This window comes from Myotis myotis, unplaced genomic scaffold (assembly GCF_014108235.1).
Source record: "Myotis myotis isolate mMyoMyo1 unplaced genomic scaffold, mMyoMyo1.p scaffold_m19_p_6, whole genome shotgun sequence".
Classification (NCBI taxonomy): Eukaryota; Metazoa; Chordata; class Mammalia; order Chiroptera; family Vespertilionidae; genus Myotis; species Myotis myotis.
This window is the reverse complement of record NW_023416368.1, coordinates 66,626,780-66,770,958: the sequence shown is the minus strand read 5'-3', so window position 1 is coordinate 66,770,958 and position 144,179 is coordinate 66,626,780. Positions and strand designations below refer to the sequence as shown.

The 144,179-nt window shown below is 39.1% G+C and overlaps 2 protein-coding genes, 1 non-coding gene and 1 pseudogene across 6 annotated transcripts; 3 read left to right on the top strand and 1 right to left on the bottom strand.

Moving 5' to 3' along the window:
* The first annotated feature begins 26,018 nt into the window (after positions 1–26,018).
* Positions 26,019–27,033, top strand: LOC118659291 (zinc finger protein 82-like). Its single transcript, XM_036315568.1, has one exon. It carries the CDS (start codon positions 26,166–26,168, stop codon positions 26,946–26,948), a length of 783 nt encoding a protein of 260 aa, XP_036171461.1. The 5' UTR covers positions 26,019–26,165; the 3' UTR covers positions 26,949–27,033.
* Positions 27,034–79,319: 52,286 nt separating this feature from the next.
* LOC118659531 lies at positions 79,320–79,508 on the top strand. Its single transcript, XR_004968630.1, has one exon. It is a non-coding gene; the product is annotated as a U2 spliceosomal RNA (small nuclear RNA).
* Positions 79,509–84,164: 4,656 nt separating this feature from the next.
* On the top strand, positions 84,165–133,595 carry GUCY1A1 (guanylate cyclase 1 soluble subunit alpha 1). Of its 4 annotated transcripts, none has more exons than XM_036314548.1 (9): positions 84,165–84,660; positions 110,161–110,527; positions 113,697–113,758; positions 117,021–117,079; positions 118,771–119,480; positions 120,942–121,427; positions 124,315–124,458; positions 128,054–128,208; positions 130,867–133,595. In XM_036314548.1, exons 2-9 carry the CDS (start codon positions 110,273–110,275, stop codon positions 131,066–131,068), a joined length of 2,073 nt encoding a protein of 690 aa, XP_036170441.1. In that variant the 5' UTR covers positions 84,165–84,660; positions 110,161–110,272; the 3' UTR covers positions 131,069–133,595. The 4 variants fall into 4 exon arrangements, with proteins under 4 accessions (XP_036170441.1, XP_036170440.1, XP_036170442.1 ...); XM_036314547.1 differs by lacking the exon at positions 84,165–84,660 and adding an exon at positions 84,735–85,095; XM_036314549.1 differs by lacking the exon at positions 84,165–84,660 and adding an exon at positions 85,389–85,695.
* On the bottom strand, positions 97,586–97,704 carry LOC118659472 (annotated as a pseudogene).
* Positions 133,596–144,179: the final 10,584 nt, after the last annotated feature.

Below are 144,179 nucleotides of genomic sequence, written 5' to 3'. Positions count from 1 at the left end.
TGAAACCCAGGGCAGCCCCTTGACTTCAAAGTGAAACTGCTTTCTACAGTCACCTAAATAGTCTTGAGGAATAGAGTCCCTGTGATCTTTCCATTGGCAATTTACTAAAGTCTTCTCTCTATTTAAGAATATAACACACTCATCAGACTTCTTTTGTAAGCTACGCTTCTATTCTCAGTCATCACATTCTGAATATCTTCCGTCTCGTATTTTATATCCATTCTTTTTTTCACTTTTCCTAATCACAAAGCTAGTTAGCTCCTTGGGGCAGTGATTTCGCTCTATCTTTGAATTTCCAATACTCGGCACAGGGAGAAAGCAAATGAATACAAGTCTGAAAGCTCTCAATCGCTTTAAGCATCTGTACTTTCCAGCATTAGCATATTCTTCCCACATCACCTTAGAGAACTTTTCAGCCTCCCTTTTCTGGAAAGCACCTACATCTATATCAAGCTATATGCATGCATATCAATAGTCAATAGACTATGTTCCTTGTGGTCTGACATGATCCACATACACCAACACACTTTTCCTTCACTCATAATTCAAATAATTTGGATCCAGCCAGAAGGAATAGCCTCCCTTTCCTTCTTTTTCTCCTACAGAACCTCCACTTTAACGTGCACACAGTTCCAAAGTCCAGTCCAAAGTCACAGACGAGGGAAAAAACAAAAACAGCCCAAGTAATGAATCTGTTCAAGAGTGTAAGGGACTGGAGCAATTTCCTAGGAAACTCCCAATAGATTAGCCCCAGGATGTTCAAACTAAAATCCTTGTACTCTGGAAATTAAAAATCAGTGGTTGAATTTATTATATGCCTGAGGCCTGCATCTTGTCACATGAGACAATTCACAAGAAGAGGAATTTAAAAGAATAAAATTGGCTAAGCCAGAAGCCTGTTTCACCAGATGTCAGCATTCTGTCAATACCCTGCTTAGGTGCTCCTTTATTTTGTATCTGCTTTATCTCTGCACTCTTCCCTTCTTCAGACACCAAGACAAAACTCAGCAGGGTTGTTGAAGCAACTTTTATCTTGACAGCTTTAGCATTTCATCATTATGCCTTTGTTTCCATGGAAAATGTCTTCCCACGCTCTTAACTGAAAATGACTTTCTCATTAAGCCAGAGCTTTTGCCTCTTTTTACATAACAAATGTATACACAACCCACCTGCTTCTGGGTTACTTTCCATCTGTTCTTCAAAACAAATCCTATTGCATATAAAAACAGCATTTTTCTTTTTATGGACATTATGTCTTCATGTAAATGGAATTTGTAATCAACTTGGGTTGTCTTTTTAGACAACAGACATGTTTCAGGAACTTCACGACAATTGATTTACAGAATATCCTGGTGATGAAAGGCTCATTATTCTATTTGTTTTCTATGGAAACATTTCTGATGGACAAAGGGCAATTTAGATTTTATAATATGTAATCACTTGGATTGTAAGTTCAACAAAAAAGAAGTCTCCTTTTTAAAAATATTTTCATTGTTGGGAATACTACAGATGTTCATGCTATGTTTTCTCCCTCATGCTCCCCACTATCTGGTTCCCTTCCTGCCCCAGGCCTTCACTATGTGTTCTTGGGCAATACATATATGCATATAAGTGATTTAGTTAATCTCTTCCTGCCCCCCCACCCCCTGCCCTGTGAGGTTCCTCAGTCTGTTTCATGCTTCTATGTATCTGGATCTATTTTTCATCAGTTTATTGTGTTAAGTGTATTCTCATTATAAGTGAGATCAAGTGACACTTGTCTTTCTCTGACTGGCTTATTTTGCTAAGCATAATACTCTCCAGGTCCCTTCTTGCTGTATCAAAAGGTAAGATATCCTTCTTTTTTATAGTTGCATAGTATTCCATTGTGTAACTGTACCTCAGTTTTGTTTTTATTTATCCATTCATCTACTGATGGGCACTTGGGCTGTTTCCAGAGCTTAGCTATTGTAAATAATGCTGCTGTGAACACAGGGGTGCATATTTCCTTTGAGGAAACTCCACGCTGTTTTCCATAGTGGCTGCATTAGTTTGCATTCCCTCTAGCAGTGTACTATGGTTCCTTTTTCTCCACATCCTTGCCAGTACTTGTTGTTTGTTATGTTATTGATGTTAGTCATTCTGGCAGGTATAAGGTGGTACCTCATTGTTTTAATTTGCATCTTTCTGATGATCAGTGATGTTGAGCATTTGTTCATGCTTCTCTTGGCCATTTGTATGTCCTCTTTAGAGAAATGTCTCTTTAGGTCCTCTGCCCATTTTTTAATTAGATTGTTTGTCTTCCTTTTGTGGAGTTGTTGTAATACTTTATATATTTTGAAAATTAACCCCTTATCAGATGTATCATTTATTGACAAATATGTTCTCTCATACAAGGGATTCCCTTTTCATTTTGATACTGGTTTCTTTTGCAGTGCAAAAGCTTTTTAGTTTGTGTTGTCCCATTTGTTTATTTTTTCCTTTGTTTCTCTTGCCCTCAGCGAGTATCAGTGAAAATTCTGCTGCATGAGATGCTTGATATTTTGCTGCCTATATTTTCTTCTAGAATTTTTATGGTTTCATGACATATTTAAGTCTTTTATCCACTTAGAGTTCATTCGTATGTATGATATAAGTTGGTGGTCTAGTTTCATTTTTTGCATGTAACTGTCCAATTTTCCCAACACCATTTATTGAAGAGACCAGACTGTCTTTACTCCATTGTATGCTCTTGCTTCCTTTGTCAAGTGTTAATTTAGCATAATGGCTTGAGTCAATTTCTAGTTTTCTGTTCTGTTCCAGTAATCTATATGCCTGTTCTTGTGCCAGTATCAGGCTATTTTGATTATAATGGCTTTGTAGTATAACTTAATATCTGGTACTATGATCACTCCTACGTTGTTCTTCTTTCTCAAGACTGTTGTGGCTATTCAGGGTCTTAGAAGTCTCCTTCTTAAATCAGAACTCAAGTGGAATTGCAAGTCATACAATCCTTGGGGTGTCAGAGCAATCAGGACACTGGGATCTTAGCCTTGGATCCGTAGGAAAATTTAAAAAGAAAGCTATTCATACTCTTCCCAACAAATGTACATGCATTGGAAAGCTTTCATACTTGTCAGGATCGCTTTGTTCTGCAGGGGTCACAAATCATAACCCTGGTAAAGAACATTTGATTTAATCCAACTCTTCATTTTTGATGACAAAAAACCTGAAGCTCACAGAAGCTAACAGATTTATTTAAGGTTCTAATTACTTATGTCTTATAAACCATATTATTTATCTATTAATGAAACAATTATTTCCATAATAGATTGTGTTTTATTATTTTTAAATGTTTGGATGTTATATCTTCTTTAATCACTGAATACATTTATAATTACATTAAATTCAGTCACTTTTTTAAAATATATTTTTATTGATTTTAGAGAGGAAGGGAGAGGAATAGAGAGATAGAACATCAACGATGAGAGAGAATCACTGATCGGCTGCCTCCTGCACGCCCCCTACTGGGGATGGAGCCCGCAACCCAGGCATGTACCGTTGGCCGGAATCAAACCTGGGACCCTTCAGTCTGCAGGCTGATGCTCTATCCACTGAGCCAAACTGGCTAGGGCAAATTTAGTCACTTTTATAAAGAAACCAAATCCCCGAGATTAACTCATCTTCCAAAATTTACATAGGGAGAAATATTCAGAATATTTTGAAGTGAAGCCTCTTGTATTATCTTGCCCTTTATGTTTCAATGATCTTAGAACTGCAGCAGGTGTTTCATTATTATTGCTACATTTACAATTATTTTACAAAAAAGAATTTAAAGAGATAACAAAGCTTTTAAGGATAAATATCCTTTCTCCTTAGGCAGCATTTCTCCAAAGGCAGCATTGATTTTACTTTTCTTTGATATTATCTATCTTACTTTTTACTACTGGGTCACATAAAATATTAAAGAAAGAAAAGTATTTGAAAAAATACTCCAAGAAAAATGAGCTGAAAATTAGAATTTCACAGCTTTTTTCTATTCCCTTATGTACAGAGTCTAATAATTCTTGTCTTTCTAACATGAGGTTGTGCAGTGATTTAGGACAGCATTAATCATTTTAATGTTCTCACTCAGTTGTAGGGGAAAAGAAAATAGCTGAATTTATGCTAAAAATAAACCTCACAGATTTGCTGGATTGCTCGACATTCTAGTTTAAACAACTGTCCTCGCTCTCGGAAAGCTAATCCTGCCTGGCTTTTCACTTTCCCAGGAGATTGTTCTAATAGATTTTTTAAGCTGCATGTTGGATAATTGTTTCCACAACTAGCACAGATTGGTTTTCTCAAAATAAAAAGATGAAAATAAAACTTCTATCCAATTAAAATAGAGCTATTAATACTCTGCTGTGCTGGAAAGGAAAAGTCTGCTCTTCAAAAGCCTGTGCCATTTATCACAGAAACGTAAATTTTCACAGCAACTAAAAGAGTTGGGTAAAAAATTAAAAGTTTATGAAGAATGAGAAAAGCAGACAATGTAGCTTTTGTAAATAGGCACATGTGTAAATATTAATATCCCTGAAGGAAGGATGCCTTCACACTGACTCTACCCACTTTCCACCTCATGGAAGAAGCTTCAACAGGGAAAAGCCCGAGTTCACTCCTGTCTTCTGGTTATTTGTACCATACAGTCAGCGATGGGAAAGATTGCCCCATATGATGGAGGAATTAGATTTAGAATACTGTTTGTTTCCTGATCTGGTAGGTCTTCCTGACATTTAAATAATTTATTGCTTTGTGAACAATGTGCTTTGAAATGTATAGGTAATCTAGCTATTTTTTATATTTAAACTCAAATCAAGAAAAATGCCTTTGTAAATTGGATATTCAAACTTTAGGATTTGAATTGCAGTAAAATAGCTGTTGATGTTATTATGAGTCAATGCTATCTTATTTCAACAGCCCACTACTTAAACACTTTGGTGCAAGAAGATCAAGGGTTTAAGAAAGACAAGCACATCAACATCAGTTCAAACATCAGAATGAGTGGAGACATTATGTAGACAGTGTTTTTCAAAGACCTGCATTAAAATTTTCTCAGTTTTTAAATTGTTTTTAACATTAATTCTTGGATTCTATTCAAAATCCAAAGGATCAGAATATATGAAAACAGCTGCTAAGAACATGTAATTTTAACAAACACACCATGGGAATCTTATAAACAAAAAAGTGATGAATGCCATGTGAGAACAAAAAGGCAGAGGGGCAAATACGGGAGAGTCCATCAATGTGGACCCCTTTTGTGACCTGCACTGAGATGGAAGGTGTTTCCGGTTAATGAAGGACCAAAAAATGGGGTCAGCAGTCCCAGAGTAGTGATTCTGTCTGTCGTCAGTATGGATTATGAATATGCTAAAAAACAAAAGAAAAATATTTTATCCACTTAGACCTTCAGGAGTATCTCATTTTGAATTCACTAAAAATAACAAAGAACATTTCTGATAACTATATCATTCAAGGAGTGTAAATTACTTTTCAAATTTTAATTGAGGCCTTTTTATTCAAATTTAAAAATTATAAATGTAATCTTTAAAATCACTACTCTATTGAAACATAGTAAATTTTTATTGTATAAAGTTCAAGTCCACACAGAATGTTCACATGATCGCTCGTATGCTGGGCCATAAACCAAGTCATAGTACATGTCTGATAAGTGAAGTCAAGAGTATGTTCTAAAAGGACATATGCCTACTTTACAACACAAAGCCTGCTGTATGTTTATATTAATAAATATATAAGAAAAATGTAGTGAGAAAATTATCAGTGGCTGTGAAAACTAGTGAGTGAAAGGTGGATAAAGAATAGGATATTTACACAGCTTCAAATTATCTGCCCCCAATTACTTACTTTGCAAAGGGAAACTATTAAATTTAAAGTGGATCTTGGCAAATCCCACATTAACCAAGTCACCCAAATTAACATGTTCAATTAAATGGGCAAAACAACACCATGTTCCTCTTGTGATGCACTAAGAAGGACAGCGAAAAGCAAGACTAGCCATACCATGAGTTGGTGAGAGTATGGAGCAAACTGTTCGTATGAAAGTAAATTGTTATAATTACTTTGGAAAATTGCATGGCACTCTTGGCTAAAGCTGAACATGTGAATGCTTACATTACAGCAATTTCACTCCTCAGTACCTACCCACCAAAAGATACTAAATACAAAGTAGATTTTTTTTTTCATAATGGCCTTAAATTGGAAATAACCCAAATGTCCAAATGGATAAATAAATTTAGAAGAAATTAAACTGTTATACCATGAAGTAGTTAACCACTGTTACATAATAAAAACAGATGCGCCAACATAATGGTAAATGATAGACTCAAACCTGCATTCTACATGATTTCATTTATATAAAAATATAAAACTCAGCAAAATTAAGCTAGAATATTAGAAAGCAAAATAGCATCCAATTTGGCGAGAAGAAACTTTTCTTGGAGGGGCGTCATGATGGAAGCTTCTAGGTGCTGGTAATATTCCTGTGTTGTATCTAGTGATTCCATGGATGTGATCTCTTTGTGATAATTCATTGAGCTATTCACATAAGAGGTGTACACTTCTCTATTGTATGTCACAACATATGATAAGCAAACATGTAAAATTCGTGTTAAAAATCCTACCAAGAGACAAAAAAATTCTAAATAACATGGAGATAAACGCTCTTCATGATTGGCATAATCTAACATTGTAAAGATGCCATTTTTTCTCAAATCAGTTATAAATTCAATGCCCTCCTAAGAATATTCTCACAGAAATTTATAAAAGACTAGAAGGAAAAGACTAATACTATAAAGGATACTAGAAGAAAATAATAGAGAATAGATTTTTGATGTTAGAGTTGGGAAGTAGCTCATTGAGAACAAGAGAACACCCAGTAGAAAAATGAGGAAATCTACTACCTAGATATTTACGCAGGAGAAGTTGAATGGCTAGAAAGTGTATGAGATGATGAGTGCTGGCAGTAGTAATCAAAACAGTGAAATAATTCTGTTTGACTCATCAAATGAGACAAAGGTGGAAAGTAAAATTTGGCAAGGACAGAAGAGAACTGGAACCCTCCTGCATGTCTCATGAGGATGCAAACTGGGTTCAGTCTGGAGCTCAATCCAGCCTTTTGAAGTAAAAATAATAAAGTCTATCCAGTGACAGATTCATTCAGAAAACCATTCCACACACGTCCTCAGGACTTGGTCTGGACAATCATTAAACACATTTGCAATAGAATGGGAGTGATAATGATGGATAAAAAGCAAAATAAAAGAAAGAGGCCTTACAAAAAAGACCAATGACACCACAGCACCATGTACAGAGCAGTGCAATTAACTCCACTTTCTGCACCTCAGGTGCAGGTGAGAATGGGAAAAAACATGAAAGATAAATCATATTTACAAGTTTTATTATTCGACACTTATCTTCTTATAGGGACAGTTTTAAGTTTAAAGGTAAATCAAAGTAATGACCATTTTATTAATTATACTATATTTGTGTGTCTTCAAGGGGAACAAATAGCTATTGCTATCTTTGTGAACTGGTAATTTTCCCTAGACACTTAAAGCTGAAAAATTTTGAACAGTGTTATAGTTCTTCAGATCTGGCCCTGAACTTCCTTGTGCCAGCTGGCATTGTGGCACTCTGGCCATGTGGGCGGGCAGTAGAGTTTTGATTTCTTGAGCTGTGGTTAAATTAGGCAAATTGCTCTCTTCCTCAATTTAACAGCTATGAAATAAGCACAATGATAGTACCCACTTAATAAAATTGAAGGGAAATTAAGTCAAATTCATTCACAGGACTTGGCACATAGTAACCTCACAATAAATATTAGTTACAAATTTTTGATTATGTCAAGAATGTCTTTATTTCTTGGATTCTTCTTAGTATTCTACCTGTATCTTAGATTTATTTATTTATTGGTGCTTTTGTGAATTATGCAGACCCCTAAGCTTTCCCTCATTTCTGCACTAGTCTTTCCTTTTGTGTGTGTGTGTGGGGGGGGGGGGGGGGTTCATTCTCTTCCTCATAGTTCTTGAAATTTATTTTTTTAAGGCATACTTTTTGAAAACCAAGTAAAATAAAACTTTGTAATATTTGGTCAATTTAAAAAAAAATCATTTTCCGATCACAGTACTTTTTAAAATATATATATATATATATATATATATTATTGTTGTGTTTTTTTTTTTTACAGAGACGTAGGGAGAGGGATAGAGAGTTAGAAACATTGATGAGAGAGAAACATCGATCAGCTGCCTCCTGCACATCCCCTACTGGGGATGTGCCCTCAACCAAGGTACATGCTATTGACCGGAATCGAACCTGGGACCCTTCAGTCTGCAGGCCAATGCTCTTTCCACTGAGCCAAACTGGTTAGGGCATTAAAATATATTTTTATTTATTTGAGAGAAAGAGAGAAGGAGAGAGAGATAGAAACATCAATGAAGAGAGAATTTATTGATCGGCTGCCTCCTGCACACCCCACACTGGGGATTGAGACCGCAACCCAGGCACATGCCCCAACCAGGAATCTAACTGATACCTCCGTGTTCATAGATTGATGCTCAACCACTGAGTCATGCCGGCTGGGCTACAGTACATTTTTATTGGTAGTAAAAGAATATGGAAGTGGTTAGGTAAGTGCAGCTTTTACTAGAAAATGCAATAATTCCAGGAGATATGCTTTATTACAAAAATTTCAATCAATATTAATCTGGAAAGTATCCACATAAAACTACAAACCAGGTTCCACCATTTTGACAAGGCACTTAACATTTCAAAATGAAAGTAGAAAAAGTAAAGTTTATATATGCAAGCGGAATCAAAGAAAACTAATTCTATTAAGTACTGTCCTTTATTTAAAGAAATAAAATTGATAGATGTTCAGGGGTGGGGATTTCACTATCTATCTAATAATTGGGTAATATGCAAATTGGTCAGGACACTGTCACAGTAACGACTGATCAGCAGGCTGCACACGCAGCAGGCGCGGGTGAGTGGGGACTTGCAGCGTCAGTGATGGGGGCAGGGACTTGTAGTGTTAGGGACTCGATGGCAGATGCCACTTCCCGAGGGCCGGCCCGGGGCTCAGGCAAGCCGCCGATGGTCACTGCCACTTGCCCAGGGCCGGCCCGGGGCTCAGGCAAGCCACCGATGGCTGCTGCCACTGTGAGGGCCTGAGGCTCAGGCAGCCTCGTGGCTGGCAGTGGTAGCAGCAGAGGCGTGATGGGGGCGTCGCCTTCCCCTGATCGCTGGGTTGCCTCCTGCAGAGGGAGGCCAGAGGCAGCAGCAGCAGCAAGGAGATGAGGGGGAAGTGCCTTTCCCTGATCAGTCAGTCGCCTCCATCAGAGGGAGGCCAGACTGCAGCAGGGAAGGGACTGTTTTTCAGTGTGGCCTGGTTTAGAGTGTTTTCTTTTGGAGATGGGTGTTTGTTGATCAAAGGGATGAACAACAAATGTTGTTTTAATTTATGCTTCCTTGAGTTCTGCAAATTTAAGGGGAAGGCTTTTTTATTGGAGGCAACGAGGCAGAATCCTCTTAATGGCAAGGATATTTTCTCACCAAATTAAAGCCCATGTGTGCTTAAAAAAATAATGAAATAAAAGCAGCTTTTCTTTGGAGAGTAAATAAATTTTAAAGTAGGAAACTCCCCCCCCCCCAAAAAAAATGGGAAAGATAAAACTGCAGTTATATACTCTGCAGACAGTTTCCTTTCGTAGTGTTGATTACGTGCTTGTTTCCTATTTCGTAGAAACTATAACATCCTAACTAACCCCAACTTTTGGATGGATTCATTTTGATAATATGAATCTCTTGCAAGATATACAGCCCCAAATTATTCTCTATTCAACAGACTCCTTCCAGTCCAGTCTGTGCTCAGTATATTATTATTCCATGTGTATTTGAGACTGCCCATTGTTCTCCACATAACAGTAGCATGTGTCCCCCTACTTCTGCCCAATCTGCTTGCTTCCACTCATCCATCCACTCATATTCTGTAACTGAGGCTCCATGGTAGAAGGCAGGGCCATGCATTGGCTGACCCACACAGATGGGGAGGCTAAGGAAGGAACCTGGGGTGCTGTCAGAGGAGGGTTTTCAAAAGACTTTCACAAAGGAACATAGGGCCAAGAAACAAATGTGGGACTAATATCATTTCAGTACTTTCAGCTGAGAGCTGAGCAGAATTATGACTTGGACTTGAGTCCTGTTCTTATTGAAGTAGCCAAGAAGGAAATCCTTGTGGCAGAGGCTTGCCAGGGTTTCAAGCAAGTAACTCTGATTTGGGAGGTCTGATATTTTGTCTCAGGGCCCAGGCCCTGTTGCAGTGGATTCAAAGGTGAGACATTGACGTCACTGTGTTTGGTTGATAGAAGTGTTTGGTGAGGGAGGTGGGAGCAGCATTTTCAATTCAGAATAAGACTGGTTTGAAAACCAGTGATGAACCTCAGAACTAGGATTATAAATTTCTTTATCATCTGTGTCCACCTCAAGCTCAAATAGCTCAACAATTCATTAGCAATGCTTCCTTTGTCTTTACATCTCATTATTTTCTACAAATATGTGATTGTTCTATTTTTATAAATAACATTTCCCTGAGTGCCCCATGTTATGGGTTGAATTGTGTTTCCCCAAAAGAAATATTGAAGTCTTAACCCCTGGTACTTCAGAACATGACCTGATTTGGAAATAGCATCATTGCTGATGTAATTGATTAAGATGAGGTCATATTGGAGTAGGGTCAGCTCCTAATCCCACACGACTGGTGTCTTTATAAAGTGATGAGGTGAGAACCCAGACACAGAGGGAAGAGGGTCATTGAAGAGGGAGGTGGAGACTGGAGTTATACCACCACAAGTCAAGGAATGCCTGGGGCCACCAGAATCCAGTTAGACAAGGAAGGATCCTCTACTTGATGCCCGGGAGGTGGTATAGTCTTGGCAACATGTTGATTTCCAGCTTCTAGCCTCCAGAGTGAGAGAGAATCAACACCTGTTGCTATAAGTCATGCAGTTTGTGGTCGTTTGTTACAACAGCCATAGGAAACAAATACAGTCCCTAAGAGCAGGGAATATAAGTCATTAGATTTGCTATTGTACCCTACTACCTGGCTTGGTGATTCCCACAGAGATTGAAGCTCTCTGAGGCCAGAAACTATGCTTGATTCATCTTTGTCTCCACTAGAGGAAGTGTCCTTCACACAATGGGACCTAAAGTATTTGTTGAATAGACATGAAGTTTTATGTTTTTAAAATAGTCCATTATTTTCCAAATAAATTTATGAGTAAGATAAGGAAGACAGTCCTACCCAGGAAATACTGTTTAAGTCTATTTTACAGACCCTCCACAGTTCTATCCCCAGATAGTGGACAACTTCTTATTTATTACTATTCTTAGAAAATTGAAAAATAATTTAAACAATTCACACTCTGGCTGCTCAGATCTGTGAGAATATACAATGTTCTCACAGTTCTCAGCTGGCTCATCGCTGGTTAGTGTCTAAACTCGGGAAAGAAACATCCACAGTTAGTTTATGTTAGCGAACTGAGTTGCTTCCTGAGTGCTTCCCTTGCCTCATCAACGTCTTTCAACAGGAAAGACGACAATCAGCTCTTTTATTGCCATAGCTGCTAGCAATCTCAGTGGCACAAGAAGTTCACTTTAAAGGGTTTATTATTTAGTAAGGATAATAAAAAGAATGAACGAAAACCCTCAAGGACACAGCCATCCAGCCATTGTTACTATGATTCAGAGAACAGAAGCCATGGTGTTGCCATTACCATAAACACGTCTCCTTTTTATTGGCAGATGTTTCCCTTAAATAAACGTAATCAGGATTTGGGAAGATTCGCCTTGGCAGCAGCGAAAATGGATGAGTAGTCACTAATCCACTTGCGTCCTAGTTGTTTCTCCAACTGCTCTGAAAAATGCACTTATGAGAGTGCGGGAGATAGGCAGCTGAGAACATGATGAGCCACATGTTGCTTTCCATTCATTCACAGCCCCATCCATCGGAGAACATTTGTGTTTTTCTAGTTCCCATATCTACTATAAACATGTGTAAGGACCTCGTCATTCCATATTACTCTATAATCCCTCCCCAAAATGCTGGTACTAAGAGAAAGCCAATAGCAATTTTATATTTCAGTCACCTATAACTTTGAGTTTCTTGTGCTTGCATGATGAGTTTGAGGTGATATTATTGGTTTAGTTATCAAAAACTAACATAGGCAAATTTGCAAGAAAGAGAAACTCACTCATCTTCCTATATAAAGGAAGATTTACATAAGGAGTCAATGGGTTATGGGGTAAGGCTGGTTGAATCTTCCAGGGCTCAAGGGCAGGGTATGGAGATAATCCACAAAGAGCCAAAGCACCTCTCCTCTCTCCTTTCATCCTTGCTCATCCTGCTTTTTTCTCAGCAGGCCGTCCCTCTGCGTTCTTTCACCAGGATGGCCCCAAATGACCTCCCTAATTCCCAGCTCTTTATACTTTTCTATTTCCAAGGATGCCACCAACTAATGCTGAGCTTCTGTGCATCTTAGTTCAATTTGTGAGCAAGCCAATCTGACTAGCTTAGTTCTTGGGCCAGATGTCCATGGTGTCCACATAGGCAAACAACGCAGCCAAGGCTCAATGCTTTCATTGGCTGGTGGAGAAGAGGCAGACTGAGAGCAGAGTGGACATCTAAAATGGATTTCAGAAAGCACTCAAAGATGCATAGCAAGAATAACCTTTCTGGTTGCAAATATAAGTTGAACAATAACCTGGTCATACCATTTGGTTTATTTAGTAATTGTTTTACATGGTATAAACTTTCCAGTATTTGGGGGGAAAATTTACATTATATATATATGAGTAGATTTATATTATATCACTTGATAATTATCAGTGATATGCTAGTGGGTGATATTACCTCTGTAAAAATAGATTAAGAAATTCCCATGATGCTTGACCAGTAGGATTCTTCTGGTATAGACTTTTCCTAGTCTTGCTTCTCTAAAAGTCAAACGTTCACAGGTTACTTTATAGTTCCTGAGAGAATTCAAGTCAGTTCACTTAGGTAACTGGTATCTGTTATAAACTAGTCTTCCCCTATTCATTTTTGCTGTCTTAGCAAACTCAATCTTATAACTATAAACTAAGGATTTTAACTACTCCTCTGGAAAAATGAACTTGATTAAACTCTGTTCTCTCCTTGATATCATCTAAAGTAATCAACTTAGGCTCTGCAACAATGATTTATATGCTTCCCACAGAGACAAGAACAGAGGTACAATACATTTTTTATTATTTCACAGAGATCCAGAGTATTTGAGTATGAAGGTCTAAATGAAAAAGGTCATCTGTCTGCCCTATATCAATAGAACATAAAGGGAACCCAAATATATAATGTTTATAGAGTTGGAGGTACAAACATATTATGCTTCCTCAAGTATTTATTAGCTCATAGTTCATACTGAGAGTTGACAAATAGGAAGAAAGCCTGGACGTTAATCTTGTATGCAATGCACATTTTGCATGTCATTGTTTCTAATACAGCGCCTAACATCTAAGAGGCAATTGCTATTTGTTGAATAAATATAGGTGGGTAGTTTAGGAGTGTAACAGGAATAATACAAACAGAATAAGAACACCACAAACTCCCTATTGAAATCCACCAACATTATCAAATAAGTTAACTAGACAAACTGTGATATCAATGTGGGACTGGAGTTCAAAGTAGGATCCAAGAGTTAGCAGAGCCTGTTTCAGGGAAGGAAGTGCTGGGATATAGACAGTCATTCCTGGAACCCTGAATAGTGGATTAATAAAAAGGAAACAGCTCTACTCACGTCCACCGTAGTCACTGCCAAGAAATCTGTAGTTACCTATTAATATTCAAAGGCACAAAATATTTCCAAACAAGATACTTGAAGCCAATTCTTTCATTCTGAGACAATGAGTGTGAGGAACTAGTCCAGACGTCAGCATTTGGGAGCCAAATGAGAAATGACATCAGCAAATAACTTTATTATAGTGAATGGAAGGCAGATGTGAAGAATGATGAGGCACAGATCTTCCGGAACCAAGTCTTAAGTAAAACCACTTTGCTTGAAGAGCTTTGAAAATGAATCCAGATTATTAATCCTGAAGATGGGACTCAGTGGTGTCAGGCTAACCAAAAATCAAACAGCAACAGAGAGATAATATGATAATCGCAGAAAGCTGGGTCAGGCTCTCCAGGGAGAGACACATGACGGTGATATTAGTCAGATCTTCTGGTTGATACTTTTATAGAAAAGAGTATGCAATGAGCCCAAATATTCTCATATTCATAGGAATTAGGAGGAACATCTTCGTACTGGATACTTTACAAAGATGTATCCAGTATTATTTAGATTGCAAGTGACTAACAAATATTCAGTTGTGTTGCCAGCTTACTGACTTATGATCATTTATCATCCATGTTTGTTGTCCTGCTCTGCTGGACTATAATGTTGAGGAGGAAGAAAGTGCAAAATCGTTTTATGTGTTCCTATCCCCTCAATAGAGATCTTGGTATTCCTCAGAAAATATTGCTAAATTAATCCAAATCAGTTCTGATTTGAAGAGGCAGTGGGCAGTGGACTGCATTAGAAAGACCATCAGACAAGAGGGCTGGCTTGGCAGCCTTAGTAATTCCCTAAATTTCTGAGCTTTAGTTTAGTCTAGATGATCCCTATATTTCTTCTTCTTCTCCTTCTTCTTTTTTTAATCTAGAATTCCAGAATTAATAGACATGGAACTTCATTGACTGCCATTTTAAAATACAAATCTACTCATTCAAGATCTGTATATTGTTGAATCACAAGAGGGATTTCTAGTATAGATAAGGAAGATTAAGCTTCATGGCTCCTTTCTTACATGGGCCCCTTGAGATCTGGGAGTTGATGGGAGGTGTAGCATATTCTAGGTGGGAGGGGAAGCCAGAGAGCAGAACTAAGACAATAGATTTGGTAAATGGACTAAAAACACTTCAGAAAAAAAATAAATCTTTAAGACTCCAAAAATTGGTTTTCTTTTCCATTGACATTCTAAATTAATATTTGCATTCAAATCTAATTTTGTATTAGTAATTTTTAAAAAAAGAGAACCAGCTCTCCCAATTGCATAAATTTCAGGCCCCGCAAAACCTGAATGCAGTCCTAGGAACAAGCTTTTGTAAATCCTTGGCCTTGACTTGCTCCTTATGTCATTGGTGGTTTTCCTATCTCCTACTCCTGTAAATGTTTCCTAAGCCGTTTCCAGTTTCTATTTTACCTGAGATCTGGGAGGCCAGGACTGTCTAATATTATATGGCCGTGAGTCATCTGGAAGACCCAAGGCCTTGACTCATATCTGCCAGTTCCCAAAACCTGAAGATCTGGACTCTATTCTCAGTGTTCCCTACACTCTCTCAAGGAAGGTTCCCTAAGTTTGAGAACTGGTCTTCATATAAAATGGAGAACATATTGTGTGTTCTGAACCTCCCAGAATGATTAGTTGAATGTTAACAGCTTTCCAGAGAGTACCTGTGTTTGCCTGACCACACACAGATTGATAATTAGTTTGACAAGTCTTTCCTTAGCATGAGGCCCACACCCACTTCTATAGCATTTTCCAGTCATTGTCTCACACCTGTCCTGCCTTGTCATTCTTGGCATATAACTGCCAAATTCTGACAGTACATCAATCTCTTGCTTCTTCCAGCCGCTCTTCCCACATATTTCAGTAATTGACCCCATCAATCTTACTTTTCAAAAGTGAATATGGAACTGAAGAAATCTAGTTGACAGTCATTTTAGGAATAAGGTGAACAGAAATTGATTGGAACATGATACTTGGTGACATTCTTACTTATGAAATACAATCCTCCCAATACTTAAAAATCTAACAATTGCAATATATTCTTTACTTTTCCTCTTTATACCTCTTTTTTCTATGTCTGTTATTAAAGCATTTTGTTCTTTGTTCCATTTTTAAGAGGCTATTTAACCTTAAGAGCAAACTTTTTCCATTTCATTTTGCCAAATGATTTCTTTTAGTTCAAAGTTCCAAAAGGTCAATTTTCAGTTTGATTTTCAGATTATAAAAGAACTCATATTGGGAAAATATTTATTTTACATTTAGTTTACTAGTATACAGTATTGTAGAACAGTATTATGCATAGACATTTTTATTTTATGTAAATTAAAAGATAAAGTCCATAAAATCTTGTTAGAGCAATTAGGAGGATACTTTTGACTCCACTTCTAATTGAGTGGTTCTATTTTTATAATTATAGATATAAAATTTGTAAATTCAAAGCATTGTATTCCTTGGGTGTTTAGGCTGAGATCTTTACAATAGTCAGAAAAAGAGAAACAAATATTGTTTGGGGGAATCAGTGCCCCTTGAAATGGCCCAGAAAGTGCACTGCCAATTATTTCTGGCCATCATTGCTACTCTGTTAGGGGCAGCAGTTTGGTGTTTCCTAGGTTTATGGAACAAAGGACTCTAATGTCCCCTGAGGAATGTTTAAGCTTGATTCCTAACCTATTCCAGAAAAACCGACTAAATGGTATCTGAGACCACAGGTACCATATTTGAATGATTTATCTTCTGGAGCAGTTAGATAAAAATCAAGATTCCTTAATTAATTTTATAGTTTTCTTTTGTGTTTAAATTACATTTTAAAAAAATTATGTATTCAATCTGTATCCCACACACATCTTTAGGACAATCTTGGGTCTTGTTCAAGTAGTACTACCAAATATCAATGTAGTTGTCATATGTAGTCAATGTTTTTATTTATCATAAAATAATTGCAAAAAATGGCAATAATTATTCATTTCTTCTTCCTGCTCCATAAATCAGGACTTGATATATATATATATCAAGATGTGTGTGGGATATATATATATATATATATATATATATATATATATATATATTAGAGGCCCGATTCACAAAAATTTGTGCACTGGCAGGGGGGAGTGTCCCTTAGCTGGACCTGTGCCCTCTCACAGTCTGGGACCCCTCGGGAGATAACCACCTGCTGACTTATAATGGCTCCCTGGGTGGCAGATGGCAGGCCCTGATCCCCTGCTGGGTCGCACATGGCAGGTCCGGAGGGCTGTGGGGCAGGGCGGGCGGATCATGGTCCACCACGCCCCGCCCCACTGGTCCCGGGCCGCACACATGGATGGCAGGCCCTGCGGGTGGCGGGGCAGGGCGTGGCGTGGGGCAGGCGGATCATGATCCACCGCACCCCGCCCCACCGGCCGCCGGGCTGCGCACACAGATCGAAGGCCTGGCGGGTGGTGGGGCGGGGCGGGATGTGGAGCAGGCAGATCACGATCTGCCATGCCCCACCCCGCCCAGCCGCCCGCCAGGCTGCACACACGGACTGCAGGCCCTGCCAGCCACCAGGCCACGCAGACGTACTGCAGGTCTGGCGGGCGGCAGGGCGGGCGGTTTGCACTGTGCTGCCCTGCCTGCAGTATGCAAATTTAACAGCCATCTTTGTTGGGTTAATTTGCATACTCTTCTGATTGGCTGATGGGTGTAGCGAAGGTATGGTCAATTAACATCTTTGTCTTTTATATATATATATATATACACACACATATATATATATGAATGGCAGAATGGCAGAGCTGGCATTGTGCTGAGCCTAGAGCTCCAGAGGCCTCCTGTGTGTCTGTCTATGTTGAGTCTCTCAGAAGACTGCTGCTGCTTTCTAACATGCTCCAGCTATTCCACTGTCAAAGGAGAGCCCACATCCATAATAGAGATGAGTCATTTTAGTTCAGGCCATCTTGGACCAGCCAGCTGACCACAGATAACCATGAGAAAGTCCTCTGAGATCAGCCAGATCCAGCCCAGATGAGCAGAACTGCCCAATCAATTTACACAATTATGGGATAAATACATGGTTTTTGTTTTGAGATAGTATATTTTGGGGTACTTAATTATAAAGCAATCACTAATTGATACTTTCCCATCTGACCTATTATAACTATATGTCAACAACTGTGTGCTAGTCAAAAGAATGTAAAGACAATAATAATCCCAAATTGGTTACCTGATTTTAATTAGTTCTCAATTTAACTGGTTTGTAGACATCTGCACATAGAAGCATCTATGCTACACATAGAAGCATCTATGCCCTTTAGTCTAATACAAGATTGTCAGGCAGCTTCCCCAAATAAGTCAATGTTTGTCTAGTAGATAAAAGGAGATCATTGTTTAGAAGAGAGAGACAGAGACAATAGAGAAACAGAGACACAAAGAATGAAGTGTACTGTGGGACCTGGAGATAGTTCTGCATGGTTGGACATAGGCACAAAGAAAACATGGGAATTCAAATGAGAAGGACTGGAGAGTGCAGCACCAAGTCACTGAAAACCTTCTATGTGCCTTACTAAGGAATGATTCCTTAGGACAGTTATTTTTAATCATCATCTGTGGCACCCTTGGGATCTGTAGTGATGCTTCAGTGGAATGTAGATGTTAAAGGAGGCTGAGCTGGTAGAAATTGGGTACCCCAATTATAACCCTTCCATATTTTGCCTATCACCCCAAGCAACAAATACTTCCCACTCAAAGTCACTTTTCTTTATTTCATATATGGTGGTGAAATAATTTGGGGGGATTGGTGAAGGGAGAAGGATGTTTTACCCTCTCCCCTGAGTTATCTACTTGCCATTTCTCTGATCTTTCAAACTTATCTATAAACTGCTCACAGTTTTGCTTGTTGTTACCACTGAAACTCCTGGGTGACCATTCTTTAACTGGGTACTGATCCCTTGGTAGGGCATCGGTGGATTGGTGAATGTCTGTTGGGCCTCACTTCCTTTTTTGCCATCTCCCTTCCTACTTTGTAACACAATAAGAAAAGACTTTATGAGAATCTACTTTTGCTAAAATGGTGGGTTAAAGGGAATATCAAGGGGGGGCTCTTACATTTTGCCTGGAGTACTGGAGTCCAGTCTGATCTATCTTGTACTCCGTTTAGCCAGAATGGAAATGTCTCCTAACATAGAGGGCATCAAGTAGAGCCTCACAAGGATATTTTCTCAGAAGTCAGTGCAATTAGCCTTAGATAAGTAATTGTTTAAAGCAAAAATAATAGCAATATATTGTGGGGTTAAAGTATAGCATATGTAGAAGTAAAACACATGACAATAGAGGCCAAAGGTTTGGAGGAGATAAATGAAAGCATGCTGACACAAGTTCCCTTTACTATTAATGAAATGGAATAATATTACATGAATTAAGGAGGAAGACATGCCCTATCAGAAATTAAAATGCATGATCAAGTTAAAAAATTTTTAATTAGTATGGCAATGATAAAATACTGTTACGTAAATGGAATAAGAGTATAAAACATAAATAGATCTAAGCACCTATAAGAATTTAGAATTAGATAAAAAGGCCAGTCCAAATCAGAGGAAGAGAATTCACTATCCAGCAAATGTGTTTAAAACTGATAATAATTTTGAAAAAAAATTCTGGTGCTTATTTTAATTTTTATTCTGATAATAATTTTGAAATAAAGTTCTGCTTTTCTAAAGTTATTTTATTCCACACAAGGATTAAAGACTAAATGAAAATAAATTTTAATCATATATGGATTAAAGGGAAATATGAGTGAAGATTTATATAATTGTATTTGGGGCATTTTCTTACTGAAATATCACATTAGAAAAAGAATCTGTGAAGAAAATAAATTTCTAAATGTAAGCTTAAAAATAAATGAACTTGAAAGACAAATTTTAAACAATGTATTTTGAGTCATGAATATATGACAATGAAATCCTTACTAAGTTGATTCCATAGAAAATAATATTAAAGAGAAAGATACCAATGGAAAAATAGGCAAATAATACAAATAACTAGCATGCACACATGCACACATATATACACTGAGTGGCCAGATTATTATGACCGGCCAGATCATTATGACCATCCCATCAGTATTTCGTTGGACCACCCTTTGCCTTCAATACTGTGGCGATTCTTCTTGGCTTTGACTCCATGAGATGTTGAAAGGTGATGTGAGGAATCTGACACCATGCCTGATGAATAGCACTGTCTAGTTCTGTGAGATTTGATGGTTGTGGAACCAGCTGCCTGATGGCTCTCTTAACTTCGTCCCACAAATGCTCAATTGGATTGAGATCTGGTGATTGTGGGGGCCACCTAAGCAAGGTAAAGTCTCCCTCATATCCTCGAAACCACTCCTGAACAATATGAGCACCGTGGCATGGTGCATTGTCTTGTTGGAAGAAGCCATCTCCATTGGGATATGCCATCAACATGATAGGATGAACTTGATCAGCAATGGTACTTAGGTATGTTGTGCTATTCAGATGTTTATAATGGTCTGGCCCTCTAGCAACTTCAGCGCAAAATTATAGCTAATTTGCCTACAAACGTCGGGTGGTCATAATAATCGGGCCACTCAGTGTATGTATATTCATATGCACTCATGTATAAAACAGATAAAGTAACTAACAAAAATCTCAACAGTGTGTTTATTGAAATACATCTTGAACATAAAATGTATTTATAAATCAACTAGAGGCCTAGGGCATGAATTCATGCACGGGTGGGGTCCGGCCAGCCCACCCCAATGGGGACCCATCGGGGCTGTGGGTGGTTGGCTGGCTGGCCCTGCGCCTGATCGGGGTGTTGGAGGCCAATTAGGGGTGGAGCCAGCCAGGGTGAGGGGCCACAGATGTTTGGCCGGCCGGCCCCACTCCCAATTGGGGTGTTGGGAGCCGATCAGGGCCTGGATCAAGCTGGTTGGCTGCTGCAGTGCTTGTCATAGCCACCAGTCATTCTGGTCATTCTGGTTGTTCCGCCATTCTGGTAGCTGGGCTTTTATATATATAGATAATGAATGATGTGACAATATGTTTAAAATGCATTAAAAAACCACAAAAACCACATTACAAAACAATATATACAGTATTATTCTATCTCATTAACGAATACGTGTGATATATGTGTGAGAAAAAGGGCAAAACATAGAGTAGCATTTAAGAGTTATTTGTGAATAGTGTAATTGTGGATGATTACCTTTTTCTTTTTCTGTTTATCTACTTTGTAATTTAATTTAATATTATTTTATATTTCCAAAAATAAAATCATACAAAATAAGTGTACTTTTTTTCTGATTAGACTAGGACAGAGCAACTGAGGTTTTGGTAGCAAACAGAATTTGCTATAATTTACATGGTTGGAGTGTTTGCATTTCCAACGTGATAGGTCAAACAGATGTCACTACTTAGAAATTCCTCTTCATGACACTAAGCAGATTGGTTTCAACGTAACTACTTTCCCAGAGCAATTTTCCCTTAAGAAAACTCTAACCACAGCCATCTACACAACTATGTACCGCCTTGAACAAAATGTTAACCTCATTTGGACATTTTAAAAGTTACTCAACACTAATATTAGCAAAGAATTGCATAAAAGGTCAGTTCATTAAATATGAAGATACAATGACCACATTGTTGATAAGGCATTTAATGTAAAAAGGGAGCTCACTGAATATTTAGTATAAATACTTTTCTGACTTAAGATCTCTTCTAAAGTTTTCTTTAAATTAACACCATAATTCTTTTTTGGTTATTTATTAGACTTTAAAGGAAGAGTTCTTTATGTTCTCTCTCCTCTCTTATTAAATTACTTAGACACTCCAGAAAATTCAAATGAACATGAAGACATAAACTATAGTTCTACTTGTTAGAATGAGAAAACAATGGAGAAAAAAGTATATCTTTGTACTGCTCTCAAGACAACTCATGATATACCAGCTCAACAACTTTTTCCTGTCCACTTGTAGACTGACAATTTTCATAGCTGCTCCAAGATGGATTTCATCTCCAAATGTTTAGAAACACCATAAAGAAATGAAGAAGCCATATGCAACAACATAAATGAAACTGGAGGCCGTTATGTGATGTGAGATAAACCAGACACAGAAAGACAAATACTTCATGATCTCACTTACATGTGGAATTTAAAAAGTTAAACTTGCAGGATGTTGATTGCCAGAGGCTGGAATTGAGGAAATGGGAAACTGTTGGTCATAGGGTACAAAATTATTATTCATTTATGAGTAAGTTCTGGGCAATGTACAGCATGGTGACTATAGTAAACAATACTATTTTGTATACTTGATATTTGCTAAGTGAATAGATTGTGAGTGTTCACACACACACACACACACACACACACACACACACACAGGTAACTCTGGGATGTGTTAATTAACTTATTATGGTAATCATTTCACAATGTATATGTATATAAAATTATTTGATATACAGTCCCCCCAAAATCACATTGTCCATCCTAAATGAGTGATTTTCAACCAGTGTGCAGCAAATATTTTTAAAACATACAATACATGACTCTTTAGTCAGAGACACTGACCTCTTTTCCCTTAGATTGTCAAATAAAAAAAAAAAAATGACAACAGCCAACACAGCAGCCATCCAGTGCAAATGGATCAAAACATTACCTTTCTTTTTGTCAGATTGGCAAAAAAAATGTATTTCTATGTGTACTGCAGAGTTTTAGTAAGCTATATATATAAAAGGCTAAGTGACTATCCAACCATCTGACCAGTAGCTATGATGTGCACTGACCACCAGCAGGCAGATGCTCAACACAGGAGCTGCCAAGCTGCGGTGACTTGGCAGCGGTGGTTCTCGGGTGACGCACCCCAGAACTAGAGAGGAGGGAGCCCAGTTCTGGGGTGCATCACCCAAGAACTGCCCTCTTGCAATCCGGGACCACTCGGGGGATGTTGGAGAGCCAGTTTTGGCCCAATCCCCACAGGCCAGGCCGAGAGACCCCACCTGCTAGAGGGACCCCACTCACTCCACAGATGCCCTTTGAGCTGTGGCGCCACTGCAGGAGGTTGGCTCCAGGGCATGTCCGGCCTATCTCGCCCAGCCCCGCCCCACTGGCCACCTTCTAATTAATTTCCTTTCAATGTGCACGAATCCATGCACTGGGGCACTAGTTAGTTTATGTGTGCCATGAGTTGAAAAAGGTTTAAATACACTGACCTAAATATATGCAATTTTTTAGTCACTCATACCTCAATAAAGCTGGGAAAAAATCATAATGAAAAATAAATGAAGAAACAAGGATTTCTCCAAGCATCATGATGACCCTTATGGGGAGGGGTGGTGCTGTGGTGATGAGAGGGCGAGGAGTGCGAGGGCAGCTTCTGGAATTCCATTAGTTCTGTTTCTTTACCTGAATATCAGTTACACTGGTGTGTTCACTTTTTAAAAATGCATACACTAGGGTATGTTCCACAGTTTTATGCAATAATAGACACATTAATATTGCTCAGTTTCTATGAAAATTAACTATTTGTTTTGTTTGCAAAGAATAACTTCGAAGAAAAACATGAAGTGAATGCCTATGCCTAGATCATGTTGGCAACTAATTAGAATAGATTTCAACAAATCATATTTAAATGCCTCTGAAGTTGGCATGGTTCATCTAACTAGTTTTGCCATAATCTTGGGACCCAATTTTTCCTTTTTAGTGTGAAATTACTAAATTTAAATAAAATAATTATATCATGAAACTTCAAAATCACAAAAGCTATTAGCAAAATGTCTGCTAAATGGTTTTGGATGTGTTAAATAAGTATGCCCAAAATGCTTTAGACAAGGCTGAAACAAGTCAAAATCAAAGACAACTTTTCTAGGAATAGGAAAGGCAAACATAAAGAAAGTCACAGAGACATTAAGGCAATTGTTGATCCAGTATGTTAAGATTCCTAATTTTCCCCGAGCCTCAGTTTTCTTATCTGTTAAATGGGCATCCTTATACTTACCTCTTGGTTGGTTTGGGATGAGAGAAAGCCTATATAATGAGCTTGGCAATACCAAGAACAAGAACACCATGGAATTCATAGAATAGTTCTTTGAAAAGATAACTGTTCTTCAAATATTATTTCATATCCTCAATGTATTTAAATGGGTGAGAAACCATTTTAAGCAGCTTGATAATTTTAACTCTTATTTATAAATTATTTCTTATTTCCTAATATGAAATTTTAAAATCACATCCTAATTTATGTGATCAACTCAAAATGTTGTTGCTATTGTTTATAATCACCAGTTTAAATGTGCAAATTATTTATTCAATATGTCATTATGAGTTAGTCCTATTGTCTCAAGTCTTCCAAGAAAGCATAGCTTTTTTAAAAAAATTTTATCTCAGTCCTGCAAGTGATTTGAGCTTTTATGCCACTGTCTATAAATCATTCATTCAACCAATATTTCTTATTAATAACTTGCGTGCCTTAAACTGCTGTTCTAGGTCCTGGAATGTAATAAGCATCAACTCAAAGACTCATTCCTCCTGGAGTTTACATCATAATAGGGAGAGAATTAACAACAACTTTAATAAACAAATAAATAATATAGTACAGTACTGGGTGATTCATGCTATGAGAAAAAATAAATGAAGCAGGGTAAGGAAGACTGGAAAGGGAAGGGTAGTTCTCATTAAGAAAGTGACAGTGACACTTGAAGCAAATTAAGAGTTAGCCCTGCCATTATCTGGGGGAAGAGCATTCCATGCAGAAGGAACAGACAGTGCAAAGGCCAAAGGCTGGAGGTGGCTGGGGTGTGGCTGAAGCAGAGTGAGCAAGAGAAGGCAGTGGTGCAGAGGAGCCAGAGGTGGGTCCCTGGGAGCACTGCCGCTTTCTCTCGCTGTGAAGTGCAGTGGTTAGTGCAGGAGGCACAGGATGCAATTTGCTGCTTTTAAAAAAATGTGTCACACTTTAAAAGGATCAGAGGATATGCTTGTCTGCTGTGTTGAGAAGGAACTTTAGGAAGACTAAGGATAATAGCAGGAAGACCAGTTAGGAGGGGCTTGTCCAGATGAGAGATGTGGGTGACTCCAACAAGCACTGTAACGGTGGTGGAGTGGTCAGAAGTGGTTGGATTTGTGATGTATTTCGGAGGAAGAATCAGGAGGAACTTCTGACAAATGTGTATGGGGTGTGAAAGGAGATAAGCAAATGATTCCACTTCATGGAAAATTATTACGAAGGAAAATATTGTATGTTTTCATTTAAAATCTTACATATTTTACTTTCCTCAAAGTGTATTCTTTCTATTGAATTGTATGGACTGAAACTACAGGTGAAATATCTAATAGCTTTGTTAACATATTTTTCAAAATGCTAGCACTGTGAGCACGCGCGTCAGCCTGGAGCAGAGGTCTCTACAAGGAGGCTTGTGTAACTGGCCCGCCTGCCACGCCCCTCTGCTCCGGCCTTTGGGAGGACAGCTGTGCGATGGATGCTGTCAATTTATTCCATGTCCATCAACCAGAGTTGAAGTGGCATTTGATGATTTCATTCATTGGGATTCTGCTGGCTTTTGACCTTGAACTTTCCCAGTTTGTGACTTCTTGTTTTTCTTTGGCAATCTTTGCCAGGTTGTCTTAAAGAAGACTTTCATTTTACTGTCAAAAGAAAATTACTTCCAGTTCTTTCATATGTCAAAATCCTGTCATTTCTGCAAGGTGTGGCCCATTGTGACTCAGGCTCTGAGGTTAGGCTTGATTTTACTGTCACTTTCTTCTCTTCCAGCTACTAAGAGCACACCTCCTCTGACTTCTTTCTGTGTGTCACAGTGGGTATTGTTACATAATTGCTTTAATGAAGAATGGGAGCTGTTCTATCTTCTTAGTTTCTACTTGTCAGAGGTAATTCTGCCACAAAACTTCTCCAATCCCTAAAGGTTTTATTTGACATTCTGATAAATGGTGGGCTATTTGAAATACTTATTTAAAATAAGTAAATGTATGTTGATTGATTGATTAGTGAGAATCTGGGTCTCTTTTTCTTAGAGAGTCTGTGGACTCTAAAAAAATGGTGAAGAGGGAATATATGAATATTGCATATATCTCATCGATTTCAGTGAATATAAGATTATCTCATTCTTTTGCAGTGTCTCTATATTTAAAACTTTTCGGAGAGGACCGAGCTGCTGAGGTCCTCGGAGAACATTGTCTTGTGGACAAGAACGTGCTTCCCCGGCTCGGCTCGGGGTGCGGGGTGCGTGGCTGAGCGCACGTGGCCATGGGCAACCACAGGACGACGCTGCCCAGAGCAGCCCATGCCACCTGAGCAGCGCAGGGCGCACCGGGCCATGGACTCACCTGCCCCACCTGCCCTGCGCGCTGCCCCTCCCCAGACGAGGACTATGGGTGAGGAGGAAAGGATGCCAGCCACACGGGTGAAGCCCAAGTCCAGGGCGGCAGTGACGTTCGGGGACCTGGCCATCTACTTCTCCCAGGAGGAGTGGGAGAGGCTGAGCCCCGCGCAGAGAGGTCTGTACAAGGACGTCATGTTGGAGAACTACCAGACCCTGGTCTCGCTCGGACTGTCCCGTCAGAAGCCAAATATGATCGCCTTGTTGGAGAAAGGGAAAGCACCCTGGATGGAGAGATTCGTGAGAAGACCCCGGGGCCTGGGAGGCTGGAGGGACCACAGGCGCGTTCAGGTGGGTGGGGCTGCCTGCCCCCCGTGGAGGCAGGTCCCGCAGCAGAAAATGCCTGAAGAGCGATGTACCGCTGAAGCTGAAAGAAGGCGACACCGGCCACAGAATTTATCTGAAGAGCAGCTATTGGCAAAACGCAGATCTGCAGCTGAAAGGAGCCGGCGTTATCGACAGAAAATGTCTGCAGAGCAACGTGCCTCTGACACTGAAAGAAGGCGGCGTTGGCGACAGAACTTATCTGAAGAGCAACTATTGGCACAATGTAGATCTGAAGCCGAAAGAAGCCAGCGTTATCGACAGAAAATGTCTGAACAGCAACGTGCCTCTGAAGTTGAAAGAAGGCGGCGTTGCGACAGAATGTATCTAAAGGGGAACTACTGGCACAATGTACCTCATTAAATTTGAGGCTACACGTGTGATCATTGCTCAAAAAAATGAGCAGGTTCAAAAATTAAATGAAGAAATTTTGGATGTACTTGGAGATTTTCACACATATTTGAGTGACGATTCCATTGATTCAACAGATGATGCTGAAAAGGAAAATTTTCCCATTGAATTTCTTAGTAGTATTACTCCTTCAGGAACGCTGTGTCATAAATTAAAATTGAAAGTGGGTACAATCATCATGCTACTGAGAAATCGTAATAGTAAATAGGTCTTTGTAATGGTCCTCGATTTATTATCAAAAGATTGTGACCTAACATAATCGAAGCAATAAGCATTTAGGTTTCTCAATGTCTTTTCATAGCTTGAGAACTCATTTCTTTTTAATGTTGAATAATATTCCATTGCCTGGACATACCAGTTTATTTAGTCATTCCAAGTTGTGGTGATTATAAATAAATGTTTATTCCACAAATATTTTTAAATATTTACACTATAAACATATATGGTCAGGATTTTGTGTGGATATCAGTTTTCGGTTCCTTTGGGTAAATACCAAGAAGTGCAATTGCTGGCTAACATGTTAAGAATATGTTTAGTTTAGTAAGAAACCACCAAACTATCTTCCAAAGTGGCTGTGCTGTTTTGCTTTCCCACCAGCGATTGTGAGAGTTCCCATTACTCCACATCCTCTCCAGCATTTAGTGTTGGCAGTGTTCTGGATGATGGCCATTCAAATGGGTCTGTAGTGGCATCTCATTGTTGTTTTGATATGTATTCTCGGGTGACATACTACGTGGCACATCTTTTTTTTTTTTAAAGATATTTTATTGAGTTTTTACAGAGAGGAAGGGAGAGGAATAGAGAGTTAGAAACATCGATGAGAGAGAATCATCCATCAGCTGCTTCCTGCACAACCCCTACTGGGGATGTGCCCGCAACCAAGGTACATGCCCTTGACCAGAATTGAACCTGGGACCCTTCAGTCCACAGGCCGACACTCTATCCACTTAGCCAAACCAGTCAGGGCTATGTGGCACATCTTCATGTGCTTTTCCGCTCTCCATACATCTTTGGTGAGGGGTCAAAATCTTCGGCCCATTTTTAAATTGGGTTGTTTTCTTATTGTTGACTTTTAAGTGTTCTTTGTATATTTTAGATAACAGTCAGTCTTTTTGTCAGTTGTGTCTTTTGCAAATATTTTCTCCCAGTCTGAGACTTGCTTTTTAACTCTCTTTCTATTGTCTTTCACAGAGCAGACGTTTTTAATTTTAATGATCTAGCTTATCATGTTTTCCTTTCATGGATCATGTCTTTGGGTTGTGTGGTGTTAACCTTACAATCTTTCCTCCTAGATGGGAATGACTGTTGGGAGATTTGCATCTCACAGGCATGGCCAGGATGTCCTATGAACCTGTGTATCACAGTGTCACAGTGGCTAAGTTCATTGGGTGTGCAAGAAACATACTATACAAGAATAATAATCTTATATTTAGGAAAAATAACTTCAGCCAGAGCCTTAAGTTTCTTAACTCTCCTCATAGTAAAAAATCCAAGAAACATGGTGTTATATCCAGCAAAATAATTACATTCATCCAGAAAAAGAAGAAAATGTAGAAATGTAGTAACAATTGCATCCTTGTTAAAAAAAAAAAAAAAAAAAAAAAAAAACCCAAAAAACAAAAAAACATAGAAAAGGAATTACTGATTTTAAAAGAGATAATAAAAACAAAGTTTAGCCCTGGTCAGTGTGGCTCAGTTGGTTGGAGCATGTCCCAAACACCAAAAATTGCCAGTTCAATTCCTAGTAAGGGAACATACCCAGGTTGCAGAGGTTGTGGGTTTGATCCCCAGTCATGGTGTATATGGGAAGCAACTAATCAATGTTTCCTCCTCCCTCCCTCTCTCTCTCTCTGTCTCTCTCCAATTAAAAAAAAAGTTCATTATTGCCAGAATATCAAGGAAGACACTCCCCAGAGAAGGGAAGGGAGAACTACAATTTTCCCAAGAGAATGAAATTACGAAGGGATAAAGCTTCAAATTATTGTTTTCAGAAGTTCTTTAGTTTTGGTGTGGAAAGATAAGTGTGGTTTTGGTTCTTATCATTTCTTTCTAAAACACAAATCTGGCTAGTGGTTCCTTTTGAGGCAGGACAAGGCAGTCATTTTTCCTTCTAAGTGTCCTGACTCTGATCCAGTGTTGCAGTGGAGCTGGACTGCACTGATTCGAGAGTCATTTCTGCTCTTACACTCCCTACTCCCTGTTCAATTACATCACATCGGTAGCCTGAGATCAGCCAAGATCAGGGAGCATTTACACAATAGAAACTGGCAGACACAGGAGAGATGTTGTCAGGGCTCCAAGAGAGAAAATGCCGGTTTCAGGCTGAGCCAAGAGAGACGACAGTCATAACCCTTTTCCACTGCCAGAGCTGCACCCTCCACATGGGCTCACCCTTCTCCTTCTCCCTTCTGAGAGTCCTTTTTACATAAATTCATTTAAACGCATTCTAATTTGTGACCAGATATCCTTAACACAATTCATGTGGCATTGCTCTTAACTTTAATAATTTTCCTATCTTCGTGGCTTTTGTCATTGACATATTAATTCAATATGTAGCCATTTTTTTTTAAAAAGGTAATGTCCAGTCATTGTTAAGTGCACTGGCCCTGAATTCAGATGAGCTGAGCCTGAATCCTGACTCTGCTTACTGGCTGTGATGTTATATGAGTTACTTATGCTTCCCTTGTATCAGTATTTCCTAATGTTTTTTGTCTGGTACCAGTACCTGGTACTGAGAACAGTGCCTCACGTACAGTGCTAATTCTTATTTATGTTTTGTATTTGCACCACCTGTATACAAAGAGATAATGTTAAATTGCTTAGAAAATCTATTTGAGGAGTTATACAGTGCTCTTGAAATTTTATTTTCAAATTCACACTTTAGTCACAGCCTCCTAATTTGCTGTTGATTTGGAAGAAAATGTCTAGCAGAGAGTATAACTTAGATAAATATTAGTTCTTCACTGCAAATTTAATTAGCATCTCTATGAGCTCCTATTTCCTCCATTATACAATGGGGCTATTAATATCCAGCTCACAGCATCGCCTAGAGGGCTCCTTCTGCATCTTTTTAATTCAGGACAAGCATAGAAAACAATCACATCTGAGCAGCTCACTGGGGTGAAAAGGCCCGGCTGCCTCCGCCTCAGGGCTCCGGTATCTTGACCCACCTGCACTCCACCCCCAGGACCCCGTGGAGAAGCTCTGGCCTAGGAAATCACATGCCATGTCCACGAATGCCAGAGAGCCTGGCACACAGATGACACCGCATTAGTCCCACTTGGTTAGCTCAAATTAATGAGACTACACCATATTGGATGGAAACTCACAAATAGCGCGGAGCCTGGGTGGTGTCTGCCATGGATAATTTTTGTCACTGGGTTTTATTCTAATATGACTCTCCCCCACCCCCCGCCCCCACCACCATTCACCTGTTACTGTCTATGAGTTAGGAAATTCAGTTATCAAGTGCTTGAAATTATGTCAAGAATGCTAGCAAAGCCAAGTGTGGAGCTATTTCCTGGGGAAGGTCTAGAGAGCCAGCGTTGTTAAGGAGCAGAAATCACAAGAAACAAAGGAAACCGGTGTGTTCTTTCCCCTCGTCACTGAGGAATGCCACTCCGGGGCTAGTTTCACGCACTCTAAGACAGGCTCCGTACCTTTTCTGGACACTCTTTGTGAAACAGGCCACTTGGTTCTCTAAAACAGACTCTGTTCAGTCTGTAAAACGCCTCGCCCAGTGCAAAGGATCACCTTGAGTTATAATCTCACGTTGAGTTACCAACTACAGTCTCCTCTCCCGTGGCTCCAACAGGAAGCCTGCCGTGGAACCGGGCCGCCGTTGCCTTCTCTCTTAACTCAGCCTGACAGACATCTCCTTTGCCTCCCATGACTGAGAACTGCAATTTCAAGTTAGCCATTTACGATTTCTTTCTCAGTCCCCAGCCTTCAATTTTGAACTCTCCTGGCATCCTTCTCAGGAGATTTTTCTGCCTCGACAAGTGACCTTTATCACAAGGTGTCAGGCAACCCATTTCATCTTCTCAAGTATGGCCCACAGGCCCACAGGACACACATACCTTAGAGCTCTAATCAGCACCAGAGTAGTTTCTTTCCTAGTTATAAGCCTGAACTCTGCTGCAGCAGGTCCCTGCAGACAGCTTTTGACAATTGAGATTTGCCAGGTATAAGCCATTAGTTCACTTTGCCCTTCCAGGGCAGGGGCCCAGAGCAAGTTCTGTGGTCGGTGGAAGCCCCCTCACTAGTCTTGAGGGGAACAAAGCTCTTATTTCTTCTCCATGCTGTGGGCTGTGATGGGGAGTGGACACCGACCTTCCACTTTCCTAGCCACTTCAATTTCAAATGTCTTATGTTTTCAGCGCATGCCTAAGGATTACACAGAAGGTTCTGCAAGCCTCTTTGCATGCCCTGCATGGCTGCCTAGTACCTTGCTTGGGAATGTGAGACTGGTTGTGGCTATAATCTTAAATCTACTAATAACATCAGCATTACTGGTTACATTTAGTAACGTAATGGTCTAGACATGTGACTTATGCATGTGAAATGAAAGTGCCTTAAAATTAGAAAACCTCACTTTTTTAAAAATCATGGTTCATGTGGAAACTCCTCCAAGGCTAATATTATAATGTTGGGTAAATTCATCAATAGATAAATCATTAGCCAATAGAGTTTTAAATTATCCTAAAAAACACAATTTCATTTTTAGAGCATGTGCTGTTGGGAATAATGTTTGCAATCTTAGTATGCAAGTTTGGAATTCAAGGCAACCTTGATAGGATAGTAAGGGCCAGATAAATAATTGTTCCTGTTACTCTAATCCTGGGAACTTCGCCAGATTCCAGCTGATTATGCTGCAACCAGGACATCCTGGTGCCTTGGTTGCCCGGCAACCATTCCCCTCCCATTTTTTTTCTCTTCCAGAGGTGCGGAATACAATGTCATTTAGGATAGAAGTCAGCAGATAAGAAATTCAATCTCATTTCATCAGCCAGGACTGGTTTGGCGTGACATGGCCTGGGTTTTCATGTCACACAAGTCTGAATTCAAATATTGACCTTGGAAAATATAATTAACCTCTTTGGGTTTGCTTTAAAATTGAATATTACATTTCTGTCACATGCTCAAGTCTTTTAAATGAATCTGTGCCACTCGCAGTCCACTTTCAGACAGTCTTTGCATGGAGACAATCACTCATCCAACAGAGGTCAGTTGGCATGGGCTCCGGGGGAGACCAAATAAAGTATTTCCAACAACCCAGTGAAGTGTTCTTGGAAGTCCTCTCTCAAAGGAAGGTGATGATAGCTAGCAATTCACTGATTTATTTGAAAAATAATTACAGAGTGCCTTTCCTATGTTGTATAAACTATGCCAGGCAATAGGAATTCAGCAGTGAAGGTAAACATGATCACTGCCCTCATGCAGGTTCGAGCCTAATGGATGTGATGGCAGTACACGAGTAAATAGGAAGTAACATGTTTGCGGGCTTGTGATTATTGCTAGGAAAGCAAAACACAAACAAACAAAAAATCCGAGAGGGAGGGAGCTGGTTAGATAGAAAATAACCAGAGGAGACCTACCTCAGTGAGATTCGCGAAGTTCTCTTCAAGTGACATTTAAGATAAGACCCAAGATCCTGCTAAGAAGGGGCCCTGAGTTGGGGGGGGGGGGGAAGTAGAATGGGCCACAGATGTTAAAGCAAGAGGCAGGGTTGGGATATGACTTAAGGGATTTGTATATTGGTGGGAGTGTGGCAAGAAACACTAAGAAATGGTGGAATTACCTGGCTGAGGAGCTCCCAGGACAGAGCCCCAAGAGTTCCCTGTGTGGGTGGTGCTCACACATCTCAGCTTTATAACGGCCCGGTCTAGAGACCTTCCTGTGGCAGCGTAGTGCAAACCAGAGGTAAGTAATCTTGGATTATTCCGTTTCTTTCCAAAGCAACCCATGTAAAACACCATAGGAGTGTGCTAAGCACCAAGGGCATTAGGCCACAGTGAAAAACATGTGACTGCAAATTGGAATACTAATTTCCTAACATGACTATTCACTGCTAAATCTCAGCACTGTGTTGGGAACACACAGCAGGTGCTCAATAAATACCTGAAAAATCTGAGGGTATGAACAACTGAATGGCCCAGGCACTGAAGAACTACATAACAGTGAGCTATTCATTAAATCCACACGCAGTTCCTAATTAATTATTGTTTGAAATATCCTCATGAAGCCAGGACAGAAGGTACTATGAAAATAATAACTATTGCTGTTACAAAGTCTGCTGTCCAGACTTCTTCCATAAACACAGGTCCAGTCTCTTTACCTTAATGCCCTTCTTCTCTTTGTGAAAATATTTATTTTTTTCAATGTTATTTTCAAACTTATTTATAATAAGCACATATGGCAGTTTATTACTGTTTGTTAGAAGGAAGAAGAACTGCCTGTAAACGATGCCTCTCTCATTAACTCCATGACCTCTGAGGCACAGAAGGGAAGTCTTATGATAAATTAGTATGCGTATCATTTGGAGGAGGGAAATAAAACCATTCGGGCTGCTGTAGCAGAGGACTGTGCACAGGTGCATCAGCTTCTAGAACAGCGGTTCTCAACCTGTGGGTCATGACCCCTTTGGGGGTCGAACGACCCTTTCACAGGGGTCACCTAAGACCATCGGAAAACACATATATAATTACATAATGTTTTTGTGATTAATCACTATGCTTTAATTATGTTCAATTTGTAACAATGAAATTGGGGGTCACCACAACATGAGGAACTGTATTAAAGGGTCGCGGCACTAGGAAGGTTGAGAACCACTGTTCTGGAAGGACGTGGACTTTCCCCAGTGAATGCAGACAGAGAATATTTTTCAAACCTTCTCCTTTCTTAGGATCTAGCGCCCATTTATCAGGAAACAATGTCAGCCCCATCTCATAACCCTACCACCAGTTAATTGAGCATTCACAGTCATAATTCAATCTATTGAATATGTAGATCTTTTTCTAATTCTCTTGATAATAACATACTTATGGTTCAAATTTGAAACTATTTCCAAAGCTACCCAAGCTAACCCAAATAAATATAGGATAATAGTAATTGAATAAAAGAAAAGAAAAACATATACCACCTCACTTACCAAATGATAAACATATCACCTTTGTGTAAATATTTTAGACCTTCCTCCACTTGTTTATTAGTATGTTAACACATTTCATATATTTTTAAAATAGATTCCAGAGAAGGAGGAAGGGAGAGAAAAAAACAACAAAACAAAACACAAGCCACCAACTTGAGAGAGATACATCCATCTATTGCCTCCCAAATGCATCCCGATCAGGGATTTAACCAACCAAAATCCAGGCATGTATCCTGACTGGGAATTGAAGTGACCTTCCCGTGTACAGTGGGGTCTTGACTTATGAGTGTCCCGACTAACGAGTTTTTTAAGATATGAGCTGTCTCTCAGCCGATTTTTTGCTTTGAGTTGCGAGCTAAAATTCGGGTTACGAGCCAGCTTCAGATACCCAACCGCTAGTTGGTGCAGCGAACGTCATAGTGAACGCCACAACATCAGCCCAGCATTCAATTCATTGTAATGGTGAAAATTGATTTGACATACGAGTAATTTGAGTTACGTGCTCCCTCTAGCATTCTGGGACCCCTCAGGGGATGTTGGAGAGCCGGTTTAGGCCTGATCCTGCAGGCCAGGCTGAGGGACCCCACTGGTGCACAAATTCATGCACCAGGCCTCTAGTATTTTATATTTTTAAATGTGATTTGTCATTCATGGAGTTCATCAACCACTTTACCACAATGTATCACCATGTAGACAATCGTTTTTTGTTGTTGTTAACCCTCAGTTGAGGATATTTTTTCTATTGATTTTTAGAGAAAGTGGAAGGGAAGAAGAGAGGGAGAGAGAGAGGGAGAGAGAAAAAAAAATAAAAACATTGATGTGAAAGAGATGCTTCAATTGGTTGCCTCCCCCATGCACCTCAAGTGGCCCAGGGATGAACCTGCAATCCAGGTACTGTGCCTTTGACCAGGAATCCAATCTATCAACCTTTGGTGCTTGGGCTGACACTCTGACTACTAAGCAACACAGGCCAGGGATACAGACAATTATCTTACTTTAGTAACTACATACATCCTATCTAATAAAGAGGGAATATGCCAATTGACCGTCATGCCCTAACAAGATGGCTGTGCCCACAATGGAGGCAGGGATTCCATAACACAAGATGGCTGCGCCCACAGTGTGCCAAGTTCCCGTAATGAGCCTTAATGAGCAATCAGCAGGGACCTGAGATTGTGTGGCACTGGGCTGGGGCAGGGGACCTGAGGCTGAGCTCCCCTGCCTGGTGGGGCTTGATGGGTACCTCAGGCCACGCCCCCTACCCGTGGGGTTTGACAGGGACCTCAAGGCGTGCCCCCTGGCCTGGCCCAGGCTGGCGGACCTCAGACCGCACACCCCGCCTGGCGGGGCTTGACAGGGGTGGGGTCGGCCGGGTCTGAATCTTGAGCGATTTCGAGGCACACGTGGGTGGGCAGGGGCTTGACCCTGTTTCCCATGGCGTGCCCCAGACTCTGACAGGAGGAAGATTTTCATATACATTTTACTAATTTTCTTTCATCTCTGACACTTCTGTTATAGAGAAAGGGCAAATAGCAATATTAAAATATTTCCTTTAATTAATTCCCTTTTAATGTGCACAAATTTCATGCACCGGGTCACTAGTTTAGATATGGACAGTTATCTTACGTTAGTAACTACATACATTTATACATAACACATATACACACACAATATTTATACCAGAATTCAATTTTATCAATTCCTATTTCTTGACAAAGAATGAGTTTTCAACTTTTAATCCTTATAAATAATGCCATGATAAATAACACCCTTAACTAAATTTTGAGCATATTTCTGACCATTTCCTTAAGATATGGGGAAAAACTTATTAATCAAGATTTTGAACTTTTATAAATATCTGACATTATTGTTAAGGTGAATTCCAAGCATGCAAAACATTATGCTCCCGCCTACACTGTATGACATAACCATATTCTGAAGCTAAACCTAGGAGAAAGCATCCTGTGATGTTCAAAAGCAAACTGAGAAATCATGTATAATTTTAATTGATGTGCTAATAGTAATAATTTAATTATGTGCTGATTTTGATGAAAGATAACGTCTCAGAATGCCTTAGAAAAATAGCCTTTCCGTTTGGAAAAGGGGAGCACAGTGACAAATTCTGACTTTGGAGGATGCTTGATTACAATGTTACTTGACTCAGAAACACAAATTGCTGTGAAGGATGTTCAGCTGACCACTAAACGGCCCAGTAGAGGCAGGAAATGACACATCGGGCTTTTGTTTACTTATCCCACAGTCAGTGAGATGAGCTGAGTGGCTCTGGTCTGCTCAGTCCTCTTCTAGGCACAAGAGCAAGTAGAAAAAGTATAGGAACATTTCTTATCCTCCAGAATAGTATTCATTTAAGAGAAAAGACGTACACACAGAAATCAACAGCTATATAAGAAAATATTTGAAAAATAACGATTGAGTCGTACAAGTCAGTATACATATAACTAGTCTCGGGGCGGGGGAGGAAATCTTGGGTAGGTTAGGAAAATTAATTATGAGGAAAAGGGAAATTTGAATTGGATATTAAAGGATGGGTAGGGTTGGCTAGAAGGAGAAGCAACAGGATCTAAACAATCAGAAAATGAGCATGTCATCACTAATTTTCACTCGACCCCCTTTGATCAGAATGGGAAAATTCTGTTGGGCAGGCCTAGAACATAACGTGGAAAGATTTGTGAGCAGCAGACATGAAAGCCTTGGATGCTTGGATAAGAAAATTCCACTTTCACTTATAAATTAAAGTGAGTCAGCCCTAGTCGGTTTGGGTCAGGCAATAGAACATCAACAGGGGGACTGAAGGGTCCCAGGTTCGAGTTTGGTCAAGGACATATACTGGGGCTGTGGGCTAGATCTCCAATAGGGGGCATGCAGGAGGCAGCGGGTCAATGATTCTCTCTCATCATGATGTTTCTATCTCTCCCTCTCCCTTCCTCTCTCTGAAATCAATAAAAATATTTTTTAATTAATTAACTATTAATTAATTAAAGTGAGTCATTTGAAGGTTTGTGTTTAAGGAAATAAAATGAAAATCACAATCCCTCTGCTCACACAGGTGCACATAATAAGTAGTTATTGAAGACTTGCCATGAAGTACGTATCCAGAAAGAGAATTCGATTCTGTTGTAAAGTCCCTGTACTCGTAAAGCCTACATACAGTTTGGCAGGATTATTCACTGAGATGTTAACTTCACTTTTGTTTTGCTGCTGTAGACATATCAGGGAGGAGGGTTCCTATGGGGAAGCTCCTTTTCTCTTGCCATGTGTTTCCGTCATCAGGGACTGGAGCTAGTGGTTCTCAACCTTCCTAATGCCGTGACCCTTTAATACAGTTCCTCATGTTGTGGTGACCCCCAGCCATAAAATGATTTTCGTTGCTACTTCACAACTGTAACGTTGCTACTGTTATGAATCGTCATGTAAATGTCTGATATGCAGGATGTATTTTCCCTTCCTGCTAGGAATTTAGAGCTCCGGAGGAGAGAGGTCATTTACCTGCAGTGTGGAGCCCCTTCTAGGCTCTGTCTTTCTGTCTCCAAGCAAACCTCAAGTAAATGGAAGTACCTCACGTGCAACCTCAGCATGGCCCTTCTCAGGGGGTGGAGTTGGAGCAAATCTTCTTCCTTTTCTGGCTTCTAAATCTTCACCTCCCCAGCCTGTAATGTAGGTCATGCTGGAAATTCTTTCAAGATATGGACAGGAATCTAATGAACAGAACTAACTGATAAATAACATAGATCCAGAGACATAGAAGCATGTCTCTGAACATGCTGCTTAACCTCAGAGGGAAGGTGAGGTGGGTGGGTGAGAAGACTTCAACCAAAGAAATTGTATGCATATATGCATAAACCATGAACACAGACAATAGGGTGGTGAAGGCCTGGGGTGGAGGACTGGGAGCAGGTTAGAAGAGGTCAATGGTGGAAAAAAGAGGACATAGATAATACTTTCAACAATAAAGATTTTATATATATGACAGACTTTTTACCGGGGCTCACCCTGTACATGCTTACTAAAAGAAAAGAAAAAATGACTAATAGACTGAGGGCTTCTCCACCTCCCCCTGCTCCTGAGGGGTGATTGGGGCGGCAGCCACTGCTCGCACCCACTGCTGGCTCTGGCCCCAATGGCTTCGTGCTGTCAGCGGGTGCAAGTGGGGCCAGCACCGCCAATAGCACATGGGGCTGTGGCAGTGGGAGTGCGGCTGCCAGTAGAGAGAGGATTGGGCCACAGTGGGAGGGGCTGGATGGGGTATGGAGGAAGGACCGAGACCTGCCCCTGTGCTGACTGCAGCCTCGCAGCCCACAGTTCATTTCAAGGTGCACAAATTCACGCACTGGCCCCTAGTCATTCATAAAAACATAGTTTGTACCTTTCTTGTTTATACCTCCACCTTTTGAATTTGTAATAACTTGAAAATAGTTTTAGTAGTGTGGAAATAATGTTTTTATTTACCTTATCCTAGCAAATTTTATTCACATATCATCCATATTCGTAAATGTCATCTTTCTAAAGGAAGAAAAAAATCAAATATTCAAAGTTAATGCTTTTACCTGGTTTCATTGACACCAGCCATTTTAATCATGATTTTGCCAGATTTTTAACACTAGGCTACCTTAACGGCCCTTCTAAAGGAAATTGATCTCTTTAGTGAGTATATAAAAGCCAGTTCTCCAAGTATAACATAAAAAGGTATTCTTGGTAATTTTATCTCCTCTCAGAGTGAGTGAGGCATCTTCACTGAACCCAGACTTCGAGGTTTAGCCTGAGTCTGCAGAGACCTAAGAGTTAGATCTAACTGACACACTCGGGACAAGATCGTTTCCTAAAGCCCACTCCCAACAGCCAGGATTTAAGACTTTCACATGAAGCTTAGCAAAGATCTTGACACACAGCATTGTCAGCCCATAGCCCACAGGACTTTGCACTATCTTAAAGACAGTGCATTTCTGTGTTTTTGCTCTTGGTTCTTCACCTGCTTGCTAAACAAATCTAGTAGCACAGGCAATACATCTTCCTGTTTTAAATGGCCCAGTTGTTGAAACGAAACTGGTAACGGAGCTCGGGGATTAAAGGGCATCCTAGATGCCAGGGGCACACTGCCTGCTGCTCACGGAACGTTAAAGGCATCAGGCAGGATTTTCTGCCCTGGCTGATCTTTCACGGGAGGCTGTCAACTGTACCTCAAGAGATGATTAATGACAAAACAAAATGCCTGCTCCACCAATGTAGCATCAGTAATTAGCCCATGCAGTCCAGTTCAGGAAAAGCTGCCATTTATAAACACTATATTAACCTTTATTTTCTTTTACATTTTCTTACAAAGGTTTAATATTTCATTTTGATTTTGGAAAATTAAGCACAAGAAGCATAACTTTATTGTAACTAGATCAAAATGCCTGTGCCAAATAAGATGTAATGAACAATATTTACCTAGAATTGCAAATTATTCTTTACCTCTACTATGCTCACATATACTTTTAGAGGTTTTATGTAAATGAGCATCACAAAAGCCATTTAGTAGGGACTCTCCTTTAGTGTGATCTTGTGTGGCAACCATCAAAATACTCTCTGATCTCCTCCTACAAGGAGCAACATTGGTTGATTACCCCAGCCATTGTCTCTCTGGATGGTGGTTGATCCTAGGTGATGACTGAGCCTGGTGGGAATACCTAGACAGACCCATCCTGGTAAGACCTGAGACTTCCAATGGATACCTTTCCTTCCAGAACTCCCCATTGGCCAGGTCAAAGATCCTTTAGAACTGCATGTTGTCCAGCATTCTTTCTACACCATACTCCTCCAGCCCCTCTCTCCTTCCACAGAAGTCACAATCTGAAGGCTTTCCCACTTTCTCTTGCTCCCCTCGTAACAAATATTTTGCATAACTAATCCCATCTTGGTGTCTGCTTCTCTGAAAATGCACACATATTTGAAACTTACAGAGCCCTCTCACCGGAAGTCTCTTTTATCCATTCAAAAAGTATTTATTAAGCATCTAGTTGTGCCGGACGATGTCCTTGTCACTGGAGATACAGATGTTACACAAACAGTGAATACATACATTAGATACAGATGTTATGCTATTGAATATAATATACATTAAACAAATAATTATAAGTGTAATGAAAAGAAAACAGTTTAACGGGAGCACAATTGGAGGGATCAAATAAATTCTAAGAGTTGAGGATGGTCACTCTGAAGAAGAGAGTTTTAAGCTGAAGCCTAATTAGCTAGACAAGCAGGGAAAAAAGGAAGAGCTTGCTATGCAAACTCAGAAAACACATGGTTTGTTCAGGCAACTAACTGGAGTCAGGAATGAATTTAAAAAACATACAAGATGCATATAAGTTCCATATTATGAAGAATTCCTGAAGGATGTATATGAAAAGTACTTCCTGGATCCTCTCTTTTTTCCAGGTGAAATAATTGGATTAAATGTCTCATTGGAGAGTCTTCTTTTCTACTTCTATTTTCTTCTACACATGCAATGACCATACAATATTAGACCCCTGTGACTTATAGCATGATTATGTCTTCCTATTTACACAACTTTGTAATATCCAGCAATATGACTGATGGTGATACAGCAAATAAGTCAGACACTCTCATATTTTTCAGTAAGGACTTTCTTATATTGGTAGTTGCTGAACAAATATTTATTATGAAGCCAATGTGCATGCATACCCTTTAATATTTTAATGACACGAAGAATGTTATTAATGGTGGTAAGACAAAAATCCTTTATAATTGCCACCAAATGTGTTTTTCCTTAAGTCTATATTTACAAAGTTCCAAATGAAGCAGTCAATTGTCTGGTAATTTAGGTCTAACATGAAATCTATCATCTATCTACCTATCTATCTATCTAAGCAAATGCATTCACCCAGGACACATGTAAAACATACCTACAGAATTAAGAAAAGATACTTTTTCACTAGAATTATCCAGGGACTTGACTTAAAAAGACTCTAATTTTTGATGAGAGAAGAGCTTTGACTATATCCAATTAAGTGTCATTTAAAATAGCACCTAAATGCATTACCTTAAAGTACTATGTATCATATATTTTGCTAAACATAATGATAAACCTGTCACCTTAATCTGTTTTTTTCTATCATTAATTTTAATGCCGCTCTTAGGTTAACAATGATGTTGCTAAGTAGGGTACACTAATTTTAACATTAAGACTAAATGTTAAGGAAAATTATATCTTCCTTCAAGAAAATTATTGAAGAATAAATATAGTATAAGAGTGCCTGGCAATACCATTTAAAGAATGTCAAGGGAACTGCTTTTTAAATAGAAAAAGGGCATGGAAGACATATATACCAATTAAATCAGCATAGTATAGTATGTAAATAAAACGTAAAGTAGCATTAAGGTATATAAAGAATTCTGAGTAATAAAATAAGTTAAGAAGGGACTTCAAGAGGCCATTGTGTGTATAATCTTGGCATATTTCAATTTTTGGTCCATAAATTACTGGAAAATTCAAACACTTAAGATATGTTAGAGAAAGAGAGAAGCAGCTATAGTGTAGAAGCAATGACATGAGCAGTTTCTCTTGTTCATATCCATTCCACTCTCTTAACATATAAGTGAAAATGTTTATTTGGACAACTACTGGAAACTACTAGAATTCAGAAACAAATTTATTTGCAAAATATCAGTAACTTTGATTTAAATCAGGGCTCAGCAAACTACCTAAAGAGCCACATAATAATTTAAGCCTTTCTTGCCAGGTTTCTATCATACTACTCAACTTTGCTGTTGTAGAGAAAAAGCAGCCTTAGACAATATGTAATTGCATAGATGTTGCTGTGTTCCAATCAATCTTTGATTTTAAAAAAAGATGACCATATTTGGCCCTGACCATGGTTTGCTGACAACTACTCTACATAGCAAATAGCATATTTTAAAGACTTTTGGCTGATTCTTTAAGCACTATTTTTTCTTTCTCAGTATGATTCATATGTTTGAGATATTTTTAAGTTTTCGATTTTTTAAAATACACTTCAAATACATAGATCAAGGTGATCTCTGCCTTAACTTGGGTGCTCTTGTTTTCAGATGCAGTCCCCAAAATTAGACACATATTTATTTGCCACTTACTACAGGCCAGCCACTGCTCTGGGTGCCAATGAGAGCCCAGTGAATTAAAGAACCAAGGCTTCCTCCTGATGCTACTTATATCCCAGAGGAGGGAGATGGATAATAAAAATAAACATGACATACAAATAAGTGATATAGTATTTTAGAAGGTCATACATACTTTGGAAATAGAATTAAAGTGGGCCAGGAAGGAGGACAAAGCTGGTGGAGCGGAGAATGGATGGCTGTTTACTTTATCAAGTAGAGGGTCAAGGTTGAAGTCGGTGCCAAGGTGAATGTCACAGCCTGAGTGAAGCAGGAGTTAGCCATCAGATATCTGGGAAGAGCATCCAGTGCAGGAAAGGCTGGAGAAAAGGCCTATGCTTCTGTGTTCTGTGAACAGACAGGTAGTCAGTGTGGCTAGAGCAAAGTGAACAGACGGTGAGCAAGCAAGGAGAGGAGAGGAGGAGCAGAACAGGAATAAGGAATATGGAGGAAAACAGGGGCTCTCTGGAAAGTAACTTCACAGGGTGATCTGATCATAAATTTCCTTTTATAAAAAATATATATTTTTTTATTCATTTCAGAGAGGAAGAGAGATAGACACATCAATGATGAGAGAGAATCATTGATTGGCTGCCTTCTGCACGCCCTACACTAGGGAATCAAACTGTGACCTCCTGGTTCATAGGTCCATGCTCAACCACTGAGCCAAGCCAGCCAGGCTGATGATAAATTTCTAACTGGAAAGGTCATGCTGAGTAGACATGCCCTTTTTAGTAAAAGGCTTATCATTGCCTTAAGAGAGCCCTGCCCACTGTTTCTGTGCATCCAGGCTAATGCCTCTTGGAAATGCTTCTTCTCAGACCACTCCTTCTACTAGTAAATAAAGCAGGGGTCCTCAAACTTTTTAAACAGGGGGCCAGTTCACTGTCCCTCAGACCGTTGGAGGGCCAGACTATAGTTTAAAAAAAAAACTATGAACAAATTCCTATGCACACTGCACATATCTTATTTTGAAGTAAAAAAACAAAACTTCAAAAAAAAAGGCTCTCCTAACTTGAAAAAAAGGCCCTACTAACTGCAAAATAATAATAATAAAAAAATAGACCTCCTAACTTCAAAAAAAAAATCCTAACTTGTTCATACCTCAGTCCTCAGGCAACAGCAGGCTCTGCACAGGCAAGCTCGTGACTCATCCGATCACACCGGAGACAGAGAGAAGGAGGGGAGTCAGAGAGTGCAGCGCACATTCCACACATGCGCACTGCAGGCCTGGGACGAGTCTGCTGCTAAGCAACAGGCAGCGGAGGCAAAAACACCCCCGGGCCAGATAAATGTTTTCAGCAGGCTGCATGTGGCCCGTGGGCGTAGTTTGAGGACCCCTGAAATAAAGAATGCTCACTCTCCATAGAACTCAGAATCTTGTGAACTATCCTTTAATCTGATCCCCACCTTCATGTAGACTTCCTGAGCTCCCTTCTTCATTCCATAAAAGCTGCAAAACGGTTATCCTCAGGAGTGTTTGAGATCTGGCTCCAGGCGTACCTTGTCATTTAGGCTCAAATAAACTCATGAAAATTCTCTATAGGTTTGGACGATTCTTACATGGACAGGAATTTGGCCAGAGAGGGAAAAGACTGAGGTAAGGCTTTGGGAACCATTGTAAGGACTTCACTTTTCCTTTGAAAGAGATGAGGGACCCCAGATAGATTTATGCAGAGTGACTTAGGCTGGTTTTTTATCATCAGAGGAACTACTTCACCTTTATTGTTTTAGACCCTAAATAGACCTGGAAGTCAAATATGATAAAGGCTAAAGGTTGAGAGTGCAGGCAGGCAGTGTCATTGGGACCCTAGAAACTCCAGGATCATAATATACTCTTTTTTATTATTATTATTTTAGAGAGAGAGAATGGAGGGGAGCGGGGAGGGGGTAGAGAGAGAGAAACATGGATGTGGATGTGAGAGATACACATACATCAATTGGTTGCCTCCTGTTCCCACCCGACCAGGGCTGGGGATCAAGCCCACAAGGGAGGTATGTGTCCTGACTGGGAATTGAACCCATGACCCTTCAGGCCTCGGGCTGACAGTCTAACCACTGAGTAAAACAGGCCAGGGCTCATAATTTACTCTTTAGATGGAAGAAGTCCACACCGGCTTTTTCCCAGAAATGTAACTGTCCATTTCTCAGAAACCTTCAGGAAAAAACTTGCCATCTTCTCATGGGAATACACTTTCCTTCAAGAAAATAAAATGCTTCCCCTTATCTTTTCATGGCAGACCCAAGTGTGAGAAAAAGGTTGCTTGATGATTTAGCACATCCCCGGCTGAGTAATCCCAGGCACACATTTTTAAAGCATACACAAAGATATCTTTGTGAAATGTATTCCGTACCAGCTTCCAGCATCCACAGCCTTCATTTACACAGATCGCTTTGTGTAAGTCATGCTCGCTGGTACTATAAAGTAGTCAGAGTTCATATTCTTGTGAAAATTCTCCCCTGAAGGCCAATTCATTTGTAATGAAACCACATTTTGAGTAGTGAGAGTCCAGCTGGATATGCTGGTAAGACATTTTCATCTTCTTGAGAACATTTCAGCTTTCTAAGTATTGCACATTTGGAATAGAGAATGGTTTCTGAATTTAAGCTTAATGAAACATGAAACATGAAGTGTGATAAGCAAACATCCACTCACTCCTCTCTGTCTGAGGACATACTATTAGGAAAACTTGCTGCTCACTAGAGAATTGATCATATGCACTGCTTAGCTATTAACATTCCTCGGATCAAATGAGGCTGCTCAGATGAAAGAAGAAACACAAGAACTCAACCAGGGAATATTACTCCAAAGTCCAACACTCTAAGATACAAAATGTAACTGACTTCAAGCTCACATGACTGCTATTAGCCTTCATAGCCTATGCACACTTTAGACCTGCTTGTTGAGTGTAAGTCATATGAGAACTTGCACTTTGTGTAATTCCCCTAAGACCCATGGTCTTCATGTTTTATAGGACATCCAGAATTTCATCATTTTATTTATCTCATCAGTAAAAATGCACTGCAACAGAACGAAATGGATTCCTTATATAGAATTTTCCCAAAACACGTTTTGTTAAGACTTTGTTTTCATTAGAAGTTTCTGCAAAGTCATGTTAGGTAAGAAAGCCATAAGCAATTTATAGCTTCATGACTAATTCAATGCCAGTCCATTCCCCCAGGATTATCTTCTTTCCCATATTTATTTATATTCTCATTATCTTTTTCTGGTAATTCTTTGTCCCTTATAATATTGGATAATACAAATGATAAAGAATTTTAAACAGATTTTGTTTACATCTTTGAATAAAGATTAAACTTAAGAATATCTTAGATAAGTTTTACTTAGACTATCTTAATAATCAAACTAAGCTGTATTTTGCTATGTGATTTCTGAATGCTATCCACTTAAATTTAATTACAAGCTTCAGAGAATTATAAGGATACCTTCTAAAGCAGATTTCCTTGTTGGTGCCCACACACTCTTATTTGTTATTTATTGTATTACTCAGACAGCTTGTCCATAGCATCAGGCCTTTTCTCTTGTACCTGGTCAACTAATTCTTATCCTCACTCCACATGTATATTAGTTGGACCCCCAGCAAAAATTGATAACATCTTCAAGCTGGTTGATTGGGAAGCAAGTATTTAATAAGAACTATTTTAAAAGATGTGGGCTGGGCTTTGGAAAAGCAATAGATATGATGACTACTTCAAAGCTGGTGACAGCGGAGCCATTACTATTCTTCCTCTCAAAGAGGCAAGGAGAGGAAGCCACTACTGGGTTACAGAGAGTGAGAGCTCTGCTGAGAAGGGAGGCCCCTTGATGGGAGTGTGTCCTTTGGTTGAGGGATGAGAACCACTCATGGAACCACCTAGAGGAGCCAAAAAAAGTAAGTACCAGGTCTTTATGCCCCTCCCTCCCTCTGATCTCTTCCCAATATCCTTCATTTGTTGAGTACAACCAGAAATCAGAGAGCAAGAAAGACTTAATGCATTCCTCGCAAGTTGGGACCCCAGGACACAGAGCAAAGTGGAGAAGACAGAGAATGGATCTCAAGAGCAAATGGGGCATTTCCAGCACATCTTCCAAATCATGTTCCCTGTCCACTGGGTAGTGGGCTGATGCAATCAGGTAAGTGGCCTCCTCCACTGAGGATGACTACAAGTTCTTGTGGAAAACCTTGTAATAACTGAGTCTACTTATGTTCCTTCAGAAGGGCCTCTTGAGAGACCTATGTAAGAATCATTGCATGTGTAATCAATTTCTGTTGTCAGCCCTTCAGTTATATCTATGATTAACATGCTGTTGTTAGCAATTAAAAAAAAAAGAAGTGACTAATTTGCACCTATCTTTAATTTAGTGGAACTACATAGGCATTGACAGAGGTTCAAACCATGAGCTTGAAAGGAATCAATACAAATAAGAAAGCTGTAGATAATAACTGATGGCACTATTCAAGTCTCATCCTATTCAACAAAAGGCCAGATTTCAGATGTCATTAAATTTTAAAATCACTTTGAGCTATTTTATTAGTTCTCTTTGGAACCAACCTCAATTCATGCTCCCTAAAAATGAATCCATTAAAGGAAGCTTCCAACAGTGTCAGGGCATTCTATGGTTCACCTGAGAGGACCTGACTCTGCACCCCAAATATTGTTGGAGTGCCATTCTGAGCCTGGTCAAGTTCTAGGCACAGACACCCATTGTTTTGAGGGATCAAAGTCTGTGCCAAGAGTTGTAAACGCCTAATTTGTAGGCATGTGTTTGGTTCAAATGTACAGTGATTTCTATTTATTTTCATTTGTCTTTAGATAAATTATAGCATCTTCAGATGTGCTATCTGTTCTCAACTTCAATGTAGTCTGTTCCCTAACTAGCTTCTCCCGGAATCTGAGTTATGACCCAAGGTCTATGCTTAGAGACAAAGCTCTGGCCTGTGTACAAATAAAGAAGAGAAGGAAAGCATCCATGACCACATATCATTATTATTCTTTTTACTCTAAATTTTAATGTTGAATGTAGTTATCTGTTTTGGGTTCCATTCATAAAATCTGTCTCAGTCATATAACCTTTCATTTTTACATGTTTGTGTCTTTGTATTAAAAACAGGTAGCATTTAATTATTTTTTTCTTTTTCATGTCATCTGAAAATCTTTTCTTTTTCATTCATTTCTTAAGGTTATTTATACTCAATATGATCATTGAAATGTTTGGGTTTAAATCTACCATCTTATTTGACTTTCCTTCCTTACATCTGCTCTTTGCTTTCCTTTCCTCCTCTTCTGCATCCCTTCAGATTAATAGACATTTTTATTATTACTGTTTTATTTTATCTCCTTTGTTGGCTTCTTAACTGTAACTATAACTCTTTTCTTTTTTTAATACATGCTTTAGGGGCTATATCCAGAGCAGATAAGCTGTGTTGGTTATTTCTGGTGGGAGACTAAATCTGGATCATCTTACTTTAACTTGGTGGAAACCATGTGTGGTTTTTAAGTGTGTTTTTAGTATTTCAAAGCAATCTCTGTCTATTCTAATTTTTTTCTTTGCATTACTTCTATAAGATGTTAAAAGAGAGCATGATCATGTTCACATTAAACCTTCCAGCAAATCCATTCTTGTCTATGATCACCCAACTCCTTAGTCTAAGGCTTAGGAGGAAATGTTTGCCCTAGGACCCAATGCACTAGAGACAACCGTAAGTATTCCCTAAATAACCATGTCATAAAATGACATTGTCACTTTGAAAGGTAAATAGTTTCAGATTTTGAAAAGGTTATAAGGCAATTATTTGCATAACCTTTTCCCTAAAGCTTTTGTTAAATAATATTTTAAAAATAATAATATTGTTATTTTTTTGTCAAAGATTGAATTGTTTTCATCTGGAGCTAAATTTCTAAATGAGATGGAAGATATATAAATAGAATTGACAGTGTATTATTAGTGTCATCTTATCAAATACACCTTTCAGTTTGAACTTTCTACAGCTCATTTTGGGTGTATTAATTTACTGCTAATGTTGATGTACAAATATAAGACAAAATTTCCAAGGTTAGTTTTAAGGACTAATTAAAAAGCAAGTTTACCAAAAAAATCTATTTTCAGTAATATTTCAGAAAAAAGCAATGTGATTTTTTGATATAATTTTAAATAAATTTTATTGTAAATATAATGCGCATCAATTGTTAAGATTTAAAATAGGAGAAAAAACTAAACTTATATTTTTAGAATCAGAAAAACTACTTACTTTAGAATCAGAAAAAACTAAACTTACTTATATTTTTAGAATCAGAAAAACTACTATTTGCATTTTGATGTATTTCTTTTTAGTCTTTATGTTTTTCTATTCATATAGAAATATACTTTATTTATATATTTATTTTTGTTGTCAAATAATGTAATTAAATTGCACATATTTTGTAAACTTGCTTTTTGGCTTTACTATCAGTTCATAGCTTTCTCACAGTTTCAGTTCATCAGTTTTATGATTTAATGTTTATGTCATGTTTCTCTTCTACGTAAAAGGCAGATGTTTGTCACTTGTGAATATAAAAGTAATTGTTATCCATAAAGGAAAAGAAGACATGCTCAGTATCCAAAATTTTTGTCTGTACCCCAAATAAAACATTCAAGGTGAATATTTATCTTGGTTAATCAACTATTTGTTGAACCAATCTTTACCATTAGTGTGGATAATTAGTGTGGATAATTTTTCCAAGGCTTTGTTTCAGGAACTTCCCCTTTTGGATGTTTCACAAGGGACTGGTAGAATTATGCTTGGACTTATCAAGGCCTTCACATAACAGGCCCATTACTCTCAGAGGTGCTAATGATTGATGTTACAACAGCAGACAGGGAATCAAGGTGGCAGCAATACCTGTAAGTATTCAAAGCTTCTAAAAATAGGTACCTTCATTACTCATCAATGACTATTAGGAGACAGTATTAACGACATGTTATCCAGCATATTTGAGAAGTGAGATATTCTAAAAATTAGAGGTATGCATTTCTTTGCTTCTGTGTTTTCAGTCTATACAAAACAATCACCTGAGGCACTTGTGAAAATTCCACACCCCTTTTCTACCCCAGACCACTGAACCAACATCTCCAGGGAAGATTCTACTTTTAACAATTCCCCTTCCCAGACAATTCTAAAGCTGTGGCAAGTTTGAGGAAAAATATTTTATATGAATATGTTTTTCCCCCTCAAAATATTAAGCTTCAGCAAAAATAAATAAATAAATAAATATAAATAAATAAATGTGGTTCTAAAACTATATTGAATACATTTGTCTCTGCTGATTCAGAAAAGGTATTGCACAATCTTACTGGATGCCAAGAGCAGCATTAATAACACACATGCAATTATTCAGAGAGTATTTTATGTTATGTGCTTTTTGCCACAATAATAAAAAGAACATACATTATAATGGAATTAAGTAGGTTATAGGAAATAGTGTCCTATTTAACAGTTCATTTTTAATAGAAACTTCATATATTGTTGATGTCCAGGTTATTTCATGGTGTTCTATAGCATTCATACTCTACCTGTGTTGATTAGCAAGGTACAGTTGTTATTAAACTCTAAATTATTTGATATAAATTTATCTACAGAAATGTATGAATAGTGTTTTTTGTTTCACCATCTCAATGGTTCATGCCATTTCTTACAAAACTAGAGGCCTGGTGCACTAAAATCGTGCACTGGTGCGATCCCTAGGGCTGGCCGGTGATCCAAGCACGAGTGTCTGGCATGGAAGGGCAGGTCCCAGCTGACCTCTGGGCCCTGGGCAGCACCTGGGTCCCGGGGCCCCTGCGCACCCCCCTCTGAGTCATGGTGCCCAAGTCCCCACAGGGAGATGTGGAGAGTGCGGCCGGACGCTGCAGGCCGGAATACAGTGTGGGCCTCTGGGCTGCCCAGAGGTGCTGCATGGAAGCCGGGCAGACAGAGTGCTCTCTCCCAGCTGGTCTTGCAGACCAGCTCTTGCATGAGCCCATGGGGAGCCAGACTGGCCCCTGTGGTCCCGGCAGCTGTGTCCCAGCAGCTGTGTCCCGGCAGCTGTGTCCCGGTTCACCTGGATGAGGCCACATGGTTGTGAGGTGGGCTCCTCAAGGGCACCCAACACCGAGCGCAGGGCCTTCCCTGGCACGCGAGCCCTGGCATCCCAGGGGAGGGTAGCAGGGGAAGTAAGAGCAAGTTCGGTGGACACCCCGCATTCTCACCACACCTTGGTCCCCATCACGCCCACCCCCAGGCAGCTGGCAAGAGGTCACAGCCCTCTGCCTGGGTTCCACGGGAGGTTGGTCGCTGCCACCCACCCCCAGTTTCCCACCCCAGCCCAAAACCTGGCTCCAATCAGATGATCAGGGCCTGCCAGCAGCTGGTCGCCGTCTGCAGGGCAATTGATCAGGGCCAGGCCCCCTGCCCGGCTCCCTCAGCTCCTGGGAGTGGGGCGACTGGGTCCCCACTTGCACCTGACTTGGCCTGGCACCGCCTGATCACCTGCTCGACCATCCTGCCGTGGTCCTGCTCTCATTGGGGCCCATCAGGGTTGGCAGTGCCTCCACTGCCACCTGCTGCCAGCACTGCATTGCGGACACCCACCATGTTCAGCACCACCCCCTGGTGGTCAGCGCATGTCATAGCGAGTGGTTGAACTCCCAGTCTCCTGGTCCAATGACTGCCCAAGGGAACAATTTGCATATTAGGCTTTTATTATATAAGATAACTCATTACTTTCCTGCTAATTTGAGCCAAAACTCCTTCAGGACAAAGCCAGTTTCTCTATCAAAAAAGTAAACTACTAATACAGTACCATAATCACATTTACTAAGTAAGGTATGAGGACACTAGGGGCTAAACCACATGAGATTTACTCATCAGTGTAAGAGGAAGGTACAGAAATACCTGCTGTGACGGGTCATCAGAGTGAGATGCTCTCATAATAGTGGTCAGTAAAATACAAACTTGGGGGAAGCTCTCTCTTATGAGAAATTTCTCTTCTTCTAGGTTCCCAAGTGGTGGCCCGGGAATAGCATGCACTGGCAGCTATAAATCTTGACCAGCTTGTTTCTATTTTTCCTGGTTACTAATAATTCAAGCAAATCTAGCAATTACTGTTTGTAATTCACTACTTTTCCTGTTTGGGGTTTTATGGTTGCCTTTCCCCCCCTTTGATAACCTTACTCAGTTCTACATTTTAATCCTTATATAAGATTGGTTTTCCATTCCAATCCCTTTAATATTTACATAAGTTAGTATGTGAGTAAGTATTTAGTAATTTAAATATCTTTTAAAATTGCTCCTGTTCCTTTTGCAATGTGCATTCATTTTATTTCGTAATACCAAAAGACAAGGGCATAGATTGTGGAGCTGATTTTCCTTCTGGTGGAAAAGTAGCAGCATGGATAATAGCATGGGTGGGGTAGCAGGGCAGAGTAAGGTCTGTGTAATGCAAATGAGTTGCTAAATTTGGGGACACATGCTTTGAGCACCTGTATCTTTGGCTTTCTTTCATTTAATCAGTGAACTAAGAGCAAGCTGCATGTATTTTCCTTGAGATAAGATGCATGCTCTGAAACACTACCAAAGAACCAGGAAGACAAAGTCAGTATATGTCATTGGTATCTGTCATTGCTTTGTCTGACATGCACATGATATTCCAGTTTCATGGATTATAAAGCATCACTTTGGCTCTTGGTTTTGGGAGCCTTAGACAGTCAAAGTTTCATATCCATAACTTTAAATATCCCTATCTTTAAATAGTTATTTTCATTTTCTGCTTTCTTTTATTAATTCTTTAAGCACAGTAGAATCAATGACCTCAGTTATTTTTTGTATGTCCTACATTGGTAGGTGGTATATTTGTGCATAGTATATATATATTGGCACATGGTACATTGTCTCCGACTACTTTGGGGCTATGTATTTGTGATACTGTGATTTACAAATATATACTCATCTTTGTTTCTGGCACAGATCTCCCCAAACCCTTGGAATTTCTTGAGTGATGAGAACAAGGTGTCTTTTGTTGTGTTAATGAGGAGACTTTGGAAGCTCCTTAAGTAATTTAAAAGGTGTTGGCTGGTTGCCAGGAGAAACAACCTTGTAATTAGAGGATTAGAATTTTCAGTTCCACCCTGACCTGGAGATAGAGTTTAATCCACAACAGACAATGATTCGATCAATCATGCCTATGTAATGGAAAACCCAAAGGGAAGCTCCATGCCCTTTGCCCCATGCATCCCTTCCATCTGGTTGTTCCTGAGTCATATTCTTTTAGATGAAAGGAGTCATCTAGTAAGTAAAATGTTTCTCTGAGATCCCTAAATTCTGGGAGATGCTCTAGCAAATTAATCGAACTCAAAGAGGAGGTTGTGGAAACCTCTGATTTTTAGCCAGTTGGTCAGAAGTACAGGTAACAACCAGGGTTTGTGGTTGGCAACCTGAGGTAGAGGGGTTCTTTGGAACCTATAATCTGTAGCTGGTGTTGGTCCTGGCCAGGTAGCTCAGTTGGATAGAGCATCATCCCAATATGCCAAGCTTATTGGTTCAATCCTGTCAGGTCACATACAAGAAGCAACCAATGAATGCATAAATAAGCAAAAAAAAATATTGATCTCTCTCTCTCAAAATCAATGAATAAAACATTTTAAAAAGATAAAAAAGAATAATTGCCTGGCTGGTATTGCTCAGTGGTTGAGCATTGGACTATGAACCTGGAGGTCACGGTTCAATTTCCGGTCAGGTTACATACCTGGGTTGCGGGCTTGATCCCCAGTTGTGGGGTGTTCAGGAGGCAGCCAATCAACTACTCTTTCTCATCATTGATGTTTCTATCTCTCTCTCCCTCATTCTTCCTCTCTGAAGTCAATAAAAAATATATATTTTCTAAAAAAGATAAAAAAGCACAGACGATAACCTTGTGATTAGAATGTGTGTCTGTGGGAGTGGGAAGTGGTGCAATCTTGTAGGACTAAACCCTTAACCTGTGGAATCTGATGCTATCTCCAAGTAGATAGTATCAAAATTAAGTTGAATTTTAGGACACTGAGCTGGTGTCTAGAGCACAGATGGTTGGAGGTCTAGGGCACCATTCCCACTCCACCCTCCACACACACCGTGCACTCACATTCATTACAATTTGGGTGCAGAACCAAATTTAGTATTAAATTGTGCTAAAGTTGTCAAGGCATTTTTATTTTGTCTTGAAAAAGACAAATCTAAGTATATATTAAGGTCACATACAAGAAGCAACCAATGAATGCATAAATAAGCAATGATGGTATCTTATCAGGAAAGGATTATACAGGCATCGGATCCATTATTTCTACAAAACTATTCTGCAATAATGTCTATATCCATCATAAATCACTACAGTAAGTAACTCACCAAACTCCAATGAAGCTAGCCACATTATTGAACCCTACCAGTCCCTGATATGCCTTAATTAAGTGTAGCTTATGACAGGGACGAGCGTATGAGCAGGGAGAGGGCATGGTGACAGGCTTATATGGGATGAATTGTGGAAGGACTACTAATTATGAATTCCCTTTAGGAGAGGCCTGCCAAACACTATCTCATTTATTAAAAAAAAAATAACCCTAAGAGATAGATATTGTCATTTTCATTTTACTGATGAAGGTACTGAGGCTAAGTGATGTCAAAGGACTTATAACAGTTCAGATAACTATTATGTGAGAGAGCAGGGATTCTAACACAAATTTGTCTGCCAACCACTCATTTGATTAGATTACACTTAAGAAATAATGTTTCTTATCGAGTCACAATTATTAATATCTAATACTGTCTCCCTTAGTCTACATCAACAAGTGATTTTCAACTTCTTTCATCTCATGGCACACATAATTCTAATTACTAAAATCCTGCAGCACACCAAAAAAAATTTTTTTTGCCAATCTGACAAAAAAATAGGTATGATTTTGATTCATTCAGACTGGAGGGATATTGTGTTGGCTGTTGTTATTTTGACAATCTAAGGGAAAAAAGGCCAGTGTCCTGACTGAATAGTCAGGTATTGCATGTTTTAAAAATTCTTGCAGCACACCGGTTGAAAATCGCAGGTTTATTATGAAACTGTCATTTCCATTCTATTGTTATAATGTACATTCATTCATTTCCTTAGTTATGAAAATGACTTATTATTTTATATCACCAATTATAAGACTACAAATGGAAGTTAGGTTTGAAATCTTTAGTAACAAAAGTTTATATTGACTTTCATTTTTTAAATAGAAGAGAAATGAATAATATCATTTTATTCACTTCCATGTGCAAAAAACTGTATTGTTCCCTAATGGACATTTATATTCAATGGCATTGTAGAATTGCATTATATTTCGAACTCTGTGACTTACTTGAAGTTTTTTTGTAATTTATTTCTATTAAGAAGCTTTATGTAGTAAAAAGCATCCAAGTTAAAAAAAAAGACTGACTAAATATAACTCTGATTTATTTTATTTCTTTAAAGAATTCTTCTTATCTAAAAGGCACTAGGCTGAACTTTGGATGTAAGTCTTTTGAAAAGCCAGCCCAGCAGTGTATCACAGTATTAAAATACCAAGCACCATTTTTTGAGATGTTGCTGGTAAATTTTTCTCCAAAATTAAAGAAACAATCTCTACTCTGCTTCATCTGACAAGTCCTTGAACTGCTGGTAAAGACACCTCAGCCCCATCTGCGCTGGCCCACCATCACTCTGAACTCTTTGGACCCTCATCTCACACTATCCCTGGGTCTCTGAGGGCAGAAGGGCCCAGATCGGAGAGGGGATGAGGGTGAAAGCATTCTTTGGTCTCCCTCACCAGAATGTGGGGCAGAGGGATGTAAAAAACTTCATGAATTTATACTTTTTTTCTTCTTTTTATAATCTCAACCTGAGGTTATGCTTATTCGGGGGGGGGGGCGGGGGAGAGAGAGAGAGAGAGAGAGAGAGAGAGAGAGAGAGAGAGAGAAGAGAGAACTTCCATTCAGGCCCTGACTAGGAATTGAACCCCAAACCGAGGTATGTGCCCTGACTGGGAATCCAACCCACAGCCTTTTAATGTATAGGACAATGGTCCAACCAACTGAGCCACCCAGTAAGGGAATAAACTTACTTTTTTAAGTGCTTACTACATGTCAGTGGTTATGTTAGGTACTTTACAAATTTTCTGTCATTTATCATCAAAAGAAATCTGAGAAGTGTAAAACTCAAGCTCAGAAGGCCTGCCACATATATTCAATCCCACAGTTTGAAAGTACTAGAACTTGTATTCAAATCTAGTTGGGTCTGGCCCTTGCACTTTTCTCTGTTCAATACTGTCCCTCAAGGACAAAACAAAGACTGGGTGTTAGGTTTTCACATCCTCAGTAGCAATTACAGCAAGGTCTCAATAAGCAGTTATTAGAAGGAGGAAAGAAGGAAGGAAGGAAGGAAGGAAGGAAGGAAGGAAGGAAGGAAGGAAGGAAGGAAGGAAGGAAGGAAGGAAGGAAGGAAGGGAGGGAGGGAGGGAGGGAGGGAGGGAGGGAGGGAGGGAGGGAGAGAGGGAGGGAGGGAGGGAGGGGAAGAGAGGCAGGGACAAGGAGATACAGTGAAGAGAAGTTAGAAGAGAGTAAAAACAAACAAACAAACAAACATTAGGCAATCCAGAACCAGAGGCAAAGCTACACAGGGTCCACCAGGTTACATCTACTTCTCAGGACGATCAGATCCTCTGAGCCTTAGCTTGGCAGTATTTTGTTGCTGCCTGAATCACTGAAGATGCAAGGTAGTGATTTTCTAATTGTCTCATTTGGCAATTATTAGTTGGAATACTTATAAAACGCATTTCCTATCTTCAACTAGTACTCTTTGGTTATGCTGAAGCCTTTTTGAAAGGCAAACGCTTAGAAGTGTCATGCTTTCAAGTCCAATCATTGGGCTTGGAAAACTTGGTGCTTTCCACGTCTTCTGACTAAGACCTGCATGACCACGGACACTTCAAGAAAGCTGGCCGCAGCCCTGGGCACTCATGCCTCTGACTTTAAAGCCTTTGTATTCTTAGGACATAAACCACAGAAACCTGGACATTTTCCTAAACATGTCTGAAGTTTTGAGCCATTGACAGATATGCCAAATTACTTGATGTCATTCATAGATTATATAATTGTGAATTTGGCAAAGGCTTGTGGAAGATAGAAGTAAACAGAGAGTTTTTAATGTGCTCACTCCCTGACAGTAATCCACATCATATTCTGTAATATATTTACACAAAGGAGTTTCACGATTTAGTGACTACCTTAGGAGGACACACCCTCCTGGCCAAGCATTTCCTTCTTCACCGTCTAACCTTGAAAGCCATGAGTTGGAACTAGTAATTAGATGTGATTTCTCCATCTTATCCTGACCTGCAGCACTATGGGGGTCTCCCATGGACCAAGGGTAGGAATCGGATTTTGTAGATAATAAGGGACACCCACTGAAGAGTCATTTCTGATTTCCTGTCAAGCAGTGTGTTTGCCTACACAACTTGTCAGGTTGTTTTTCTCAATCAGTGTTTCCATTTGTAGCAAAAGCAAGCCAGTGTCAGCACTCTGCGGATGGAGACATGCTTTTGAATTGTTTATGAAGGGTTGCTTGATTACAGCAGAATCAGCGTGCTCTTTGAAATATCTGCTCTAGAAACCAAAGTTAATTTATTAACTTTAAAAAGCCCTATAGGATCATTCTGATATATTGTTAGTATTTCTTCTTTACTAATAAGACTTATAATTTTATTGATTTCAGAGAGGAAGGGAGAGAGAGAGATAGACACATGAATGCATTAATGCTGAGAGAATCATTGATTGACTGCCTCCTTCACACTCCCTCCTGGAGATCAAGTCTGCAACCCGGGCATGTGCCCTTGACCAGAATCGAACCCAGGACCCTTCATTCTGCAGGCTGACACTTTAGCCACTGAGCCAAATCAGCTAGGGCCCTGATAAGACTTAATTTGTGGGAGGAACTTTTGTTAATACTTATTAAATCAGACTGAAAGAAAATGTAATTTTTATTTATTCATTTATTTTTTTGCCAATGCCAAAGTTCTTGATCATAGATACAGGACAACTGTCATGTTCTTATGACAGAGTTTGAATATACTGGGTGGGTTGTTTGTGTGTGTGTGTGTGTGTGTGTGTGTGGTCAAGATTAATCAAGAACAAGTTCTTCATACAAGAATGAAGGCAACTTGCTGATGATGAGTTTGGATCTATTTCTAAAGTTTTCCTAAATTTGGAAAGACCTTTTATGGACATTACAATACCTATAGCAAAGAAGTATAGACACTCTGGGTATTATAACTGTATTTTTACTTATTTATTATTAAGTCCTTTTAAGATGATTATGAATATTATCCCAAGCCACAGTAAAAATAAGCTGCTTTTGCTGCTCATTCTGTTCCAGAATAAGATGCCATGTATGTGAAGGCAAATCAGAAGGAATTAAAAATTCAAATCATATAAACTAATTTTATTTTCTCTTACTATCATTCAAAGTACATTTGGTCTTTTGAGGTTTAAGTTCCTATACTGACTGAAGATTATTATGTTCTATCATTTCAAAATTGACATTTTCTCTTAAGCCCATGGATAACATGTATATAACCAAAAATAAATCACGCAAAATCAGCGTGAAAAAGTAATTGCCTATCAGATTCTTTTGTAAGCATCATACTTACTAGACGTTTCAGCAACCTACTTTCAGAATGGAAACAATTCCAACTTCTTCAATTTTCTATTTGATAACAGAATAACTGATTCTATTTGATAAGAATATAATTTACCAGTTAGTTTTCTTCTCTCCATCTAAACGAAAACTTAAGTTTCTTCCATTCCTCCTAACTGAAGTTATTAATTTTATCTAAAATATTTTTATATCCAACTTAAAAAGTCAAATCTGAAATTTCATTTCTTCAATGAGACTAACACATGTTATAAAAGACCAGATTCATTTGCACCTTTTCCAGAGCAGCTACATGACAAGCCCAAATAAAAACATATTGAAGGAAGCTTATTTCGTAAGAAAATGTGTATGGCCTATTTATTCTTATTAAATTGTTTAGTTAGTGTCTGATCTTAACTACATATTCACTGACATTTCTGTCTGCTTATTCTCCAGAGGACAAATGACAACAATGCTTGCTTAGGGAGGAGGGAAGACATATCCAATCCTTTCCAGAAACATCTTGAACTTCCTAAAGTAGTGTGAATGGACTTTGGGGAAAAATAAATTAGCTCTTGATCAAAGGAACAATTAATTCAAAACAGATTTTAATCAGGGCAGTTACAATCATTGGGTTGGGAAGAAGAAAAAGAAAAGCAGAAATTGTTTTGTCTTTCAAGAGAGATTGGAGGATTTCTTTCAAGTCTAAAAATTACAACCAAAAGAACATAAAGCTTAACCAAAAATAACAGCACTATGATTCTTGGAGAAGAATCAAGATTTTTTTTTTCAATAAAGTAATTGGTACATCTGAGGGATATACTGCACCAACAATTCTATAATATTTATATTGATGTTGCAACATAGAGCAGTGTATATTTTGGACCAAAGTCATGCTAAAATAAGGCACCACAGCACATGGTAGACCACAGAGTAGTTATTTTACAGTGTAAGTTTCCATTAATAACAATATAGATACATATCATCAAACTTACACTAGATTTAATATGAAACAACCATTCCCACAATTTGATTTCAGTAATTTACATGACTAACCGACTCATCTTAAGTCAATTTCCTAATACATAAAAGTGTCAAATTAATGTAACTTTATATTAAACTAAGGAAAGTACTACATATTCATATATGAAATCATGGTTTATTTAATTAATAATCTTCTCTAAAGATTCAATGAAATCATGATATTGTAAAAATATAAAAATGTGTTAGGGGCTAATTGTATAATGGACATATTTCATCTGAAAAATATGATGTCTATAAAACCATTTAAGCATGTATGCAAAAATAATATTAGAGACTTTTTATTTATTTTGTAAGTATCTAAACCATTTATAATAAAGAATAAACTACTTTATTGGGTTTTGATAACAATCTATATCAGAATTTCCAAATTAATGGAACAAACTAGAAAAAAGTACTTAAACCATAAGTTATATTTAGGTATTTGTCAAGAAGCCAGATTCCATGGGTTTTGAATATCTGACCCTTTGGCATCTTTCCACATAATCAACCCTTTAACCCAGACTTGGAGTAAAGAGAATAACTTTTTTTTTCCCCTTCTCTGTTTAACTTGGCTTAACTTTCTGTAGAAACTCCTCTTTCCCACAGCCTAATTCCAAACAAATTGTAATGTTAACAATGCCCTTACCGTGGTTAATTCAGTCATTTTGCCAGTTTAACTGATGAAAGGCCAGCGTTAGATATCATTTCCTTTTTAGGTGAAAAAGTAATTAGGAATTTCACCCTAGGTTGACTTGCATTCTGACTAGTAAAGTCCCTTTTTCCCTTTCCCACTGCACTTGAGCAAAAATTCCCAGTCATGGGGAGATCTTAACAAAATAACATGTGGGAAATAATATCAAATGATCTAGGAAAATATATCTTTCCTTCATAAGTAACCAATAAATAATAGAATGCTGGAAAATGAATCACAGACAAACCCTAGAAATTATCACTTTTGCAGGGTAAATTTGAAAGCATCAAATGTCTTTTTGGTTTTCTCTGAGAAGAGAAAATGTAAGAATTTAAGAAATTATTATACTTCCTAAATCAGGAGAGAACAAAGTGAAAACTTATCTGTGATCCTTTTGATAGAAATTAAAGGATAGCTAGGGATTAAAGAAGCAAGACCATCTAATCCTATATAAAGAAATTGAACATGACACTATTGGGATAGGGGATGGATTGTTTCAGCTTTCCTCCAGGTTTGCTTAGTTCATTCGACAGATTAGTAATAACCAGAAAACATGTCAAAAGTCTTCCTCAATGAGGCAAGGAGGATTCAGAGATTGCAGATGTGCTAGACACCGCACTGGGCAAGTGGCTGGCCAGTCTCTGTGTCAGCATTTTCTAGGTTAGGCCACAATGGAACACTAAAGCCCCACAAATTATTTAAATGGTGTCCACAGTGGTAGGAGTGGGAGGTTCTGGGTAAGTGTTAGTGATTACATATGATTTAGAAATGCTATTAACTTATTCATGGTTTGAAATTTTACTGTGCTAAAACAAAGCTTTAACTTTGTTTAATCTAATGCTTTTCCAATTAACTTCGGCAAGACCTACCCTCTCTGTTCCTCCCATATACCCCAAATCTTTAACAACCCACATAGGTGCCATGCAAAATATATTTCACTAAATTAAAATCATCATTGTCAGTTGTCTGAACCAAGGATTGAGTGTATTGATGAAAAAGGAGAAAAATACTAAGGACTTTTGAACTTTCAGGATACATTCATTGGTCTAACACTTTTGATGAAAGCTAAGGAAAAACTCAAAGGTTAATGCCCATTTATAGGGACCTAAAACTGAATTATCTAGATTAACACTCAACTATTTAGAGTACTCTATGCTGACTGACAGAAAAAATGGAGTCTTTATTATCTTTCCCAGTATCCAAAGCAGGTATGTGACATTCTTACTCAAAGTTGAGTGGTCATAGGGATTGGTATTTAAAGACTTTTTAAAAAAATTTCTTTATCAAGTTAATTGACTTCAAAATCTCCTCTAGACCATTAGATATTTTCTATAACTGTAGTTCTTTTTTCTCACTGAAAATTAATTTTCCCAATTTAGAGAGGATCATAGAACAAAGCCTGACCCTTATTTCATTCAAGAACATTCTTAAATGCAATTGATGTAAGAGGCAATTCTGTTTAATATAGTACTTAAAAGTGAAAACCAAGCCCTAGAAATATTTAGTTGATAAGCACCGCCTCTTCCTACACACTGTAGGAAGGAAGAAATGGAAAGCAGAATTGGAAAAATATTGAGGATGTTATATGTAACCCATGATATCTTTTGCAGAACTCCTCTACTTGAAACTGAAGTATTTTGTCCTCATCCTATAGGTTTCAAAAGAGTTTTAAAATAGTATAATTGTAAGGCTTTGTCTGTGACCATTTTATTTTCTATGTTATCCCTACACTTTGAAGGTCTCATGTGGCTGGGTAATGGGCAATTTTCATACTAGTTACAAAAATATCCACTCTTAATTATTATTATTGTTGGAGGTCAGGAGAACCATATTTAAATAATGTCTTTTTACAATTAACATATGACCTGAATATAACAGTCATTTGACAATGCTGTTAAAATTTTATTCATGTAAAAGTCATAAACATTCTTACTCTCATTGTTGGTAAATATCAGGAGCCTTCATGGTATGAAAGAAAAAAACTATGGTACATGTAATGAAAATTTATTTAGTAGACAGGAATTCTGAGGATTAGCCCCCAGTTTGTGTCTTTATTAGCTGTATGACTGTGTAATCAAGACAATTAATCATTCTGACATCATGATATTCTATTTTTAGATTAGAGATATTAATATCTCCCATCTTATGGTATACTAGAGGCCCGGTGCATGAAAATTTATGCACTGGAGGGGGGGGGGGGATGTCCCTCAGCCCGACCTGCCCCCTTTCACAGCCCAGGAGCCCTCAGAGGCGGGAGGTGACCTGGCAAACAGGGGAAGGCGATGCCCCATCACACCTCTGCTGCTGCCTCTGCCAGCAGTGCAAGCCTTGGCCGGCCCTGGTTACCTGAGCCTTGGGTGGCCCTGGGAGGCTGAGCAGCTGCCATCTGAGGCTTGCCTGTGCCTCGGGCCAGCCCAGGTGGCTAGAGGGCTGAGGGGACTGGGAGTCTCCAGAGGCAGGCATGCGGAGCGGCCAGGCCAACCTGGGCGGGCCCGGCCTTGCCACACGCCTGCCCACCCGGCGGGGCTGAGGGGACTGGGCGTCACCATCTTGTGGCTGTGGGCATCTTTGAGGGCGTGATAATCAATTAGCATATTCCCTCCTTATTGGCTGTGGGCACCACCATCTTTGCAATGGCGTGAGGGTCAATTAGCATATTCCCTCTTTATTAAATAGGATGGTTTTGTGGTAATTTTATCATGATGGAACAAACACATTTTTTTAAATACATATTTTTTTATTGATTTTAGAGAAGAAGGTAGTGAGAGAGAGATAGAAACATCAATGATGAGAGAGAATCATTGGTCAGCTGCCTCCTGCATGCCCCACACTGGGGATTGAGCCTGTAATCTGGGCATGTATCCTGACCAGGAATTGAATCATGACCTCCTGGTTCATAGGTCTCCATTCAACCACTAAGCCATGCCGGCCAGGTGGAACAAACACATTTTGAATAATGAAAGTTGCTATGTTTCTTTAAGATAGTATTAAATTATAGCTCTTCAGCCGAAACCGGTTTGGCTCAGTGGATAGAGCGTCTGCCTGCAGACTGAAGGGTCCCAGGTTCGATTCCAGTCAAGGGCATGTACCTGGGTTGTGGGCACATCCCCAGTGGGAGATGTGCGGGAGGCAGCTGATCGATGTTTCTCTCTCATCGATGTTTCTAACTCTCTATCTCTCTCCCTTCCTCTCTGTAAAAAAATCAATAAAATATATTTTTAAAAATAAATAAATAAATTATAGCTCTTCAATAGAATGGGAGGGTCTCATCATCAATGGGAAGCTGAGTACCTGGCCAAGAAAACTAGCAGCAACATAAGGGTCTTAGCAGGATCCACTTGTGCCAAGTTCTTGTGGCTGACGCAGTGTCTTATTTTCACACTACAAACACCTCCTATATTTTAACCTCCAACCTTCTTTGTGTGTAAGTCAAAGTTTTCTTCAAGTTGAGACTCAAAGTCCCAGAGAGAACATCGGATTGTACAAACCAAACACATCTCCATGCTTCCTCCCATATGCAGTCTTGACTGTTTTCACAGAATCTGTCCACTCTGGTTTCTATGAACCTGTATCAAAGTTTTTCAGAGAAAGAGAAAACCTCTCTCTATATCTCCTCTGCCTCCTTTGCTAGAAGTCCACATCCTTCATCATCCCTGAATTTCCTTCTTTTTGTTAATCTCCAGTGTCTGCTGGGTATTTCCACTTGGGTGGATCACTGTCATCCCATATTCAATATATTTAAACCTAAATTTATACATCCTTCCTCCTCTAAAACACCTTAATGTCACATTAACCCAAGCACATATATGCTGTCAGCTTTCTATTAGGCTGAAAACCTTGAGTTATTTTTAATTCTCAGTAAATGACCACTTTAGTTTCTATGTTCTCTTCCAACTCCTTCATCTGAGATATCAGTTTATTTAATTTATTATCCATTAGTGACCCCATGTGCAGAATGACTGGGATCTGCAACAGGTCCACTGATGGACTGACTGTAAAATGTCAACAACAGTAAGTCCAAGGAGGTTCAGAAACTATTTGAAAAATAGGCAATGAGAGAGAGAGAGAGAGAGAGAGAGAGAGAGAGAGAGAGAGAGAGAGAGAGAGAAGGGAAGAAGAAAGGAATGGAGGGAGGGATATAGCGAGAGGGAGGAAGGTAGGAAGGAAGGAAGGAAGGAAGGAAGGAAGGAAGGAAGGAAGGAAGGAAGGGAGAAAGAAAGGAGGAAAGAACGAAAAAGAAGAGAAAGGGGAAAGATGGTGTAAATAAAGAAGCTAATTAGTAAATAAATAGCTAATTAGTGCAAAGTATAGAAAATGAATTCTTCTAAATTTTTGTTGATTCAATTTGGAAAAATTGAATCAGCAGTGGTTGGCAAATGCTTGGATATGAGGGATTAATAGGGAAGAAGTAAGGATGCAGTTTAAATTTTGATTCATTCATTAAAGAGTAGTTTCAATTCCAATACAGAAAACAGAGAAGGATCAGGGTTGGGAATGAGATGGTAAATTACATTTGGGACATTTTCAGTCTGGCTCTCCTAGAAGGCATTCCAGCAGAAGTATCAGTAGGTAGGTAGACATTTAGGTTTAAAAGTATGGAAGAAAGGAAATCTGAGTTAGACATATAAACCTGGGACTCATCAAGATATAGATTGTAAGCTAAGCTAAGGAGTGATTGCTGTCATCCAGGGTGATGGTATGAAGAATGAAAAGTAAAAAGGATAAAATGATAATGCTATTTTCTGTGGCTTACTCTGTCCATTTATGACTGTCCATAGAGGAAGGGCATTGGTTCTTGAAGAAGAGTCATGGGTTCTACTTCCTCAGGATCTCTCCAAACACTCAACCTAAAGTGGTCAGAAGTACAATTAAGGCGTGAGTCAGACTGGGTTCTAGGTCCCAGCTTTGCTCATAGCAATCGTGTTTCCTTGGAAACCCCCTTAATCCGCCATGACTTAACTTCCTCATTTGTAAAACAGGAGCACTAACACCTTGACTCCATACTGAACAAGGTTGGCAGGACTCACAAAGCTGCATAACATAGGAGAAAGCCCTTTGGAAACTAAAAAGTATCCTTTAAATACCAGTTGGTATTATAATGTTCACACTAGGAGGGGAAATTCCTAACTCTATTTTGAGGTCTCATAAAATATGAAGAAAATGGAAAGTCCTTTGCCAAAGCTCATAAAAGCAAAATTGACAACATTTCTGACATGACTCATTTTTCCTTTGAAAACCAGCTATCAGATAAGAGTCAGCTCATTTTAAATAGAACTTAAGAAAAATAAAACTTTTAAGAAGTTTTTTTTTGGAATGAAACTGTTCTTTTTTGCATTGCTTATTTTGAAGGTGTCTATTACTTATATACAAGTTAATGCATGGCCCTAACCCTAACCCTAATTTTTAAATTTTTCCCTTCAGGAAAAATATATTTGAATGGTGCCAAAATAGTTAACATTTTCAATTATGTCACCAAATCTTCAATAACCTTTCTTGTGGAGCTCTCAGTATTAACTAAACGTTTTTAATCTTCTTTTACTTATAAAATATTAATTCCTGAGGACTTCTCTAGAGACAAAAACAAAACAGGAATTAGAGCATTTGTACTCTCAATGTTCCAGCAAATGTGTATTCTGTAACTTACATTTTCTTTTTTTTAATATATTTTTATTTCAAAGAGGAAGGGAGAGGGAGAGAGAGATGGAAACATCAATTATGAGAGAGAATCATTGATTGGCTGCCTTCTGCATGCCCCACACTGGGGATCTAGCCCACCCAGGCATGTGCCCTGACAAGGAATGGAACCATAGCCTATTGGTTCATAGGTCAACATTCATCCACTAAATCATGCCAGCCGGGCTATAACTTAAATTTTCAAATAGTAATTATGATCTCCTTTTCAAAAGTCTTTACTTATTTATATTAGAGCCAACCTTCATTATCATTGTTTATGTGCTTTGTTCTTGTAAACTCCAATTTAAAAACATTCTAGATTGAACCTGTTAGCAAAGCAGTTTATAAAAAATTTTGGACTCTTGGTTGTATGTCAAGTGTTATTTGAAATACTCTGTCAAGAGTAGGACTTATGCTTTATGCTTACTATAATCTCTTCATTTTATTTTCACAACCAAAAATGTGCTCCAAATAAGAAAACATTATGAAAGTCACCATATGGCATAGAAAGTACTATGTTTGGGGGGGGGGGGGGAGGAATACTTTCACTACACATTTAAATTTCTTTAGGCTTTGTAGAATAAAATGTTAAATATGTATTCAGTGATTTATGGATCATCAAATTTATTTTGTCTTTGCAGGTAATTTCTAAGTTACATTAGCTCTAGGGGAATAAATATTAAGGTTATGGGCCATCACTCAATCATCACTAATCTATCATTATACACTTTTTCAATGGGTCCTCAGACTCTTTCTCAACACAATGCCCCAAGCGGCCATCTTCAATGATTTAGAGTTGACAAAAAGATGAAATTTATTCACCATCTTGATAAATATTAATAATCAAATGTATTTCATCCTACATCTATAGCAGATATGTCTTATATATAAACTTTATCTTTTTTAAAAAAATATTTTTATTGATTTCAGAAAGGAAGGGAGAGGGAGAGAGAAAGATAGAAACATCAATGATGAGAATCATTGACTGGCTGCCTCCTGCACGCCCCACACTGGGGATTGAGACTGCAACCCAGGCATGTGCCCTTGACCGGAATCAAACTGGGGACCTTTCAGTCCTCAGGCTGATGCTCTATCCACTGAGCAAAACCGGCTGGGGATAAACTTTATCTTTAAATGTAAAAACAAACAAACAAAAACTTTCCTGTCACTTAATTTATAATATAAGCACTAAACCTATAAACAACTGTCTATTTTTCACAGGTATTAACACTACAAATTATCACTGTCCTATCAGTACTCTCTCTGTCACCCCTCACCACCATCTAAAAAAACAGTGTTTGCTAATTCTTAATCACTAAATGCTTATTTAGCAGTTATCACTACACTCATTTCATATAAACTGTTAATTTAGGAAGGGAATATGTTGATTTTAAATCTTATGCAAACTTTATGACTTCCATGACTACAGTCTTCTTTTATAATCTCAGCTAATCTTTTCATTACAAAATGGACATTTATTATGCACTAATGTGGAAAGTTATCATTATTCTTCTAGAATACATCCTTTTGTCTCTTATTGAATAACATTTGCCCTTTTTTTACATTCTTTTGGACTCTTCCAAATGAAACTCCACTAATTGCATCATAAAGTCACACCATGTAGCTTTTGAAATCATGCAGATGTGTGTTGACAAAATAGCTATTTCGAACCTTGTACATGGCCTTGAAAAAAGTGTGGTCATGACTTGGAAAAGAGATGTGTGAGAGAAACGAGTTGACGGTAAGCAGCTGTTCCTGTTTTAAACATTCCATACTGGGAGCACATTTTATATCTGTCCCCCTCTCAAGTCAAATCTCCAATAGATTCACCTTAGTCATTATTTACTTTGTAGTAATTGTCTGGTAGGGTTTGGTTCTGATATCTGGAATAAGCTGCTTGGTGAGTATTATATTGCACCCCCTGGCTGGGTACCCCTGGAATCTTTATTGTAGCACACCATTCTTACTGACAATATGAAAATGACTTCTGATTTCTATGGGAAAATGGAATAATATCTCTTTATCTATAGCACAATAATGTGAGATTTTAAAAATTCTGCTCCTGTAAAAAACACATTTGACAATGTCGGCTTTAGAAGTGTGTTTTGTACCGACACAATATGTGTACATGTAGCGTCCACATTTAAAACTCACCTTCTATCCACTTAGTAAGTCCTTGCTATGAAAAATGTTAATGACTACGTATGAAAGGATCTTATGTAAAAAAAAGTAATGAATGTAAGTTGCTACAAAGATTCTATGTAAAACTATGAGTTGAACTGCACAGTTGAATGGTACATGTGACTGGAATGCAACTTACACAATAGTTAAAAGTCCCATGAGCCTGTAAATATCTTGATATTAATGTTTTGGCCAATAGTTTTTATGATAGAAAATGGGATAGTATGACTATGATATGATTCTCAGTTAAACCCTAAAACAAAATATCCCTGTTTGCTAAGAGATTTATTGTTTCATGTCTGTCCCAGTCAAACTGACTGTATTAAATGAGATAGAAGTTCTAAATTGTGGTTTGTCATGATCAGTTGCGAAGTGTGTTAAAAATTCACTAATTTTAGCAGAACAGACAAGTATGAGCAAGATTCGCTTGAAAAGTAAATTAGAGTAGATTCAAGTTTATCCCTACAACAATGTCACTCTCACATGCATCTCAAAGTGTTTTCTTAAGTGGGAGTGACATTGTTGGAAGCGCCCTTAGGACTCCATCAAACCTGTGCCTGTCTTGTATATACCATAGTCCTTGGAAGAGGTGGACCCACATGGCATGGTGCATGCCATTTTCTCTGTTGGGCAGAGGAAGAGCAGCTCTATTCTGAACAGTAAACTGGACTCTCAAATACAGAGTAGTCAGGGGAAGTTCAGACTTTTGTTAAGAATGGAAAGTAAAGAAAACCTTGAGATCATAGTCAAGGGCAGCATATTTGCATTGGCAGCTGTTTCTGGCCTGACTCAATGCCTCCTTTGTCCACTTTTCCATGATGACTGCAAGGTGAGACCCTCTGCTCACTGGGCCACTCACCTCAGTTAAAGCTTAAAGGGAACGAATAATTCAATGCCAAAGTTCTAACTCTTGAGTGACTACATAAGCTTTATTGTTATCATCCATTTAATAAGGAATTTATAAATTCCATTGTTCTTATCCTCAAAAAGTTCATAGTCAAGTAGTGTAGACAGATGTAAACAACATACTGCAATATAGTATCCTAAGTCCTAAACACATATATGAGCAAAATAGACAAAAGCTTGCTCAGCTTTTGTTCAGGGTTTGGGCATAGAAAGGAAAGACCGTATGCAGGAGAAGTTAGAGCAGGTAAGTGGAGTGAGAGGGGGATCCAGAAGAATGCCAATACCACTCTTGGCCTCTAATCGCTGAGTACAAAAAGAAGAAATCTCCATAGAAGGATCTGCAAGGGGCTGAGGCTGGGGCTTCCTCACAACTGAGCCAACTTTACCAACATCCTGGAGGTGGTGATGCCTTCTGGGAAGAATGTAGAGTACCACAGGGGTCCAAAGTGGATGTGGAGATAACAGAATGTGATCTCTGATTCCTCCTGGACCACTGTGCTTTTAAACACAGATCAGAGTCAGAGGAAATAATTCTTACCCGTTGTCAAGGTCACTGTTTCTTTCTCTCTGCGATCTCTACACCAGCTCCACACACCTCCCTTCAGTTCTATCAACATGCTATGTTTCCTGTCCTCAGGGTTCTCACACATACTGTTCCTGAAATCCTCTTCCTTCCCTAATGATCCACTTATTTCCCATGCACACTTCATATTTCAGCTTCAACTTCACTCCCTCTGGGGGGGTTCCCTGACCCCATGTCCACCTCCACTTGTGAAAATCAGATTCCCTTTATAAGTTCTCTTATTTCTCTGTACATCCCTTTCGTAACACTCAGGCTATTTTAAATTGAATATTTGGCTAGTGTTTCCCATCTCACTAATTATGGACCAGTGGGCAAAATATTAAACTGTTTTGTTTGCTACTATATTTTGTGAATGTGTTAATCTAGGCTTTATTTAATACACAAAAATAAAGTGTGTGGTTAAATCAATTTGAAAAAGTTATCTATGACCATCTCCTTTATTGTGCCTACCTTAGTGATACCCTCCATTTTTTAATCTCCTGGATGTTTTTAGTTTTTTTTTTTTTTATTGTACCCTCTATTCTATAATCTCAAATAGCCAAAGGAAAAAGATCTTTGCTCTATTAAGAGTAAGACTTAAAGGAAAAATCTTTAGTGTCTCCTTTTTCAACTTTGCTGTTCTTTTGATATATCTAACTTGGCAGTTATTAAAAAAAAAAAAATTCTGAGAGAAAAGACCTGTGGACCACAGGCCCTTCCACTGTGGGACAGAGGAAATTTCTATTATAAACAAAGGATGTCAGATGTTTCCTTTTCCATAACTTCTAAGAAAATTATTATTTCTAATAGCTAATCCCACTTAGGAATAAAGTAATTTAAGACAAATCCAAGAAAATTAATCACAGAAATGTATTTCTTCCAACCAGAGAAACAGATGGTAAACAACCTTCTCATCAAATTTGCTGTTGGTAAATAAGAGAAATACGTGTACTTTAGTTATTGATAAGTTTATACCTCTTGATGCTAATGCAGAAACTACGTAAATGGTACCAGAGGCATTAAAGTCAAACACTGGCACAGGTCTTTCTAACTGTAGGTGCTTGAGTCTTCCCATATAATTTATAATCCAAGCCAAACACTTTTGAGAGTGCAAGAGGATACATAAGTCATTGAAATTATATAACTCTTGAAATGTTTAATTTTTTTCTAAGAAGATAGTTTTAGTACATAGTGGATATGTATTTATTTTTAAAATATGTTTTTAAAAGCATTTTCTTCTTAAATTAAAAATATAACATGTCTGCCGAAACCGGTTTGGCTCAGTGGATAGAGCGTCGGCCTGCGGACTGAAAGGTCCCAGGTTCGATTCCGGTCAAGGGCATGTACCTGGGTTGTGGGCACATCCCCAGTAGGAGGTGTGCAGGAGGCAGCTGGTCGATGTTTCTCTCTCATCGATGTTTCTAACTCTCTATCTCTCTCCCTTCCTCTCTGTAAAAAATCAATAAAATATATTTTTTAAAAAATATAACATGTCTGTAAAAATTAAATCATAATGATATTTCAATTGTTTTTATATTGACTAGCTTGAATATAACATAAGTAGAACTTTCAGTTTCAACTCTGACATGTAAAGGGCTTGGAAGTTGTCACTCCCACCTATAAAAGAAGAAAAATGCTGGACAACCTGAAAATTAACTACTTGTTTATTTCTTTTATTGATAGATTTTTAGAGAGGAAGGGAGAGAAGGAGATAGAGATTTGTTATTTCACTTAGTTATGCATTCATTGGTTTTTTGTATGTACCCTGACAGGGGAATCAAACTCCAAACCTTGGCATCTTGATATATTGGGACGATGCTCTAACCAACAGAACTACCAGGCCAGGGCCTCATCTACTGTTTTAGACCCAACAGAGGATTGAGTGGCATGGAAAACCACAATCCCTAACTTTGGACAGATGGGAGAATCCAGAGAATCAGAGCTAAGTCTGCTTACCAACAGTAGGATCCACTGGAGACATGCACTGGTAGAACCATTTAAATGATGATTTAGATTAATTTCTGGATGCTGACAATAGACTGGGGTGAGAATGAGAAACTCCTGGAGACCACAGTCTTAGAAAGGGCCCCACACTTTTGTGGTTTTTACCTCCAGGAATCCCATCAGATTCTCATGGTAGAGAGATCTAGGAAAAATGCCCTCCTACGTGTGGTAGGGGGCAACACAGAGAAACTGAATGAAAGAAAGTGAGAATTAAGTAGATACAAACACACACACACACACACACACACACACACATACATACACACATATATGTATATATATATATATGTATATATCCTATCTAATAATAGACAAACATGGTAATTAACCATATCTCCACTACGCTTCCCATTGGCTAATCAGCAGGATATGCAAATTAACTGCCAACAAAGATGGCGGCCGGCAGCCATGCAGCTGAAGCGAACATGAGGCTTGCTTGCTCCAGTGATGGAGGAAGCCAAGGTTCCCCACCTGCTGTGGCCCAGCTCTGAGCTCCGGATGCAACAATGTTGCAATTATAGAAGCTAAACAAACCCCAGATACCTGCTTTCAGCCAGCAGTGGGCTCAGAGCTTAGAGCGCTAGTGATGGTAACAGAGTTTCAATTATAGAAGCTAAACAAACCCAGATACCTGCTTTCAGCCAGCCATGGCCTCAGAGCTGGAGCCGGCTCTCAGCTCCAGTGACAGCCATAGAAGGTAAATAAATCCCAGAATAAAAAAAAGAGGCTGGGAGCTTCAGTTGCCCGCCAGCCTGAAAACGGCTTTCATCCCCTCACCCAGACTGGCCCTGAAGGGGGTGTGACCAGCTGCAAACAGCTATCAACCTCTCACCCAGGCTGGCCAGGCACCCAAGCAGGACCCTCACTCTGATCTGGGACATCCTTCAGAGCAAACCAGCTGGCCCCCACCCGTGCACCAGGCCTCTATCCTATATAGTAATATGCAAACTGACCCTAACAGCAGAAAGACTGAAAATGATTGGTCACTATGACACACACTGACCACCAGGGGGCAGATGATCAATGCAGGAGCTGCCCTCTGGTGGTCAGTGCACTCCCACAGTGGGAGCTCTGCTCAGCCACAAGCCAGGCTGACTGCTGCCAGTACAGCAGTGGTGGTGGGAGCCTCTCCTGCCTCCTCAGCAGCGCTAAGGATGTCCAACTGCAGCTTAGGTCTGCTCCCTGCTGGCAAGTCGACATCCCCTGAGGGCTGCTGGGTTGCCAGAGGGATGTCTGATTGCCATCTTAGGCCCAATCCCCCCGGGGAGCAAGCCTAAGTCAGCAAGTGGTCACCCCTGAGGAGTCCCAGACTGGGCACAGGCTGGGCTGAGGGACTTTTTACCCCCGAGTGCACAAGTTTTTGTGTACCGGGTCTCTAGTATATATATATGTGTGTATATATATATATATATATATATATATATAAAGAAGTAATATGCAAATGAGGTTGAGACTCTGTCACGGTCATGACCAGCTCAGGAAGAGGGGCTGGGCTCTGCCTGAGCCTGAGAGATCAACACAGAGGGGTGCCTGCTCCGAGCCTCCGTAGCATGGCTGGGGGCAGGCCCCCAGTGGACACACACACACACACACACACACACACACACGGGGCGCTTTCTCCAAGCATCTGTGGCCAGACTGCGGGAGCAGGCCTACACTGCCAGTAGAACATCCCCTGAGGGCTCCTGGACTGTGAGAGGGGGAATGCTGGGCTGAGGAACCCCCCACCCCCCAGTGCACGAATTTCGTGCACTGGGCCTCTAGTACATATATAAGTATACATGTATGTTATATACAATGTATATAAATATAAATATATATATATATTTGAGAAAGTTAAATGTATTTACATATATTGAATTATGTAATGTATATGTAATATATTTTATAAGTTGTCATTTTATTGTAGATAATTTTAGTTTTTTCTGATCATTTTTAGGATCTTTTTATTTTTGGCTTTGTCATTGTATCAAATGAATTTATAAGTGGATATTTTACATTTTTATGTATCCCTATTGTAAATTGTAGGGCAAATAAGAGGATGATGACTAAATTAAGTTCTGAAAAACCTAAGGTGTTGTCCCTTTTAATATGGTCTTTCCACTAAATCTCTACTCTCTCGGTAGCATCCTGCATACATCTTAACATATCCATATTATCATCCAACTCTTTGACTATTTCTTTGGACCTATTTTCCAATTTATTAATATTCTCTTCACTTTTATCTAATCTGCTATTTAACTCCTCCATGAGATTTTATTTTTAATTCTATTTTTCATTTCTGGAAGTTCTCTTGGGCTCCAGTTTCAAGCTGGTCAGGGTTTATACTCTGTTTCCTTTCTTACACTACGAATATTTTTCATTTTAAAAATGTATTAAACACACTTATTATAAATTCTACTAGTGGCCCCATGCACAAAATTCATGCACATTAAAAGGGAATTAATTAGAGGAAATATTTTAATATTGCTATTTGCCCTTTCTCTATAATAGAAGTGTCAGAGATGAAAGAAAATTAGTAAAATGTATATGAAAATCTCCCTCCTAACAGAGTCTGAGGCGTGCTTCGGGACCGAGAGTCAAGTCCCCGCCCACCCGTGCACGCCTTGAAATCACGTGAGATCCAGACCCGGCCTGCCCCACCCCTGTCAAGCCTCGCAGGGTCGGGGGTACAGCCTCAGGTCCCCCAGCCCCGGTGTGAGGGCATGAGGGCATGACAACCATTTGCATATTAGCTCTTTATTATATAGGATTATGAATAATTTTTACTTTCGTAGTCCTTGCAGGTCTGACTTCTAATTAACTTTCTTCTTTCTGTCATTTATGGTGGCATTTTTCCTCATGTATTTGGTGATGTCCTTGGTACAGTCTCACTTTTCCTGTAGAAATTATCTGCAGAAATTGCTTGAAGACTTTCTGTACAGTGGATTCCCTGGTGAGGATTTGCGTTTCCATCAGGCTCTACAGCATTCCCAACACTTGACCGCTTTAAGATCAAGGTTCTGCCTGTGGGTGTCCAAGCACTGAATTTGGTTGCGTTTCCAATCCATAATGGTGGAAGTGCAGGCTTGAGATCAGGAAAACTCGGGAGACACTCTGTCTCCCCCTGCTCCATTTTGAGTCAATACCTAAAGAGAGAGAGTACCTTGTGCAAAAATAACCCCTCCAAGACTTCTCCGAAGTGTCTTGTCATTCCTATTGCATTTGGCTTTGTCTTCTATTTCCCAGGCACATGTTTCCCAGTATCCCAAGCTCCTGCCCACTAGTTATAAGCAGGCAACCTCAGAGCAATTGCCAGCTATGGACTTGCTTACGCGTGAAGCCTTCTTTCTCATTGTCTCTAGTCTTAGCTTGTCCTCTATGGACACTAGCCTGGGGAAGCCTTAAAATCGTGTTTTATTTTTTTTGTTTTTGTTTGTTTGGTTTTGTTTTTGTTTGCATGAAGCAGCTATTTAATGTGTTTTGATTTTTACCCAGTGTGGACAGGTCCTCTCCACTGGGAAGGGTTTCTCGGCACATCTGCCATGGTGTTGGAAAGGGAGGACCTTTGTGCCACTTGCATTACTTTTATATCAGACCAAAATAAAATATTCTACAAAGTAAGAAGAAAGATTTGGTGAGACACTAATTTCCCTTAGGTAATATTGTCAAATGTTTAAACAGAGTATCTTATAAATATAAGAGCAGCAGTCATAATTGTCATTTTCATAAAATGAGATTTCCAGCAAGTCTGTCTCTGCATAATTTGCCTTCTCTTTGTGTCAAAACAGAGCTCTCTTTGCTCTGAAGAAGCTTCAGTCAATTTCTTTCTTTTTTTTTTTTTCAAACCAAGGCGCAGGATATTGGGTCCAGCCCGTCTGCAGCAACCATCGTTGAAGAGCATGTCATTCTACTTGGCTGCCTTTTAGCTTTGAGGTCTCTGTGCTTCGCTTCTCCCAGAAGAAGCATGCGTGAAACACTTTTATGAGCACGGCTCAATGAAAACATCTTGACTTCGGAATTAAAGTGAAAGCCAAAAGCAAAGTTAATAGCCACGCATTGGCTGGTTCTGGCACAGACTCATTAGCTCGTTGGCGCAATACATCACCAGTTGGTCACTGTCCTGTGAAGAATAATGCAAACCACCCGGCCTTCTTCCCACTGAGCTGCCTAGTGAGAGGCATGTGATATTTTTCTCATACCAGCTTGAGAGGAGGAAAGTTTAAAAGCAAGCAGGAAAAGCTTTATCTGCTACAATATTTAAAAGGAGAATGGGCACACCAGTAAAGGATACTTCTCATTTCTTTCACCATTACTTGAAAAGTTGCAAGCATGCCTTTCTGCACAGATAGCTCTCTTTTCTGTAGGTCCGTAGGTAATGTTGCCTTGGAAAGCTTCTCTTAAAATTAAAGGACATGTATAGATGTTTACTTATTTATAGTCACATATAGAGATTCTTCTCATTTTGATTACATGATTTCCTCTAAAAGTGATATTCTAGCCCTGCCGGCTTGGCTCAGTGGTTGAGTGTTGACCTATGAACCAGGAGGTCAGGGTTCAATTCCCAGGCAGGTCACATGCTCTGGTTGTTGGCTCAATCCCCAGCAGGGGGCATGCAGGAGGCAGCCGATCCATGATTCTCTCTCATCATTGATGTTTATCTCTCTCTCCCTTCCTGTCTGAAATCAATAAAAATATATTTAAAAAAATAAAAATAAAAGTGGTATTCTATCAGGGCTATGGGTGTATTTTTTTAAAACTCTATTTCAACTCAGCTTTGCAGGGAGCCCCTGAAAGAGTATACTATTAAGGAAGATGCTTGGGGACTTAACCACAGGAGCTCTGGAGTTGTTTGTTAAGTCCACTGCCTAGAAATAGAAAGTGTTAAAACATTTTCAACTCTCTATAAAAGGCATTCATTTGATCAATAATTATTATTTAACATCTCCTACCATGAAAGAAAGCATGGACAAATCAACCTTTAAGACATTAAAGGAATTGGATGCAAGTTACCTGAGTGTACTTCCTTAATATTTTCTTCTATAAGTAGCTTTATTAATTACTAGAGGCCCGGTGCACAAAAATTTGTGCACTCGGGGGGGATGGGGAGGGTCCCTCAGCCCAGCCTGTGCCCTCTCGCAGTCTGGGACCCCTTGGGAGATAACGACCTCCTGGCTTAGGCCTGCTCCCGGGTGGAAGAGGGCAGGCCTAATCCCTAGGTGCAGCCCCTGGTTGGGCTCAGAGCAGGGCTGATTGGGGAGTTGGGGCGCTGCCCCCTGTCATGCACAGAGCAGGGCGGATCGGGAGGTTGCAATGCCACCCTCAGTCATGCTCAGGGTAGGGCTGATTGGGGGGTTGGGGCACCACCCCCTGTCACACTCAAGGCAGGGTCAATGGGGAGGTTGCGGCACCACCCCCTGTCACGCACAGAGCAGGGCCAATCAGGGGGTTGGGGTACTGCCCCCTGTCACGCACAGAGCAGGGCCAATCAGGGGGTTGGGGTACTGCCCCCTGTCACGCACAGAGCAGGGCCAATCAGGGGGTTGGGGAGCTCCCCCCATCACTCACAGAGTAGGGCCGATAGGGGAGTTGGGGCGCTGCCCTCTATCACCCACAGAGCAGGGCCGATCAGGGGGTTGGGGTGCCGCCACTCTCACACTCACGGCAGGGCCGATGGGGAGGTTATGGCTCGACCCCGTCACACACAGAGCAGGGCCCATGGGGGGGGGGGGGGTTGGAGCCCTGCCCTCTATCACCCATAGAGCAGGGCTGATCAGGGGGTTGGGGCGCCGCCACTCTCACACTCACGGCAGGGCCGATGGGGAGGTTATGGCTCGACCCCGTCACACACAGAGCAGGGCCCGTGGGGTGGGGGGGTTGGGGCGCCACACCCTGTCACACACAGAGCCACAGGGTGATCAGGGGGTTTGGGCGCTGCCCCCTGTCACGCTGATCCCGGTGCTGGGAGGCATATTACCCTTTTACTATATAGAATAGAGGCCTGGTGCATGGGTGGGGGCTGGCTGATTTGCCCTGAAGGGTGTCCTGGATCAGGGTGGGGGTCCCCACTGGGGTGCCTGGCCAGCCTGGATGAGGGGATGATGGCTGTTTGCAGCTGGTCACACACCCTTCAGGGTGGGGGTCCCCACTGGGGTGCCTAGCCAGCCTGGGTGAGGGGATGATGGCTGTTTGCAGCTGGTCACACACCCTGAAGGGTAGGGGTCCCCACTGGGGTGCTTGGCCAGTCTGGGTGAGGGGCTGAGGGCTGTTTTCAGACTGGGACTGAAGCTCTCAACTGCTCCTTTTTTTCTTTTTTTTTTTCTTTTAATTCTGGGCCAGCTTTAGCCTGGCTCCAGCTCTGAGGCTTCCACTTCTGAAAGCAGGTATCTGGTTTGTTTCGGTTCTACAATCGAAACTCTGTATCAACTCCAGCTCTGAGATCCCAGCTCCCTGAAAGCTGGTTTCTGGGTTTTTTTTTAGCTTCTATTTGTTACAATGTTTCTTAAACTGCAGGCTCAGAGGCCTGCAAGGCAGGTGGGGAACGTTGGAGTCCTCTGTCACTGAAGCAAGCAAGCCTCATGTTCAGTTTAAGCTTCCTGGCTGCCGGCCACCATCTTGGCTGACAGTTAATTTGCATATTGCCCCTGATTAGCCAATGGGAAGGGTAGCAGTCGTACGCCAATTACCATGTTTCTCTTTTATTAGATAAGGATACTTTTGATGCTTTGCCTACCGGCTTAGTAATCTTCCTTCTTCTTTCTTTCCCTCCCTCCCCCCCCCCTCTCTTTTCCTTCCTTCCTTCCTTCCTTCCTTCCTTCCTTCCTTCCTTCCTTCCTCCTCCCTCCCTCCCTCCCTCCCTCCCTCCCTTGCTTTTGTCCTTTATTTTCAATCTCTCTCTCTCTCTCTCTCTCTCTCTCTCTCTCTCTCTCTCTCTCATTAAATGAAAATATACTACGCCTATTTAGTTAACCATTCTATTAGAAAATAAAGCTATTAAAACTCATGTTCTCCACTGCTTACTTGATAGCTTAAACTAATGCCAAACAAAGAAATTAAGAGAATATATAAATAGTTTGAAGGCAAGTGTTGAAAACCCAAGCCTGTTACATGATGGTGTTGGGAATGTGTACCTGCTAAGGAGTTCCTCAATAAGACAATTTTTCTACCTTGAAATAGCTAGTGTTTCTGAGTGTGATCCTCAACCATCAGAGTGATTCGGGGATGCTAGTTAAAATGCAGTTCCTGGGACCTGCCAGTACCCAAAGAATCTGATTTAAGAAGTATAATCTGGGACTCTTTATTTCACATAATTAATAAGCTCTTTGCAGGATGACCAGAGTGATTCATAGCCCAGGGTGATGAGCCAGATGGCCCGAGTTTGAGTCCTGCTTTTGCCACTTGCTAGCTGTGTGATTTTGGGAAAGTTACTTAATCTCCCTATACCTCAATTTCCTCATATGTTAAGCAGATATAATAATAGCGCTTGCTGGAGGAAACAAATAGCATAACACATATAGTGTTTAGAAGAGCGCTGGCACATAATTAACAACCTACAATTTAACAATTATGATTCTATTTTTAACAATTAAAATGTTAGAACCCCAGAACATTTTCATCATCCAAAGAGCTCCTTGAGCCCCTTTGCTGGTAACTCTCCACCCTGGCTCCAGGCAACTACTAATCTGCCCTTTGTTAGTTTTTCTCTTTGTAAAATTTCATATAAATAGAATCATGTGGTACATACTCTTTAGGGTCTGTTTTCCCCCCTCAGCATATTTTTGAGATTCATCCATGTTGCTGTGTGTATTAGTAGTTCCTTCTTTTAAATTGCTGAGTAGTATTTCATTACATGGTTGTACCATAATTTGTTCATCCACTCATCTGTTGCTGGACATTTGAGTTCTTTCCAGTTTGGGGCTGTTATGAATATGTTATGAATAGTCCAGAATAGTCCAAATAACTTATTTGTTGGCAGACAGTGTTAGTTTTTCTATTTAAAAAATATGAAGGCAAAGACTTAGGGTGTGCTCCTGTAAACATTCCCACGCCTTTCTTCCCTCTAAGGCATGCATCGCATTAATTCTGAGGTCCCCACAGGACTTAAAACCAGGGGAGCAATGGGCAGAGGTAACTCCTCCCTGGCTAACCCCCTGAATCCTTCTCCAGAGCCCCTTTATCTATGACCTTTCAGGGAGCTAAAGCAGCTCCATTTAGGCTCTCCTGTTGCTTCTTCTGTCATAAACGCCCTTCCTTGCTTCACTGTCCCCAGCTTTAATAAACATGCTCTCAAAATAAAAATAAAACCAACAACATATTGCTTCTTGGCCTTTTGGTTAAGATCAAGTGTATTATTGTTCCTACCAGTTTAACATCTGATAAGTTGTCTGTCTGAGGACACTATATTAAATGGCATTTTGGAGCAGGGAGGTGGAACAGAGCTTGCTCCATCCATCCTGCACATCAACCCGGTATTGCAGTGCTCTGGGAAATGGTGCACACACAAAAAGCAGACTCAGAGTCTGTCTTTATATGGCCAATTATTTTGGAATGCCAAGTAATCTTGTAAAAGCAGGGTGGAGTGAGGGACTAATTTAGAGAAGCAAAAGCAATATTGAAAACTCAGTGTGTTTTTGAACTAAGTGAGAGAACAGCTTCACCATAGCTATGGACTCTTGTTTACACAGATCCTATCTTTGTATGGCTACACTGTTCTTTTTAAACTTGTCAATTTCATGTGAAATATCTTTAACTGGATTGAGCAAACATAGTTACCCTCAACAAATACCTGGGAACAAGTTTCCTAAACTTTTGTTTTGTAGTATCTGTTAATCCATTCCTCTTAGGGACTTTTTATGTCATTGTCTCCCAGTATCGCCACAGTACAAGGATGCTATGTTTACCCGGATAAGGGTGGCGTAGCTTCTTCATTCTAGATAAGCTGAGGATTTTCTAAGTCCCCAAACCCTGGTTCCTTTTTTCCTTAATAGTTCTTCCTTCCTCTCACATTTTACAATAAGCCGCAAGAGGAAGCCAGGCAATGCCTTCAACACTTTGCTTAGAATCTTCTCCTCTAAATACGTAAATTCATCATTTCTGCATATGGCAAACTGCAGTTCAGCTAAGATCTTCCACTGTATTATAAGGACATGCTTTCCCTCCACTTTCCAATAACGGGGTCTTCATTTCCATCTGTGTCCTCACCAGCAGCACCTGCAACGATCATATTTCTGCCAGCAGTCCCTTTCTGGCATATTCAGTATTCCCTAAGAAGACACAGGTGTTCTTTTCCATGGCGCCTGATTCTCTACCAGGCTTCTGAGTCCTCACTAGCAGGGTGAACATCCACGTCCTTCCCAACAGTGCATTCAAAGCAACTTAAGATTTTGAAAAACTGTGCTCCACAAAATCCTTCCAGCCTTGGCCATTTCCCCATCCCGAAGCTACTTTCACATTTTTAGGTATTGGTTACACCAGCACCCCACTTCCCAGTTCCAAAACTGTATTGGCTTCCCATTGCTGCTGTAGCAAATAACCATCAACCTAATTACTGAAGACAACACGCATGTGTTATCCTACATGGAGGTCAGACGTTTGAAATGAGTCTTCCTGGACTAAAATCAAAGCGTTGGCAGGGCTGTGCTCCTTTCTTCTGGCTCTTAGGGAGCATCCGTTTTCCAGGTTGATGCAGCTTCTCGAGGTGCACACATCCCTTGGTGATAACTCCCTTCCGTCTTCAAAGCCAGAAATGACAAGTTAACTCCTTTTCACATCGCATCACTCTGACAGGGTCCCTCTGACTCTGACTCTCTTGCTTCCACCTTTCCTTTAACAATGGTTCTCAACCTTCTGGCCCTTTAAATACAGTTCCTCATGTTGTGACCCAACCATAAAATTATTTTCGTTGCTACTTTGTAACTGTAATGTTGCTACTGTTATAAATCGTAATGTAAATATCTGATATGCAGGATGGTCTGTGAAAGGGTCGTTCAACCGCCAAAGGGGTCGCGACCCACAGGTTGAGAACCACTGCAGAAGGATCTTGTGATTGCTGTGGGTCCACATAGATAACCTGGGATAATTTCTCCATCTCAAGGTCAGCTGATTAACAACACTCATTCTTTTTTAAAAATATATTTTTATGGATTGCAGAGAGGAAGGGGGAGAGAGAAACATCAATGAGGAGAGAGAATCACTGATTGGCTGCCTCCTGTACACACGCCCCTCCCCCCACTGGGGATCAAGCCTACAACCCAGGTATGTGTCCTAACCAGGAATCGAAACACCACCTCCTGATTCACAGGCCAATGCTCAACCACTGAGCAACACTGACCGGGCAACAATCCTAATTCTATGTACAACTTTAATTCCCCCTTGCCAAGTGCCATGGAACATGATGTATTCACAGGTTTCAGGAATAAGGACATGGGCATCTTTGGGTCAAGGGTTGCGGGGCATTCTTCAGCCTACCATTCTATTAACTGTTGAGGAAAACCACCTGTTTTGAGAAGATATAGGACAATATTTCTATCACCATTAGAATCTCTTCAAAGTCCACGCTTCTTCATGTACTAGTATGTCCTATCAGGAATAGAAATTTAGGGACTCCAACTTCACATGGTCTGCTTTCTCTAATTAAAACTTCACATTCCAAAAGAGACATTTTGGAGTGCTAAATGTCTCAATAATTACAAGCTAACAGTGTAAAATATATTTAATTAGGTGGGTTTAAGACAAAATTGAAAGAAAATAATCTTAAGAAGTGGAGTATAAAAGAGTAACAAAGAGGAAAAAGATAATGAAGTTTGTCTTTTCTTTCTTTTATTGGACATGCTATCCTGATTTGATAACTAGTACAGTCAATGGTTTGTTAAGTGGTAAAGAGAAATTCTGCCCTTGACATATAAAAAAATTGTATACATTAGGGTGCAATGGTCCTCCCATTTCTTCCCTCCTGCTGCATCGCCCCCTCACCCTTTCTCTCAATTCGTTTTGGTTTATGAACTTGTGGTTTTGGTTTATGAACTGGATCAAGAAACCAGTAGAGCTAAATCTATTAGTCCCATCAATTAATTTGAACTGATATGGCAATAATATTCCAGAAAAGAGAGAGGGAGGGAGAAAAAAAAGCTGGTTCTAAAAATCTCTAAGATAACGAGATTCAGACAACCTGTTGCTAGGTCGAGCATACTTAATGAGTTGATTGGAGATCAAGGGGGGATTTTACAAGGGACGATTTTGTAGGTTCAACTGCCAGAGGGGTCGCGACCCACAGGTTGAGAACCGATGCTTTAGAAGGACCTTGTGATTCAGTAGGTTTGGGGTGAAGCCTGATGTTCCATATTTCTGACCAGATCACAGGTCAGGCTCATGCTGCTGATACCTAGACCACACCCTAAGTAATGAGGGATAGATCACTTCTCTGGTTGGCATTGGCATTTACAAGAGTGACATTTGTACTGCTGTCATTGTGAGCATAGGAATACAAAGCATCTTTTCTGCCCGAGCTGACAAATTGTCCCAGGATGGCTTTAAACTGAATACAAGTCCTTGTTAACATTTTTGTTAAGTTGGTACGATAACTCTCCTATTCTCAATGAAGTGGAGGTAAGTAGGTTTTAACCTACATACCATCTACAAGACAGAAGAATGGACCCAGAGGGTGATGACATATCCACTCAACAGTCATTTTAGTGAATTCCTATTATGAACCATGCTCACTGCTAGGTACTTAGGCTGCAGAGATTAGTTCCCTAGTGCAAAAGATGACTTTTCTGATGCAAAAGATTATTTCTCTAGTGCAAACAATTACTTCTCTAGGGCAAAAGTACTCTCATGACTTTTTCAGGGCATATCAAAGATCCAGATTAGGGAATGTCTTTCACAATCACCTTTTGGTGGCTCCACCCACCCTTAACCCTAGATTGGTTGCTTTCCCCATGTACCCCACACTCACAAAGCACAGGAGAAGAACACAAAACTGTCTCCAGCTGACAGTCTAACCCTTGGTAAAACTGAATAGCCCCTGGCAGAAATTACTCAGGTTAAATGCAGTACTTATGAAGAGATTGGGTGTGCCACAGAATGTGAGGATGGTAAAAGCAGAAGTTAACAGCTTTAGCAAATCTCACTCTAGGATTAAAGGAATATTGACAAGAGTAATGCCACTGAGGAAAAGAAAAACAAAAAAAACCCACAAGTTTTAGCCAGGTCTACAGTGCATGACAACTAGAGGCCATTTGGAACCAACTGATCTTTGCAACCTATCTCCCTATATTTGTAAAATTTACTTTGCATTTTTTATCAACTGGTACCACTTCCTGTTTCTTGAATATCCACTTCATGTCTTCCCACCTCCATGCCTTTGCTCAGACTGAAAAAATAAAGCAAAACAAAAACAAACTATTATATATCTTTCCAAATATGACCAACCTTTACAGGTTCAACTCTAATGCTGCTCCTTTATGAAGTATTTCTCCTTCTGGGCTCTCATATCATTGAATTTATTTTGAAAATAGCATGAGATTCTCTTTCAATGATGTGCTAGTGGGTATTTCTTTTTCTATCCTTTTAGATCTTAAATTGTAAGCACCCTGATGAGAAAAGCTCTACTGACCCCAGATTATCATAGGTGGATGGGTTGGGAGTGGAGGAAGAGCAGGTTTCAGAGGTGGCAAAGTTTATTGAAATGTGTGTGTGTGTTTTTAAATTATTTAAATGTCTTTTTTTATTTTGCTTATTCTGACTGATACTTGTCATGAGAAGATAATAGTAGGCAAAAATGGGATGACTCTAAAATGAGATCAGATTATGTGGTAGGTTTGGGAAGAAATATAAGAATTGGAGATAACCATGAACAATTTGACTCATAGTTCCTGAGTTTGAAGAAAGATCACATAATCATGATTAGTTGTGAATTCACAATGAAACCATATAACGAGATTTTTTTTTTTTTTTTTTAAGTCAGAAAGATGACCTCAAACACAGTATCAGAACTTATTTTCCTGTGCTGGGATACACACCACACGTACAATCTCCCCCCCCCCCCCCCCATCCCCAGCAACAACAACAAATAGAACTAAATATATGAAACCAAGCAGAATCAGGACCTTACTGGACAGATGTAAATATCTGCAACCATCGAACTGCGCTTGCAAGAGTAAATGGGCTTGAAACCTGGAGACCAGGACAAGAAAACCATCCCCGCAAATATCAACTTCGCTGCAGAAATGTTGGAATGTTTAACTACGGTGAACTCCAGTTTTTCTGCACCAGAGCGTAGTGGAGAAGATTTTTTTTTTTTTTCAAGTAGGCCAAATTTTTCTTGAGTCCCCTCCTTCCTTTTTTCTTTCTCTTCTATTTGTCCCGTCCCCTCGTTTTCGTCTCCGCAGAGTAACTGTTGAGATGGCCATTGGGTAGCGGCAGGGTCCAGGAGTCAATTCCCCTGCCCTGTTCTGGTTGTAGTGGGTGGGACTCAGTCCAGAGTTGGTTTTCCACCAGCAGATGTCTATGCCGTTTTCCTACACGTTCCCGAGCTAGAGCGGAGGTCAAAAGCGGACAGCAGCTGGGGAGCCGCCCCCAGCGACCTCCACCTGCGCCCAGAGGGAGCGCCGCCCGCCCGCAGCGCAGCCGAAGGACCCTGAGTGACCTCACCATGGTACGTTAGGGCCGCTACTTTCTTTTTCAGTTTTCCGGGGCAGGGAAGGGGAGGGGTTCTGAAAAGAAGTCCAGTGCTGTAGGGAGAGGGACTGCCAGGGGTCTCTGGGGGTCATCGCAGAGAGAGAGACACGAGATACAGGGAGAGATCGCTACTGGAACGCTTGAATGGGAACGGGGGTGGCGAGGCACGCGTCCCGCCCCGCCTGTTGAGCAGGTAGACAGGAGTGAGCCCGGGTGTGCGCGCTGCGGCCGCGTGTGCGGTGGGGGCACCCGCGCACGGACCGGCAGGTGCCACCGAGGGTCCCCGCCCCCGCCCACCGCCTCCCGCCCCGATGCCCACTCTCCTCCTGCGTTCGCGGTGCGGATTTGCAAGGCGCGCCCTGCAGCTGCTGGAGATCCGGAAACGCAGCCCCGAGCTCTGGGAGGCCACCGAGTAAGTGGTCACCGCACCCCCGAGAGGGTCGGGCTCCCCAGAGGGCCGGTCGCTTTCCCCGTGCCCCCCGCCTGGGTTCGATCTCCTCCCTCCACCCCCACCCCGGGAATCCTACTTGGTGCTCCCACCTGCGCAGTCCCGGGGGCCCGGGGCCGGTTCCCACGCTGGGAAGGAGCGAGGGAACAAAGGAGACGGCGCCCAGGAGCCCGGCCGAGGGCCCCGGGGACCTCCGGCGCCCGAAGGACCGGGACGGACCGGGGTGGGCGCCGGGCCGGCCGCGCCGGAGGCCGCGCCAGTGCCGCGGGGCCGTGAGAACGCGCGGGGCGCGCCGGGGCCGCCGCTCTCCCACGCCCGGGCGCCCCAGCAGCGCAGCCGCCCGCCCCGCGCGGCGCCACGGCCTCAGGCGCTCGGGAGGGCGAGCTGGAGCCGCCGAGGGACACGGGACCTCGGAGCCTGGGCGTCACTGCAACTTCGTCCCGCTTGCTACGGCGTGGGCGAGCCACTCGCCCTCCTCCAGAGCTAACAGCCACGATCTAAGGATTGCGTACAGAAAGCAGCAGGAAACTTACAGTGGGGCTGCTCCAGGGGCTCAACCGAAGAGTAAGTGTGTGTGTGAGTGCGTGTGTGAGTGCGTGTGTGAGTGTGTGTGTGTGAGCGTGTGTGTGTGTGAGCGTGTGTGTGTGTGAGTGTGTGTGTGAGTGTGTGTGTGTGTGTGTGAGCGTGTGTGTGTGTGAGTGAGTGTGTGTGTGAGTGCGTGTGTGAGTGTGTGTGTGTGAGTGTGTGTGTGAGTGTGTGTGTGTGTGAGCGTGTGTGTGTGTGAGCGTGTGTGTGTGTGAGTGAGTGTGTGTGTGAGTGTGTGTGTGTGTGTGTGAGCGTGTGTGTGTGTGAGTGAGTGTGTGTGTGAGTGAGTGTGTGTGTGAGTGTGTGTGTGTGTGTGAGCGTGTGTGTGTGTGAGCGTGTGTGTGTGTGAGCGTGTGAGCGTGTGAGTGTGTGTGAGTGAGTGTGTGTGAGTGTGTGTGTGTGTGAGCGTGTGTGTGTGTGAGCGTGTGTGTGTGTGAGTGAGTGTGTGTGTGAGTGCGTGTGTGAGTGTGTGTGTGTGAGTGTGTGTGTGAGTGTGTGTGAGCGTGTGTGTGTGTGAGCGTGTGAGCGTGTGTGTGTGTGTGTGTGTGTGTGTGTGTGAGTGAGTGTGTGTGTGTGTTAATTACTGCATGGCAGTCTAATTTCTGTGGTCCTTATGATTGCCGCATCTGGGGAAACAGTGCATGTCAGGGGGTCAGTGCCTGGAGCCTGTAATCCATGGGCTGAGCAGCCTCACCGTGACATTGGTGTAAGGGGCTAGGAAGCAATGGGGTTATGTGGTTTCCGGATATGCATTTAAATGTGTCATTTTCTTGCTCACTTGTTTTCACATTTGATCCTTCATTTTGCACTTGATAAGCAGTGTACCTCTTCTGAAGTAAACCAGGAAGCTGTACATTTCATTCATATACATATATATATATATATATATATATATATATATATGAAACTATATATGTATATATTAAAATAGAGCTTCGTTTATAACATATCTGTAGTGATTTTTCAGGGTTAGTTCTCTGATAGTGATTTCATTAAATGTCTACCTACTTATTAGGACTAGTCTTGGTAGGAAGATCGTTAACCCTCTGGTTACATATATAAAATTTTGAAGCACTTAATGATAGATATAGATTTAATATCTTAGTTCATAAGATAAAATTAGTCTGTTGCTTTTCCTAATATGGTTATATTTTTTCCTTCAGCCTTGGTATTGCAGGTACTATATATTACGAAGAGTGGTCAAAACCATTAACAACGTAAAAACAATATGAATGTCTAAAATTCCAAAGCAAACCTTATTTGTCAAAAAGCTATATAAACTTGACTACTTCTCAGTGGAGGTTGCCTGTGTGGTCTGTGTTCTGTTCAGTTCCCAGACAGCTAGTTCTGTGGATGTGCTTCAAGGAGTCCTGACGGACGTCCCTGAAATTGTATTCACACATCTGAATTGCTGCATTTTTAGGGAAGTAGTCTGGAGCCCCCAGATAGCCAAAGAGATCTGTGACTCCATAGAAAAATAAGAACCACAAAGTTAAATATATAAAGTACACTTTTTCTTGTCAAAACAATAAGCTTCCTACAGAAAGCCTTCTGGCAGAAGAGCAGGAAAAATCCTAGAATAAGTAGTGTTACAATAATGAGACATGTCATTGAAAACAGACCCACTTGTATGATTTTAAATATGTCAGATAGGAAACTTAGGTAGGTGCAATTTATTTAGTAGAAACTTATGATGAATAAATGGGTATCTTCTGTTTCTTCTTGGACTGTAAGATCTCTTTCTAGTCTGGTGTGTGACAAAGAAATAAAATTATAGCTCTCTCTTTGAAACCCAACAAAAATGTAAAGTACTTATGCTTGCTGTGGTGGTTCATAGTGTATGAATGTAAAGAGCCCTTAAAGGCCCTGTGTCTAGATATCCAGGGAGAAAATAACTGGTCTAAGACAAGTGTCATTTACAGAATGCGGAAGGAAATGTAAAGACATTCCACTTATACCTGGCAACGCCAAAGGAAAAAGAAATGTGGGAAACTTCAAATGCTTAGTACTCATAGTTCTTATAACTGATTTATTAAATGATCTTGCTTTAAGGTCTTATTTTGAAACCTATTTTAGTTAATATTACCTTCCACTAAAAACTAAAGAAGCAATAACTAAAATTATACTATGACTATGCCAATAAAATATTATATTACTGAAGGTCAACAGTTTTGTCATAGACACTTTCAAGCAAAAAAATCTTTATTTAGCATTGCTTTTTTGATTTTGTCTGAAACCATACAAGAGAAATCAAATTCTATATTTACATTTATAGGCTGCATTCCCCAACAATTAATGTGAGTATAGAAAGGAGAATACTGACATTTTTACAAGTTATTTTAAAACAACAGCTATACCCACCAAGTTTCTATTTAAACTTTTTCAGAAATAGATAAAAATCAAATTAGCCTTAAGAATTTATTTCTCTAGGTAAAGAGAAATGGAGATTTAAAGCAATATTTGAAAATTCCAAGCCAAAAAGTATGTTATTGATGGGACAAAATATTGGAGGAAATTATTTACTCAGAATATTTTCTGTATGTCAGATTTTCCAGAAAGGTTCTACGCTTTTCTTTTATCTGCTAGGATATATAACTTTTATAGCACTGATTTTCTATCACTTAAATTATAAATATTTACCCAAGCAACTTTTTTAAACATTACTATTTATTACTTTTCTGCATAGTTGTAGAAACTGATATTTTTAATTCTAAATTATGAATACTGTCAATGCTTATTAGTCTCTAGACTATCTAGATTTATTCAGTAAGTATTGATTAGGTGCCTGTCCAATAGTTTTGTTTTGGATATCTTCATTTTGACCTGATGGAAGAAGAGGTTTTAGCAATTTTTAGGTCTTCAGATGAACAAATTTAGTTGCCCATAGAGTAGTTGACTTAGTTTGGCTTGGAGTAATTTTTTGGCTATCCTGAATCATATTTGCTTCTATTTCTCTCAATAGTTTGGAAGTATCTGACCTATGCCATATTTCTCTCTCTCTCTCTCCTGGTTTCAGTCCAATAGGTTTTATCTTCTTATGGATAGCGTTATTTGCAAGGAGTGAAGAGCTTTAGACTACATTATAGAACTCTAGGGCATGCCCCACCCTCCCCCCCCCAGCCCTTCGCATAAAAATGTGATTCTCACTGCTCATAATTACTAACTTCACCAACCTGGAATGCTTTCTGGTCATTAATAATCTTTAATTAAGATGAACCCTCCCTTTCAGAAAATCAAAGGCAACTCAAATTAATTAGCTCACATACCACCTATTTCTTCTCACCATTGTAGGAATTAGCAAGAGGCCAACAGAAGACAGTGGCTTGGGAAGTGAACACCCTGGGGAAAAGAAGTTGTGTAGATCAAGGAAAAGTCTTAATCCTTAAATTATTTCCAGGTCTGACCTAACCTACACATTCCCTTTCGCTATGCTACATTGCATTAAAAATACTTGTTTAGGTGTCTGTATCTTACTGAACTCCAGCCTCCCTCAGGATATTCATCATTGGACTCAGTGCCTGGCACAGAGTAAGTGTCTAGTAGGTGTAATTGTGTGATCCTTGTAATTATTGAGTTAAGTTTTTTATGCCTTGATCCTATAGGTTGTTCTGTTTAAGAATGCAATTTAAAGAATGATATTCATTTTGCAATGACCCTCCATGGAATATTATGGTTTTTCTCTCAGAGATGCCTTGCAGCCTATTCAGAACTGCTTGTGAACTGTATTTCTCTCATCATTCCCAATTACCCATTGTCTTTCTAAGTTTACAACCTTCATTAATGTTATCTGCCCTGTCCCCATTACCAATGCTTAATGACCTGAGATTCCACTTTCCTTAGGAATCTAAAACAATGGAGGTTTTTCTTTCTTAATTTAGTCAGCTGGAATTTTTCAGGACTTCATTGAACATCTACATGTTTGGCTTTCACAGGACCTTAACCTGCTGCCCTGCCCTTCAGGAATCCACTGGTATTCACCCACCTAGGCCTTCAGGTCACTCAGAATTACCCCAGCTGAAAAAGCTGAGAATCTCATATTCTCTTTCCGACCACAATCTCCGATCCTTCCAATAATTCCACTCACTCCCCGTTACCTGACACTATCCTCTTCCATTATTTTTCTTTGGCTACCCTTAATTTTTTCATATTTCTCATTTTACTTATCACAGTAGTCTTAGCAATGTCAACTCTGCTCCAACCCTCAAATCTCCTGCCCCTAGAACCTGATTCACTAACCTGATTCAGTTGAAGGGATGGTTAACAGTGCTAGGAATTTGTTTGTTTCTTAGATAATTCCATATCAAAATCTCTATAGTACATGTTCCAGATTTTTCAGGTTTTCCAGTTCACTCAAATTATCCTTATTCTTTTCTCCCTTAGCAGATATTTATTTCTGAATTCATAGAGAATATGAAGATTAATTTAGGCAAACTGTTTATCATGATTGATCTTCAGTGTAAGAGGCATGTCTCTATTTGTTCTGTTTGTAGCCTCAGGACTATTTTCTTATATTGAACTATACTATTTGTTTCTATTAATTTATATCCCAATGTTTACCTTTTAGAATACCTATACAAAATGCTTTTATATATGACACCTCTTCTACTCCCTATGGTAATATTCAGTTCCTTCAACTCATCCTGAATTGGCAAGGTTTGAGAGTCTCATTCTTTCTTTGCATTCATACTACACTATTTAATTATGCATCTTTTTTGCTTCTTCTTGTGTAAATATACTTCACAATTGTACACTTGGCCACTGGATTTAGGACTTTTAAAAATACTGCAATTAAATTTAACCTTTACCTTTAGTTAGCCCATTGTTTTGGAAGGTCAAGCTATTTTTGGATTCTGATTCTATGATATAGATTAGCAATTCTTCACAATGTAGAGGCCTTAACAGATTTGGTCAGTAGGTAATTAATAGCTTCTTCTGAGTAAATATGTAGAATGCTGAAATGAAAGGACTTTTGGCATGATCCTGGCCACCTTCCTCTTGCTTTTCAAGAGTCCATGAGTTAGGCCCTTTTATAAGGCTGTTCAACCAGTTATATAGTCAAGTAACTCTCTTTCCTCAGAGTTTACATTCCTTTGTGTGGCCCAGGAGTATACTCTCACACACTTGGTCGAATTCCTTGCTGAAATGCATTTCCACTTTCTGCAGAATAGATATCAAGTAACCTTATTAAAACCAAGAGGAAATAACACAAGCTTGTAGGTAACGACACTTCACATTTTGAGTGCTCACATCCATAGTTTTAAGAATCTCTTGGGAATCATGTCTGGAATTAATGTCAAGCTCTCTGGGCTGGAGTTGCTGGAATCTACCTTCTCTATTTTGAAAATTGAGACAGTGGCTCTTTGTTCTCTGTCAACCATTCTATTCACTGTAGTATCTGTAAAGATAATTTACCATACCTACAAATGCTTTCAGTACTTTGTAGTATAATTTCTCCAAATTAGTGAAATCAAACTCATTTAGAATATTCAATGTCCTGCTATATCTCGGGCTTTAAAATTTATAATTTTTATTTTTGTCTTACTTTTGTCAGCATGATTATTATTTTTTGATGAAACAGAACAAAAATAGAGTATTAGTATTTGAATTTATCACCCATCAGCGAACTCTTTCTATATCTAATAAAAATGCCATTATCACCACTTTATCTAGCAATATTAACAAGAATGAAAAGAATATTCTTTTGAATTTATAATTTTTGAAAGGTTAGCTTGTTTTATGTTTTATGAAACTCTTCTCAGAGAGGTCTGTCACCTTTTGTACTTCTCACAATGAAGTTTATAATGTATTATGCTTGTCACTGTCAGAGATACAAGTGAAGTTTATGGCACAGTCCCTGACTTGAGGGAATTTAAAGTCTGCATGTGGAGATAAGAGAACCCAGAAATAGTCTCAGAATTATACATTCAGCACTTAACAACCATTAATATTTGTGGTGCAATTTTAATAACTGCTAAACAACTTAAAAGAAGGGAGAGAATTCAGCAAGATGGAGATATTGAAGAATGCTTTCTTATAATGGAACACTTGTTGAGATTTTAAAACAGGACCGAGGTGTTGGACTTTTCAGGACTTGTAGGGTTTAAATACAGAGAATAGTGGAAGAGTGTTTTCTAGACAGAGGAAAGGAGCATCACAGAAAGCAGGTGAGTGGTGTGTGTGTGTGTGTGTGTGTGTGTGTGACCAAGGCATGGAAGAGGAAGGGGTAACACCAAATCTTTTTAAGCCACAGCTTTGAGGTATTCCTTTGTGGAAAATACTACTTCCCTTCCCCCTTTCTAGATTTCCTTTTCCCTTGCTAGATCTTTGAGAGGCCCACTCATCCTTTAAATCTCTACTTCTCAGAAACTTTTCCTGATCTTCCAGGTCTGAATTGAGTGCCTTCGATGTTTTCCGTCAATGCCCTGTACTTCCCTATCACATTATTAAGCTCTACTATAATTGCTTGCTGAATTGTCTATTTTCCCCATTAGCCTGATACTCTGCGGGAGCAGGTGTTATTTCTGTCCTGTTAGCAGGACACCTAATAGAAGTGCTCCATGAATCATAAGCATTCAGTAAAAATGTGTGAGATGATATGGGCCTGCTTGGAGCAATGAGGTTATGCTGGAGAATATTTATAAAATGATTGAAGGTATGGAGGGGTTAGATTACAAACAAGACCAGAATGGCAGGCTGACTCTGCTTTAGTAGGTCATGTGGAACCATTTTGTTAATTAGATCTTCATAAATCAGTTTCAAACTATCCGAAGTCAGACATGCATTTCTAGACTTAACGAGGAAATTTGGCTCCGTACCTTATATCAGGTGTTTCTATTCATGAAGTTGAGAAACCCTATAACTTAAATACTGCGTGTTTTTATTAGAGAAAATTTGTTATTTTACTAATCTGTTTTTTTTTTTTAATGTATGCACTGAAATTGTTAGCTGCTTATTATTCACAATTTTCAACCATTTTGCCTTTGGATTGCTGCAGTATTTTGAATTGTATCTCTTAGAGACCAGGGGATAACTCTTTTACCCAGAAGAGCACCACAACCTTGTTTGCCCAATAGCAGAAGTCACTTATCATGTTACCTTCTGCCGTCCATTAAAAGCATAGTTTCTTGGACATAGATTCTTAAAGTTAACAGAAAAAGGAAACCAAAAGACCCAATATGTGAGGCATAGACAAGAAAGGTGGCTACAAGTTGGGGGCATTGCACAACTATATGGTGCTCAACAGGAAGCGGAAGGTCAAAAGAAAGCAGAGACAGTCCTAAAAAAAACTGTTTCTTCTCACTTTTGTTCCCTATTTTCCTCATGGCTAATGAAGAAATGTTCCAAGGAGGTGGAGGTGTTTAGAACGTTTTTTCTCACCAGCATGTTGTGGCCTTCATTATCTATTTAAATCAAACCAGAGTAACATCGGTTTAGTTATTTTTATCTTACTATCAGGTCTGTTTTCATGCCTAGTGGAAACTGGTAGCTGCATGTTGTCACCGTCCGTTTTACACACAGTAAAACGGTGCCTGGCTCTGATTCTTAACATCAGCTGTCCTTGATAAATAATCATTGGTTAGTGTTAACCATCAAGTGGTTTTGCTTCATACCATGTGCTAAAGGCCATTTTAAGTGGTGTAGGAATCATGCACTATTCATACAGGTAATCCGATGGCCTAGCTCTGCCACCCAATGTCTGGGTCATTCTCTCACTGGAATATTATGTTATAGCCACATTGTCTCCACTGTAATTTTTACCTTGATCTTTTTTGGTTTCTGATGTTAGGCTTCTTATATACTTTTTTCTAATATAGTATTTTTCTTTTTACTTTTTTATTGGGGTGACATTGGTTAATAAAATTATATAGATTTCAAGTGTACAAGTCTATAGTACATCATCTGTATTTTTTTTTATTGCTTAAAGTATTACAAAGGGTATTACATATGTGTCCTTTTTTTCCCCCCGCCCTTGACAGTCCCCTAGCCTCCCCTATCCCCCAGTGTCTTATGTCCATTGGTTATGCTTATATGCATGCATACAAGTCCTTTGGTTGATCTCTTACCCCCCTCCCTCCTGTCCCCCAACCCTCCCCGGCCTTCCCGCTGCAGTTTGACAATCTGTTTGAGGCAGCTCTGCCTCTATTAGAAAACTGTGGTACATCTACACGATGGAATACTATGCTGCTGTAAAAAGGAAGGAACTCTTACCATTTGCAATGGCATGGATGGAACTGGAGAGCATTATGCTAAGTGAAATAAGCCAGTCAATGAAGGAAAAATACCACATGATCTCACTCATTCATGTATAATAGAGACCAGTATAAACTTTTGAACATCATCTGTATTGTATTGTGTGTTCACCACCAGGAATCAGGTCTCCTTCCATCACCATTGATGTCCCCTAGACTCTCTTCTACCTCCCCCACCAACCCTCTTTCCCTCTGGTAATTACCCAGCAGTTGTCTGTGTCTATGAGGTTTCCTTTCTTTTTATCTATTTCTCAGTGGAAACTTCCTGTTTGTGTATGCTACCCAACTCTGCCACTAGGTTGTAGAACATATTTATCATGGTTATTTTTAAGTTCCTATCTGATTTCAACATCTGGGCCATTTTTGGTTGGTTTCTATTCATTGTTTTCTCTTGACCATGGGTCACTTTTTTTCCCCTCTTCATGTGTCATATAGGTGGCACATGGGTGTATGTGTCTCATCACACATGTATATTAGACTGAAAGTATGGAAGAATGAGTCATGCTAAATTATGGAGCGCCTCAGGATTCTAATCTGTCATATATCACTTCAAAGTTTGGTAAACATTAACCAGTTTCTCTTGACCTCTGTCTATGGGAGATTTCGTCACTTTCTACCACTTGATCTGGGCTGAAAGTAACCATGACTCTCAGCTCTCCTAGGGCCTGTTATTTATTTATTTTGAAATCTAGGCCATTTAGGTTTCTTTGAGTCCTTGATTGAGTTTTTTTTTTTTTTTTTAATGACTTGGTTAATGTATAACTTATGTACAATAAACCTCACATATGTGAAATATGCAATTGAATAAGATCTGACAGATGTATATCTCTGTGAAACCACCACCACAATCATGATAAATAACATTTCCATCACCCCTAAAAGCTTTCTTGTGTTTCTTTCCAATCAGTTCCCCCTCCTCTTCTGTCCCTAGACCAGTGGTTCTCAACTTTCCTAATGCCGTGACCATTTAATACAGTTCTTGATGTTGTGGTGACCCCAACCATAAAATTATTTTCGTTGCTACTTCATAACTGTAATTTTGCTACTGTTATGAATCATGATGTAAATATCTGATATGCAGGATGTATTTTCATTGTTACAAATTGAACATAATTAAAGCATAGTGATTAATCACAAAACAATATGTAATTATATATGTGTTTTCCGATGGTCTTAGGCGACCCCTGTGAAAGTGTCGTTCAACCCCCAAAGGGGTCGCGACCCACATGTTGAGAACCGCTGCCCTAGACAATCATTGGTTTTCTTTCTGGACTTACAAATTTGTTTGCAGTAAACAGATTTTATTTTTTTATTTTGATTTTTTAAATCCTCACCCGAGGCTATTTTTCCATTGATTTTTAGAGAGAGTGCAAGGGAGAGGGAGAGACAGAGAGAAACACCAATGTGAGAGAGACACATCGCTTGATTGCCTCCCTCATGCCCCCGACCAGGGCCAGGAGCTTGCAACCGAGGTCTGTGCCCTTGACCTGAATCGAACCTGGGACCCTTCAGTTCGCAGGCCAATGCTCTATCCACTGGGCCAAACTGGTTAGGGATGCAGGAACCAGATTTTATATAAAAGTAATATTACTATATACAACCTTGATTGTGTGAACTCTCACTCAGCACAATTATCTACTCTGTGTTGCATGTATCTGCTGAGTAATAGTTTTTTACATGTATGGCTATACAACATCATGTTTATTCATTTACATGATGAAAGACATTTCAACAGTTTCTGGTTTTTAGCTATTACAAATAAAGTTGCCATGAACATTTACATACAAGTCTTTGTTGGAATATAGTGTTTACCTTTCTCTTGGGTAAATCCCTAGGAATGGAATAGCTAAGTGATATGATAGGATATGTTTATTATTTTAAGAAACCACCAAACTGTTTTCTAAAGTGATTGTATTTTTTTGCAGTCCCTCCAGCAGTGTCTGAGAATTTCAGTTTTTCCACATCATCACTAACTCTTGGCATTGTCAAACTTTTAAATGTTAGGTATCCTAGTGGATTTTTACCTCATGACTAGTAATATTGAACATCTAAAGAGTTATTTATTGGCTATTCATATATCTTCTTTAGTAAAGTATCTGTTCAGATCTTTTTCCCATTTTTAAAAAATGTATCTTTAGTGTTGAAAGTATTACAGATGTCCCCTTCACCCCCCGCATTGACTCCCTCCACCCCACTCCTGCCCCTCCCCTCCCCACTATTGTCCATGTCCATGGATTATGCATATATGCATACAAGTTCTTTGGTTAATCTCTTCCTATCCCCTCTCCCCTCTTCCCTCTGAGATTCCTCAGTCATGATCTCACTTACATGTGGAATCTAATGAACACAATAAACTGAAGAACAAAATAGATCCAGAGACATGGAAACATGGAATAGACTGAGGAATCTTTTGCCCAATTTTTAATTATTTGCTTGTTTTCTTATTTAGCTGTAAAACTTTTTATAACCTGGATTTAATTATTTTGTTGATACATGTGTGGCAAATGTTTTCTCCTACTGTGTGATTTGTCTCTTTGCTTACTCAATGGTATCTTTTGAAAAGTTTTCAAAACTCAAAGTTTTATAATTTTAAGTTCTGCGTTTAGGTCTGTGATCCATTTGGAATTAATTTTTGTGTATAATTTTTCCCCCATATGGATACTCAAGTTTTTCAACATTATTTAATGAAAAAGCTTTCTCTTCCCATTGAATTGCCTTGATACTTTTGTTGAATAATTGAATAAACAATTGTGGACCAGTTTTTGGAATATACATATACATATACATATATATATATATATATATATATATATATATATATATTTCAGAGAGGGAGAGAGAGGGAGAGAGAGCGAGCAAGCAAAATGTCAATGATGAGAGAGAATCATTGATTGGCTGCCTCCTGCATGCCCCACACTGGGAATCAAGCCCACAACCCAGGCATGTGCCCCGACTGAGAATTGAACAGTGACCTCCTAGTTCACAGGTCAACATGTTTTTGGACTCTTTGTTCCATTGATCTCTGTTACTCATTTCAAACCAATACCAAGCTTTTTGATTACTGTAACTTTATAAGTTTTAAATCAGGTGTGTGTTTTTTCAGTGTTTTCTTCCTTAGTATTGGTTTAGCTAGTCTATGGTTTTCATTAAATCTTAAAAAGCTGAATATTAAATAGTAAAATTCGAAGAAGCTGGCTGAGATTTTGACTGGGATTGCACTGAATGTTCATATCATTTAGGGAAATTTGATACCTTAACAATATTGAGGCTGGTGTATCTCTCTATTTGGCTTTTTAAAAATTATTTTACCAATGTTTGTAATTTGGTAGTCTTGCAAGTCTTTGGTTAGATTTATTTCTAATTATTTTATATTTGTTGACATTATTATAAAAGGATTTTAAAAAATATAATTTCTCAATTGTTAACTATCAGTACAGAAATTACAGTGGACTTTTAAAAAATTAGCTTTATATCCTGCAACCTTGCTAAAATTACTTCTTAGTTCTAGTTGTTATTTTGTAGATTCTCTGGGAAAGTTTCACATAAATAATTACATATACATAAAATGGCATTTATACTTATCTATTTCTAATCTTATTGCCTTCCCACCACCACCACCCCCATGTCTACAGCCAAACTTATCCCTAGGTCCCAGGGCAGAGGGCTCAGGGCCCCTGAGCTGCGGAGCTTGCTGGGACAGCCATCTATTGCCTTTTTCTTCTTATTTCAATGACTAGCAGCTAACTTTAGTACGATGTTGATTAGATGTGAGAGGAGGAATCCTTGCCTTGTGTTCCTCATCATAGTCAGAAAGTGTTCAGTCTTTCACTTTAAAGTATGACTTTAGCCCAGCTGACGTGCTCAGTGGTTGAGTATTTACCCATGAATCCCAGTTAGGGCACATGCCCGGGTTTTGTCTCCATCCCCAGTGTGGGACGTGCTGGTGGTAGCCAATCAATGATTCTCTCTCATCATTGATGTTTCTTTCTCTCTCTGAAATCAATGAAAACATATTAAAAAATAAAGTATGACTTGAACTGTATTCTCAATATATGTGCTCATATAGATTTTTTTTTTTTTTTTTACCAGTATAGCTATGATCATACAGTTTATCAAGCTAGTACTCATTAGGGTTAGAGTGGGAGTCTCTTATGATTTTATACAACCTAATCAGAAGTGGAAGTCTCTGCCTTTCACTTTTTTTTGAGCTAATTTTGCAAACTGTGTAGTAAGTATTCTTATTTAGAAAAAGCTACCAATAAACATACATACATCAAAAGATTTCTAATCCGAAAAATCTGTCTTTCAAACTTGCTATTCCTCTTAATGTAATTCGCCTTAAAGTAATCTTCACTCATTTACACTATATTTCCTCGATAATTTCTTACATTCTTCTCCTTTTACTCTATTATTAGTGAAATTTGTCTCATAAAAGTCATATATTTATCATCTAAAAGTCAAATGATATTTTTTCGGTCTTCTTGCTATAGACTGAATTGTGCCTCACCTCCATTTCATAAGTTGAATTCCTAATCCCCATTGTGATGGTATTTAGAGGCAGGGTCTTTGGGAGATAATTAGGTTTAGATGAGGTCATTAGCAGGGACCTTCATGATGGGATTAGTGTCCTTATTAGAAGATATACCAGAGAGCTTGTCTCTTTCTCTCCCTGGCCATGTGAGGATACAGCAAGGAGGTGGCCATCTGCACATCAGAGAGATAGACCTCATAGACCTCACCAGAACTGGACCATGCTGGACCCTGATCTTAGACTTCCAGCCTCCAGAACTATGGGAAAATGAATGTCTGCTGTTAAAGTCACCCAGTCTCTGGCATTTTGTTATGGCAGCCTAAGCTGACTAATACACCCATTACCCTCTTCAGACTCTCAACATACACTACTTTTTGAACGTGTTCTCTTCTGTTTACATTCTCATCATATTTATCTGATAGCTGCTTCTCCATGTTAGTCATAACATCTTCCTCCAGTTCTTAAATATGAATTTTTCCCAGAGTACTAAATTTGGCCATCTTCTCTCTCTACAGGTATCCCCTTGACATTGAACAGATTGAAATAAACTGAAATAAACTCTAGACTTTAATGGATTCCTTTATGTGGAGGACCACAAATTCATATCATTAATCTGTTAAACATTCCTTAATTAAAGATTCCAATTTTCAAATGCATCGCTACCTAGATGCCCCACTAACAGTTCAAGATCCTTGTATATAAAACAAAATTCCACATTCCTTCTCTCAAGCCTACGTCTGTTGCCTCTTTCTGTTAAAGGCACCATTATCCTTCTAGACAAACCTCAGAGTCATCTTGTTCCTCAGATCTAGTCTGTTGCCACATGGTGACAACGTTAATTTTATAGTATCTCCAGCACCCATCCCTTCCTGCCCCTCGCCACCACTTCCTTCATTCCTTGAATTCACTTACACCATTCTTTCTCTATGGCATGTCCTTTTGCTAATATTTTTATGCCCAAGCTGTAGAAATTTAAAAAAATAAGTTCAAATTCCATACATTACAAGGAAGTTTCCCTGATCAGCCTTTTGCTGCCCCAGCCTAAAAAATGATATTTATTATAAACATCATTAATTCTCTGTCTCTACCTGATCTCCACTTTTTATTATAGCCATTTAAGAATATATGTATACCTAATATAAATATATACATACTAGACTTTGAATAAAATAGAAAGGAATATCTTCATTGTCTTCAGAAGCTCAGCAAATATTGATTGAGTTATAAATGAATTTATTAATGACTCATTATAATTTTTTTCAGAAAGCAAAGACATTCTATGGGTTCCAAAGTACCTCATTTTACTTGTATTGTATAGGTGTGGGGGGTTTTTTTTGCCTGTGTTTTGTCCTATGTATATTAGTAGCCTAATAGTATATTTTATTGATATTACTTAATATGTATTAAATGTCCAGTAATACTGTGCTCAGTGCTTCTGATAGAGAAAAGAACTATAGGAAGAATGTGTGGTTTTCCATTTAAGCTAATTTCACAGTGAAGTGGAAAAGGAGGATCGTGCATAACATGAGCATTTTTGGTTTCTTTGGCAGATGTGAGTGAAGTTCATAAATTTCTATGTACTAGGTGGAGTGAGATTTCTCCCTTCCAGAAAAGTTAATAAATAAATAATAAAATAGTAAAATAACTGGTAAAAATCATACAAATAGATAAATAGCTAATAAAATAATAAAATGAAAAGGGAAATATATAGGAAAACTTTTGAAACATTTTTCTTTTCAAGTTTTATTTCAATTACATATATGTATTTGTGTCTGCACATAAGAAGACACAAGGGGGATGGAGGGAAGAAAAGTGAATAAATTTGATAACAAAGAGTAAGTTGCCTATACCTTTTCCATGTTTATACCAGATGTCTTCAAGCCAGTAGTTCTGTCTTTCACTTTCAGCATAAAATAACTTACTGGAAGTCCAAAGTTGGATAAATTGTCCATCTGTATTGGCTAGTTAGATTAAGGCTGAAAACATGCCTTTCAATTAAGTAGTGAAGACAGAAGAATAAGTTTCTTTAGAAAATATGTTTAGAAAATTGGAAAAGGACTAAAGATAGCTTCTTGAGAACATACCAAAAGTGATGAGAAAACCATGATAAAGAGCCTGGGGAAATATTTTAGAAATTGTAGGTAGCCAAATAATTTTATAGTGTGCATTGATATTCGTGTGAAATGCAGATGAACCATAAGCCTTTAGTGGGACTAAGATGAATGATTTATGATAACTCTCAAGCGATTAAGTGTGGAACTTGAATTAAAAGTACTGTTAATTTTTTCTCAAAGCTGTAGCTGTAATTGTTGGGGATCCACAAAAGGAGGAGGGCTTCTCTGTATTCCAGTTGAGGGGGGTGATCAGACTTCACTGAGGTGAACTCTGGTCTCCTGGTGAAACTTGCACGAATCTTGTCTGACCTCTATACCTCACGAGCTTTGGGATGTGGGCCAAGTCACTAAAATCTGGACTTCTGTCATCTACAAGTGGAAACTATTGCAATACATAATCTTATATAACTTCTAGTTCTAAACTTCTAATCTTGAAATGCGTGTGTTTTTATGTAGACTTTTGTGTAAGAGATACAGAAATGAATAAGAAAATTGGTTGGGGTTTACTGTGAACAGGAATATTTCTTTTCACTTTCCCTATTTTCAAACAATTAGAGAGGCAAAAAGGCATTAATAGAATACGGTTGTGGTTTGGGGTTTAATGGGAAAGACCTCAGCACAGCATGAACTTTGTGAGTATCCAAATATATATGCACAAAGCACAGGTTCTGAAGCCAAAATTCGTTTCTGATAATGATTTCTTCTAATTATTATGAAAAAACCCAGGTCTACTCTATTTCCTAGAACGAGAGAGGCTCAAAGTAATATTTTGCAAAAGGGAGTCTCTTTAGAATTCACCGGGACCCTGAAAGGGTCTCTCACGCCGACCATTCCAGAATATCATGGCTTCATTCCCTCAGTTGACATGCCCAGCGGTCTGACCTTCCATTTTCTTCTATCTTCTAGTTTAGCAGAGGAATTTAATCTTTATATTCCCAGGTTGTATTTATTCATAGAGGAATTTAAGTAACAAACACTATGGTGTATTAAAGACCACCCCAGAGCATGGGCTCTGTAATCAGATAGGCCCAGATTTGTTTCCTGTTTCAGATTCTTCTAGTATAAAAGGATGTTAAAACCCTGGCCAGTGTGGCTCAGTTGGTTGAGCGTTGTCCAGTGTACTGAAAGGTTGCTGGTTTGATTCCCAGTCAGGGCACATGCCCAAGTTGTGGGTTTGGTCCCTGTCTCTCACATCGATCTTTCTCTCTTTCTCTCTCCCTATCCTTTCCTCTCTCTCTCTCTCCAAACTCAATAAACAATGTTTTTTAAAAAAATCTTAAAACACACACACACACACACACACACACACACACACACCCTTCTTTCCCCATAGGATTATTGAGAAGATTAAATGACATGTGTATGTTCTTCGTAGCCCTTTAGAACGGAGGTCAGCAAGCTGATTCTATAAAGGACAAGAGAGTAAATATTTAGGCTTTGCTGGCCATGTGGTCCCTGTCACAATTATTCATCTCTGCTGTTGTACTTCCACAGCAGCAGCCATAGGCCATTCATAAATAAAGGAGCTTGAGAAGGTAAAACTCCTGTTTTTCCTTTACTATCAGTACTTACCTCTGACACCAAATGTGTGTGTATGTTTTCCTCACCAAGTAATTTCCAACACCAGCTGCATGTCCTTCAGCTTAATTCCACTCTGACACTATAACCTGGAGGTAGCATCAGTTCCCACCGATGAAGGACTCCATCCCACCAGAGTGCTCCCCCTTCACCTGACAATCACAGGTCTGGGCATCTGGTCCTATTAAGCAGCAAGCTATACATCGAAGGTTCCCAGGACCTTCTCTTTGGGTCTCATAATAGGATGGCTCACAGAATTCAGAAAAACAGTTTACTTATTAGATTACCAGTTCATTATAAAAGGATACAACCAGGGAACAGCCAGATGGAAAAGATGCATAAAACAAAGTATGGAGAAAAGAACTCAGAACATTCATGTCCTCTCTGGACACACTACCCTTCCGGCACCTCCATGTGTTCAACCTCCAGCCCCTTTCCCCTCCCCAGAGATCTGGGTGAGATGGAAAGTTCCAACCCTCTCATCACCTGGATGGTTCCCTTGGCAACCAGGCCCCATCCTGAAGGTATCCAGGAGCCCCCCCCCCCCCCCCCCGTGCCTCCCATTATCTCATTAGCATACAGAAAGATACCTTTCACTTTGGAGATTTCAGGGGTTTTTAGGAGCTGTGTGGCAGGAAACAAGGAAAGAGGGCATGTTCCAATGAAACTTTAGTTATGGAAATTTGAATCTCATCTAGTATTCATGTATCCTGAAATATTCTTCTTTTGATTTTTTTTTCATGTATGGGGCGTAATGTTACAGGAAGCCATAGTACCCTGCCACCTGTAAAGAGTAAGCCCAAGTTGCTTTTGGATGTGCTATACACAGAGGAGCCACTCTTTCTTCTTTTGATTTTTATTCAACCATTTCATTATGTAAAGGCCATTCTTAGCTCAAGGGATGGACAAAAACAGCAGCAGGTTGGATTTTGCCCACAAGCCATTGCTTTCAAGCTCTGCTTTCAAGGGTCCGGAGTGTCTGGTGTTCAGTGGTGGTTTAGCCTTGTCTGACCCTCCGAGCCCTGGCCCAGTGCGGGCATCTCCTCCACAGCCTGAGCCTCCCCTGACACATTTGTTCCTCTTCTTGCTTTTCTCTCTGTTGGTTGCTGTGTGGCCATGCCTACACTTCTTGATTAATTTGTTCTTGACTAGGTTGGGTAAGGTTCTATCTCCTGCATTACAGAAATACACAGTATTTATCTGAGAATAGATCGAAACAAAATGGCTTATTTATAGGGTAAAAAGGAATTCTATTTCTCCCTTAACTCTTTTCATACCATCAATATAGCTCTCCCTTTACTTTGATGGGGAAAATAAGACATTTTTTTTTTTTTGGGGGGGGGGGAGGCTAACAATATGAATCTATGCCAGTAGCCTAATGTACATTCTTGTTAGCCTATAGTCTAGTCCCTGCCCCTTCCTTAATTATCTGGTCTTGCAAGACCTATTTACCTAAGTACTTCCATTTTACAGAGGCCATAAGCTATGAACAATACACAACCCCCAGAGAGGGTTATTAGCACTGGTACCAGGCCAGGCCTTTAGGTATGGGCTCACGGCCCCCATCCCAACACATGGGGATTTTTACAAAGCCCGAGAAAGGTCTGGAAGTCCCATCCATATTTGGGGGATAAAGAAACCAAAAGGGTATAAAGGAAAAGCTTCCTCCATATTGGTTTGCTCAGGATTTGGAGAGAAACAGTCTCCCCTGAGTCATTGTACTAGTACATGCGAAACATCTGAAAATAAATGGTTTTTTCCTGTGTCTCCAAGTACTCCTGTGCATTTTTCGGTCACCTGGTAAATTCTGTAACAACTTCTGTAATAATTATATTTTCAGTGAATATAGCTTTAAATGATTAAGTCTCTGGAAGGAACTATTACAGCACTATACCTATGATGGGAATTATCGAAGTAGCTGCAGGAAATAGTTTTATAGAGTTCAGGAACAAAATATTGAAACATTTATCTGATTTCCTCATGCCCTTTCATAAGTGGTAATGCTATTTAATTTGAAGAGATGCCAACTACATATATTCAAATTTTAGTGAGTATGACACTCAAGCTTTAAAATCATAGATATTTAGGATTTATAGTCTAAAAGGTTTTGCTCTTGCTCTTTATAACTAAAGTTATAAAACATTCTGTAAACATTCTGAAATAAAAATTGAAAATCACAAAATGCTAATTCTTAAAGGTAAGATCTCTCTGCTATAGAGTATACTAAACTTTGCTGTTACCGCAAAGATCTCACAGAAATCTCCCCTAAGTCCAATGAAAAAGATTGTGGATCACATCCACCTTATTTTAAATGAAGAATTAATACAGTTTATTACACATAATTTGTGTCCCATACTGTAGCGTTAGGGAGGAGGTTGCCATCAGGGGAGGGGAGATTCCTGCTGTGTTGGGTCCCTGGAGGTGAGGCTGCCATCACTTTTAGAGTTAACATCTTTGTTTTAGGAGGGTTACCAGTATCCTTACAAAATTTAGGATAAACACCCTTCACTCTTCTTGAAAATAGATGGAAGTGCCTTATACTTGCATGCATATGCAATCCTTGGGAAGGTGAATGCTCTATTCTGTAATGTAAATTGGAGCCTGCTTTCTCTTGTCTGAGCTTTTTAAGAGAAGAAACTGCTTTCCAAAAGGCTATTTTATCAGGAGAGTTGGAACAGGCCAACTCCTACAAGGTATTTTGTAATCCTGAAAACCCCCAATCGGATCATAGTCATGATTTAATAACCAAAGCCATGAGAAATACATTACAGACTATTTTGATTGTTTTGCATGCCCTGAGAGCCTTCCTTTGGCTGTAGCATTGAGAAATAAAGTCAGAAGAATGTATCCTCCCTTTTCTTCAGCTAGCCAGGTCTAGTCAGTAGCCAAGCCTTGTAGAGTCCCTCCCTGAAATACTTCTGGAATTGATCTACTTTTCTCATTCTCAGGGTCACTCCTAGTCCAACCCAGATCAGCCACCTATCCAACTCGGGCCCATTTCTCAGTCTGTATCCCAAACAATGTTTTAAAAATCCAGTCTAACCTATTCACTTTCTTACTTCTTAGTCATTTCGTTAATTGCTCTTAGAATAGAGTTTTACTTTGTCTAACATGGTTTACAGAGCCCCCCAAATCCTGACTTCTGCCTGTCTCATCTCTCACCACCGCCACCTTGTTCTCCCTGACCCCGTGCTTGAGCCAGGCTGGAATTATTTCACTTCCTAGAACATGACTCGGGCTGTTTTGGCCTCCAAGCCTGCTGTTTTCTCTGCAACTCTCGTTACCTGGCTCAGAGTCACAGTTCAGCTCAGAGTTCTCTTTCTCCTGGGCCTGGGTTTGGAGCCTTGATTTGCACTCGTGGAGCGCTTATGTGCCTGCCTTTTTCGTAGCACTTGTCACACCTTGGGACTGATGTGTCTGAAATAGTTTCCCTGCTGCACTGGACACTCCATGAGGGCAGGTGATATGCTTTACTCATTGCTCTGTCCCTGCATCTAACAGTGGTTCTCAACCTTCTGGCCCTTTAAATGCAGTTCCTCATGTTGTGACCCAACCATAAAATTATTTTCGTTGCTACTTTGTAACTGTAATGTTGCTACTATTATGAATCGTAATGTAAATATCTGATATGCAGGATGGTCTTAGGCGACCCCTGTGAAAGGTTCATTCGACCGCCAAAAGGGTCGCGACCCACAGGTTGAGAACCGCTGAAGAAGAATGCCTGACATATAGTAGCCACCCATAAATATTTGTTGAATAGAATGAAAAGTGAACAAACGAAGTAGGAGGCAATCCAGTGTATCAAACACTCTATGGGCGTGGAGATTATGAAAAGGAAGATGCAAATGGCATGAAGAATTCAACTATTAAGAGCTCAGAGATCCTTGAGGTTTATCTTTCAGCAGCTTATTGTTGAATTCGGTAACATAGTGGACACAAAAGCCAGAGAGTTGGAGACTTAGGAATAAATGTTATTTAAGGAAGTGAATACAGCACGTAACAGAAGTGTGAGTATAAGGGGAGCCAAGATAATGGTAACACTAGGAAGGAGTGATGGCCTAAAGGAGTCTGTCATTTGCTTGTCTTTTTTCTTAACTTAGTACTGGAAAGACTTGGGCATTCTCACCAGTTTATCTACTGCTTTGTCCTGCTTTTCTTATATATCACAGGGGAAAGTTCTATAAATATTTCCTACTGCAAAGTGAAATGAAACACATTTTAAAAGCCTGATTTATTTAATATTTTTTCAATTTTGGAAGAATTAAAATTTTTTAGATTTTCAGTCTGCCTGAAAAGTAAGCTGTGTTCTTGACATCTGTTTATGAACATGGTTGCTATAGTTTGTACTGGAGTATGCGAACTTTATCCTTACTAAGGCCATTTGTTTTAGTTTTCAGTTCCTTTCAGCACATTTTCAGTTCCTTTCAGCTACTCTTAAAAATCTGGACTTTGGAATTTCATCTTAAAACACTTATATCTCTTTTTTTAATTGATTTTAGAGAGAGAAAGAAAGGAAGAGAGTGAGAAAAAGATTGATTTGTTGTTACATTTACTTATGCATTAATTGGTTGATTCTTGTATGTGCCCTGTCCACTAACCAACTTAACTACCCAGCCAGGGCCTCTTACTAGTATATATCTTTAACCACAGATTTTTGCATGACTAGGTGCTAGTTCTGACATTGATCATTGGATATATGGAGATTTAGTTCTTAGGTTACACACACACACACACACACACACACACACACACACACACCATTTCTAATTTAAGATCTGCTCTTATAAAAAAGGCTTTGTGTATCAGAGAGTACCTGTGGGGTGTTTTCTTCGGGTCATTTTACTTGTAGAAAAAAAAAGATTTTTGTGCTTAATTAGTTCTGAGAGTTGAAATGATGAAGAGCACCCTTACCTGAACAGTAAGGCATCTTGATTATTAATATGCAGCCAAGAGCTGGACCATTATTCTCACCACAGTAGTTAATCACTTACTAGTAAGGAGGAGAGAGCATTCGGTATATTTGGAGGCTGTTTAATCATCAACTTTGGGAATGGCAAATATTTCTCTGAATTTCTGAGAACATACAGGGCCACTGTTTGCCAAGCCTTTGCCACCAAATTTATTACTATAATTAATGTGTTTTCTCCTTAACAGGTTGTTCTCATTTTTATCATAAGCTATGTGTTAAGTTGCAAGTGACCACGTCATTTGTGAAGTTACCACTAGTGTTACATGTAAAAAACATCACTGGTTGGGTTGAGGAACCTGTTCTGTCTTCCTGGCAGGCAAACATAAGACAAACATAGGTTTCCAAGGTATTAGCACTGTGTGCATCTGTTTCATAGTGTAATTTCATCAGTTGAACAGATGAAGAATGCTAATTAGTTTGTTTATACATTTGTGATTTAATGAGACTAAACACTTAACTGATCTTGAAGTAGGTACAACTTGTTTCCTGTTGCTGTTTTTAGTTTAATTAAAAACAGTGTTAGGCACAGTTTTCTGGAAGTTATAGAACTGTGTAATAGGGGAAAATCTCAAGGAAGGATGGGTAGTCAGTTTTATCCTGCCACAGTGAGGCTGCATAGGAAGATGAGAATTAAAATACTGAGTTTCAGGACAAGAGTTGAAATCCATTGTTAACGAGAAGATTATGCTGATGAAAAACTTTATCATAAATGACATTATAGCAAACTCCTAAATCCAGTATTTAAGTTCTAATGTGCCCCAGAATAACTTATTTTAGGAAGTAGTTCTATGCCTTCATTACATTCGACCTATAATCAGAATTCTATTTTTTATCATTTTTGCTTTTATTTGAATACCCTCAAAAAATTGATTCTTCCTCTAACATTTTCTTCTTGTAATTGTTGTAGTTACATCAAAATATAACTGAAATCATGGCATTCAGTTACTATAGTTCTTCTTCCTGAAAACTAATACAAAATAATGGTGTTATGCTTATTATAAATCAATAATTATTTAATACCATCTACTATAATCTCTTTTATTACTTTCACATTGTGCAAAACTGGATCTGCAGAGGCTGTTATATTTTGGGAGATGAGGAAGTAACTTGTCCTATAGTCAAAATTATATTTGGATTAAAATGCTTCAGTTAACTTGCTCAGCTTTTCACAACCAGGGGTCAGAAAACTACAGCCTGTGTAGCAAATCTACAGCCTGTTTTTGCAAATGAAGTTTTATTGAAGGACATCAATATTGATTCCTTTTTTATAGCAGCTATGGCCTTCATACAAAAATGACAGAACTGGGTCAGTGATAGAGACCTACTTTCTGGCCCTTTACAGAAAGGCCTGCTGACCACAGATCTAAACCCTACATGAGGTCAGGAATTGGTAAATAGTAGTAGAGTTATGCTGATATACATTAGCCTGAGAAACAAATATTTGTGGAACTGAGTCTTCCAATGAATGCAGTTGAGAGCTTTAAGTTTTTAGGTCTTTCAGAATCCAAGTAACCATTGCACCTATGGCCAAATTGCCTTTGAGACACTCAGTAGCCTGCTGAGATAGCTCCTATTCTATTCTGGCAGAATATGTTTTCTGCTCCTGAATATATAGGGTCTTCCTTGTACCTTCTTAAAGATTCATAAATTACATGTGAACACAGATTTGGGGTATGACTGTAAATAAAAGAGAATACTGGCAGCTTCTTTTGGCCTGTCAGCATCCATCATCTTCACCTACTCAATATCCATTCGACCCCAAAGGTTGTCAGATGGTAATTTAGGTTTCCTATTTGTTTCAGTTCAGAAAAGGAATTGTCCATTGCTCTAAACTTATTAGATAACTTACCTGTGACAAATTGAAAGCTATTGCTGATGCATATTAAGAATATATTAAGAGCATTTAGTTGCATAGGAAATAAAAGAAAAGAAGTGAGCTCTAGTTCTAAAGACGGAAGTATAAGGCTCTATCCTGGATAATTCAAATACCACCAGCCAATGAACAGAAGAATTATGTTCTTGTTGGCTCTTTAATATAAACTTCTAAGCCACCTTTAAGATAAACTAATCCTAGTTTCTAAATTAAGCCTTATTATTTAGAAACCAGTATCATTTGTGCTTGAGTTAGTAGAAAATGCATTGGCTCTGGAGTGAGATGGACTTACCTTTGAAGTTGAGCTCCATCACTTTCTAGCATTTCAAACTAAAGTAAATGACCTAAACTTTCAAGCATCTGGCTCGTTGGGAATAAGAATGTTTGTGCCATATGGTTGCTATGAGGATCAAACGACTCCCGTGAGACTTAAATGTAAGTACAGAGTTCCCAGGCATATAGAAGGGGGTGAATAAACGTAGGTTCTTTTCCACTCTTTTTTTTTGTGTTTTTTATTTTCCAAGAATGATGAACCCAGTTAATCAAGATCATTAGAATTGTTGATAAGCTGAACTTATAACCAGACAGTGTTTCAGTTCTGAAAACATATATTCAATGTTTTAGATCTGTAAAAAATGTACTTAGGCATCAAATATATATATTTGGGTATGTTTGAGAGACATTAGTTTATGCTATTCTGATTTATCAGAAGTGATAGCATAGTGAGAATGTAGTAGTATGAGCACTAATAAAACTACATTTAGATTTGGCTTCTGTCTTAAAACCATATTGTTCCACCAATGCGGAATCAAACTAGCCCAAAAGGTTATAAAAATGGACACCAGTAGTTTGTCTTAATGAGGACATTTTGGAGAAAATTATGTTCCATTTGAAAAATATTAAAATATTAAAAGCAAGTATTTTACTAGTATACCAAAATGCACATATATTATAGATCTTTACCAAATGTTCCATCCATTTTATAATTGACATTCCCACCAGATTTTTTTTTTTTTACTTGAAAAATGCAATATGACTATGTGGTCTTTGCTTGTTCACACCTGTCTTTTTCTGTTTTCGTAAGTGCACTAAGTCACTCGCTCTCGGTTCTGACTTTCTACTGCCTGTAGACACTCCCATCACCAGTATCCTTGATCTGATCGTGGCTTCCATTAGTCAGTCCCACATAAGAGGAGCAGCTCACCAGGACGAGATCCACAGCAGGCTGAGGCCACTGACACCATGTTCTGTACGAAGCTGAAGGATCTCAAGATCACAGGGGAGTGTCCTTTCTCCTTACTGGCACCAGGGCAGGCTCCGAAAGAGCCAGCAGAGGAGGTGGCGGGAAACGCAGAGAGCTGCCTAGCCACCCTGCCCATCTGTCAGGACGCCCCTGAGAAGAATGTGCAAGGAAGTCTCCCTCAAAGAAAGACAAGTCGGAGCCGAGTCTACCTTCACACTTTGGCAGAGAGCATTTGCAAGCTGATTTTCCCCGAGGTGAGTGCTTGCCCTGTTCAGGATGTTACTGATATTTTGAAAATTGTAAAATAATGGTTTTCTAAGGAAAATGTAAACACTTGCTTTCTCACTCTCAAGTCTCTGATAGATGTTTCCTGGAAACACAGAAAAGCATTCCTTTAAAGCAATCATCGTCTTAAATTGTGTTTCTCTTAAAATGTTTAACATCTTGAATTGTTTTCAAAAAGATCCTGACTCTGACAAGCTTTTGAGCAACTGCTTAGCCCCTTAGCATCAGCTTTCTTATCTGTAAAATGGAAACAGTAACGGTCTCTCTGTTTGAGAGTTTTAATGAACATGAAGTGAAGTGATCCATACCTCTTCCCATACCATAAATGACCTGTAGTTGTCAACTATTATTTTAAAATCAAGTTCCTTGAAGAATAACTTCTTTTCTGCCATGTTTTCTTCTTCTAAATCCCAAGAGTAAGATATATCCCCTGATAATTTGTTGAAGTGGGGAAATCTCCCTTTTCCTGCTGTGTCTGAGTCTGAAATCTCTGCTCAGGCCAGGCTTGACCTGGTCCTTTGTGTCAGAGTTGTTAGTTCAGACACTTCTTGAAATAGCTCTGTGAGCTGCATAGCCTAATATCATTTTGAGATATGGAGCATCTTCTGTTAATCTACCTGTGACAGAACACTGGGAATAGAGCATATACCTTATTAGGTAAAATATTTTAGGAATAGAAGAGGCATGTAGAGAGCTCCTCTCCCCCTGCAGGGCTAAAGAGAACAGCTGAAAGTCTCCATGATATCTTCTTCCCTCTATCTGTGTTCAGTTTTATAGACACTCACATAACCTATGAGATTGGAATTAGACTCCAGCTATCATAATCCACTGGTAATTTTTAATTGACTCAACACCAAAGCATTGAAAAACCACATCCCTAAGGACTAGGGGAGCTAAGTAACGTGACCAAAGTCATACAGCTTTTGAAGACTAGAGCAATTTCTGCTGTCAAACAATATGGGCTCCAGTGAGTGAGAAAGAAGACACTTGAATTGAAGCTTGAATTAGAATTAGCTGAAAGTTGAAGGGACTAATTTTGAATATAGTATCATCACAAAAATACTTCGGTTAATCATCTTTGAAATAGAAATATTTAATTATTCTTATCCTACTCTAGTCACTAGACAGCCAGCTATGGCTGGGATGAGGGACATAGCCCTTGTCAGGGAGTTGGTTGGTTGGCATCCCAGTCTGGGGAGTGGTTGGTAGTCTCGTTTCCAAGGACAGAGTGAGGTGCTCAGAGGGGAACAGATGGGAATGATGGGAATGATGGGGAAGCCGGAGAGCCTCCATGCTTCTCCTGAGTCTTGTCATTGCCATGTTGGCTTCATTATTTTGTCTGATAGATTTTGAATTCCTAAAGTAGAAGTCACCCACATGCTAAAACATTCCAAATATCAATATAAATGATATTTTACTGTATTGTCTTTGTTTGGAATAATCTCTGTTGTTTGTGAGCTCATAGAAGTATTTATTAAGATTTGACAATACTGCTAGGTAGTAGATGGAAAGGCAAGACTATAAGAATCCTAAGCAGCAGAAGAGGTACAGTAGGTATTATTCACTAGAACGCCTCTCTGACAACTGAGGTCATTTGCCTTATAACAGTAAATGGTCTAATGTTGGATACATTTGGACTGAGTAATACTAATCTAGATTATTCCATCAACTGCCCAAACATCTGCATGTCTTTAATTAAATAGCATTTTCAAAATTTTTAAAGTAGACATTTAATTCTTTTATTGTTTGGATAACAATTCTATCTGTTATCCAAAGGAAGAGACTCAAAATACCATTGGACAAAGTATAGTTCTCATTTTAGATAATCAGACTTTACTCTCCAATTTGTTTTTATGGCTGGAGCAAGTATTAAAATCCATGAACCTTCCAGCCTTTCTTTCATCCTGAGGCAGACATATCCTCCCTCTCTTTATCGGACCAGTCAGAAAAGCTGTTCTACATTCTACATTTAAGTTTTCTTTTATTTCTTTTTTGCACTTGCATTTTTTCCTAATAAATTTCAAATCTTTCCGAAGCTCTATAATGAAAGTCCATTTCATGATTTATTTTATTAAAACAGAAGCTTGGGTCTATTTTGCTGAACTCCACTGCCTCGCTTAACCAGTGGAAACTCTAAGTGAGATATAAATAGTGCTTAAGGAGAAAGGAATTTCCCAACTTGGAATAGAGCCAGAAAATTCTTCACTTTCCTCTCGTTAAACTACAGAAAGAACCAGCGGTTATGTATACCCATGTAGATACGTATGATTTTTACATGCTCTGCAAAAAAAAATTTGGCAGCTCTGTTTACCAATGCTCTCCTTCCCCTTATTAACCAGAGACAAAAATCTGTTAAGAAAGATTGAGAGTCAAGTATTTAAAAAGCATGGAGGCTTATCTGGAATATCTTGAAGTATAGGAAAATTCACGAAATCAATAAAAGAGAGTGAAATTACATGTGTTTGGCGAAGATAATTAGTTCAAAGAAAGGAAATCAGTGCAAATTAGGGGAAATCCAAGATTTGTTTCAAATCAGTGATCAACTGATCTTGGCAACAGATTGGATAAAAGAAAGGGAGAGACAGATAATGCCAGTTTTCTAGACCTGGGGGTGTAAATGATACATGAAACATAAATATGCATGTGGAGTTAAGGGCGGGAAGTCACTGGCATGGCTGGGTGTGGAATTGGTGACAGGAACACGGGTTGGCTTGGCTTGAGCCACACGGGCATTGACGTATTGGTAGCACATCCAAAGGGGTTTCCTGACCCAAAGGGAGTGATGCCCAGAATTCCTTCATGGAAGACCTGACTTTGCCAAACTGGAGTCTTCTATTTGTATTCTCACTCACCTTGACTTTGGTCCGTGGCTGTCAGGAAGACCACCCGCCACTGGTAAAGCCTGAGGCCCACAAACCCACATCCAAACTCAAATTAGTCTGAGCCCATGGTTTCTTCCCAAGTTTGAAAAACCCATGGAAAACCAGTCTCACTTCCAAAGTGTAAATTCATGACACTTATCATTACAGTGATAACATAGCCGTTTCTTCGCAAGAAACTTTCAGGGAGAAGGATTAAAATGTATTGTCGAGTCAATTATTTAAGGGAATGTTCACAACTTTTCTTTTCGATTTTCAGTTTGAGCGGCTGAACTTTGCACTTCAGCGGACATTGGCAAAACATAAAATCAAAGAAAGCAGGTAAATTGAGCTGTTTTATTTGTGTGAACTTATTACCATCTCTGAGGCCACTATTAATAGCCAACACTTGCTGAAAGTATCCACATGTTTTGAATCACTATGCTATGCCAAAAACTGGACTGTTTTAGCTGCTACTAATCCGAAAATAAGTGCATTTTAGCATGTTATGCATCACTAAGCTCCAAGTTTATGTAAATGTTTAGGATTTTCTAGGGGTTGAGGAAAAGGCAGAACTGAGTTTCCAAGCTGGGTTTTTCAGAGCCCATGATTTCAACGTTGTTGCCATATACTGCTGCTTTGAACAAGCTCCCATAGGCCTCTTCTCTCATACTAAGGGTGATTTCTGAAATACTTAACAGGTCAGGCATGGATGCCAGACACTCAGTGCACAGTCCTTGGCTGATGAATACTGCTAAAAGGTTGAAGGAGGGTTCCTGTGCCCCTTCTGTCCCCACTTCTCCTTCCCCACAAATTAGACTTTAGGTGCTGTATCAGGAGGAAATGAAATGGAAGAAGGATGGGGGGTGGGGAATTCGGGGCCTTGGGACAGCAGCTATTAATCCTTAGGGGAATTTTCAGTATTTTTTATAACCGGTATGGTTATTCTGGTGTGCACTGGCTAAATATCAGTTCTGTTTATACTTTATTTCTTGTACTGTGTCTGTGCAATTTTATTTAAGCTAGTTTTCTATAGAGGCTTAATCTATAATAAGCTAGCTTTCTGTAGAGGCTTAATAGATAAGGTGATTTAAAAAAATAATCTGATTTATATAGTTCATTTTTCAACTATATCTTGGCGCAGTCACTGCTGGTGGATAATTTGACTTGGCCTTGTTTTCGATTCCCTGAAATGCCAAGGATTATTCAATCTGCCAATGATAGAATAAATACTTGAGTTCAAATTTACAGAGTTGAACATTGACATTCTGCAAACCAATACCATTGTCAGAGATATTTTATAAATTCATTCATCTCCCTGCTACTCATGAGTGAATAATCTGTTCTGTGGATTATCTGCGCTTAATTTTCCTTGCTGACTAACTGGTCCCAGACTGCAGGCAGCAGGCTGCCAAGAGGAGTCCCAGACGGGTCCAGAGAAGAGAGAGTGAACCCGTGTGTCTGACAGAAGCTTTGTTTACAGGAGTGATACGCAAAGTATTCCAGAGCCCCCGACCTCGATTCTCAGTCAGGCTGATAAGATAGCCACAAGTCATCCTAGCTGTGCTACTGTGTCTGTCTGCCTAAGTCCTTGGCAGCCAGTTCACACAAAATTTATTCTCAGTGCTTTGTGTTCTGAATGTTCCTAAGTTAGAGGCAGACATTCCTTCAGGATGTGTTCCCAGCAGCGCATCTCTTTTAAAGATCTCAAAACTAAAAATAAATACATACATAAATAAAAATGAATATTTTATTTGCAAGTCTTGAAACATCTTTAACCACTTGCCTGAATTTTTATAGAGCAGATTATACTTTTAAATTGTTCTCGTGGTAATTATGCAGTTGTTGAAATAAGATGAGCCGCCCCCCCCCTTTTTTTTAATAAGAGTGCCTGTTGATATGCCAAATGCCTTCTCTCTGCTTTGCCTTTTAAAATTGTTGCATATGCTCTTTGTGCCTGGGTCTCCCACCGCCACCACCATCTTTTTGGCAAGGCAACTGCAGTTTCTGCTGCTCTCATTTTGCCAACTGCTGAACACACCTGGCTCCCTTTTGCAGACTGCTTCTTCTCCTATGTGTCTTGAAAAGCAAAACACCAATATATTAAATAATAAACTGTCCCTCAATGGAGTACTGGAGCTCCCTACACACCACCATCTATTTTTTAAGTAAATGAGTTTTAGTAGAACCATTCTGATAGCTCCCTGGGGTGGTTGCACATAGAGCTTTTGTTTTGTTAATTTCTCTAGGATCTGTTGCTCACATTATCATATGTATGAACTCTTGGCTGGTGTGTGTGTGTGTGTGTGTGTGTGTAGCACACATTCAAGCTTCTACCTCCTTTTTGAAGATAAAGAGAGGGGGCTTATTTTGAATTGCACTATCTGCTGTTTGGACTCACTTTGCTCATATCTCATATCATGGGTGCTGGGAATTGGCAGCATTATAGTTCTCTGAGCAGATTTGCTCTCATTCTCTAGAAAAAAAAAAGAAGTTTCTTAAATGACAAAAAAGGAGCCAATTAAAGGCTGATTAATACAAAACAATATATATCAAGGGGTTTGATGATAAAAGATTAGACTTTGGGTGGTGAGCACACAATAGAGTATACAGATCTTGTATTATAAAGGAGTACTATATATCAAAGTGTTTGGGGGTCTCTAAAGTCAAACTAGATAATGCCAGTTAGTGTTCTTCAACCTGTTAAAATAAGAAAATATTTCCACCTAGTATTTTAAATAATTATAAGCAGTATACCTTTATCTGACAAATAGTGGACTGAGCAATTTTCCTTCTTGAAAATATTCCCTTTTGAAACTTCTCTAAATGTGTCATGTTCTTTGAAATCTATTCAAAAATTTTAGATTCATGCCTGTTTGTAAACTTGGCTTGTCTAATGGCATACTGAACCACAATCAGGACTTGGGTGCCTTTAAATATACTTCGGTAGTTTGGCAAATTTGCTCATGATCAGTCATCACTATCAGAAGTCATCAATAAAAAAAATTAGGCAGACATGAATCAGCAAGTTGTCCAGTTGAAATCAAAATGTGTGTGCTATTATCAACGTCTATGCTACAGAAACCAGTGCAGTAATTGAATAAAGAATAGATTAGTTACTCATTTTTATACAAGATCAAGGATAACACTTAATGTAAAGATGTCTGAGAGTTAAATATACAGGCTTTACTGTATGTTTATAAAGTAAATGTACAGAATCTACTGTATATTCACTTTAGAAAAATATTGTGATTCTTAAAAATGAAATCCATCAATATGTAGCTTTTTCTTCTTGTGGGTCATTTCATACTCCTGGTTCCCTGCCAGTGTAGGCCTCTATAGTATTAGCTTAAGTGAAGTTCAGTTAAAAGGCAAGTACTTCATAAAAAATTATGAAGTACTCCGTATTCAGATATATTTGGGGGTTTTCAGCATTGCTTTGGGTTGTACATGTAACTGCTCCTTTTCTGTAAACTTGATAGTCAAGACTTGCCTCTCTAGAAAAAGTTACTGAAATTATTTGTCATGATTTCTGTCTGTTATTATCTGAACTTTTGAACATTCACATGTCAGTTTATAATTTAAGATATTAAAATATTTTCAGAAAATCTGTGGAAAGAGAAGACTTTGAAAAAATAATTGCAGACGAAGCGCTTGCAGCAGGTAATAGAATTGTTTCATGTTAATTGTCTAGTATATGTAATTAGGAATTAATTATGTTCATAGAACTAGTGTTTTATCTGTAAACTAATGTTTTCTATTAGTAAAAATATATTTGCCTGTAGAACTAACATTTTCTTTTAAAATATTTATTTTTATTAGCTGGTGAATTCCAGTGTGAATTGTTCAATCTATGTATTGTATTAACATAAAGAATAACTCTTTGTCATACTGTATATTTTTGTTTGACCTTAAACATTTCCTCTTCTTTTATTTAAATTTATCTTTATTATTGAAAGTATTATATATATCCCTCTTTTCCTCCCCCATTAACCCCCTCCACCTCCAACTCCCCACCCTCACACCCCCAGGACTCATTTCCTCTTTGTACAATGTTCATTTGCTGAGAACTAGATAAGGCTGTATGGGAAGCTGACTCATATACAAGTATATGCTTTGGTCTTAAAGTTAACTACGTGTTCCTTATTTATGCATAAAAAATCCTACTCCACAAAGTAAAACAAAGAATTTTAAAAAGGTTTGAAACAATCATGGGGAAAGGTGTTAACAGTGTTGTCATATTGATAATTAGTTTAGAAAAACAAGTAGCTGAGTAACTTAGTCCTACTACCCTTTTCAAAGTTTGAGTGCATGGGCCAACAAGTTAAATTTTTCTGAACATACAAGATATTAAGATTTTAATAATAATAATGATGGTGGTGGTGATTATGGCTGACTTATTATAGTGAACCCTTCTTAGAAGCCAGGGACTATTCTAAACGCCATCCCCACGCATCATGACTGTGGCATAAAGAGGGCACCATTGCTCTTCCTGAGTTACAGGTGGAACGGAACGTGGTACACAGTTGAAAGAATAAAGGAAGTTCTGGAAGAAGTAGGAAGTGACTAATATATTCCAAACACATATTTATTAGAGTAACACTAACAAGGATGCTATTATACCCAGAAAAAAAAAGTACTTTATGTCATCTCTAAAGAAAAATGACAACATTTAGTTTCATAGCCAGTGATTTCAAATTAATTCCTGTGTCTGAAGCTTACACTCCTGGAGGCCCTGCAAGGGGGATAGTACCTTTCATCAGGATGGTCGGGTTTTGTTGTTACCAAGGTGGGACAGCTTTTTCCAAAATGGACCTGCTCCTGCAATTCCTATTGCTCTTTTCTAGCTAAGTTTAGGGGGATAAAATGTTGTACATTATATTCAGTTGATCATTCTTTTTTGAAAAATTTTTTTTATTGATTTCAAAGAGGAAGGGAGAGGGAGAGAGAGATAGAAATATCAATCAATGATGGAAGAGAATCATTGACCAGCTGCCTCCTGCACTCCCCCTACTGGGGATCGAGCCTGCAACCTGGGCATGTGCCCTGACCAGGAATCAAACCATGACCACCCTGGTTCATAGGTCAAGGCTCAGCCACTGAAATACGCTGGCCGGGTGATCATTCTTTTTTAAAGAAATGATTTGGGATTTCTAGTCAGCATTACCAGAATTTTAGTAACTCATCTATGTCGATAATTAGAATATAGATGGTTAATTTGGGTTGGCATTCTTACTACCAGATATAAAAGGAATGAAATCATCAAATAAAACAATGTCTACCATAGTTGTAACAGCACAGTTCTCCCACACTGGCCTATTTGACATGGCAGGACATGTGTTATCTGCTTTCAGGAGTTCCAGTGGAGAGCATCAGAGCATCTCTCGGTGAAGAGATTTTTAAAATATGTTATGAGGAAGATGAACACATCCTGGGTGTAGTGGGAGGAACCCTCAAAGATTTCTTAAATAGCTTCAGCACCCTCCTGAAGCAGAGCAGCCACTGCCAAGAAGCAGAGAAGAAAGGCAGGCGGGAGGCTGCCTCCATTCTCTGTCTGGATAAGGACCACGATTTCTTAAACGTTTACTATTTCTTTCCGAAGAAGATCACGTCCCTGATTCTTCCGGGCATCATTAAGGCAGCTGCTCACATCCTGTACGAAACCGAAGTGGAAGTGTCATTAATGCCTTCCTGCTTCCATAACGATGGCAGTGAGTTTGTTAATCAGCCCTATTTGTTGTACTCCGTTCATGTCACAAGCACCAAACCATCCCTGTCCCCGGGCAAACCCCAGTCCTCACTGGTCATTCCTGCTTCTCTCTTCTGTAAGACATTCCCGTTCCATTTCATGTTTGACAAAGACATGACAATTCTGCAATTTGGCAATGGCATCAGGAGGCTGATGAACAGGCGAGACTTTCAAGGAAAGCCTAATTTTGAAGAGTACTTTGATATTCTCACTCCAAAAGTCAACCAAACGTTTAGCGGAATCATGACTATGTTGAATTTGCAATTTGTGGTCCGAGTGAGGAGATGGGACAACTCTGTGAAGAAATCTTCAAGGGTAAGAGAAACATAATAGCATTTTGATTATGAAATCAACTATTTCATATTTAAGGACCAGAAACAAACAAAAAAAAATGGTACAAATGCAAATGCATCACTTCAAATGTTTTCTTAAAATATATTTAAAAACAATTCTAAAATACTTTTAAGGCTGGAATAAATTTAAAATAAGGTCCTTTTTGCATGTATTTCTTCTCTACTTGACCATTACTTCACAAATATTCATTGAATGCAGTATACCTTTTAACATCTTTATGAAATATTTTACAACTGAATTATAAAAATATTTATATAAAATATGCTTGCAATCATCATCAGTTGACTTAATTTGGAATAAGAGGTCTATTTCTATAACAAACAAACAAAACTTTTTTTCTTATAGGAGCCCACTAAGTAGATTTTTTTAGTCAATATTCAATAAATGGAAAAAATCAATACCTTTTGATTAATTGTTAGAGGATGTGGGAGAAATGTTCTGTCTCCTCCTGGTAGAGAACTTTGGTAATTATTTACTCTTAGCTTACAAAGTTTGCTAAGTCATAGTCAATAGTACAGCAAAGCTAATAGAGAGGCTTATGGTGCATATCAATTTTAGTCATGTAAACCCCAGCAGACACACTGTTCCCCCCAAATTAAAACAGGTTTATTGCTTTTTATCATAAAAATTGTATAGCTAAATATTTAAAAATTTGGTAATAATTAAAGATGTCCATTGTAGCAACAATAACAAAAACTCAATGACATTAGTTATTAAGCAGGCTATAATTCAGAGTATGCTTGTACAGGGAAAAACTTTGAGCCTGTAAAAATAAAGAAACATGAGGATTATACATTTTTGTTTAAAACAAAAATAATACTATTTATAACTTCCTTTTTTTAACTAAACAATCTATTTTGGCCATCCTTCCATGTCATTAGATATAGGGCTGTTTCACTTTTCAAAAGCTGTGTTGTATTCATTATAAGGTTGTCCTCCATGTAATCATCTGCTCTGAAAAGGACGTTTGGATTGCTTTTGGCTCTGCCGCAGTGAGCAACACCCATGTACATATTTGTCCACACTCATCCAAGTAAATCTTGTGATCCAGGATGATCACTTGAAGCCTCACCTCCCTGAAGGCTCCCTTGGCGCAATTGTTTCTGCTGGCTGCGCCTATCAAAAGGAAGTACAGTAGTCACATGCCACTTACTGAGAAAGCCTTGCAGGAAGCATTGTTTGCACTGCTTATTGAAAAGTATGATCTATGTGTAAAGTATACTTTTCAAATACCTGCATACATTTTAGAACTCATAGTAAATTGGAACTATACGAAAATATATTGTTCTTGGTCAGCAGGTAGAAAAAAAAATCAAGTTCAATACAGAGGGACGATCACTATATCTACTTCCTCTCCTTTTGCCTCCAAAAATGTTGGAAACTTGAATAAGTCACAGCAATTGGTTCTCCTTTGCTTCACAGGTTATGGACCTCAAAGGCCAAATGATCTACATCATTGAATCCAATGCGATCTTGTTCTTGGGGTCACCCTGCGTGGACAGGTTAGAAGATTTTACAGGACGAGGGCTCTACCTCTCAGACATCCCAATTCACAATGCGCTGAGGGATGTGGTCTTGATCGGAGAACAGGCCAGAGCTCAAGATGGCCTGAAGAAGAGGCTGGGGAAACTGAAGGCCACGCTGGAGCAAGCCCACCACGCCCTGGAGGAGGAGAAGAAGAAGACAGTGGATCTCCTGTGCTCTATATTTCCCTCTGAGGTGGCGCAGCAGCTGTGGCAAGGGCAGGTCGTGCAAGCCAAGAAGTTCAACAACGTCACCATGCTGTTCTCAGACATTGTTGGGTTCACTGCCATCTGCTCCCAGTGCTCGCCGCTGCAGGTCATCACCATGCTCAATGCGCTCTACACCCGGTTTGACCAGCAGTGCGGAGAGCTGGATGTCTACAAGGTAGGGGTGGAGCAGGACGGGACCCATTTTCCAGGCAAAAGTCACTGAGAAAAAGCACTGTAACTAGGATCGGAGTTATAATGCAAACGAAAGGCCATCCTGGGAGCCACATCCTGGGAGTAGGCATTGTGCATTAATCACCTGGGTGTTCGCCAGCCAGAAATAGCTCTGAATTTGCTCAGAAAAAGAGAGGATTCCACGAGAAGACTGCCACATTGTCTTCTTACGGAATAAGCATAGAGTGGGGAATGATAGACGGAGTGGAGGATGGGGTGCAGGACCCATGAGCAAGTGAAGTTTAGAAGTCAATGAACTTGACACTTGACTGTGGGAACTGAGTGGAGTTGCTAAGCATGGTATAATTCAGAGTACCCCTTGTACAGGGAAAGATTATCCTTTGTACCTGTAAAATGAAAGAAACATGAGGATTATACAACTCGTATTTAAATAGATTAATTCAATCCAGAGTTAACATGATACTTTTTATGGCCAGTTAGCAGAAACTCAAATGACCTACTTACGGCTTTATTGTAGAGCAGCCGAGGGCAGAGATACCTAAATAAGAGAGACCTGTTTTCAAATCTTGTCTCTACCTGATGTGTTTCATTTGTGAAAGAGAAAATATTATCTACCCAAAGGGTTTATATGAATAAACCTACATATGTCCTGGAAGCTTTATGAGCGGGATTGTATTAAATATTATGGTAAATAATATCTGTTATTCATCAGGCAGCAGGATTTTTGGGGTGCTCAGCATCATTCTAGGCACTGGAGACGCACTGTGATTGTCCCCAACATGTAATCAGCTACTTTTAATATGTAACTATTGTCAAAAGGAAGAACTAATGAAGAGATTTCATGTTCTGCCTTTAGAAGTAAAATTATATATATTTTTTTACTGATATAACGTATTTTGCCTTGTTTTAGACATTATCATTAAGCACAAAGCATGCCTCTCATTTGTGTGGCTTGAAATCAACTCTTAATTTGCCACATAACAATCTGGCATATCAGAACTTAACCCAATACAAAATGATTAAGGAGAAACAAAAATTATTTATGGGAATATACAAGACCCTGCTTTTTTTTTTTCAATTTAGATGCTAGAAGTAAAAACAAAATGAGAAAATAAAAGAAACTTCCTTTAAAAACTCTAACAGGAAATTCCAGACAGAGCTATGATCCCTTGGGACAAAAATAGGCTCATGGATAATTACAGATAAAATAATTGGCTTTGGTTAGGTTAAGCTTGATGGCCTCTTGTGGAATCCGCTGTATTTTTTTGTAGACAGTTTCTATCTTGAGAATGTCTCCTCTCTCAGCAGAGTTGTGAGAAGGAAGGCTTGCTGTTCTTGGCAAACTACTGAGATTGATGTCAGAAGAAGTAGCCCTCTTCTCCAACTTGTTGAAACTTGACAAAATTGGTTATTTTGTCAAGTATTTAGAATCTAGCCTCCTTACTACCAGGATGGTAGCCATAGAGTTCCCTGACTCACCCAACTGCAGCCTAAGCTCATCAATCACCTTCTTTCCTGTCCTTATGCCCACCTTCTCTCCACTCTGATTTCTCATGAAAATACTTAGAGGTAGCTGTAAATAAGTAAGGAGGGTCTTAACGACTAAATAAATTTCAGATACACAGAATGTATAATCATAGGCCGACCTATGAGTGTCATGGCTTCCAAGGAATAGTCAAGTTTATTTATTCAGGAACCTGATCATGCCAGGACTTTATTTAACTTCATTTTCCAGCATTCCATCTTTTAGTCATCTTTTTGTGTTAGTATTTATTTATCTATTGTTTTAGCAAATATCTACTGCTTATCCTGCATTTTCCATCATGGGTGGGCAAAATCCCTGTGAGAAGAGTTGACGTGTGTGTGTGTGTGTGTGTGTGTGTGTGTGTGTGTGTAGGTAGGGGAAGGGTACTGGAAAATACTAGGTTTCCATATGACATACTAAGCCCCATTTCACACAAGTCTGGACCAGGTACTATAATAGCATAGAAAATGGGCACCTAACTCCAAGTAGGGGTGAGGGTTCTACTTCTAATTAGTAACACTTTTTTGAGCACTTGTGATATGCTAGCCTTTCAGTTAAGCACTTCATATATATTCACTGCTGAGCCAAAGCTTATGGGAGGCATTGCTGCCTGGTTCATTCATTGGTGAACATACTGGGCACTGATAGGAATTAGTAAAATAGACAAACTCAGAGAGCTTACATTCTACTGGGGCTGGGGGAAGACAATAAACAGATGAGTAAATATATAGTATTTCATGTCGTGTAATATTCTGGAAGAAAAATAAAGCAGGTTAAGGGTGAGAAGTGATTGCTGTTTCATAGAAGGTAGTCTTTCTTATAAGGAGATGTTTTGGAGGGGCTGAAGGAAATGAGGGACAAACCAAATGGTTATCTGCAGAAAGGTTATTCCAGGCAAAGGGATAGCACGTAGGAGCCTGTTTGGTATATTTGAAAGAAAACAGGAGAAGCCAGTGGTATTGAGACAAAGTGAGCAACAGGGAGTGTCAGGAATTAGCAGAAAAGCTGGTCAAGAAGAAACTCGGGCACCTTATAAGGGTTTCAGCATTTATTCTGAGTAAACGTTTACATCTCTTTTTCGTTTTCTCACCTCCATTTCTCCACACTGGAAGCTGTGGATAAGAAGAATGAGATGATCTGATAAGCTACAATAAATATTTAGAAAAGAAAAATGTGATTATTACAATTTGGTGGATTTAAATTAATTGTTAGCTTTTTGTAGCCAGTATCATAGACAAAGAACACTGAGATTATTACTATATGATCCTTAATTTCTGCTGTAAATTATATGCTTTAATTCTTCCTAAGCTTTTTATTTGTAATGTGGAAAATCTGTTATGTGCAGGTGGAGACCATTGGCGATGCGTATTGTGTGGCTGGGGGATTACACAAAGAAAGTGATACCCATGCTGTTCAGATAGCACTGATGGCCCTCAAGATGATGGAGCTCTCTGATGAAGTCATGTCTCCCCATGGAGAACCTATCAAGGTAAACTCGATCATATATTGTCCAAGAAATGAGAATAAATGCTTAGTTAGTTATCAAAACAATGGTGTGCCCGGCCTGTGTGGCTCAGTGTTTGAGTGTCAACCTATGAACCAGGAGGTCATGGTTCAATTCCCGTTTAGGACACATGCCCAGGTTGCAGGGAGCATGCAGTAGGGGGCATGCAGGAGGCAGCTGATCAATGATTCGCATCATTGATGTTTCCATCTCTCTCTCCCTCTCCCTTCCTCTCTTTAGAGAATGGTGTATCAGTTGGGGTTTAGTTCCAGAGAGCAAATTCTCACTTGTTGAAGCAGGAGAACATTTACCACCTGGTATAGAATGGTTCCCAGAATCATTGGGAGGCCCAAAGAAGCCATCTATAAGTTAAGCTTTTTAAAAATGGGTCCTAAAGCCACATTTCAGCGCCACTGCTTTTTCCTTTGTTGGGAAGCTGGCTCCAGAACGATACCACCGTAGCCAGTCAGGAAATGGTTGTGTTCTGAAAGCTGCTGCCTCTGCTGCTGGCTACAGAACACAACTGCACGCACCTCCTCTAATCCGGATCAGCAACGTGAATTCCTGCATCCTGACCCTCACAAAATGAGTGCCTGGGAACTGGGCTCTCCACTAAGCACCCACAGAAAACCCAAAGCTTCCCCACTTGTAAGCATCCCAAGTGCAGTCCCAGCAGAAATCCTGGCTCCCAAATCTCATGCACGTGGCTCTGAGTCACTGGACCTAAACGCATCTAGGTGCTGCCAGGGAGTTTGGAATATGTAGTTTTTAGTGTTCCAGTAACTGCAGGGGAGGACATCACAGTAGAATGAATGTTGACTGTTAATCCACCAGTATTTTCCAGAACACATAAAATTCTAAAATGTCTAGATCAGTCAGACTCCAGAATAATATTTCATTGCACATGAAAAAATAAAATTAACACACAGGGGTGGGCAAACTTTTTGACTCAAGGGCCACAATGGGTTCTTAAACTGGACCGGAGGGCCGGAACAAAAGCATGGATGGAGTGTTTGTGTGAACTAATATAAATTCAAAGTAAACATCATTACATAAAAGGGTACAGTCTTTTTTTTTTTTTTTTTTAGTTTTATTCATTTCAAATGGGCCGGATCCGGCCCGCGGGCCGTAGTTTGCCCACGGCTGCACTAGGCATTGGTTCAATAGACAGAACATGAGCAGGTTATGTTTATTTGTAGCACTGTAGTCAATCTGGCACTCAATTTTTATCAAATAGGACTCAGTTGATGATTCAGAAGTGGGCCTTTGAAGGGAATAGAATCCTACCTGGTATGCTCTAGATATAGGGAGAAGAAAGAAAAAAAACAAAACTATACTATTTAGAAGTTTAGTCTTGGCTCTCTTCACAATTAGTAGACACCATACATGCAAGTCATCATGTTGGTTTTATAAGTCGACTGTCTTTCCAGTTACATGTTACTGTGTGACACATTTTGTATATTTAGTTCTGTAAAAATACAAACCTTTTATTACACATGGATTCTGTGCATCGGAAATTAGATGATGCATAACAGGGATACCACACCTCAGCTCACAGTCTCTGGTTCCTCAGCTGGGAACACTCAAATGGTTGAGGGAAGTTGGAAGAGCTGGATGTACCACTTGGAGCTGGAGAATCCATTCTGACGTGGCTGCTTCACTTACATGTCTGGTTCCTTGCTCACTGGCGATGGCTGAAAGGTTGGGCTCAGCTAGGACTGTCAGTCCATGTGCTTACGTGGTGTAGACTCAGAGTAGTTATACTTCTTACATGGTGGCTTATGTCCCAGGGAACTTGATTGGTGGCAGCATGGCCTTTTATGACCTAACGTTAAGAGACACACAGTGATGCTTCCATTCTATTCTCTTGGTCAAAGCAATCATAAGCCTGCCCCGAGGTGAGGAGATAGAGCTCATGTCTTAATGGGGAGAGTATGAGATAAATTGTGGCAGTTTTAAAAGCATCACAGCAGACCTAGCCGGTTTGGCTCTGTGGTTAGAGAGTCAGCCCGCAGACTGAAGGGACTGAAGGGAGTGAAGGGTCTCGGGTTCCATTCTTGTCAAGGGCACATGCCTCGGTTGCAGGCTAATCCCTGGCCCAGTTGGAGTGCGTGCAAGAGGCAATCAATCAATGTGTCTCCCTCACATCTATGTCTCTCTCTCCCTCTCTCTCTCTCTCCTTCCCTTCCACTCTCTCTAAAAATAAATGGGAAAAATATCCTTGGGTAAGGATTAATAAATAAATAAAAATAATAAAATCATCACAGCATCTTACTTTTAATTCTCTCTCTCTCTCTCTCTCTCTCTCTCTCTCGTTTTGATGAGGAAAATCATAGCATCAAAGTAAATGCTTAAAATATCCACATTAACAAAAAAATCAGTGGTTTCCACATAAATGTATTTTATAATTAAAATGTGTATGTTTGAGCCAGGGGGATTTTTGTTATTTGTAGAAATGTATTTTTAGAGTTTTGCAACTGGAGGCATTATTTATAGCTAGTTTCAAAGACAATTACCTGAGTAATAAAAGTCTAGCTTTAATGACCTGTAAAGTGAGATGTTAAGCATACCTTTTATTTGTTCTAACCTACAGTCCTCGGGACTATCTGATGGCTTTAGGAGCTGCCTATGAAACATCACAGAGGCAGAAGGGAAGAGCATTTTGAGTAGAGAGAGAAACCTTATTGTGTGTTGGGGGCAGGGGAGCATATTGTGACAAACATCGTCTCATTTAATATTTACAACAACATTATGAAGAGGAAACTACAATTCACTAGTGGACAAAAGTGGTCAAGTCTCCCATGCATCTGTATTTGGAGTTATGTCTCTTTGGCTTCAAAGCCCAGGCTTACCCTGGCTGATAGCTCGGTTGCGGTTCTATCCCCCATCAGGGCATGTACAAGAATCAACCAACGAATATATAAAAAAATAAGTGGAACAACAAATGGATGTTTTTCTCTCTCTGCCCATCCCCCCCCCCCCCCCCCCCCGCCTCTAATCTGGGTCTCAGCAACCACTTCCTGCTTCCTGTGTTATTTTTTACTTGAATATTGCAATTCCCTTTCTCTAGTTGTTAGTCATTTGAATAGTGGAGTAATGTTTGGCATAAAGTTATTTTCCTCAGAATGTACACTTTATATAGTGAGAGCTAGCAACTTTTGCTCCTCTCTGACCGTGTTTTGGGAAACAACAACTGTAATCCAGAAGTTATGTCTATCTCACTTGATAGAGCAGTTTCACATAAACAACCCATAGACACTGTCTTGTCACGGTGGTGACAGCGATAGGTATGCGTGGAAATCTGTCTCAGATACTGAAGAGAGGGGAAATAAGAGTGCTTTGTGCAACAAACCTAAGGGCATAAGTAGAGAAGAGTTAAGAGGTGTAGCTGATTCTTCTCCGATAATTTTTAATCAACTGTGAGTAGAGGGAAGTTGGCTGAGGTTTTTGAGGAAGGAGGGAGTGGTGCGGTTAAGAGCGATTGTTACAATAATTTAGACAGGGCATTCAAACAGCACTGACAAGTGGGAAGAATTTTAACCCATGACCAGGAACAATGTGGTACGTTTTTTGCTTTTAGATGCGAATTGGACTGCATTCTGGGTCGGTTTTTGCTGGAGTTGTTGGAGTTAAGATGCCCCGTTACTGTCTTTTTGGAAACAATGTCACCTTGGCTAACAAATTTGAGTCCTGCAGTGTACCACGGAAAATCAACGTCAGCCCAACAACCTACAGGTACTGATTGCACTGACCACCTAAACTCTATTCTTTTACTATTTCATTGGGGGAAATGGTAACTGGTTCAAGAGGGAGTAAAGTACAACTTCTACCCCATGTGGACATCTGCCCTGAGCCTGTGGCTGCGATTCTTGAATCTTTCTGCTATCAAGATTTCATTTAAATGGTTTGATTTTTCCAATCTATTTTTCTTACAAATTTTGAACTTTTTTGAAGATGATCTAATGAACATGTCTTACTCATGAGAAATGAGTGTCATTTCTCATTTGATGTTTTGTGTTTATCTGTAAGTTTATTTCAAAAGCCTGGGATTTGTATTCAGAAGACGTGTCTTACAAGTTCCAAATGCCAGATGTGAGATCTTGAGCAAAGCACTTAACAAATTCAAGTGATATAAAGGTTATGATTGTAATTACCTTACTAATAGGAGATGTTGGGCTAATATGGACATAAAAATGTTTTTTTTAATTTACCAATCACCTATAGTTTTATACATTCTTATTTTTTAAACCCTTATAGTTATATACATTTTTATAGTTAATTTTTACATATTTCAAACATACAGAAAAAAAATTTAAAGAAAATATGATACCGTGTAACCGATACTAATATTTAACAAATGTCAACATTTTGCCATATTTGTTTCAGATCCCTGTTTTATGAGAGAAACAAAATATGACAGGCTCCTGGCCCCCATTTTCTCTCTGATATGCTGGACTTTAAATCCCTTAAGGTTTGTAGGAACATCTGAGAGCGTGTACTTCCTGAAGACAGGCAGGCTCCTAAAGAGAGAGGCGGGGAGGCACCAAATAGAGAAATAGCTTCTGTTGCTCTGTTTACCAGGAAGGAAAATGAGCAGAAAGAGGCCAGAGGTGTAACTCTCTTCATTTAAGTTCCTCCAGGTTAAAAAAAAATATAAAGTCAGAGAAAAGTAAATTTCCACTGGCCCTGTTCATATTCTTTTACAACTTGCCTTGAACCTACTCAACATATTTGGAGATTTTTTCTTTCTTGATGAAATGTAAATCAAGATCTTATAAATCTAGTTCATTTATTAAAACTATTTCTAATGCAGGGGTGTACTGGTAAGCCAGCTTTGGGAAGTAAAGTGGAGAATCCCTGATTTCTAGCATTTACCAATTTCTATGGTGTAAATACTCCTACCATGGCAGGTTTTAGGCGACTGATAGTTTGCAAAATTCTTGAATGTTAAAAGTTCACTCTCATGAGCCAGGACAAGCCAAATCAAGTAAGTTACTATGTCACTATATGTGCAGGTGATATAATATGTATTCTAGAGTATGAATAAGCAAGAATCTATCTTCTCCCCAAGGTTAATTAGAGTATATCAGGTTTTCATTATTATAAAAGTGACTTGATATTCTTACACATATATCTCTAGATATTATACCTATACATGGTATTCCCAGATCATAGGCTGTACTGTTTCAAATTTACTAAAAATCAATTAGCTGCCCAAATTGCTTCTACCAATTTGTATTCCACCAACAATGTATGAAGATTTGTTTCTCTTCTCCAAAGCTTGATATTATCAGACTAATTAATTGTTACCAATATGATGAGTGTTAGGCGATATCTAATTGATGTTTAATCAGTCTTTTGTAATTGAGTTATTTAATTTTCACAACTATCCCCATTTTCCAAAGTTAGTAAACTGACAACTTTGTTGCTATTCAACAACAGAGTTTGAAGCTTATACTTTGGGATTCTGTAACTTTTTATTATATATCACCAAATATTATGCTTTATAAATAATAGGCCAAAAACATTTATGAATTCATGACTAAAACATCAGTAGAAGGCCATGGTATAGTTGGGCAGGTGTGATGAGTAATCTAATCTTCTGTAAGAGTTGGTTTAGATCCCAGAATTATTCAACATTTTTTATCCATGGCCTAAATAATAGATTAGAGAGATGCTTATTAAGTTTGCATTTGACAGAAAGCTAGGGAAGCAAATAGAAAGATGAGTAACTTAACCAGTGGGATCAGAATTAAAATGAGTTTAGCATAATGAAGAAGTAGTAGCAAATAAAAAAAAAATTGGGTATCAGTATGTACAATTAAATCTCATTTTAGTTCTATTAACCTTGGATTTGTAAAAATTCTATTGAGAGATCAAAAGCTCTTCTTACAGTACTTTATACATATGCATAAAGCTTATGTAGAACTTTTCCTTTATAACTTCTTGCCCATGATTACTTCTCAGTAATATTTACAAAATGAATGAATTGATAAATGGCAATGTTTTAACTCTTTCAACTTAGGAAGACTTATTCTATAACATTATATTTATGGGGTGTTGTTTTTTTGTTATTGTTAGACCTTTGGATTATTTGGGGGTTTCCCCCAATTACTGTGAATTATACTGTTATTCAGATTATAGATTATATCTTTGCAAAATATTTTAAAATTAATTTTTTGAATATGAGTGAAATGCATTATTTGGGTAGAATTTTCTTGTGGTTGTGAATTGTTTTTCCATTGTACGTCTTCTGTGAAGATGTTTGTTAACATCATTAGGAGCTTTCTGTCAATCACAGTGAACATGGTTTATTAATATTTCGAGGAATATTCATTTATTTATGTTGTCTTTTCTTGAGAAGAGGGTAATACTTTTATTTTACTCTTTCAGATTACTCAAGGACTGTCCAGGTTTTGTCTTTACCCCTCGATCAAGGGAGGAACTTCCACCAAACTTCCCCAGTGAAATTCCGGGAATCTGTCATTTTCTGGAAGCTTATCAACAAGCAACAAATTCAAAACCATGGTTCCAAAAGAAAAATGTTGAAGATGGCAATGCCAATTTTTTAGGCAAAGCATCAGGAATAGATTAGCAAAATATGTCCCTGATTATTAGTCTTTGGGGTTTGATTCCTTTGAGAATGTGTGGAATCTCTGAGAGCACTTTAGGATGCAGATGGATAAAAGCAGTATTAAAATTTCAGGAGCTCACGATCTACTTATTCTTCCACTTAACATGACAAACATGTATTCACTTCAATACTTCAGCTCTTCAGTGAAAATAAAAAAAAGAAACCTTGAAAAGTGACCTCTGGGGGAGATTTCTGTTATATATCACTTATTATCTGTACTCAAAATTTAGCACATTGTACATATATCAGGTAATTGTAGCAACCTATACAATGTGATGGAGTCACTTGCAATCTTGTGTCCTGGTGGAATGCTATGGTTATTAGAGTGTGTTTGTGATAGCATTGCCTTACAAAAGCTTTTGAACAGAAATTATAGTCTTCAATACCATAAGCTCTTGGAACTTTTCAACTCTGAATTTTATTACATTTTCTCATTTAATTTTTAGTTTATATAACAAAGTAGATTGAGGTTTTTCTCTGTTGCACTTTTCTTTTTTTATTTTTAAGGAAATAAGCAATTCTGGGTTAGATGCAATATGAATATAAAATAGGTCTTCTGTAAATATCAAAGATTATTTTATAAAAATATTCTCCACCACATAATGTGTCATTAACAATAAATGTTTCCTTTTGTTTGACATTTTTTATTCCATATATGGTAAAGGCTGTTTTAATTCATATTAGCATTTTCATTCTTATCCATTCATTTCTATTTTACAGTATTCAGTATAAAAGAGGCTGATAGCCTATATTAAAATGCAATATCATTCTGATTTAATTTAACCAGAAGCAACATGGGAGTATAGTAAGCATTTAGGGAACAAACTATAAAATACAGAAAAAAGATATTCACAACATGCATACATTCACCCACCCCACTCACAACACACAGAGGAATGTGGCTCTATTTCAGCAGACATGCTCTATTGCCATGCTGAGCCATGTAAAGTTCCAATAAGAAAATTTAAGTTCACAAGTGGGAAATAAGACTTGTTCTTTTTCTGACTGTATTTTTAAATACTTGTGTTGAATAATTTAGTGTGTGTATATTTCCTAAGAATCATGAGGGTTTTTTTTGTTTTGTTTTATTTTGTTTTTGGTCTCATTAAGTACACATCTGTGAATATTTTATTCTAGTGGAAATATCTCAATGATATTCTTTAAATAGAATGTTAGTGTTGATGAAGAAAATTATGCTGTGATTTTATTATGGAAAATTTTAAACATTTTTTTCTGGAGCTTGAACTTTAATTTTTAATGATGTTAGTCTAAGATCTCTGGTGAACTGAACCTAAATAGGGCTTTGATTTTAAAAGAGCTCAACTTCAAAGCAAGAGAAAAATGATCATTATAATTTTTAAATCACTACTAGCATAGCCATAGATACACTGAACTCTTATTTGGGGTTCTAAAAAATAATTCAATTTAAAAATTATTTAATTATCTTCACTAGTTCCCAGTCTACCCCATAGTAACCTCAGGAATGAAAAGTAATTACTGATTGGCCTTTAGTATCCCATGTGTACCACTATAGATATTACAATGATTATTATTTACTGATTCCCCAATATTTTAAAGGACTAAATGTGTCTCATTAAATACCAATCTTATTGTTATAGGTGTTGGGAAAATATAGTTACAATCTTACAATTATATGAAGTTAATAAAAATACATAAAAGGAAAATAAAGACAAATACATTTTTCCATCTGTAATGCAATCCTTAGTATAGGGAAAATAATAGGAATTAAAGGAAATTTAAAGGCATACAATAAAATGTCACCTTTATAAAAATATTTAAGTAGACCCTAATTTGTTAGTTTGTTTTCTTAAGTTTTTAAGCTAATTAGAATTCAAAAATATTTTTTCTGTGTGTGTTTGTAATGTGTGTGAGTTCACCCCAAAACCCATAGAGGAAAATATAATCTCAGTAAAAGCTATCTGAGAATTCCTTGTACTATTCCTACAACCTTTCTATAAGTTTGATATTTCATCCAAAAAAAGTCAGCAAACATGTATTTTCCCAGACAAATGAAATAATCTGTGATAGGTTCCCCAGGCCAGCCTATAAAGGCTCATTAATTATGGAATACTTTGTGGACCTTAAGCAACATGAACATACAACATTTCCATGATAGAATGCATTCAAAGTCCATAACGGGGTGCTAAAAACTTGAAGGAATTTCCTTTCCCTTTCTATTCAATTTGGAGGATAGAAGTTATGGATACATTTCCAGATCCAGACCACTGATGGTAGCCAGGAGCAGAGAATCTGGAAGGTATGTTCTCAAGGAAACAGAGACCAAAATAGGAGCTCTGTTTTAGGACTGGAATTGAGGATGGAGAAAAGAATGGACAGAGAGGGCCTATGACAGGGTGGGGGGCTAAGAGTTCGGAATCTTTTTTAAAAAAAATATATATTTTATTGATTTTTTACAGAGAGGAAGGGAGAGGGATAGAGAGTTAGAAACATCAATGAGAGAGAAACATCGATCAGCTGCCTCCTGCACGCCCTCTACTGGGGATGTGCCCGCAACCAAGGTACATGCCTTTGACCGGAATGGAACCTGGGACCTTTCAGTCCGCAGGCCGACGCTCTATCCACTGAGCCAAACCGGTTAGGGCAAGAGTTCTGAATCTTGTTGCCAGAATAACTATCCTAAAAATTAATGTGGGGTCTAGTCCCCATTGGTTTAGCTAAGTAGGTAGAGCATTGGCCCTGGCTGAGGGGGGTGCAGGAAGCAGACAATTGATGTGTCTCTCTCACATCAATGTTTCTCTCCGTCTCTCCCACTTTCTTCTATTCTCTCTAAAAATCAATGGAAAAATATCCTCAGGTGAAGACTTTAAATAATAATAATAATAATAATAATAATAATAATAATATGGGGTCCCAAGACTGCTTTTCAATCAGATGGTTTTTCCTGAGAATTCCACAAGCTGTTTCATTTGTCCAGATTTTTTTTATTTTCACTCACAGCTTCTTGCCCAATTATTAAATGTCCAGTACACAAAATAAATTTGCCTTTATACCTATTTCTTAAGCAAGCATAGAGTTCTGTGGTTGTTTTCTAAAGATGTCTGCATCAAGAAGCAAAAAGAAATAGAGTTTAAAAGTGTCTTCCCACTTTTCTTCATCTTTTTATTTCTATCTAGATTTTGTAAGAAAAAGCAAAGTTTGAACTTAATATGAATAGGTTCACTTACTCATTTTCATTTATTTAATCATCAGTTCTTGAATAACTACCATGTGCCAGGAATAATGCTGTTTTTTGGAATTCAAAGATAAGACATGACCCATTCTATCAAAAAACAAAATTAAAAATGAACATAAGATAAATAATTTCTGTGGGAGCACTTAGTGCTTGGAGAAGTGTCTTGGTCTTAGAGGAGTTCATCCAGCAGAGGGAGAAGGACTTGACCAAGCAAGTAAACCAGCACACACGAAGAAATGGAGTCTTGGGGGTGCATAGCCTGTCCTAGGTGGCAAGTTGCCCGGGATGAGGTGGAGGGGAAGAGAATAAGGACAGAAAGACCACTTAGCTACAGATCATGAAGAGGGCTCTTTTTTCATGATAAGATGTGTGATTTCGATGATGGTGACGGTATTCATCATCATTATTCATTTCCATAAAACGTTTTGTTCAAAACAAATCTTACAAATGGAAAAAAAAAAGTGCAAAACAGAAAAAAGAAGCAGACCATTAGCTTCCACTTCCTTCCCCAACACTTTTTAAACCAGTAGGCAAAAGAGACACCAAAGGCTAAAGGAAGAAATGGTCTGATCATGTGTGTGTGTTTGAAAGGCAGCGTCAGAAACAGCATGGGTAAGGGTTGATGTTTATTTGCATAGATGACCAAGTGAACATTCTTCTGTATCTCAGAAGAAAATGGTTTGTGCTATATCCTGGGTATTTTACCCAAAGTATGAACATAAAGCTGGGTGTCTGGCATAGGAATTTCATTATTACTTCCAAGACCACTAGTCCTTCACATCCTTTGGTAGGAAGGAAGGAAAAGTTGCTTCAGCATTTTACTAACCTTTCCTTCAAATTCTTCTCTGTGATATTACCAGTCATTCAAAGCAGACCCTTCCAGCCTTGTCCTGTGGTTAGGTTAGCAGCTGTCCTAGGATGGAGTGCAGTGTTCTATGGAGGGCCTAGCCAGTGAAAGAGACTACCTATTTCATATAGTTCTGGGGATGGACTTGGCCCCCTGACATTTCTCAATCTGGAAAGTGCTCAAATGGAGCTTTACATAGAAAGCCTGAAGGAAGCTAGGGCTATCTAATGGTTTGAAAGCCACATGCAAATCCCTGTTAAAGCAACAGTTAATCTCAAAGAGAATGCATTAATCAATTGTTGTAGTAGTTTAAAGTGTATGGATTTTACCTGGAGAAATAAGTATTAATCAGTGAAACAGGATCTCTCTTTTTTAAAAAAAATATATTTTATTGATTTTTTTTTTTACAGAGTGGAAGGGAGAGGGATAGAGAGTTAGAAACATCAATGAGAGAGAAACATCTATCAGCTGCCTCCTGCACACCCCCTACTGGGGATGTGCCCGCAACCAGGGTACATACCCTTGACCAGAATTGAACCTGGGACCCTTCAGTCCACAGGCCGACGCTCTATCCACTGAGCCAAAACGGTTAGGGCTGAAATGAAATCTTTTTGATACATATTGTTGGGGTGGCTTGCTAGGTCAGTACCCTTCACTGAACAATAAAACATAAAGAATTTGCTTTGCCTGATTGTGCACTTTGGTGCTGTGTCACTCTTAAATGGCTGTTCTTGCAAAGTTAAATGAAAGCAGATTTGAAGGGTAGAAGGATGGAGGGGATATGAGGAGACAGGTGGGCAGCCAGTCACTAGAGGAGGCTACGCCAGAGGTGTTGCAATTCCTGTAAATAAAGATTAATCTCACGCAAAACAAAAACTCAGTGCTGCAGAGATGATAGAAAAATGCAATTCCCTTGTCTAATCACAGGTTAAAAGCAGGGACAGCTTGCTTTATGAAGCAGAGAACACACAAATGTAATTTTAAACCGAGGTATACAGTGTTGTAATGCATGCCCTTTGTTGCGTTTCTTCACAAATCATGAGAAATCTTGGTATCTCGTAGTGAGAAGTGGAAGAATCCTGCTGAGAAGCCAGGAGTTTGGGAAGTATTCAAGTCTGTTGTAGTCTTTGTTGTCTTGAATTTTCTTCTCTGCAAGTTTTTGCTTTCAGATGTTCTGTACAGTGTGAGTCCCTTTTAAAGACTTCTTTTATTATGTTGATGATGTGCACTCCTTTCATATTCTTACTTTCAGCCACTTCAAACATTTTACATTTTATTGCCATCACTATTTCTCTTTAAGTAGCTTTCCTCTTAACCTATCACACCTGTGTCTGTTTTGACACGCTCACACAATCCACACACTTTTTCATCCAAAATTATTCCATTACTTTATTCTGTATGCCCTCTTTTCCCCATATTCAGTGCATGCAAAAAAAGGAAAAGCTTCATAAATACATAGATTTCATTTTTTTTTAAATAGCACAAAGTGAAAAAAGTGATATTCTAAAATCCAGACTTCTTTTAGCATCAGTGTATTTTTTTTTTTTTTTGCATTATAACATACTTAGTTTCAGGAAAATGTTAATATTTTAGACTTAAACATTGGGATAGAAACCAGAACAAAATATTAAATGGCAGCTCTAAGACTTAATATCAGACATTTCTGGTACAAAATTTTAGATAAGTTTGAGCTGCCTTTCAATAATTTTAGTGTTTAATGTCACAATATTAAATTGCCAGTAAATCTTACCATTTGTGGAGAAAGCTGCTTGTCAGAAAAGGACTTTGCACAATGCCCAAATCTTTAATTATCTGCCAAGATGTTCATTTAGTCTGAAATGTTGCTGAACCCATCTGTGTTGATCGAAGAACTATGAATTGGCTTCACAGAAAACTAAAACAAAATGAAGAGAAACAAAAAATGCTATTATGGAGGTTGGACAAACCCAAATATTCTACAGTAGCAAACTGAAGCCTTTTGGAAAATTGTAATGACAATGGTCATGGAATTCTGAGATGCTCACAATGACTCAGGACTGTGGAGCCTGCAGGCACTATTCCCTCACTATTCCTTCTTCCCCAAATAACTTGTATCTTGCAAAATTGAAGCGAATAAAAATATATCAGTATTTGAGAATTTACTGCCCCTTCACTTCTTGCCCCTTGTAAATTAAAGACACACTGTAAAATCTCATTACAGAAATGATAGTCACCAATCTAAAGTGGTGTTCTCCAGCTTTTTGGATTCCTGCACACTATGAGTAAACTATTTTAGTACACCGACAATATATTATAAATATCAAAAGTAAGTATTTATAATATAAATATTAGTAATGCTTATGATAAATAGACTTAATACACTGCTTTCAAGCCTATGTACTGTGATATCGTAGTAAAGCTTATTTTACTTATTTATGAACATGAAGGTAAATAGAAATTTTAGTATTTTCTTCTCTTACCCTACTATAGCATCTTTATATTTTACTTTGGAAACTGCTTCATTTGCCAGTGGGTTTCACTTTCATTGAGTCATATCACTTTGAGAACTGGATAAAACATAAAAGATATAGACCATCACCCTGTCCAAAATGTGCAGATGAACTTCTAACTCAAGACTTACATATACTTGAGAGGTTTGGGAACTTCCTTAAGTTTACTCCTAGGTCATCCCACTGAGACAGCATAGACTCTCAAACTAAGAACATGTTCTTTAGAGGGGGAAAGAGTAAATAATGTTCAAAATAAGAAGAGAATGAATAACTGAGAAAAATCTGTGCTTTTGGTTTAGAAGAGACCATTATTGATTTTTGAGAAATAAAGGAACTATGTGGTGGGTTTTGTTTGTTTGTTTGTTTGTTTGTTTGTTTGTTTCTGAAATGATTCTTGGGTATTCACATATAGTCAAGTAAAGTTTGTTTTCAGCAAATAGTTAACATCTTTCTCAACATTTTTTTCTCTAGCTTTTGGTAAATGTGTATTGGTATTGGTGCCCTTGTTTTCTTCTACTTCTTCTAATTTTGGTAATTTATTTTTTCTCTTTGTGAAAGAGGATAGTTATTGGACCTTGCATTGAAAACCTTCTTGATACTAACAACACTCCTTTTATTATAACTTTCATAGCTGCTTTAAATAACATGTTTAGTTTGAGTTCTGCTTCTGGCAGAGTTGCAAAGTCTATCAAAAAGTTATCCTGTGTCTCAGAAGCTTGTTAGATATTGCTGCCACATAAATATTATAATAAAAGTGCTAAAGTAAGTTTTATTTAGAAGAAAAATAATCCACTGAATAAAATAAAAACTATCCTTCCAAAACATACAAATACATTCTTTCTGGTCTAAGTCTTGCTGCTACAAAGAGAGGAACCCTCCAACATAACGCAACATAATGGCATGGAAACCCAGGACCAACAACCACCATCATTTCAGGCTTTTGCTATGCATAGCCCAATGTATAACCAAAATCTGTTTTCAAAAAACTATTTTTAAACAAGGTACTAATATAACTAAAGTAACTTTTTTTAGGCATGTAAAGCTTCAATTTCTAACAAAACTTGTTCTGGTTTTTCAAATAACATAAAATCAAAATAGAAAAAAATACCCTAAATTTAATAAAACTGTACTCAGTGTATCCAAGTGTAATTGTTAATAGCACAAGCTTCGGGGTCAATTTGTCTCCATCACAGTCTGTTGGGAGAAAATATTCTATCACTTGCATTTCTGTAGAGAAACAGGAGTACTGACTGCCTTTGTTCTACTCTGTATTTTAAATGATGTTTGTAGAGGAAATAATCTTAGAGAATAATGTCCCCCTGAAGATCAAAGGGCAGGCATGCTTACTACCCATTGTGTTCCTAAATCAGTGGTTCTCAACCTTCCTAATGCCGCGACCCTTTAATACAGTTCCTCATGTTGTGGTGACCCCCAATTTCATTGTTACAAATTGAACATAATTAAAGCATAGTGATTAATCACAAAAACAATATGTAATTATATATGTGTTTTCCGATGGTCTTAGGTGACCCCTGTGAAAGGGTTGTTCGACCCCCCAAAGGGGTCGTGACCCACAGGTTGAGAACTGCTGTCCTAAATGTAGGGCTTCTCTCCTCTAAAGAAACCTACTGTGTGTGCAGGGATCACTTGGCTTTCTTCACATTGTCCTGTGAAAATTGGGGTGAGGGAACCAATGTAAGATATGGCTGCTATAGTTGTGAGTAATAAAGTCTTTTGTCTCGAATCCCAGCAACAACACAGCACTGGTAACTCTTACGCAGCCAGCTCTGGGCAGTGAACTTCTACTGGACAGAGAGGCCCTATAGCCTCAGAGGCCAACCCCAGAACACTGCCACCCAGAGGCTGACCCACAAACTGACTCTTTGCTAAACACAAAATAAGGCAGTCTGGGAAACAAATGCGGCTTGCTTTAAAATAAGGACTGTGGTTTACAACACAGAGGAACAGGGTATCGCAGGGAAACTCAACACTCTCCTGAATACCTGGCAGGTCTAAGGCGAGCCACACTGAAGAATAGAAGAACCAAAGGACCTTCACTACTACAATATTTTTTTTTTTTCTTTTTTCACCTTTTAACTAAGAAACCAATTTTTTTCTTTTTTTTTTCTTTTCTTTTTTTTTTCTCTTCTTCTTTTTTTTTTTTTCCTCTTCTTTTTTCCATCACCTGATTTTACCCTTTTAATTACTACCTTCTTATTTTTAACCAGCATTATTACTGCTACCATTTTATCATTTTTTTTTAAAGTGCCATTTTATTTTCTCTTTATTTTATTTTGGGATTAGTGTTCTCCATTCTATTTTCATCGTTATATTATTGGTTGTTTCTAGTTTGCATTCATCTCCAGGGAGCTGTTGCTGGAACTTGTTGGGATTAATGGCTGTTCTATAGGAGTATTCTCCTCATAAAAAAAAGTCTCTTCCCCTCTTCCACTTCATTCTCTCTTTTCGCTCTTTTTTTTTCTTTTTTTTTCTTTTCTCGCTTTTATTTTCCCCCCTCCTTTTTCCCAATTTCATTTTTGCACTCCTTTTTTTGGTCCCTAATTTTCTTTTCTTTTTTCTCTTTTCTCTTTTTCTCTTCCTTCTTCCTTATCCCCTAATTCTCTTAATTCAGGTGGTCACCTTGATTTGGGGTTGTTAATATCGTGAATATATTTGTGTATAGTGCCTGGTACGTGGTGCCTTGTTGTGTTGTATTTTGTGCCTTTAAAACAACGCAGCAGACCCAAGCAACAGCAACCTCCTGAGCACCACACCCTCTGCTGAGGAACAGCAGCTGTACGTGAAACCTTGCCCCACCAGCCAGAAGAGCCACCACAGCTGTGAACAGCACCCACCAGAGGAGCTGCTGCCAACTGAAGAGCAGCTGCTACCGCAACCGCCCGAAGAGCAACCACAGACCAAGGAGTCACTGCCACCAAGGGAGCAGCCACTGAACGACTCAACGTCTAGATATGTCAGCGAGATCAAACATGGGTAGACAAAGAAACCCCCAAAGGAAAGAGAAGGAGGACTCTCCAGAAAAGCAGCTAAGTAATACAGAGGCATGCAACATGACAGAAAAAGAATTCAGAATAAGGGTCCTAGAGTGCATAAACCGGATGGAGGAAAAAATCGACAACCTCTCCAAGAAGCTAGAAGAAACAGATGAAAAAATCAACAACTTAAGTAAGACCCAAGAAGAAATGAAGAGTGATATAGCTGCAATGAAAAACTCCATTGAAAGTATCAACAGTAGACTAGGAGAAGCGGAGGACCGAATTAGTGATTTAGAAGACAAGGAAGCAAAACACACCCAAAACGTACTGCAATTGGAGAAAAAAATGAAAAGACAGGAGGAGAGCCTAAGGGAGCTTTGGGACAACATGAAACGAAACAACATACGAATAATAGGGGTACCAGAACAACAGAAGGATGAACAAGGATTAGAAATCCTATTAGAAGAAATAATATCAGAAAACTTCCCTGAGGTGGGGAAGAAAAAAGTCACACAAGCCCAGAGAGTCCCAAACAAGGTGAACCCAAAAAGACCCACACCAAGACACATCATAATTACCATGGCAAATGTTCAGGACAAAGAGAGAATCTTACAGGCTGCAAGAGAGAGACGGAAAGTTACATACAAGGGATCTCCCATTATATTGTCAAATGATTTCTCAACAGAAACACATCAGGCCAGAAAAGAATGGACGGAAATTTACAAAGTGATGCAAAGCAAAGGACTGAATCCAAGAATACTCTATCCAGCAAGGCTATCATTCAAACTTGAAGGGGAAATAAGAAGCTTCACAGACAAAAAAAGGCTAAGGGAGTTTATCACCACCAAGCCAGCAATGCAAGGAATGCTAAAGGGACTGGTATAAAAATAAGAAATAAAAAGCTCAGAAAGAAAACAGCCACACAAAAACAGAATTGCCTACAAACACGTACCTTTCAATAATAACTTTAAACGTAAACGGACTAAATGCTCCAAACAAAAGACATCGAGTGGCTGAATGGATAAAAAAACATGACCCATACATCTGCTGTCTACAAGAAACCCACCTCATTAGAAGAGACTCACACAGACTGAAAGTGAAAGGATGGAAAAATATCTTTCAGGCAAATGGAAAGGAAAAGAAAGCTGGGGTAGCAATACTTATATCGGACAAAATAGACCTCAAAGTGAAGGCCATAACAAGAGATAAGGAAGGCCACTTCATAATACTAAAGGGATCATTACAACAAGAAGATATAACCCTGGTAAACATATACGCACCCAATGCAGGAGCACCCAAATTCATAAAGTCTTTTGTCTCTAACCCAGGAAGCTTGCATCTTCTGCCAGCACCTATGAAACTGTGACAGTTTTACTTGTTAACTTGCATGTAGAGTAAAATCTCAGACCCTTCAAAGTCATTCACAGTTATTGACAATTTTGGCAATGAGGATAGGATGCCTATGGAAACATGGTTTCCAGAAAGAGAAAGTATGGAAGTCTTGTGGGCTGATGTAGAGTCCAAGGGAATCAATAGCAAACACAGTGACTAAATTGCGTGTTCAATAGGGTAATATGCTCCACCATTTTGTTATGTGTCAGTGAGGAAGAATTAGGGAGGGAGCAACATGCCAACTATCAGAAATGAGGTTCAAAGCCACTGCCTGAACAGTGGCTTGGTTGTTGCTAGCATTTCTTTGGGCTAAAAGACTTTCTTCGCACTCAAGCTACCATATCAAGTCTACCTCATTGCCATAACTCATACAAAGAACAGTCCTGGGTTAGAGGAAGATTCTGACCCTCTTCAGACAAGACTTACAGAGATAAATGTTTACCCTCCGGTCTTGGTGAGGTTGAAACGGCCTGGTGAGGTTGAAACGGCCCCGGTGAGGTTGAAACGGCCATGTGAGGTTGAGACAGCCCATGTGAGGCTGAGATGGCCCCTGCGAGGCTGGGACAGCCCCTATGAGACTGAGATGGCCCCTGGGAAGCTGAGAAAAATACCACATGAACTCACTCATTTATGGATAATAAGAAACATTATAGACTGATGAACAAAAATGGATACAGAGGCAGAGCAGCATTGAGCAGAATGTCAAACTACAGTGGGAACCCTGGGCAGAGTTGGGGGGAGTAGGAGATCAACCGAAAGTCTTATATGCATGCATGTGAGAATAACTAATGGACACAAGACACTGGGGGGTGGGGCAAGCTGGTGGAATGTCAAGAGGGAGAAAAAAGGAGACATTTGTAATACTCTTTGTAATACTTTAAGAAATAAATAAATTTAAAAATTAAAAAACAATGTTTACCCTCAATGCAAAGAAAACCTTCATGCCCTCTGAGCAGAAACCTGGTGAATTATTAGAACATTGGGAGATGAGCATGCCAAATGCATACATAACGCTTGTTAAGAAAGAATTGCAACAGCTGGGCAGTGTTAAGGCTTAGCCCTTCCTGTAGTCTTTCATGCCAACCTTAGATCTTTTTAGAGATGACTGTCTTGGAATTTCTTCAGTAGTCTCTGCTGAAATAAGGGAATTTGGCTCTTTTCCAGAGATTTCCCTGATGCAGGCAAATTTCCATGGAAACCATAGATAAGACATTGCTGTGGCTAAAATTGTGTCACCTCAAAACTCATATGTTAAAGTCCTAGTCCCCAGTATCTCAGAATGTGACCTTATTTAGAAATAGGATTCTAGCACATGTAATTATTTAAGGTAAGGTCATACTAAAGTAGATAAACCCCTAATCAAATATAACTGGTATCCTTATTTTTAAAAAGGGATTTTTGGACACAGAAACACACAGGGAGAATGCTATGTGAAGATGAAGGTAGAGATTGAGGTGGTGCTTCTGCAAGTCAGACAATATGAATTATTGCCAAGAAACAACCAGAATCTAGGTGAGAGGCATGGGACAGATTCTTCTCTCAGCCTCAGAAGTTAACCTACATGACACCTTGATCTTGGGTTTCAAGTCTCCTGTAATGGAAGACAATAAATTGCTGAAGTCTGAGCTACCTGAATACTTTGTTTCATCATACAAAAGAGGCAAACATTTTGACTTCCTTCTCTCTCCCCACAATCCCTCCCCCACCCCCATATACAGATAGGTGCTTAAGACCTTTGATTTCCTATGAGGGCAAAGAGAACTTGGACAGCTTTTTTGGCTTATAGATAGGTAACTTCTGGCTGTGTCCTCACATAGCAGTCTCTTTATCTTCTTATAAGGACATGAATCCCATCCTAGGCGCCCTACCCTCTATGACATTTAAACCTAATTACCTCCCAATGGCTCTAGTTCCTTCTAATACTATCACATTGAAGATTTGATAGAGCTTCAGCACATGAATTTAGAGGACACATACATTTAGTCCCTATCAAGGTTTCTGAGAGATCTCAGAATTTGATTCAGAAAAGATACTCAGCCCGTAGTATTAGTATCCTATTGTTACCATAACAAATTACCAGAAACAGAGGCTTAAAAGAACACAAATTTACTACCTTCTACTTCTGGAGGTCAGA

Bases quoted from the DNA above. Each gene is read 5' to 3' on its own strand.
- GUCY1A1 (XM_036314548.1), top strand. From the start codon at position 110,273: ATGTTCTGTACGAAGCTGAAGGATCTCAAGATCACAGGGGAGTGTCCT. The intron at 113,759-117,020 runs GTAAATTGAGCT...AAATATTTTCAG, and splicing joins CATAAAATCAAAGAAAGCAG to AAAATCTGTGGAAAGAGAAG. The intron at 117,080-118,770 runs GTAATAGAATTG...ATCTGCTTTCAG, and splicing joins AGACGAAGCGCTTGCAGCAG to GAGTTCCAGTGGAGAGCATC.
- LOC118659291 (XM_036315568.1), top strand. From the start codon at position 26,166: ATGCCACCTGAGCAGCGCAGGGCGCACCGGGCCATGGACTCACCTGCC.